The sequence below is a fragment of the Aegilops tauschii genome, chromosome 4, assembly GCF_002575655.3.
Source record: "Aegilops tauschii subsp. strangulata cultivar AL8/78 chromosome 4, Aet v6.0, whole genome shotgun sequence".
Lineage (NCBI taxonomy): Eukaryota > Viridiplantae > Streptophyta > Magnoliopsida > Poales > Poaceae > Aegilops > Aegilops tauschii.
The window spans coordinates 155,517,625-155,661,803 of NC_053038.3; positions in this window are offsets into that span (position 1 = coordinate 155,517,625).

The window sequence follows — 144,179 nt, forward strand, 5'->3', positions numbered from 1 at the left end:
ACCCTTTTGACCTGGGGGGAACTTCTTCTGTCCCCCTGTAGTTGACTGCAAGGTCTCCTCATCATCGTCCTCGCTCTGCGATCCCTTTTCCTTGTTCTCGGTGTTTAACTTGCCGGCTTGCTTAAAAACCCAGCAATCTCTGTTGGTATGATTGGCAGGATTGTGCGGGGTACCATGGATTTGGCACGGACGGTCAAGTATGTGGTCCATGCTAGATGGTCCCTGATTGTTTCTTTGATAGGGATTTTTCCGCTGACCGGACTTGGAGCCGCTGAATCCGGCGTTTACAGCAGTATTATCGGTGTTATCGCCATTGCTTCGGCGTTTGTGTCTGCTACGTCGGAGCTTGCTGTTGCTTTTTTGGCCTCGGAAGGGCCTGCCTTGCTAGCCGTATTTTTACTACGAGCCAGCCAGCTGTCCTCACCCGCACAAAAGCGGGTCATGAGTGCCGTGAGGGCTGCCATAGATTTCGGCTTTTCTTGGCCGAGGTGGCGGGCGAGCCATTCGTCGCGGATGCTATGTTTAAAGGCCGCTAGGGCTTCGGCATCCGGACAGTCGACGATCTGGTTCTTTTTGGTTAGGAACCTAGTCCAAAATTTCCTGGCTGACTCTCCAGGTTGTTGGACTATGTGGCTTAAGTCATCGGCGTCTAGTGGCTGGACATATGTACCTTGGAAGTTGTCGAGGAAGGCTTCTTCCATGTCCTCCCAGCTGCCGATAGAGTTTTCAGGCAGGCTCTTTAACCAGTGCCGAGCTGGCCCTTTGAGTTTTAGTGGGAGGTATTTGATGGCGTGGAGCTCATCTCCGCGGGCCATTTGGATGTGGAGAATAAAATCTTCGATCCATACCGCGGGATCGGTTGTTCCGTCATATGATTCAATATTGACGGGTTTGAACCCTTCGGGGAATTCATGATCCATTACTTCGTCAGTGAAGCAAAGAGGGTGCGCGGCGCCTCTATATCGGGCCGCGTCGCGACGTAGCTCCGATCGAGTCCGTCTGTGGTTATCGGCCCGGGCATGACTAGGTTTGTCACGTCCGAATAGGTAGCCATCCTCATGCGTTGAGGAACGTCCTCGTGATCCATAGATCGATCTTGTATGTCCTGCTCTACTGTCCAGGTCTTGACGAAGTTCATATATATAGCCCCGGGCTGTCTTATCCCTGCCTTGACGGCGAGGTGGGACAGTCTGGTTTCCATCTTGGGTTGACGTTTTATCCTGACCGCGCGGTGGCCGGTCAACGGCATTGCGTGATGCTAGTGCGGGTTCTGGCGCCTCATCATCGAACTGACGTAGCAATTTGCACTTCGGGTAACTTTTGACTGGTCTTTTAAGGCCGTATTCTTCGGCTGCCAGGACATCGGTCCATCTGTCATTGAGCAGGTCTTGATCAGCTTGAAGCTGCTGCTACTTCTTTTTCAGGCTCCTCGCAGTGGCTATTAGCTGAAGCTTAAAGCGCTCCTGCTCGAGAGGTTCCTCAGGCACGATGAAGTCTTCGTTGCCAAGGCTCACCTCCTCCTCGGAGAGCGGATGGTAACTACCGTCCTCTGATTCTTCTTCCATGGCCTGTTTGTCAGGGCTGACTTGCCCATCTTCCCGATGGTCTTGTTCGTCAGTTTGTTCATCGGGCTCCTCTGTGTCTTCGGCACCACCTGGAGTGTTGTCGTTTCCTGTGCCGGTATTGTTATCTCTACTGCGGCGCGATTTAGAGCGGCGCCGTTGACGTCGGCGCTTTGGTTGTGTATTGGGACGGTCCTCCTTCTCTAGGTTTTCCTTGTCATCGCCGCTATTATTTTGGGGCGTATCTACCATGTATACGTCATATGAGGAAGTGGCCGTCCAACGTCCAGTGAATGGCGGGTCTTGGCTTTGCTCCCCGTCGGCATCGTCGTCCATACCGTCAATGTCTTTAGAGTCGTAATCAAGCATGTCGGTTAAGTCCTCGATAGTGGCTATGAAGTGGGTGGCGGGTGGGAAGAAAAATTCTCGATCATCAGCCCCTAGTTCGAACCGTACATAGTCTGGCTGTGAGTCCTCCACCAAGGACAGGCTCTTTAATGAGTTTAGCACATCGCCCAAAGGCGAGTGCTGGAAGATGTCTGTGGCGCTGAATTCAAAGATCGATAAGCGATCAAGTTCGGCATCTGCAGACTCACATGGTTCGGAACTTATACCCGGAGAAGAGTCCGGAGTTCTAGTGACACGAGTATTGTGTGAGGTTAAGTCCATGTGCGGCTCCAACGTCGGGGAATCTGTGGCCTCCATGGTGAGGTTGAGCCTCGAATCCTTGGATGCCACAGTGTGATCTGGATCCGAGGCCAGAGTGGTTACAGGAGCTATCTCCTGGATGCGGCCCGACGACAGATTTAGGTCATGTTCGTCAAGGTGACCAGGAGCGGTCGCCGCGGTCTCGAATCCGGCGAAGATCAAATCTCCACGGATGTCCGCAACGTAATTCAAGCTCCCAAATCTGACCTGATGGCCAGGGGCGTAGCTATCGATCTGCTCTAGGTGGCCAAACGAGTTGGCCCGCAGCACGAAGCCGCCGAACACGAAGATCTGTCCGGGGAGGAAGGTTTCTCCTTGGACAGCATCATTGTCGACGATTGAAGGGGCCATCGAACCTTTTTGGGGACGGCACAGTGGAACTCTCAATGAAAGCACCAATGTCGGTGTCAAAACCGGCGGATCTCGGGTAGGGGGTCTCGAACTGTGCATCTAAGGTCGATGGTAATAGGAGACAGGGGACACGATGTTTACCCAGGTTCGGACCCTCTCTATGGAGGTAATACCCTACTTCCTGCTTGATTGATCTTGATGAATATGAGTATTACAAGAGTTGATCTACCACGAGATCGAGATGGTTAAACCCTAAAAGCTGAGCCTATATTACTATGGTAATGAGATCACCCCCTCCGGACTAAGTCCTCCGGTTTATATCGACACCGGGAGGATCTAGGGTTACACAAGGTCGGTTACGAAGGAAAGGAATCTACATATTCGGTCGCCAACCTTTCCTTCCATGCCAAGGAGTGTCCTATCCGGACACGGGTGCAGTCTTCGGTACTTCGTATCTTCACAGCCCATCAGTCCGACTCATGGCTAATAGGCCGGACGCCCGAGGACCCCTTAGTCCAGGACTCCCTCACCCACCGGACGGGCCACCGTATTTTGTGAAAAAAACGTTTCCCCCCTGACTGCTAGGACCCACCAGCTACATCTTCGCATGCGAGGAAGTGCCTGACAGTCGGGACCCACCTGGTCGAAGGGTACGTAGTGTTGTCATTCTGGTCGCGTACGTGTACGTACATACTGGTCGATGTAGAGCCGCGCACGTGTCGTAGTAGAGGCGCACACATGTCGTAGTAGAGGCACGCACATAGCAAGTACACATACGTACAGCGGCCAGGGTGCAAGAAAGTAAATACGGCCACGTACGTACATATGGGTGGGGTCTCGAACGCCTACTCGCGCATACGTATGGCCAGGGTTCGTGTACATGGCTGGGTCGGAATGGAGAAACTGCGTCGTCGTCGTGTTCATGGGGAGCCAACCGGCTGGGTCGGAACAGAATGCGTCGTCGTGTTCATCGGGAGCCAACCGGCTTGGACGGAACAGCCGATGGAAATGAGGCCTGGCGTACCGCAGAATGGAGGAAACGACATCCAGTCAAAACGAGATCCTGTTCATCGGGAGGGGTCTGGCGTACTGCAAAACAGAGGAAACGGACTTCTCTTGGTCGAAACGGGGTCCTGTTGATCGGGAGGGGTATGGCGTACCGCAAAACAGAGGAAACGAACTAGTGTTGGAGCGCTACTGTCGAAACGGGAGTCCTGTTCATCGGGAGGGGTGTGGCGTACCACAAACGGGACTCCACGGGATACTGTTCATCTCCACCATCGACCTCCTCCAGCCTCCACGGGCTACTGTTCATCCACCGTCGACCTCCTCCAGCCTCCACCTGCGACTGTTCATCCACGGACTCCTGTTCATCCAGCCTCCACCACGCGTTCCTCCACTGGCTACTGTTCAACCAGACCTCTCCACGGGGTCCTGTTCAACCACCCCTCCACGGGCCACTGTTCATCTAGTCCTCCACCGGCTACTGTTCAACCAGCCCTCCACGGGGTCGTCCTGTTCATCCAGCCCTCCACGGGGTCCTGTTCATCCAACCCCCAACCGGCTCGATCGGGGTCCTGTTCATCCAACAACAACGGCCTCTACTACCACGGGGTCCTGTTCATCCAACCCCCCACCGGGAACTGTACATCAACCACCCCCCCCCCCAACAACGCTCCATTGTTCATCCAGCGAAGGAGGCAACAGGGTTTGATCGGCTTCAATTAGCAACAGTAGCGAAGGAATCACTTGGGTTCAGTTAACAGCAAGGGATCGATCGCTCGATTTCAGTAACATAGCTAGTGCAATCGCTCGGGTTATGTTAGAGCCCAACGCCTCGCTTGGGTTCAGTTAGAGCGCAGCGCCTCGCTCGGGTTCAGTTAGAGCGCAACGCCTCGCACACACGCATATACGTACGAGAGAAACGCGTATCGCTCGGCCCCCGACCACCCACCGTAACCGGGAACACCCTGATATTTTCCTCGCCCTCGCTTCTACCACGTTTTTTTCCATAATGGATGGCCCAAAGAATGTCATGCAGCTACGTCTCCGGCTCGCCCAGGACGAAAAGCCCATTTCTGTCATGATTTTTTGTGATAGAAGTAGGAGCCCACCACATATATGATGATACCGGGTTTTGTCACAACTATCGTCATAGAAGTGTCATAAGCATGAGAGAGAAAAATTCATTCGGCCCAAAATGTTACGGATGTGTCTTTTTTTGTAGTGATATTTAGTGCTAAATTAGTGAAAAGCATCGGTATTCATAAAAGATTTAACACGATCAAACTTAATCTTAATACATGACTCTTTACCTTCGTCGAGTTCCCAATCTTCAGAGTTGCGTTTAATAATTTCTAAAAGATCCCACCTGAATTCAATATTCTTTTTCATGAAAGAACTAGTATAAGAAGTATCGAGCATGGATCAATCATCATGAGAAAGCCGAGCATAAAAATTCTGAATAATAATTTCTCTTAAGACATCATGATTGGGGCATGAATATAGCGTTGACTTAAGCCTCCCCCAAGCTAGATCGATACTATCTCCTTCACGAGGACAAAAATTATATATATAATTCTAATCACGAGGAACTAGATGCATAGGATAAATCTTTTGGTGAAATTCCAATTTCAATCGATTCCAGTTCCAAGATCCAATATCATCGCATAGCATATACCATGCCAATGATTTTCCCTTCTGAAAGTGCAATCATGCCCTTAATCTTATTTTGATGTTGATGACAACATGCATATTGGGGATAATCATGTTTATCATGTATATCTCAGGATTATGCCTCAAGGGTCGTGTGTGGATCATGACTACGGACTTCCGTTAATTTCAACTCTGTCTCTGTGCATCAGATGTCCGGTTTTTCTGGTCGTCCGGTACCTGGCTCATCTGACGTTTCCTCCCAGGCTTCGGACGTCCGTCCGGCACCGGTCGTCCGGGTGCGTTGAGGGTTGTTTTGACCTAAATCGATCCCCTTTTTCTCTCTCGTCCGCCGCCACCGCACCCCGTCCTCGCTGCGGTCGCGCGCCGGCCGAGGTTCTCGCCATCTCTGCGCAGCCTGGGTCGCCCCAGTCGCCGTCGCATCGTCGGCGCCGCCCCGTGCATCCTCGTGTGGATCCCTCCGTGGTAGCACCGTTTTCTTATTCTCCTCCTCTCATCCCTCAAATTCTCCTACGATCCATGGAGATGGATTGTTGATTTGGGTCTCCCTCCTCCTGTAGGTCGGGATGCCAAGGACCAAGCGCTCTGCTCGCAAGAAGGTCACCAGTGGGCCAGCTTGTCTGTCTCGCCGTGGTGGTTCCGATGATTCACAAGAGCGGGATCATCCTTGGAAGCGTGCCACCAAGCCTCCCAGGCCTGCTAGCGACTCCTCGACGGAGGAATCCGACTATGAGGATGAGTTGGAAGATATGGAGCAGCCTGAGTATGTTGCGGTTCGCACCACTGCACCCATGCTGGGAACTCGTCGGCCAACCTTCAAGCCTCCTCCTCCTCTGGTGCAACCTCAAGGTGATGCCCGTCGCATCTCTCTTGCACCTCACTACCACTCGGCTGCAACATCAAAAGGTTCAACGAGGTTCCCGTTGCTTCCTATCTTAAGCTTCGTCGTGATGTTGACCAATTTTTTGTTACTAGCGACTCCCAAGTCGATCGCTTTCGCACTAATGTCCAGGTAGACATTTTTACCACTGTCATCATTCCTAAGGGTCTCTCTCTGCATGTGTGCGTTGACTTAGAGCACATTCTTGCTCATCTAGTGAAATATCCGGGGGCTATTGAGCTCATCCAGTCGCTAATCTTGCTGCTCCATTTGCATTTCAGCATGATTTTAAACTAGCTGCCATTCATCAATTCTAGGCCACATGTTTCTATGGTCCAAATAACACTGTCACTTGCATGACCTCCGACACCGTGCTCACGACCTCTTATTCTCAATTTGTTGCTCCCTTGGTTTTCCTGACTCTGGTTTCAAAATCCATAGGGATGACCCCAACCATAGGCCCAAGGGCATTGAGGTTTGTGCGGATCTTCTAAAACCCATAGACGAAATGACTAATGAGGAGAAATAGAAGGTTCTGAACCAAGTCTCCATTTGGCGCTCTCCTTTCTACATTATCTTCCAGTGTGTCGTTCGCAACATTTATCCCAAAATGGGTGACAAGGGGTCATTCAATAGCTACTGCATCGATCTCATGCATCGCCTCTATGCGTCTCCCAAAGGGAAGATCAATGTCCCTCATTTTCTGTGGCATGAGATCCGTCTCGCTTGTCTTCAGCACAAGCGGGCCTTTCCTCATGCCCCCTTTCTTCAGGCATTCATTGAGAGTGTGGCTCCGTTTCCCATTGTCCGCACTCACTTGCATGAGGGTCCCGCACACATGGCGGATGATTGAGTCCCCAAGGACTCTTCTGCTAATGCTCGTCGAACTGCTGCTAGCGTTCCTCCTACTGCTCTTTCTACTCCTTTTGGATCTGCATCCTTTGGGTGCATTGCTCGCTTTCTTGGGAAAGATCACTCTGCCATGATGAAGGTTTTTACCTTTCACTGCTCCCAAAATCACGATATTGTCACTCGCATGGTCACTTCCAAGAATGCTCTAAAGGCTCCTCTGAGAGACTCCAGAGTTTCGATGTGAGTGACGATGAACGTCTTCCTGACGAACCACCTTCTGGCTTTGGCTTTCCCTCGTGTCCTGAGTGGGCTGATTTCCTTGACAAGGTTGGTGGCAGTGGTGCTCATGATGATGATGATGATGTTATGACCCCTTTTGGGAATTTGATGCCAAGGGGGAGTAGGCACTTATCTATTATGTATGCTGTGAGATTAGCTTGTATCGAACCAATGTGATGTTTATTCGCTTTATGTGCTATGCTATGAGTGATAAACCATTATGGGAGCCTATTATGGTATTATGTTATCTTACTTATGAGATTTGGTTGTGTTGGTATCATATTGAGGGGGAGCTCTCTTTATGCTTATTTTACTTATGCACATGTTTAGGGGGAGCTCCACAACAAATCCTTTTGATATTCAATGTTTTTTACACATTGAGAAGTGCATGTATGTTGTCATCAACTACCAAAAAGGGGGAGACTGAAAGTGCAATCATGCCCTTAATCATATTTTGATGTTGATGACAACATGCATATTGGGACTAATCATGTTTATCAAGTATATCTCAGGATTATGTCTCAAGGGCCGTGTGTGGATCATCACTACTAACAAATATATATATATATATTTATATATATATATATATATCACTCAAGAGCAGAGATACAAGACAATAGCTTTGTCTCTTTTTCGGTTTGTTCTTGAGTATAGGGATCCCGCACTATTAAGTGGGGATCGCCGGATTTCGTGAAAGACTTGCTCAAAACCCACAGAATATCCTCTCACATCATCTCTGTTTCATCTCTAATTCTTCCTCTACCTTGTGCATAAAAACTTGTGTGATCCTGAGCTAGTGGGCTCTGCTATCACCGGACATCCAAAATTCTACGGATGTCCGACCTCTCACAGCCGACCGGGCATCTGGCTCTCTCCGAATCTCCAGTGCATCTTCAAAGAAAATAAATAGCGTATATCCGGTCCCCACTGGACGACCGGTCACCGGACGTCCGTTCTCCTCCGGAAATCCGGTACTACCCCAACATAATACTTATTTACGGATTTCCGGTCCTCACCGAATGGCCGGTCACCGGATGACCGGCGCCTTCCGGACGTCCCATGGCTGTGTGCCTCGTGCATTTTTTATGTCTTGGTTGGATTCCCAGCAACCGGACGACCGGCGGCTCGGCTGGACATCTGGTCCAATCTGTCGGGACCCCAATTCCAGGTCACACCGATCTAGCCTGTAACACTTCATATCAATTTGCGGCCTCACGCACGGTACTCCCACGGGTGTCGCCTTACCATGGCCCGGGACCGTTTGCGCCTTTTGGCTCACGTATATGACAGTGTCGCTAGCATCCATATGACAGAGAACCCGGGCCGACATGGCTAGTCGTGAACCCAAAGCGGCCCTAACTTACGGAGACAGGCATACATGAATCAACATCGAGCATGTCGGTCAGCAGCGTGCGAATCCGGGCTGTAGCACTGGGCTAACAGGACTCCGGGATCCCGGGCTGTAGCAGGCTAGGCAGGACTCCGGATGTCACCGCGTGACATTTCCCCGAAGGGACAGACACAGGAACGATATGAAACACATGCCGGCCAGTCAAGTGCCCAGAGCAGTAGTGCTGGGCTAGCAGGACTCCGGTGAACCGGGCTGTAGCGGACTACTATGGCTCAAGGAGGCACTAGACTACATTTCCCCATAAGAGAGGCTGCTAAGGATAGACAACTAGATTGTCGGATCCCACACATACCAAGCATTTCAATCATACACACAATATGCTCGATATGTGCAAATACAACATGGCATCACAACAAGACTCTACGACTCAGAGTATTTATTCATTAGGCTCCGAAGAGCCAGATATTACAAACATGGGTCTCATGACCCAACATTCAGAGCGTACAAGTCAAAGCACATGCGGAAGCTTAACATGTCTGAGTACAGACATCTATAAATGAAAAAGGCTGAGAAGCCTGACTATCTACCAGATCCTGTCGAGGGCACAAGATCGTAGCTGAGGTATCAAGCTAAACGTCAAAGTCCACACGGGACTACTAGCGAGACTGACGTCTCTCCGCAAAACATAAAATAAGCAAACGTGAGTACAAATGTACCCAGCAAGACTTACATCAGAACTATCTACATTTGCATCGGTATCAACAAAAGGGGTGGTGGAGTTTAACTGCAGCAAGCCAGCTTTGACTCAGTGGCTAACCTGAACTACGACTGCAAGCAACTCTTTTGGGGTGGCGCACACGAGTCCACATATTCACCAAATCAATACACCACTATGGATCCCCTCCCGTCTCCCTACGAGAACGCCATCCATAGCACTCACGCTTATCTTGCGCATTTTAGAGTATCCACTTTCACTTGTCTATGAACTGTACAGGCAACCCAGAAGTCCTTTTCCGCGGACACGGCTATTCGAATAGATCATATTAACCCTGCAGGGGTGTACTTCGTCACACACGCTCTCGCCACTTACCACCATGTACACGTCGTGTACCTCGGCAACCTTCAAGCGGAATCCTGGCGAGGGAGTCGGCCACGACCTAACTAACCACACAAGTCTCTTGTCCAGGTTTATCGCCTATTCGGGTTCCATCCGCAAGGAGATCCGGCCGGGGTGTCGCTCATGGCCCCAAACGATGTGTGCAGGGTTCCCGAGCCCACCATCCGGGTGCCACTCGGTACACCAGGCCACCTGTGCCTAGTCTGTCCCAAGCCCACCTGTACCGGGTGCCACTTGGTAGACTACTAACACTACCTACCAACACCAGAAACTAGTTGCAACTCCTGGACAGAGATCAAGTTGATTAATAAGTCGAGAGGGGTCGAGTTACCGGAACCCAATGTGTGGTAGTAACTGTTCATGGATCACAAACATAGAACTCAGTTCCTGAGGACGGTTTCAATGAGACAACCCACCATGTACTCCTACATGGCCTCTCACCGCTACCTTTACCAAATCGTGTTCACACACTTAGCTCACAACAGTAGGACATGCTCACCACATTCCAATTCATTCCTGATGAATCAGACCTGACTCAACTCTAAGCAATAGCAGGCATGACAAACAAGCATGAATGAGTAGGCACATCAGCTCTCAAACAACTCCTACTCATGCTAGTGGGTTTCATCTATTTACTGTGGCAATGACAGGTCATGCAGACGATAAAGGGGTTCAGCTACCGCAGCAAGTAACAGATGAATCGTTGTTGTCCTAATGCAGTAAAAGAGGGCAGGAGCGAGAGAGTGGGATTGTATCGGAATGAGCAAGGGGGTTTTGCTTGCCTGGCACTTCTGAAGATAGCATTGAGTCTTCATTAGTGTCAACGATCACAACGCCGGAACATCGTCTACCGAGAGGGGACAGATACCGGCAACAGAGAAGAAATACAATCAATGCAATGCACAATATGATGCATGATCATGGCATGGCAATATGAATGCGTTTTGAGCTAATGCAACTAGCAACATATTAAATGAAGTTGGTTTGAATCCTAGATTCAAATTCAAACTCCATATGTGGGAATTCAAATGCCATTTACATGTTGTCCTAAACAGTAGCTATAAGTTGCTCTAACATGCATGAAAAAGCTACAGATGGATAGATTGGATTTTTCTGATCATTTTTCATATATAATTTGTTTCATTTGGAGTTATGGTTGAATTTCTATGAATTTTAGAAGTTTAGGGCATTTTCTGGAATTTTCTGAATTATTTTAAATCTAGAAAATGATTAACTGCGTCAGCATTAGGTCATGCTGACCTCAGCAGGTCAACGGACCCGGTCCAGGTCAAACCTGACCTATGGGTCCCGCATGTCTGTGTAACAGGGTCAGCATCAGAGGCTGACCTGTGGGGCCAGGTCAACGCTGAGGTGGCAAGGTCAAACTGACCGGTGGGGCCACGGGCATTAGGTTAATTTAAACAAGGAATAACCTTGTGGTTAATTTAGGAGTGGGGCCCCTCCGTCAATGACCGTTGGGGTCAACTAATCGGTGGTTAGTGCTAATTAAGCGCGCGCCACGTCATCCAATCAGGCGACTAATCGCCGGCGGTAAGCAGACGCGGCGGCGCTCCTCGTCCGGCCAACTCTGGCATCGGCTGGACGCGCGGCTGGGCGCGCCAGATAGCCCGCGATGCGGCGCATCTAGCGGTGGCCGCGGTGTGTGCTGGGGCAGCATGTAGCGGCGGTGGCGACGAGCCGGGCGGCGGCCGGAGCTCGGCAAGGTCGGGTTCGGCGCTATTGTGCACGGCAGGGCGAACGGGTGGCTGTACTCGGCTCCTGGGAGCATGCTGAGAGCGCGACGGTGCTCGGACGCGAGCTATGGCTGCTGTTGGTGCGACGGCAATGAGGCATGGCGGCGGGGAGCTTCTGCGTCCGTGCAACTACGGCCTATAGGACGCGGGCGACCATGGGAGTAGGGGGAAAAGAAGCAGCGGCTCACCGCGGATCTGCTGGTTCTGCTAGCAAGGCAGGGGAGGCACGGGGTCCGGCGAATCGACGGTGCAGATCACCGGCACCCGAGGTCGAGGACGGCGGCGTTGACGGGGAAGAAGGCCGTCCGGGCTTGTGTTCTTCTGCTTGGAGGCACGAGGCGTCGCGGCGGAGTCGATGGGTATGTCGGCAGGGGGTGCGGTGGCCGGTGGCCATGGCTACGGCGAGCGGCGGGCTCCGGCTGCTTTCGGTGGTCGCGTGGGAGAAAGAGCAGGGAGGGGAGGGAGGTCCAGAGAGAGGAGGGAACAACGCGAGGGGCCAGGGCGTTCTCCAGACGCGTTGGGTAGGCTCGGGGGCGCCTCGGTGGCAAGCAGGACGTGGCCAGGGGTGGCTGCGCCCGTCGACACGCAGTAGCTCCTACTGGCGCCGGGAAGAAGACGACTGGCACTGGGCCGCACAGTGTTGGGCTATCTGGTGGGCTGGCAGGTGGGCTGTGCCAGGTAAGTGGCCAGGTACTTCTCTCTCTCTCTCCTAATTTAGTTTCTGTTTTCTATTGTTCTGTAGTCTTTAGGGCTTTATTAAAAAATACTTAAACAGATCCAAAAATCATCAAACTGCTCAATGCCACTTTTTGGAATATAACCAACAGCAAACATTTTAGTTCATGATTATTTGAGCATTTAAAATATTTAATAGCATTTAAATGCCCAAATGCAAATACTATATGATTTAATTCAGAGCCCAAATATGTCATGAAAAAATGTGCAACACCTCTGGTTATTGCTTCTAGCATTTCCCAGAAATGATGAACATTTTTGAAAGCCATTTGGAGTCACTGAGAATATTTTAGTTGAACCTAGTGAATTCCTTTAATGCTAGGGTTTAGATAATCCCCATTTCAAATTCATTTGAAACTTAAACATGATGACACTCATGAAGCTAGCCTAGTGCAAACCAGAACTAGGGATGTGACACAATCTATGCCACCAGACGTCCGGTACTCTCCGAACGTCCGACAACTCTAGTGCACTAAGTTGCTCAACGGTCAGTTTTTACACTACTACTCTATATAGCCTCCTCCGTCCCACGGGATAAGGTTGACCATTCACTTTGAGCTTTCCAAGAACACATCCCATTACCTCTCTTGATCCCCTCCACCAAATCCTAGATCCCCAAGGGATTTGGGAACATTTGAGAGAAGTTCTCCAATCAAGTGATAGATCCACTCATTCCCCTTCATTCGACCAAAGGAATTCGTAATTTGAGTAAGTTCTTGAGCATTTCCCATCGTTCTTGTTACTCTTGGAGGTTGGAGACTCCTAGACGGTAGGAGTCTTTCGGAGAGGAATCGACCATTGTGATTACCCTCGGAAAAGTTTGTGAGGGTTTGGAGACCACCCCAAGGTCTACCACTAGTGGTTGAGAAACGCCTTCGTGGTGCTTTCTCAAAGGGAGAACAGGGTGAGCCTTCGTGGCGTTGGTGTGCCTTCGTGGTAACATCCACCTCTCTAACGGTGACTAGCTTCCCTCCAAGGAAGTGAACATCGGCATACATCCTCGTCTCCCGGAGTTGCGGTTATCCCTAACCCTAACTCTCTACTTGTGGTTACTTGTCTCTTAGCTCTTACTTATCATATTGTTCTTGCATACTCGCTTACTTGTTTATCTTGCTTAGCCCTTAGCATCATACTTGCAATTGTTAGGCTCACTTTCATATTCCGCATTATTTCCTAAAATTGCTAAGTAATAATTAAAATTTGTAATTGTACCTATTCACCCCCCTCTAGGTCCATCTCGATCCTTTCAATTGGTACCAGAGCCTCGTGCTCTATTCTTGTGGCTTAACCGCCCTAGAGCGAGATGAACCCCGATGGGACGCCCCTTGTTGCAGATCCGAAGAATACGGGTGCGGCTTCCACGGAAGTCAAGTCCTTCACTTCTGAGGATCTGGAACAGGCTCTTGCAACGCAAAAGGAGGAGCATGATGCTTCTCTTGAGGCCTTGGTTCAAATGAGAATAGCCACACTAACCACGATGCTTGCACCACTTTCTGGTGGTGCGGCCTTGAGGCCAGCTGTGCCTACTCCTTCACTTGGCCAACAACCTCCTAGTAATGAACACTCCAATGTTCCTTGGCTTTATCCAAGACCTCAAATAGAGAAACCAAAGTATAACCCTCAAGGCAAACCTCCTTTACTTGATGACACTACCGATTTTGCTTTGTGGAGAGTTGCTATGCTGGATCATCTTCGATATGGAAATGATGAGATGTTGGAGATCTTGGAGTATGGCTACCAAGCTGTTGATCCGAAGAATCTTACTCCAAGAGAGGTATATGACAAGAATCTCAATGACACACCAACCATGTGCATAAGGAGAGGTATGACTGACAAGCAAAGGAGACCATAAATACATATCACAAGTGCAGAGGAATTATGGGATAGCATTGTGAGAACCAAGACCGGTACCTCCACTCTCCGGCTTGCCCAATATTAAATAGCCAAGGGTCAATTGCAAAACTTTTGTATGGAGAAAGGTGAATCTCCCAAGCAACTTCTTGAGTGTCTCATGACACTCACCGGTGACATTGAGTCCTTTGAGTGTGACAAGACACAAGATGGATTCAGCTTGACTAAGCGGTTTCTCGTGGACAGGTTGCTTCATGCTCTTGCTCCATATCATCACCAAATGGTGTGGGAAATAAGACAACACCATGGATTCAAGGAAATTACTCAAGATGACATCATATCCACTTTCCAACTATTTGAAGAGTCAAAGGCAAATGCCACAAAAGATCTTGCCATGCATGGTACCTCAACATCAAAGATCAATCTTGCATTGAAGGCCAAGCATGTATGTGACGAAGAGCAAAGTGAAGAAGAGGAAGATGATGATGATGAGTATGGTGATGAGATTGACTCTGATGAGAGCCTGTCATATGAAGACATTGCTCTCTTTGTCAAGAAGTTTAGCGCGGGGAAATTCAAGGGAAGATTCCAGAAGAAGAAAGTGAGAAAATGCTGCAACTATGAATAAACCAACCACTTCTCCAATGAGTGCCCTTATAAGAAGAGAGAAGATAAACCAAGGTTTCCCAAGACCTTTCCAAGAAGAAGTTGCCAAATCCTTTGAACTCCAAGCTCAAGAAGGGAGACGGAAAAGCAATGGTTGCTCATGAAGAATCCGATCTGGATGATGTTAGTGGTGTTGCCGGAGTTGCTCAAGACCCTCAAAACACTTTGAGGCTAGTCAACAAGTGTGGTGATGTTGTCACTTACAACTATGTGAAAGACTACAAGGGAAACGCTCATAAGTGCCTAATGGCAAAGGCCATGGTAAAAGATGGAGTGGACCAAAGCTCTCCTGACAAGGTCAAGGTAACCCCACGATCAAACCCTCCTCTTTTCACTCCTTCTACTCCTAGTGATGAGCACCTTGATGCGGAGGATAGTTATGAGGATGATGATATAGATGATCATATGCTTGCTAAACTTAATAAGTTCATGTTCTCCCTCAAAGGAAAGAACCTCACTATGTTTTCTATGCTTATGGAGATGGTGATTAAGCACACTATCACCATTAAGGAACTCGAAACCCTCGTCACCGAGGAAAAGGAAAAATATGAAATCCTTGAGAGGAAAGTCCAATATGAGGAAGCACGAAATGATGAACTATGCTTTAAAATTTGTCCAAACATTGATGTTCATGCTAAAGATCTTGCCTCCTCGAAAAAAGCTAAGTACTCTTGCAAAGAGTTGATGAATGATAAAAGTAAGCTTGTGAAGTCTCATGCTTCTCTCTCTAAGGATTTTGAGCTCCTATCTGTGTCCCTCAAGACTAAGGAAGAAGAGCTCACCCATCTTACAAAGAGTTTTGAGACTCTCAAGCTTACTTATCTTGAAACTCTAGCCAAGGCTTACTCTTCTCCTATTATCAATGTTGATGCTTGTACTACTAACTCTAGTAGTGATCTAGCATCCATCCTTGAGGATAATCGCTTTATCAAGTCTCAAATCGAGAAAGTTCTCATGACATGTGCTCAAGGACAAAAGAACCTTAATGAGGTATTGAGCCAATACAATGAGGTGTTTGCCAAAGAGGGGCTCGGATTTGATCCAAGCACAAGCAAGAAGAAGACATCTTCTCAAAAGTGCACCACCCCTCTAAAAGAAACATTTGTGTGGCAAGGGCATAAGGAGAAAGGTAAGGTTGTTAGTGGGAAGGCCACAAGGGGCATGCCCACTCTCAACAAACTAAAAGAGTTCATGCCTCCATCGTATGTACTTCGTAAGACTAAGGTTGGAGAGGTTTATGCAAAAAATTTTGGTCCTCGAAATGCATTCCGATTCTATGCTATTTGGGTCCCTAAGAACCTTGTGACTAACTTGAGAGGTCCCATTGCAAAATGGGTGCCTCTAACCAAGTCATAATTGTGTGTAGGTTGCTTTCTCTGGTGGAGTAAAATGGGTGATTGATATTGGTTGTACCAATCATATGACCGCAGATAGCAAATTGCTCTAGGATTTCATGGAAGCTATTCAACCATTTATGAGCATTATGTTTGGTGGAGGTTCAAAAGGGCAGGTACTCGAGTTGGGCACGATTGCTATCACGAATGACATGTCTGTTGAAAATGCCATGCTTGCTCAATCCCTTCAATATCATTTGCTTTCTGTTCGCCAATTGGCTTCTGTTGGGATCACATCTGTCCCACTAGAACTCCAAATTTATCTGTTCTTGAGGCATTCTAGGACATTAAGAAAAAGCTAAGACTACAATTTTTCATGGACATAATAATACTTAGCTCTTGGGCTATTTGGATTTCCAGAAACAACAAGATCTTTGAACATATCCACCCCACTTTTCAAGGATGGAAGAACATTTTCTTGATGGAGTTGAAGTTACTCAAGCACAGGATGAGACCAAAGCATGCCAACCAATTCAACTCTTGGCTGGATCTTCGAGATTAGCTTCATTTCACTTTCTTGGCAGCTTCTTCCTGCCTAGGTCTTTAGCTTTAGCTTTAGCAATAGCCTTTCTCTTAGTCTTGTTTTGGTTATTTCTAGCTTCTTTAGTTTCTTCTCTTTTTTCTTCTTCGTCATTTCTTCTTCTGTGTTTTTAGGGGGCTTCTCTCAAGCCCTTGCTGTCTTTTTTCTTGCTTTGTAGTACTGGACCTTGCCTAGTTATTTATAAAAATTGCGGTGGGGTGTTTTTCCCTACTGTTTATAGTAAAGAAAGTAGCCTTTGTTGGAGAGTTGGATGGCAACCTCTACACAGTTGATTTCTCGAAAGAGAGCACATTCCATGCAACTTGTCTAATGGCCAAGGCCGACAAGGGGTGGCTATGGCATCGCCGGCTAGCCCATGTCGGCATGAGAAATCTTCAAGATCTCTTAAAGGGTAATCACATCCTTGGACTAACCAATGTCTCTTTTGAGAAAGATCGTGTGTGTAGTGCATGCATAGACGGGAAGCAACATCAATCAAGGCACCCACCCAAGAATATTGTGTCTACTTCAAGGCCATTGGAGCTTCTTCATGTGGATCCTTTTGTGCCTCCTTCATGGGATAGTCTTGGTGGGAAAAAGTATGGACTTGTCATCGTTGATGATTACTCAAGATATACATGGGTGTTTTTCCTCAAGTCCAAGGACAAGATGAAGATCACCTTCATCGATTTTGCCAGGCAAGCACAGCGCAAGTTTGACAAAGAAATCTTGGCAATAAGAAGTGATAATGGCTCTGAGTTCAAGAACTACATCTAGGAAGAATTTCTTAGTGTTGAAGGGATTGAGCATTAATATTCAGCTCCATACACTCCTGAGCAAAATGGTGTAGCCGAAAGTAAGAACCGTACACTTGTGGAGATGCAAGGTCCATGTTGGATGAATACAAGTCGCCACATAGTTTTTGGGCCGAGGCTGTCAACACTGCATGCCATGCATCAAACCGGCTGTTTCTCCACACAATATTGGAAAAGACTCCATATGAGCTCCTAACTGGGAACAAGCCAAATGTCAAGTACTTTCGAGTATTTGGGTGCAAATGTTTCAACCTCAACAAAAGGGAATGGTTAAGAAAATTTCAGTCCAAAACAACTGAGGGCATATTTGTTGGCTATGGATCAAACTCTCACGCCTATAGATCTACAACAAATCCAATGGATGTGTTGTAGAAACTTGTGACGTGGTGTTTGATGAATTTAATGGCTCCCATGGGGAGCAAGTTGATCTAAGTGATGTAGGTGAAGAAGATTCTTCTCAAGATATTCTAACCATGGGTGTTGGGGCACTTCTTCCAATGGAACAAGAACCTCATGATGATGAAGAAGAAGATGGAAGCTTCACACATCACCAAACTACTTCAACACCCATACCACCTCAAGCTCCTATTGCTCAACCAATGCCCTTGGTCCAAGTACAAGAAGATGATCAAGTTCCTCTTCATGATAATCTTCAGGAACAAGATCATCATCAAGGGCAAGAACAAGAAAGTGCAATGATTGATGATGAACCTCAACAAATGCAATATGAAGAAGAAGATTTTCCACCACACATCAACGATCCATATGTTAAGGACGTAGATGATGGACATGAAGTTGAAACTCGTGAAACCTTAACCTCCATCATGCCTCGAGTGGCCGGTCGTGTTGATGTTGACAAAATTCTCACCGGCATATCGGAAGGTAGAGTCACTCGTAAACATTTGACAAACTTTTGTGCTCACTTCTTGTTTGTGTCTAGTGTTGAGCCTCTCAAGGTACAAGATGCATTGATGGACAACGACTGGCTCGTTGCTATGCAAGAAAAGTTGAACATTTTTGAACGCAACCAAGTGTGGCCATTAGTCGAGAGACCAACTACGGAGCACAATGTCATTGGAACAAAATGGATTTTCAAGAACAAGCAAGATGAGAATGGTGTAATCATCTGTAACAAGGCAAGGTTGGTGGCACAAGGGTACTCACAAGTTGAAGGTATGGACTTTGGTGAGACCTTTGCCCCCGTTTCCCTTCTTGAATCTATTCACATCTTACTTGATTATGCTGCCTTCAATGGTTTTACATTACATCAAATGGATGTGAAGAGTGCTTTCCTTAACGGTCCTCTACAAGAAGAAGTATATTTATCACAACCACCTGGGTTCGTTGATCCCGATCACAAAGACTATGTTTATAAACTTCATAAGGCTTTGTATGGCCTCAAACAAGCACCTCGTGCTTGGTATGATCATCTTAAGAAGTTTTTACTCGATGATGGTTTTGTGAGAGGGGTGATCGATCCCACTCTTCTTACTAAGAGGGACAAGGGTGATTTGTTCTTATGCCAAATCTATGTAGATGATATCATTTATGGTTCTCCTAACATTAATTTGTGCAAGAAGTTTGCGGCCTCCATGACCAAGAATTTTGAAATGTCACTCAATGCGGATTTGAAGTTCTTTCTCAGATTCCAAATTCAACAATTTCAAGAAGGAATTTTCTTGTCTCAAGCTAAATATCTCAAGGATATCCTAGAGATTTTTGGCATGGCTGATGCTAGCCCATGTAAGACACCCATGCCAACCAAAATTGTACTTACTGAAGACACAAATGGTATACCTTTTGACCCATCTATTTACCGCTATATAATTGGTTCATTGCTTTATCTTTGTGCATCTAGACCAGACATCACGTTTAGTGTATGCATGTGTGCTAGATTTCAAGCTTCCCCTAGGGAAAGTCATCATAAGGCGGTTAAGCATATTATTAGATACCTTGTTCACACCCCAAAGTTGGGTCTATGGTACCCCAAGGATTCTAAGTTCGATCTCATTGGGTACACGGATGAGGATTGGGCTGGAGACAAAGTGGATGGTAATTCCACCTCTGGTGCATGTCAATTTCTTGGAAGCTCCTTGGTAAGTTGGTCCTTGAAGAAACAAAATTGTGTTGCTCTCTCCACCGCCGAAGCTGAATACATTGCAACCGCCTGTTGTGCAACTCAATTATTATGGATGAGGCATACTTTGAAGGATTACCGTATCACCTATAGACATGTCCCTCTTCTATGTGATAAGGAAAGTGCCATCAACATTGCTGAGAATCCCAAAGATCATACCCGCACCAACCACATTGATATTAGGTATCATTTCTTGAGAGACCATGTGGAAAAGGGTGACGTTGATATTGCTCATGTTGGTACCGATATGCAACTTGCAGACATTTTCACCAAGCCATTGGATGAAGCAAGGTTTTGTCAACTTAGGCGTGAACTTGGTATCATGGAGCTTGACAACATTATGTGAAATCTAATACTCATCCATGCATTTTCATCATGTCTAGTCTTGATGTAGGCATATATTTAGGGGGAGACACTCAACTCATGAGTACTCTCACCCTATGAAATGCATAAAAAGAACAAACACTCTCAAAGATACCATGTTATTCTAACTATGGTGCTTTCAATGATGGAGTAGTGATTATGCACCCAAAGTTCAAATTCTTGCGGTGCCATGTCGCATATACTCACACATGGTGGCATCGGCCACCACTCTTGTCATTAGAACATTATCTAAGCGGTGTGTTTTATTTTTGTTGGAATAGAATACTCACTGCTTCACATTGTGTCTTTGCATCTTACTTCATATTGAAATCATCATCACACTACCATTCTCATTGGCATCATAAATATCACTTTGTCCTTCTCAAAATTTCCTGAGAACTTCCGGACACCCGGCAAACTCCGGACTTCTGTAAAATTCGTTCTGTTGTCCTCATACCAGACGTCCGGTATGACCGGACTTCCGTTAATTTCAACTCTGTCTCTGCGCATCAGATGTCCGGTTTTTTCGGTCGCCCGGTACCTCGCTGATCTGACGTTTCCTCCCAGGCTTCAGACGTCCGTCCAGCACCGGTCGTTCGGTCTTTTTCCGACCCATATATATATAGGGCGGGTGTGTTGAGGGTTGTTTTGACCTAAATCGATCCCCTTCTTCTCTCTCGTCCGCCGCCGCCGCACCCCGTCCTCGCTGAGGTCGCGCGCCAGGCGAGGCTCTCGCCACCTCTGTGCAGCCTGGGTCACCCCAGTCGTCGTCGCCTCGTTCGCGCCGCCCCGTGCATCTCAGTCTGGATCCCTCAGAGGTAGCACCGTTTTCTTCTCCTCCTCCTCTCATGCCTCAAATTCTCCTTCAATCCATGGAGATGGATTGTTGATTTGGGTCTCCCTCCTCCTCTCGGTCAGGATGCAAAGGACCAAGCGCTCTGCTCACAAGCAGGTCACCGGTGGGCCATCTCGTCCGTCCCGTCGTGGTGGTTCCGATGATTCACAAGAGCGGGATCGTCCTCGGAAGTGTGCCGCCAAGCCTCGCAGCCCTGCTAGTGACTCCTCAACGGAGGAATCCGACTATGAGGATGAGCTGGAAGATATGGAGCAGGTCGAGTATGTTGCGGTTCGCACCACTACACCCAAGTCGGGAACTCGTCGGTCCACCTTCAAGCCTCCTCCTCCTCCGGTGCAACCTCAAGGTGATGCCCCTTGCATCTCTCTTGAACCTCCACTACCTCTCGGCGGCAACATCAAAAGGTTCAACGAGGTTCCCATTGCTTCCTATCTTAAGCTTCATCGTGATGTTGACCAATTTTCTATTACTAGCGACTCCCATGATGATCGCTTTCGCACTAATGTCCAGGAAGACATTTTTACCATTGTCATCATTCCTAAGGGTCTGTCTCTGCATGTGTGCGTTGACTTAGAGCACATTCGTGCTCTTCCGGTGAAATATCTGGGGGCTATTGAGCTCATCGAGTCATCTAATCTTGCTGCTCCATTTGCATTTCAGCATGATTTTAACCAAGCTGCCGTTCATAAATTCTATGCCACATGTTTCTTTGGTCCAAATAACACTGTCACTTGGATGACCTCCAACACCGTGCTCACGGCCTCTTATTCTCAATTTGTTGCTGCCCTTGGCTTTCCTGACACTGGTTTCAAAATCCATAGGGATGACCCCAACCATAGGCCTAAGGGCATTGAGGTTTGTGCGGATCTTCTCAACCCCATAGACGAAATGACTAATGAGGAGAAACAGATGGGTCTGAACCAAGTCTCCATTTGGCGCTCTCCTTTCTACATTACCTTTCAGTGTGTCATTCGCACCATTTATCCCAAAACGGGTGACAAGGGGTCTTTCAATACTTACTACGTCGATCTCATGCATCGCCTCTATGCGTCTCCCAAAGGGAAGATCAATGTCCCTCATTTTCTGTGGCATGAGATCCGTCTCACTTGTCTTCAGCACAAGCGGGCCTTTCCTCATGACCCCTTTCTTCATTCATTCATTGAGAGTGTGGCTCTGTTCCCCATTGTCCGCACTCACTTGCATGAGCGGTCGGTCATTCCCGCACACATGCCAGATGATTGGATCCCCGAGGACTCTTCTGCTAATGCTCGTCGAACTGCTGCTAGAGTTCCTCCTACTTCTCATTCTACTACTTCCGGATCTGCATCCTTTGGGCGCATTTCTTGCTTTCTTGGGAAAGCTCACTCTACCATGATGAAGGTTTTTACCTTTCACTGCTCCCAAAATCACGATGTTGTCACTCGCATGGTCACTTCCAAGAATTCTCTAAAGGCTCGTTTGAGACACTCCGGAGTTTTCGATGTGAGTGACGATGAACGACTTCCTGACGAACCACCTTCTGACTTTGGCTTTCCCTCGGGTCCTGAGTGGGCTGATTTCCTTGATGAGGCTGGTGGCAGTGGTGCTCATGACGATGATAATGATGATGATGATGATGATGCTATTTGTTGATCTTATGACCCCTTTTGGGTATTTGATGCCAAGGGGGAGTAGGCACTTATCTATTATGTATGTTGTGATATTAGCTTGTATCGGACCAATGTTATGTTTATTCGCTTTATGTACTATGCTATGTGTGATGAACCGTTATGGGATCCTATTATGGTATTATGTTATCTTGTTTTTGAGATTTGGTTTTGTTGGTATCATATTCAGGGGGAGCTCTCTTCATGCTTATTTTACTTATGCACATGTTTAGGGGGAGCTCCGCAACAAATCCTTTCGATATTCAAAGTTTTTTTACATATTGAGAAGTGCTTGTATGTTGTCATGAACTACCGAAAAGGGGGAGATTGAAAGTGCAATCATGCCCTTAATCTTATTTTGATGTTGATGACAACATGCATATTGGGAGTAATCATGTTTATCAAGTATATCTCAGGATTATGTCCCAAGGGTCGTGTGTGGATCATAACTACGGACAAATATATATATCAATCAAGAGCGGAGATACAAGACAATAGCTTTATCTCTTTTTTGGTTTGTTCTTGAGTATAGGGATCCCGCACTATTAACAGTGGATCATCTGATTTCGTGAAAGACTTGCTCAAAACCCACAGAATATCCTCTCACATTATCTCTGTTTCATCTCTAATTCTTCCTCTACCTTGTGCATAAAAACTTGTGTGATCCTGAGCTAGTGGGCTCTGCTATCACCGGACGTCCGAAATTCTACGGACGTCCGGCCTCTCATACCGACCGGGCATCTAGCTCTCTCTGGATATCCAGTGCATCTTCACAGAAAATAAATAGCAGATATACGGTACCCACCGGACGACCGGTCACCGGACGTCCGTTCTCCCCAGGAAATCCGGTACTACCCCAACATAATACTTATTTACAGATTTCCGGTCATCACCGGACGGCTGGTCACGGGATGACCGGCGCCTTCCGGATGTCCGGTGGCTGTGTGCCTCATGCTTCTTTTTTGGCCTGGTTGGATTCCCAGCAACCGGATGATCGGCGGCCCGGTCGGACGTCCAGTCCAATCTGTGCCACCGGACGTCCGGTACTCTCCGGACGTCCGACAACTCCAATGCACTCTGTGGCTCAACGGTCAGTTTTTACACTACTCCTATATATAGCCTCCTCCCTCCCACGGGATAAGGTTGACCATTCACTTTGAGCTTGCCAAGAACACATTTCACTCCCTCTCTTGATCCCCTGCACCAAATCCTAGATCCCTAAGGGATTTGGGAACATTTGAGAGAAGTTCTCCAATCAAGTGATAGATCCACTCCTTCCCCTTCTTCTCACAAAAAAATCGTGGTTTGAACAAGTTCTTGAGCATTTCGATCGTTCATTTTACTCTTGTAGGTTGGACACTCCTAGGCGGTAGGAGTCTTTCGGAGAGGAATCGACCATTATGATTACCCCCGGAAAATTTTGTGAGAGTTTGGAGACCACCCCAAGGTCTACCACTAGTGGTTGAGAAACGCCTTCATGGTGTTGTCTCAAAGGGAGAATAGGGTGAGCCTTCGTGGCGTTGGTGTGCCTTCATGGTAACATCCACCTCTCTAACGGTGACTAGCTTCCCTCCAAGGAAGTGAACATCGGCATACATCCTCGTCTCCCGGAGTTGAGGTTATCCCTAACCCTAACTCTCTACTTGTGGTTACTTGTCTCTTAGCTCTTACTTATCATATTGTCCATGCTTACTCGCTTACTTGTTTATCTTTCTAAGCCCTTAGCATCATACTTGCAATTGTTAGGCTCACATTCATATTCCGCATTATTGCCTAAAATTGCTAAGTAATAATTAAAATTTGTAATTGTACCTATTCACCCCCCCTCTAGGTCCATCTCGATCCTTTCACCTTCAAAGATAAAGGGAAAACTTTCTTCGTAGCTTAACCTCCAGGTGAACCTGCAAGCTTAAATAATCGACAAATTTCATCCACATATATCAAGTGCATATCGGGAAGTTCAATCCCATCTCCTGCATAATTCTAGCAGTTGTTCTATCATACCCGAAGGAATTTCATAACCAGTATTTTCAGTAGGTGCAGTAGGTTGAGGGGAAACTAATTGTGGTTATGGTCAAGGTGAAGATACCCCGAGCAAACCCCTCAAAGGATTATTTTCCATAGTAGCAAGTGACAATAAATGTCACCGAGTTGTAATAATTTTCCCTTACCAATTTCCACTTACTAAGAGCGCTTCACTCCCCGGAAGCGGCGCCAAAAAAGAGTCTTGATGACCCACAAGTATAGGGGATCTATCGTAGTCCTTTCGATAAGTAAGAGTGTCAAACCCAACGAGGAGTAGAAGGAAATGACAAGTGGTTTTAAGCAAGGTAATTTCTGCAAGCACTGAAATTGTCAGTAACAGGTAGTTTGATAGCAAGATAATTTGTAAGCTATCGTACCTCAGGGAAAATCCAAATTTCTATCAACGATTCCCACCCAACTCTGGAATTAGGAATTAATTATAAATAGGTATTCCGTTTCATCTAGGAAAAGAACCTAAAAATACCCGTTGTGGATTGGAGATTTGAAAAGGATATTAAAAGAAAACAATTGCTCTTCGTCGATGGGACAAACGCTCCAGTGTATGCGTTACGAGGCAACTAGCATTTTGTCACATCTCCTTCTTAGTTTTGAAAAAGAAAAGGGCCTCTTTCCTTTTCCCAATACTTGACCAAGATTTGATCCGATTAGACTTCCCGCGGGGTAGCGCGGGGAACTTGCTGAATCAACTCCTTGGAATCGGAGGCCTGACTGAAACAAACAAAAAGGAAAAGAAAGAGAAAACAGAAATCATGAGTAACGGTAAAGGTAAGTAAAGTGCAGCAAGGTATCCCAATCCTTTTGTGGCAAAGGACATGCCAAAATGGTTTCCAATAATAGGAAAGCGTTCTTGAGGGTACATGGGGATTTCATCTATTCACTTTCATCATGTTGGTTTGATTCGTGTTCTACTTTGATAATTTGATATGTGGGTGGACCAGTGCTTGGGTGTTGTTCTTACTTGAACAAACCTCCTACTTATGATTAACCCCCTCGCAAGCATCCGCAACTACGAGAAAAGTATTAAAATAAAATCTAACCATAGCATTAGACTTTTGGATCCAAATCGGTCCCTTACGAAGTAGCGCATAAACTAGGGTTTAAGCTTCTATCACTCTAGCAACCCATCATCTAATAACTACTCCATAATGCATTCCCTTAGGCCCAAATATGGTGAAGTGCCATGTAGTCGACATTCGCATGACACCACTAAGGGAATCACAACATACATATCATCCAAATATCAAACACATATCAAGTTCACATGATTACTTGCAACAAGATTTCTCCCGTGACCTCAAGAACAAAAGTAACCACTACTGTAGGATGCTGCTGACGCGACACTATGATCAGAGACCCTTTGACGAAACTATGTGCGATGCATTAATCACAAACGGGGATGTAAAAAACCGTTAAAAAAGGTGCAAAATGTTTGCGATGAATGATACATCAAACACGGTTCAGATTTTAGCTGCATGTGCGATCTGTTTGTGATGACCCGTTCGAAGTGTTTGTGATGAGGCAGAACAACAGAAACAGGCAGCCAGATCAATGTGTGTGCGATATACGGCATACAGTTTGCTGCGATGAATTGTTTTCTATTAGGGAGTGCAACAGAAATGGTTAGCCGGATCAAGGTGTGTGTGATATAGGGCATACGGTTCACTCGGACGAACTTTTTTCGATTAGCGAGCACAACAGAAATGGTTCAACTTAACAAGATGTGTGTGATGCGTGGCAAACAGCCGACTCAATGGCGAGCAACCACGCTGCCATCAATAAATTTTGACCTTGTTTCTCGTCACATTGCAGATTACAACGCAATAAGTAATTGCAAATCTGTTCACACCTATCAAACTAAAATTTGTTCACACTTAGCATCGGGCTATAAAAACTACCCACTCGAAAATTACTTCACAGTTTCTCTCCTCATCACCCACAAAACTGGTCTTTCCTGTCAGTCGTTACGCCATGACCGGTAGGAGGAGTTTAGGGTGGACATATAACTAGGCAGCAAAGACCAAGGCCGCGGAAGCACTAGAGAGGTCCCGTCGCAAAGCCGCAGCCGCAGCAGAGATGTCCCGGCGTGCCACGGAGCCCTCGAACGAGTAATCACGGGCACGCGAGGGCTCTCACAAGCGCGTTTGCAGCGTGGGCCATCGCGACGAGCCGGCGTTCCTAAAGTCCTTCGCCGGCGATGATGACATTCTCGCTGGCATCACTACACAGCAAGAGCTGGTCCACGGCTTGATGAAGCTACTCAAGATCAGTGATGCCTCAGTTGACAAGGCGACTGGCCTCGTCGAGCAACTCACGGGTGACAATGCAAAGCTCCTCAAGTTGGTCGCCGAGAAGGAGAAGGAGGCCGCCGGCTGGAAGATGCTGCATGAGCAGAGCAGTGCCTTGGAGATGACGCTGAAAGCGGTCGTCGAGGAACTGATGGGTGGCTTGAGGAAGCTCTGGATCGATCGCGAGCAGGAGGTGGAGGAATCTGTGGCTGCTTTCAAGCAAAGTCGCGAGGAATTGAAGACGGAGCTGGAGGATTTTGTCGCTCGGCAATCCATCGACGAGTAGAGACAGTAGTGACCCAGATCGTTGTCTGCAATTTCCTTCTTCTCTTGCCCCCCTGTCTTCCGGGCTTTGCCGCATGTGGCATTTTAAATTATCCGGAATATCTAAGATAATTATTATCTGCGCCGTTGCAAAATTTTGTCGTAGTATTATCAGTTGCCATTTTATTTGTGGTCGTATTATCCGTTGCCCTATGTGGCAATTTAAATTAGGGCGGAATACGAGTTGAAAACACGAACAAAGCAAATGCTGCCATGGGATCACAAGCAAACACCCTCCGTCTAGGTGCTTTAATTAAACCATTAATGTAGAAGTTGTGAGCGAGGTGGGCGACGGCTGGTGCGTGGGCGGCCTTGCTGCTTCCACGTGTCCCGTCGAGCATGCGACTGCGAGGTGGACAGGATACACGCGTCCTATCGATCCTGCTTGGCGGACAGCTCGCACACGTCTCGTCAAGCCGACACGGCGGACTTCTCGCGCTCGTCCCGTCTAATCAAACAGCTGCACGCACTCCATCGAGTATGGTTAAATTTCGACACAGTTAATATAATACAACTGTTTGCGATATTAACGTGCCAGCTTTTTGTTTCAAAAAGGACTTCGTTGGCTACTAAGGTTTGCGCCTCTTCTCAAACTGGACGATTTTTTTACCGCGGCATATATGTGCCATGTCATGAAACCATGCCAAGTTTCATGTTTTTTGGGTGAGTTTTTGATTTACTGGGATTTGAAAACCGAGATTCTCAATGTTTCAGGACGACGACAAGTTTGTAATTCATTCCCATTCCTTAAATGAGACCTAAACATGCACCCAATTAGTAATATATATACAATGGCCAAACGAACCCTGAATAGTTTCAAATTTCGGCCCGATACTCCTGTTATTCTATGTTGCCTGTAGAAAACAAAGTTCAAGGCAAGAAGAGGCACTGATTATCGTTCCGCCCACAAGAGGGGCATGCTTCCTTACCGGAACCACGAGGGTTGCGACAGGCTCCGGTTTGTAAGAGGCTTGTAATATAGCTTCACCCAAATTGGACAATTATATGTACCATGTAGTGACACCATGCCAAGTTTCATGGATTTCCTGGTGAGTTTTGGATTTACAGAGATTTAAAAACGTAGATTCGCAATGTTTGTGGCCAAGCCAGGATCGCGAGATGGTTGAATCCTTTCACCACTACTGCAGGATGCTGCTAACGCGACACTACTATTAGAAACCCTTCGACAAAACTGTGTGTGATGCAAAAATCGCAAACGGTGGTTGTCACAACCCTAGAATGGTTTGCAATTAGTTGCATCAGCATCCATGTCATCATGTTTAAATTCAAATGAACTTGAAATGGGGATGTCCAAACCCTAGCACCAAGTAATTCAAATAGGGTCAAATGGCCTTCAGAAAAGTTCATCATTTGTGGAACGGGTGAAACCCTCTGACTAAAATGATGCACATATTTCTAGGACATTTCTGGATTTTTGAATTAAATCATAAAGTATTTGAATTTGGGTATTTAAATGCTATAAATATTTTAAATGCTCATATAATTCTGAAACTAAATGAGGGCTGTTGGAAATAGTTCAACATGTGCCCACAATTTATTTCGTGAATTTTGAAAATGGTTTAGTTCGAAAACTAAATCAAATCATACGGAAATATATAGAAAACTGGAACAATTTTAGAAACAAATAAAAGAGAGAGAGAGAGAAGGACTACCTGGCCACCTACCTGTAGCCGGCCCAGCTCGCTGGCACAGCCCACCTGGCGCCTCCTGTCGTCTTCCTCCTGCTAGTAGGAGCAGCTGCGTGCTCGCACACGCGCGCCCGAGGAGGCCAGCCCCTCCCTGCCTACCTGCCCCTCCCCGACATGTCTGGACGACGCCACGCAACCCCTCTGGCCCTCTCCCACTCTCCCCATGCTCCTCCTCCCCTCTGTCTCTCTCTCATGCGCATGGTCGAAAGCCACCGTCGCCGCCGCTCACCGTAGACACGGACACCGTCCACCCATCGCCTCTGCGACGTGTCCCCGAGCTCCGCCACGACGTCGTTGTACTCCCCACCGAGCCACGCGGTGCTAGAAGCCCTGCTGCATCTCCAACGCCGCCATTTTCCCCCTCGGTCATCCGAGATCACCGCCGTCCGTACGTCGCCATCCGGCCTTCCCCGAGCCCGCCTTGACGCCTGCTGCACCGCTGTGAGCCCCTGCGTCAAACCCCCCTCTTCTATGCTTCGTTTGCTCACTGTAGACGCCGCCCCCTTGCTCATCGTAGCACGCCGCCGCGCGAGCTCGACGCCGGCATCACTCCGATGACCATTTGGTCACGCGCGGGTGCCTAACACACTCACCGCACCTCGTAGCACCTCGCTAGTGCGTCTGTTTCCCCGCTAGCTCGCAGCAGCAGCAAAACCACCAACGGCCGAGCTCCGGCAACCCCAGCTCACCCCGCTTGCTCCACCAGCCGCGGCGCACTCCCAAGAACCCATAGGAGCAAACCGCGCATCGGACAGTGCTCCGTAGCGAGCACACGATGCACCTCCGCCGTCGACCGAGGTCGTCGCCGGTTAACCTCCGTCGAGGATGACGTGGCACCTTAATTAAACCCTAATGAGGCCACTAACTAACCCCCTAGCTCACTGGCGGATGGGCCCCACGCCCTAATTAATCCCAGTTTTGTTTCTACTTAGGTTAGTTTAAAACCCAGCGGGACCCACATGCCTGAGTTGACCCCGCTAACGTGGCCGTTGACTGGGCCCACACGTCAGCGACCCTAACCAACACCGTGACACTGACCAGTGGGGCCCCCTTGTCAGGTTTGACCTGGACCGGGTCAGATGACTTGCTAATGTCACAGGGACACAGGTAATCATTTTCTGGAATAAAAATAATCCAGGAAATTCCAGGAAGTATCCCAAACTTCTAAAAATCATAGAAATTAATCTATAACTCCAAATGAAAATATTTATATATAAAAAATGATCAGAAAAATCCAATCTTTCCATCTGTACCATTTTCAAGCATGTTAGAACAACTTATGGCTGCTGTTTAGGACAAATCATATAAAGGGCATTTAAACCTTCACATATGGAGTTTGAATTTGAAACTAGGGTTCAAACCAACTTCATTTAAACCGTTGTTAGTTGCATTATCTCAATCAACAGCATATTGCCATGTCACATTCATGCATCATATTCTTGCATTGCATTGATTGTGTTCTTTCTTGTTTGCCGGTATTTGTCCCCTCTCAGTAGACGTGGTTTCGACGATGTGATCGATGACACCGATGAAGAGCTATATTATCTTCATAAGTGCCAGGCAAGCAAAACCCCCTTCTTCATTCCGATATAATCCCACTCTCTCACTCCTGCTCTCTTTTACTGCATTAGGACAACAGCGATTCAACTATTACATGCTGCGGTAGTTGAACCCCTTTCCTCTGCAGGACCTGTCATGGCCACAGTAAATAGATGAAACCCACTAGCATGAGTAGGAGTTGTTTGAGCCCTGATGTGCCTACTCATTCATGCTTGTTTGTCATGCCTGCTATTGCTTAGAGTTTTGTCAGGTCTGATTCATCGGGGATGAATTGGAAAGTTGTGAACATGTCCTACTATTGAGAGCTAAGTGTGTGAACACAATTTGGTAAAGGTAGCGGTGAGAGGCCATGTAGGAGTACATGGTGGGTTGTCTCATTGAAACCGTCCTCAGGAACTGAGTTCTGTGTTTGTGATCCATGAATAGTTACTACCACACATTGGGTTCCGGTAACTTGACCCCTCTCGGCTTATTAACCACCTCGATCTTTGTCCAGGAGTTGCAACTAGCTAGTTTCTGGTGTTTGTAGGATGTGTTAGTAGTCTACCAAGTGGCACCCGGTACAGGTGGCCATGGGACTGACTAGGCACCGTGGCACGGTGTACCAAGCATAGATCCATCCGTCGAGGTGGGCTTGGGAACCCTGCACACATCGTTTGGGGCCGTGAGCGACACCCCGGCCGGATCTCCTTGCGGATGGAACCCGAATAGGCGATAAACCTGGACTAGAGAGTTGCGTGGTTAGTCAGGTCATGGCTGACTCCCTCGCTAGGCTTCCACTTGAAGGTTGCCGAGATACACGACGTGTACATGGTGGAAAGTGGCGAGAGCGTGTGTGAAGAAGTACACCCCTGCAGGGTTAACATAATCTATTCGAATAGCCGTGTCCGCGGTAAAGGACTTCTGGGTTGCCTGTACAGTTCATAGACAAGTGAAAGTGGATACTCTAAAATGCGCAAGATAAGCGTGAGTGCTATGGATGGCGTTCTCATAGGAAGACGGGAGCGGATCCATATTGGTGTATTGGTTGGTGAATATGTGGACTCGTGTGCGCCACCCCGAAATAGTTACTTGTAGTCGTAATTCAAGATAGCCACCGAGTCAAAGCTTGCTTGCTGCAGATAAACTCCACCACCCCATTGTTGATACTGATGCATATGTAGCAAGTTCTGATGTATGTCTTGCTGGGTACATTTGTACTCACATTTGCTTAATCTATGTTTTGAAGAGAGACTTCAGTCTCACTAGTAGTTCCGCGTGGACTTCGACGTTTAGCTTGTTACCTCAGCTACGATCTTGTACCCTTGGGAGGGTCTTCTAGCTAGTCAGGCTTCTCAGCCTTTTTCATTTGTAGTTGTCTGTACTCAGACATGTTTATGTTTCCGCTTGTTGCTTGTATGCTCTGTATGTTGGGTCATGAGACCCATGTTTGTAAAATCTGGCTCTTCGGAGCCTAACGAATAAATACTTTGAGTTGCAGAGTTTTGTTGTGATGCCATGTTGTATTTGCACATATCGAGCATATTGTGTGTATGATTTGAAATGCTTGGTATGTGTGGGATCCGACAACCTAGTTGTTTATCCTTGGTAGCCTCTCTTACTGGGAAATGTCTCCTAGTGCTTCCACTGAGCCATGGTAGCTTGCTACTGCTCCGGAACACTTAGGCTGGCCGGCATGTGTCCTTCTTCGTTCCTATGTCTGTCCCTTCGGGGAAATCTCACGCGGTGTCTACCGGAGTCCTGCTAGCCTGCTACAGCCCGGATTCTCCGGAGTCCTGTTAGCCCAGCTGCTACAGCCCGAATTCACTCTCTCATGACCGACACGTTCGTTGCTGGTTCATGTATGTCTGTCCCTGTAAGTTAGTGCCACTTTGGGTTTATGACTAGTCATGTCGGCCCGGCTTCTCTGTCATATGGATGCTAGCGACACTATCATATACGTGAGCCAAAAGGCGCAAACGGTCCCGGGCCAGGTAAGGTGTAACGCCCATGATGCGGCTATTTCTCCCACGTGTCGAGGCATGACTTAGAGGCATAACCGCATTGTGGTTTTGTCGCAAGAAGGGTCATCTTCACACAATCCCATGTAATGAACAAGAATGGGATAACGAGAGTTGGCTTACAATCGCCACTTCACACAGTACATAAATATAATTCATACATCATCCGAAATCCACACATGGACCGACTACGGTCAAATCCAAATGAAAATAAGATAACCCCAAATGCTAGATCCCCGATCGTCCCAACTGGGCTCCACTACTGATCATCAGGAAAAGAAACATAGTAACGACCACGTTCCTTGTCGAACTCCCACTTGAGCTCGGTTGCGTCATCTGCACTGGCATCGTCGGCACCTGCATCTGTTTTGGTAGAATCTGTGAGTCACGGGGACTCAGCAATCTCACACCCGCGAGATCAAGACTATTTAAGCTTATAGGAAAGGATGGTGTAATGAGGTGGAGCTGCAGCAGGCACTAAGCATATATGGTGGCTAACATACGCAAATGAGAGCGAGAAGAGAAGCAACGCAACGGTCGCGAAGCTAGAAATGATCAAGAAGTGATCCTGAAACTACTTACATTCATGCATAACTCAAACCGTGTTCACTTGCCGGATTCCTCCGAGAAGAGACCATCACGGCTACACACACGGTTGATGTATTTTAATTAAGTCAAGTGACAAGTTCTCTACAACCGGACATTAACAAATGCCCATCTGCCTCATAACCGCGGGCATGGATTTCGAAAGATAATACCCTGCAGGGGTGTCCCAACTTAGCCCATTATAAGCTCTCACGGTCAACGAAGGATAAACCTTCTCCCGGAAAGACCCGATCAGTCTCGGAATCCCGGTTTTGTCGTGGAATTGTCACGGCAGATGTCCTTAGTGTCAGGACTTAGTCGTGAGGCCAGCGCATCTATGTAGTAGCTTGAGAGGGGTTGGGCCGAATCGAGAGACGCAACACAAGACAAGGATTTAGACATCTTCGGGCCCCGGGAAACATCATCCGGTAACAACCCTACATGTTGTTTGAGGCTAGGTCTCATTATGATCATGAGAGAGTCGCCGGTTCGGCCGGCTCTTTTTGTCTAGCCCTAAAAATTGTTTCTTGTCCCTTGTTCCTCTTTGGGGTGCCCTGCCCCTGCTTATATAAGTTCGAGAGGCGGCTTTACATGTAGAGTCCTAGTAGGATTAGAACTAACTTATTCTCTATTACAATTCGGATACAAGTACGCATCTTGCTTCCTCGTAAAGGAAATATTCCTCATGCCTTCCGTCTTAAGCCGGCCCATAATAACACGTCCCGGCCTACTGGGCCTTGGGCCCTTGTCATCCGTTTGACCCGCCGTCGGGGCCATCATTAAGTCGCCAGGCTCATGAGTTGCCAATATTCCGGCGGGTTACGATGAGGCGTCAAGTCCGGCCGGGTCATACCGCGGGGTATATCCCCGACATTAGCCCCCAGTTTAATTTGGATTTATCCATGTTAAACTAATCTGCAATATAAACACAAGAACAAATTTGACAGGTTGTGCTCCGGGTTAAATATTCTTGTAAGCCGGCACCTGATCATCTTTAAATCCTTATCATTTCTTTCTTGATACATGCCCATGAACTCATAGCAAATCTCCTTTAGTAGATATGTTCAAACTTTGTGAATGTAAAAAATCCGGATACTTCTTTTGAGAAATCCGGGTCAATAGGCCAGCTTTAGAGTCAATTTGCTGGCATTGGTCTCTTGTAAAGAAATATTGTAAGAAACAATCCACTTGAATCGGTTTCCAAAGCACCGGCTTTAAAAGATATTGGTCTTGAAATACTCATCTGACTTTCAGCCGGCTTGAAGAGGTAAAAATTGCCGGTTTATCATAACCAAAATTGCCGGTTTGTAAATATTGATAGCACCGGGTCATAACTGTTATTGACGCCTGGTCATAATTATTTGGTGACACCGGATCATGATTGTTGCAAACACCGGGTCAACTTGATCTTCTCCAAACTGAGAATTTTGAAGATTTCCCCCCTTATATATATATCACTTGTAGCCCCCAAGTGCCGGGTTGTCATGCTTGTAGCAACCTGGGACTTGTAATTGCCTTATGCTCATAAAAACTTCAACAAGTGTAGCCCCCAAGGGTCGGGTCATTATGCAATAATGAGCAGGGACTTTGTAGATATAACAATGTAAACTTGAACAGCAACGTGTAACCCCCAAGGGCCGGCTTAGTAAGATAATACTAAGCTGGGACTTTGTATATAATTTATTGATAATAACATCATATAATATAATCTCCACCATTGGGCTTGAACCCACGTCCACAAGGTTAAGAGCTTTGTACTCTACCAACTGAGTAGTGGACCGTTCAATATAATGGATTAATGCTTGTGTACCTTGAATTTTTGACAGGACCAATTGGTAGCCCCCAAGGGCCGGCTCATTTAGAATGTGATGAGTCGGGTCTTCAATAAGTTGAGAAAAAAATGACTTTGCATTAGCCCCCAAGTGCCATGGTACATGCTGGCAGTAACATGGGACTTGCATATTCGATGTAATATCAATTTGAATAATGTAGCCCCCAAGTGCCGGGTCGTAAGCCTGCAGCGACTCGGGACTATTCCTTCCATTGTAGAGTAAATCATATCCATTGATAAAATAATAGCCATTGCGCCAAAGCAACTTTGAATACCTCATATGTTGATAAGTAAATCCAGAGTTTAAATACCCGGTGGCTCTTGGCCGATGGCAATTTAATACGCCTCCATTGTAAGCTGGAATTTGTACAACCCGGCGGCTTATAGCCTTTGAGAAAATCAAGAATTGATAACCCTTTTGAGACACAAATTTCCATCTATGATGACGGGCTTGAATTTAATCATTTATGTAAGTCATAGCTCTGTAAATCCTGCAGAGTTTAAACAACATATGCCCTGGCGACTTAACGTCAAAAACCAGGGCGGGTAACCACCCAAATGTAGTCTTATCCTGCACACAAGTAGATCACAAGAACCCTTGGCGGTTTACCGCAGGGCGGGTCATAATATCTCACATATAACCACTGTGATATTGAATTTGTACTACCGGTTTACATGACCTGTGCAGTAAGGGTGATAACCCAATCTTTAGAAGCCAATACTTCCAAATATATGATGATTGTCACATGTTGGCGACTTATTGTCCAAAGCCAAGCCGGGTTTAAACAAAACCACACTTATACTTAGCTATGATAAAAAAAACTTCAAGTAAAATCCAAAAAATTGTTTGCAAAAAGAGACTTCAAATATTTTGATGCTTCTGATTCGAATATGATCAGAAAACCGTCCCAAAGGGGTTAAGCTAAGATTCGAATACGATCATATAGCCCCTAGTGGCTTTGGCGTTGCCGATCAAGAGGGTACCGACAGCTATGTTCTCTTTGGTTCGAATACGACCTATGTTTGAATAGGAAGCCCCCAAATGACCTTGAGAATTGTTTAACGACGTTGATTCGAATACGATCCACGTCGGTTCCCAAAAGGGGTCGAGCTATGATTCGAATACGATCAAGAAGCCCCTAGTGAGCTCGGCAGTGTGCCGATCAAGAGGGTACCGACGGCTATGTTCTCTTTGGTTCGGATATGACCTATGTTTGAACAGGAAGCCCCCTAGTGATCATGAGAATATTTAACGACTCTGATTCGAATACGATCAGGGTCACACCAAAAGGGTTAAGCTAAATTCGAATACGATCAGCTGCCAATGGCCATTAAAGCAGGGTACCTATGTTTGGGTTGTGCTTTGTAACAGACTCTTTTTGGTCCCTTTAATTTTTCCTGAGAACTCAAACTTGAGCCGGATGTTGAACCGGATTTGAGAGCTTCAAAGCTTTGCGGGAGAAAGATGTCTCTTGAGCCGGATTTTAAACTGGAATCTTTAATTTGAACCGGCAAGTTTCTAACGGCCTTTAAATTTTCATCAATATGGCGGTGGCCTCCGGAACTGTGTTGTCCTTCCCTCCAATGACCCGGAGTTCCCGAGTCATGTGATTGTAGCCCCCGAGTCTCAAGACGACTCGAGGAGTTGGCTTTGAGATTCTGCATATTGACCATAGCATAAGGTGTATATCATTGATGTTGATAGCGCAATGTGAATCCATAGAAGGTTGAGGTTACTGTGGTGGGTTATAAATGATCCCGTATGGGCCGTGTCAGCAACTCGGCCAATGATTCCTTCCAACTGGATATTTTTGAAGTTAACCAAACTGTAGTGGTGGCGACTTGTGCGCCTGCCCATTGAGCCGTCCAGTGCAGACGGCGGTTGATGATAATTTGCCTCCAATTTGAAAGAAAACCGGCCTACCCAAGCTGTGACTTGCTCATACTCAATAAACAGCTCATGGAGATTGGTGCGGCCCAGTGTGTTGATGTAGACCAGGCCGCGAGAGACGGACGACAAAGGTGACCACGGCTTCAGAGGCGCCACAGACACATGAGTCGGCCGCGGCGTTGTAAACCGGCGTGGACGGGCGAGTTAGCCACATCGTTTTGATGTAATGAACAATTGTCCTGCATCAATAATATTGCAGACCAAGACAAAGATAAACTGCTCTTTGACAAAAAATAATATGTACCAATAAAATATATTTTAGATGGATATCACCTGATGTGCCAGGCCGGAAATAATCCGTCATGAAATTGATGATCGCTAGGTGAAGTTGAAGTCGCTCACGGGTGAACCGGCCGCGGCGTGGTAAACCGGTGCGGACGGGTGAGTCGGCCGCGACGTTTGTAAGCCGGCGCGGTCAGCGAGTCGCCCACGGCGTTGTAAGCTGGTATTTTTCGTCGGATAAAGCGGACACTGATGCCGAATAATGTTGCACATAGTCTTGGTATTTTTCCTTTCAACTCCTCATCCTTTGACTGATGCCGACAGCTCCAGGGGAGAGTCGACCGCGGCGTTGTAAGCCGGCACGGACGAGAGAGTCGGCTCGCACGTTGATGTAGACCAGACCGCAGGGGCGACGGCTGTGTATAATAACACTATAGGGCAGAGTGGTTGTTTTCAAAAAATTAATAAGTACTGATAAAAGTAAACTAGATGGATATCACCTGATTTTTATTTGTCGGATGAACCTGGATACTGGGATCAGAAACATACCAAATGTCTGATGTCTCTGCGTGACCTTCTCCTCTTGTCTTAATCTCTCATGGAGGTCCTGATTGAAGTGCCAGCGCGTGCACGCACTACTCTTTGACAACAGCGTACAAACCCCGGTCTCATGAGTGGAGTGCCCAAAACGCCTGCAGCCTCTGCGTGCCGCGCTGCAATTTTCCTTTTCATCCAGTGATGATGATTTGATAGTAGCACTTAACCTCCTCCAACTAATCTCGGAGGTGCCGGTTCCCAATCATAGACGAAATAATAAATTTGTACTACACTAGGACTCTTTTTCCTTTCCTTTTGAGTCAGGAGTCCTAACTTGCTTTCCTGGCTGCTGGTACTCTGCATCAAGAGCGCCTTGGAAACGGCTGAGGTGGAGACGGCAGAAGCCGGCTTACAAGCGGATGCGACAGCTTGGAGTAGTTGGCAGCGGAGACGGGCAGCCGCTGGAGAGACGTCCAGCAGCAGGAGACGGCTCAGAGGCAGCCCTCGACATTATTTTTCCTTCTCTTCTTCTCTTGACCTCACCATGTGGATAATCATGTAGTAATTAAGGACATAACACATCTAATCTAGTAGTACTCATGTAGTACTATCCCTCTTCCCAAAAAGAAATAGTTGATGTTGGCTTTCACGTGGCAGAGTGCTAGTTTAAGCGGTGCTAGTACTTTTGCTTTGGTCTGTCGTAACAAAGCGGTGGCCGGTCAGAACAAAAATAGCCTTGGGACTTGAAAACATATATATGCAGCAGCAACGCAAACATGGCGGATCGGACCGAGGCTTGTGGTATAGTAATCAGACCTGGCCGCTGATTGTGAAAAATCCTTACAGGCTCAGTGGACTGGTAGAACGCTGATTCTTTTGACTTTGCACAAAATTTTGTATCTTGTCGCTATGACTGTTTGCCATTGAGACGTTGATTCTTCCGCCTCAAATCTTCTCCCTCTAGATAATAGCGAGCTTCTCGAACCCTAAAATAGATCCCTCCAAGAACTCATCACCACCGTGCGCAGGCCCCACGGTGGGCGCCAACTGTCGTAGAATTGTCATGCCAGATGTCCTTAGTGTCAGGACTTAGTCATGAGGCCAGCGCATCTATGTAGTAGCTTGAGAGGGGTTGGGCGGAATCGAGAGACGCAACACAAGACAAGGATTTAGACAGCTTCGGGCCCCGGGAAACATCATTCGGTAACAGCCCTACATGCTGTTTGAGGCTAGGTCTCATTATGATCATGAGAGAGTCGCCGGCTCGGCCGGCTCTTTGTGTCTAGCCCTAAAAATTGTTTCTTGTCCCTTGTTCCTCTTTGGGGTGCCCTGCCCCTACTTATATAAGTTGGAGAGGCGGCTTTACATGTAGAGTCCTAATAGGATTAGAACTAACTTATTCTCTATTACAATTCGGATACAAGTACGCATCTTGCTTCCTCGTAAAGGAAATATTCCTCATGCCTTCCGTCTTAAGCCGGCCCATAATAACACGTCCCGGCCTACTGGGCCTTGGGCCCTTGTCATCCGTCTGACCCGCCGTCGGGGCCATCATTAAGTCGCCAAGCTCATGAGTTGCCAATCTTCCGGCGGGTTACGATGAGGCGTCAAGTCCGGCCGGGTCATACTCCCGGCTGGGTCATACCGCGGGGTATATCCCCGACAGGTTTTGTCGTGGAGTTGTCACGGCAGATGTCCTCGTGTTAGGACTTAGTCGTGGAGCCATCGCCGCTAGGAAGCTTAAAGGGGTTAAACGGGACAAGGAACACGAGGGTTATACTGGTTCGGCCCCTTACGGTAAAGGTAAAAGCCTACGTCCAGTTGAGGTGGTATTGCTTAGGGTTTCGATGACCAGGGAGCTTAATCGCTATGCCCGGTTCTCGATTTGTTGTCCCTCTCTCTGAACCGCCGCCGGGTCGTCCCTTTATATAGAGAGGTTGACGCCTCGTGGCTCTCAGAGTCCCGGCCGGCTTATAACAGTATCCGGCTCGGATTCTTAACTACTCCTGCCTTACATTACAAGTCTTGCCATAACGGCGGGTTATCACTACGGGCCTTAAGCCGCCTCCGGGTCTTAAGCCCATTATTGATCCGCCATCCACAAGCTCGGTACTGGGCTTCACGTGATGATCATTATGACGTAACCCGGCCCCTCCTGGGCGGGTGACTCTAATGGTTATATCCTCAACATTAGGCCCAGATTGATTTGAACCGGTTCATGTCAATCTTCAATTCCTTTGAAAGAAAAGCTTCCGGCATCTTCTTGTGCGAAAGTTATAACCCGCCGTGACGTCATCTTCTGGATTCTTGGTAACCCGCCATGACGTCATCTTCCATTAAGTTCATTTTTATTCTGTCATATCCCAACGGATCTTATCTTTAATGGCTATTCCGAAAATTAAGGCGTTTTCGTGGCAAGATAATCATGTCGTGGCCTCCTCGTTTCTCGCGCCCATTCATCAGCCGTGCCTTATAAATAGGCCCGACCCATAAACCTTCATTCACTTCCTCTCCTCCATCGTCTTGCTCCTCTGACGCCCGAGAGCTCGAGCTCCACCGCCGCCGCCGCGCCTCTCGTCTTCATCAACCTCGGCCGCTGCATCACCCTGAGTCGGTCCAGAAAAAATGGCGGCGACCTCCGCATCCCATCAACGCCAGTAAGTCCTTGCCACTCCATACAGTAGATCCGCATTAGGGTTCTTGTCGTTCTCCCCTGTGCTTCGCAGTTCGTCGCCATTTCTTTACAGTTCTTCCTACACGGCCCCCTTGGATCCAAAAACCATATAGAGCTCGTGCGGCTGTGGTTTCGCACCCATTTTCAACAGTAGCATTTCCCCTTTACTTGCAAAGATATCTTCTTAGAGCTCATTAATTTCTCTGTATCAGCTTTCTAGGTCTAGAAATTTTTTCTTTCTAGACGATCGTTTGATCCAAAATAATTACTGTGATCTGTGAAACTTGTTTGTGCCACACTTAGTCAAAAATTGCATCTGTTAGCTATGGCGGCTCATATCTCCGGCTTAAAAGAGGCGATGCGCTGTGAAATTTCTGGCTCATTAGGCCCCTTCATAAGCCACCAACCTGAATACTGAACTGTAATCTTCCTCCGGCTTATATTTGAACCGGACATTTCCCTTTGTCATAGGCTTTCGTCTTTCACAATGCCGCCCAAGGCTCCCAAGGCACCCATTACGTGCAACTGGATGAGATCCAATGTTACTGATGATACCTTAGCTGATTTCATGAAGACGGGTTATCTGCCTAAGAAGGAGGTCATGTCTTATTGTGCCCCTGACCCGTCCGAAGAAAGACCTCAACCAAGAGATGGAGAGGTTGTGATATTTGCTGATCACATGAGCCGGGGCTTTGCTCCTCCCGGCTCAAAATTCTTCAGAGACGTTCTGAATTTTTTCGATCTGCGACCTCAAGACATTGGACCCAATTCCGTGTCGAACATTTGCAACTTTCAAGTGTTTTGTGAGCTATACCTTGGAGAGGAACCCAGTCTGCTACTCTTTAGGGAGTTATTTTATTTGAACCGCCAGAATGAATGCGCCAACGGGCCTAGTTTGGAACTTGGTGGAATCTCCATTCAACGACGGAGAGATTGCCTCTTTCATTATGCTGAGCCGCCAAGCCACCCAAAGGACTGGAACCAGACATGGTTCTACTGCTAAGATAACTCTCCGGCTGACGAGAACCCTCTGCCCGGCTTTCGTGCCCTGCGTCTGGAGCCAAATCACCCCTTGCCAGACAAACTATCTCCAGCTGAGCGCCAACCACTGATCCCCACCATTAACAAGATTAAGGCTCTTCTGGGAAATGGCCTTAACGGCGTCGATCTGGTCCCGGTCTGGATTTCTTGGCGGGTGATTCCCTTGAGCCGCCGACCCGGCTTAATGTGTGATTACACGGACCAGAAGGATGACCCTCTGCGGCACAGCCCCAACGACCTACCTGAGGACGTTGTTGACGACATGACCAAGTCCCTCTTGAACGAGAGCTTAGCAGACTGCGGGAGGACCGGCTTAAGCCTCTTCTGCCAAGCTAACTCGGCTCCGGCGGTAAGCTACCAATCTGAGCACTTTACTTTCCATCTTAACAATTTTCGTTTTAACTTCAAGGAAACCTTTGTTGCATTTTTTCAGGCTAATGAAAAGTTCTGGAAGGTCAAATATGACCATGAGGCTGCTAAAAAAGCCAGGAAGGCTAAAAAAGCCGCCAGGAGAGCCGCTCCCCGCAAGAAGGGGAGTAAGCCTAGCGCCTCAGAGCTGCTTCAGTTGGATGATAGCTCCAAGTCAGAGGTAATCCTTGATTCTTTAGGCTCTTCTTTTGTTTTTCATCTGTTTTTAACCACCTTATTGACACTGATTATCAGCAGGATGATACCGGAGCGAGTAACCCGGTGATTGAAGAGGTAACTATACTTTCCTCCGACTCGGACCCCTTGCCAAGGCTGAAAGTCCGAAGAGTAACCCGGAAAGTAAGATTTTCGCATCCTTTAGCTTATCAAGATCCTCAATTTCTTTTGAAGCAACAGATTCATGAGAGCCGGAGGCAAACCCGGGCCAGCAAGGATGCAGACCTCTCCTCTGGCTTACCCGAAGCATCAAAAAAGCGCCGGACTGAGGTTATCTCCAACTTATACCCTTTTCATCCTTTAGCGGGCGTCACTCGTCAACCACTCAATTCATCTGATTCAAACTATCAGGAAACTTCACCTTCCTCCGGTGACTCCATGCAATCTAACTTGCCGGCTTTCAAGACCGCACCCGGGTAATGATAATCATCTCATTGTGTGCTTATCTTACTTATGTTTTTTGTACTAACCTTTTAACTTTCAGTGCCCAAGCCAAGCTCAGCAAGAGGGCCAAGAAAAATAAACCGGTCGAAGAGCCGGACTTAACTGAACCCAATGCCTCTGCCTCTGAGCCGCCATCTGCACCAGCTCCGGAAACCGCCGCCTCAACTGAAGAACAAACCATGGCGGGTTCTGACAACCCGGAGATTCCCAGCTCAGCTCAACCGGCCGATGACCCGGATGTGGTGATTACCCGGACTGAATATGTTGAGCCGGGAAGACCCACTGTGCTGGCCAGATGCTCTGCCAAAGAAGAATTGCTGGAGCGCCGCAGGGCTAGACTGGAGATCACTAACTGTGCTAACTTGAGCATTGGAGACATTGTTTCTGGTTACATTGGTCAAGTGCACAACAGCCGGGACCTGGAGATTGATATGGTGAAGCAGATACAGCAAAAATCTGAGGTACAACTCTCTTGCTTACTCCATAGTCATCCTTACCATGCTAGCCCCCAACTCTATTACTTATGATAGAATATGTTGTAGACTTAACTTCCGGCTTACCTTCATGAACCGGCAATTGTAAATAAAATCTTTCAGCATACATTAGCCCCAAGTGCCAAGTGTCTTTGCTTGCAAAGTGCTTGGGACTTTAATGTTGCATAATAATCACTCACACTGTAACCCAGAATTTGTACAGGCTGCCTGCAAGAAATTTGAATCTGAAATCTCTGAGCTGAAGAACCGCCTGAAGACTCAAGAAACTGAGACCCGGAAGGCCAATGCCAAATTTGAGTTCAGTGTTGCTACACAAGAAAAACTGAAGAAGAAATTTGAAACAGAAAGAAAGACTTGGGCCGAGGAAAAGACTGCCTTGCTCAGCCGGGCCGAACAAGCAGAGGCTGCTCTGACTGAGAGAACTGCCAAACTCTCCGGCTTAAAACGTCATGTGTCACAGATGGTCTCCGCAATCTTTGGTAAGTCATTCCGCTAGTTTTTTAACAAGGTTACATTCCTTATGTCTCATAAGTCCCACCATTGCCATCAGCTTACCTGGCTTTATTATACAGGTCCCAGAAGCTCCAACCTTAATCAGAATGTTCTGGCCAAGCTGATGGCTATTTACACCTTGGTGGAGGACCTCTACACCGGGTCACAGCGTGCTTTAGCCATTGTGGCTCTATCCAATGAGGTTCCGACTCACCTGGCGGACGTACTCAGGCGGCTTGCCGTTCTTCCTCAGCGCTTCCAAGAGCTAAGACGGGCCTCTGCAAGAGCCGGAGCTATAGCTGCTTTGAGCTGGGCCAAGGCTTTTCTCCCGGAGCTAGACCCGGCCGACATCGCTCTTGGATACCCCAGCCTGAAGGAAGATGGCACCCCTTTGACCAGAAAGATTTCGCTGCCTGTGTGAAGAGCGTGCGCCCGGTGGCCACCCTGATTGGGAATGACACTGACCTTACCAAGTATAAGCCGGGCTATGACGCGGAGAATCAGAGGATCCCTACTCCACGCTATGAAGCAATAAGCTTGATCCCTCCGACTCGTAAGCATACCTTCGCCCCAGAAGTTGACCCGGCCGGGTTAATTGATGACGAGGCTCAATTTGAAGCTTTGAGCGGCATTGACTGGAAATCATCAACCTTCCAGGTCATGGAATCAGCCGGAGGAGCAGAGAGGGATGAGCCGGAAGCTTCGACCCAACAAGCACCTTGATTTTTAGGCGGCTCATGGCTTCACCTTAAAACAATGCCTCACCTTTTGGACTCGGGAAGTCTTGTAATAGAGTAGGACAAACACTTAATTTTGTCGTGCCATCGTGCACGTGTTGAATGCTTAACTCCATTTAAGCTGCTTCTTCATATTCCTCCGGGTTATAATTGATCATTTATTTTCCTTAAGCTTGAAGAACTGTCTTTAATTGTTCTGCATAGAAAAATAAATCACAAGTCTCTAGGCGGCTTACCGCATGGAGAGTCATATATCTTACACTTAACTCGGAACATAACCAAGGTCATAAAAGACCGGCTCTCAACCATATCTTCAGGATAACCACAATAGCCTACCTGCAAACTTTGCAAGTGTATGTCCGGTTTATGTAACCCAAATAATGAGGTTGAGAACTCAACTCCGGTTCACCAGCATTGCTAATGCTTTATTGTGTGCTAGCAAAATTGCTAATCAAAGTTAAGCCGGCGGAGCAAGAACCGCCCTTGCCCACTGTTGATATCATCAAAACAACTTATTGTAAACAAAAAGGTCAAAACTTAAGGGCTTCTGATTCGAATACGACCAGATAACCGTCCCAACGGGGTTAAGCTAAGATTCGAATGCGATCATATAGCCCCGAGTGGCGTTGGCGTTGCCGATCAAGAGGGTACCGACAGCTATGTTCTCTTTGGTTCGAATACGACCTATGTGTGAACAGGAAGCCCCCAAATGACCTTGAGAGTTATTTAACGACGCTGATTCGAATACGATCCACGTCGGTTCCCAAAGGGGGTTGAGCTATGATTCAAATATGATCAAGAAAAACTCCCCAATGAGCTCGGCAATTTGCCAATCAAATGGGTATCGACAGCTATGTTCTCTTTGGTTCAAATACGACCTATGTTTGAACAGGAAGCCCCCAAGTGATCATATTGTTAACGGCTAGATTCGAATACGATCATAAGCCGGATCCACCTCCAAGTGACCATGTAATGTTGTAATGGAAATAACACATTTACCTTTAGAGGAAAAAAGGACAGAGGTCCTGCTTTATTATTTATCATAATATATACATGGCTATAGAAATATGTACATTATGAGAGCCGGTGGCTCAAGTGTAATATGGCCGAAGCTGGGCTATGTTCCACGGCCGACGGGTCTCTTCCTCCGACTTGCATGAATCTTTGTGCTCCCGAACATCGATAAGGTAGTATGACCCGTTGTGCAAGTTCTTGCTGACCACAAAGGGTCCTTCCCATGGCGGGGATAACTTGTGTGCATCTGTTTGATCTTGGATGAGCCAGAGCACCAGATCACCTTCCTGGAAGACCCGGGACTTAACCCGGCGCATGTGATAACGGCGCATGTCTTGTTGGTAAATCGCCGAGCGAGCTGCTGCCACATCACGCTGTTCGTCCAACAAGTCAAGAGCATCTTGGCGCGCCTGCTCATTATCCGCCTCAACATAAGCCGCCACTCGAGGCGAGTCATGACGGATGTCGCTAGGGAGGACTGCTTCCGCTCCATAAACCATGAAGAAAGGAGTGTAACCCGTAGATCTGTTAGGAGTAGTATTGATGCTCCATAATACGGAGGGTAACTCTTCCACCCAACAACCCGGCGTCCGTTGCAAAGGGACCAAAGCCGGGGCTTGATGCCCTTCAAAATCTCCTGACTAGCTCTCTCAGCTTGACCATTGGATTGAGGGTGAGCCACTGATGAAACATCAAGTCGAATATGCTCTCATTGACAAAACTCCTCCCGGGTGCCCTTAGACAGATTGGTACCATTGTCAGTTATAATGCTGTGTGGAAAACCGAAGCGAAATATCAACCTTTTCATGAACTGAACCGCTGTGGCCGCGTCACACTTGATAACTGGCTCTGCCTCAACCCACTTTGTGAACTTGTCAACTGCCACCAAGAGGTGGGTCTTCTTATCCTTGGACCTTCTAAAAGGCCCAACCATATCAAGCCCCCAGGCCGCAAATGGCCAAGTAATTGGAATCATCCCTAGCTCCTGAGCCGGCACATGAGCCCGTCGCGAGAACCTCTGACAACCGTCACATTTACTGACCAAGTCCTCCGCATCAGCATGAGCCGTCAGCCAATAAAAACCATGACGAAAAGCCTTGGCCACAAGGGATTTTGAGCCGGCATGATGGCCACAATCCCCCTCGTGAATCTCACGCAAAATTTCTAGACCTTCCTCAAGGGAAACACCACGCTGGAAAGTTCCAGTGACACTGCGACGATGCAGCTCGCCATTGATAATTATCATTGACTTAGACCGCCGGGTTATTTGTCTGGCCAAAGTTTCATCCTCAGGCAATTCTCCCCGGGTCATGTAAGCCAAGTATGGTATTGTCCAGTCTGGGGTAACGCGGAGAGCCGCCACTAACTGTGCTTCCGGGTCAGGGATAGCCAAGTCTTCCTCTGTAGGCAATTTAACAGAAGGGTTACGCAAAATGTCCAAGAAAGTATTAGGCGGCACCGGCTTTCGCTGAGAGCCCAGCCGGCTTAATGCATCAGCCGCCTCGTTCTTCCTGCGATCAATGTGCTCTACTTGGTAACCCTGAAAGTGTCCAGCAATGGCATCAACTTCACGGCGATAAGCCGCCATGAGAGGGTCCTTGGAATCCCACTTGCCTGACACTTGCTGAGCCACTAAATCTGAGTCGCCGAAGCACCTTACCTGGCTCAAGCTCATCTCCTTAGCCATCCGAAGACCATGGAGCAAGGGCTCGTACTCAGCCGCATTGTTAGTACAGGGAAACATCAGCTGTAGCACATAACGAAACTTGTCACCTCGAGGGGAAGTTAATACAACTCCAGCCCCCGAGCCCTCCAACTGCCTAGACCCGTCGAAGTGAATAGTCCAGTATGTATTATCCAGTTTCTCTTCAGGCACCTGCAGCTCTGTCCAATCGTTGATGAAATCCACCAATGCTTGAGATTTGACAGTAGTGCGTGGCACATATTTCAGACCATGAGGCCCAAACTCTATAGCCCACTTAGCCACTCTTCCTGTGGCTTCTCTGTTTTGGATGATATCTCCTAGGGGAGCAGAACTAACCACAGTGATGGGGTGACCCTGGAAATAATGCTTAAGCTTCCGGCTTGCCATGAACACACCATAAACAAGCTTCTGCCAATGTGGATACCGCTGTTTGGACTCAATGAGTACCTCGCTGACGTAGTAAACCGGCCGCTGAACCGGATACTCCTTACCCTCTTCCTTGCGCTCCACCACCACAGCCACACTGATGGCTCGTGTGTTAGCGGTTACATACAGTAATAAGGGCTCCTTGTCAACCGGAACAGCAAGAACTGGGGGCTCAGCCAGCTGTCTCTTCAAATCCTCAAAGGCAGCATTAGCAGCATCATTCCAGACAAAGTCATCTGTTTTCTTCATCAACTGGTACAGTGGCATGGCCTTTTCACCCAAACGGCTTATAAACCGGCTCAAAGCAGCGATGCGGCCCGCCAGACGCTGGACGTTGTTTATGCACGCCGGTTTAGCCAGAGAGGTGATTGCCTTGATCTTTTCCGGGTTAGCTTCAATGCCTCTTTGTGAAACCAGGAAACCCAAGAGCTTGCCTGCGGGAACACCAAAAAGACACTTGGCCGGGTTAAGCATCATCTTGTAAACCCGGAGATTATCAAAGGTTTCTCTAAGATCATCTACAAGGGTCTCCTTCTCCCTGGACTTAACCACGATATCATCCACATAAGCATGAACATTGCGCCCGATCTGGTTATGAAGACAATTCTGCACACAGCGCTGATAAGTCGCCGGTGCACTCTTGAGTCCAAAAGGCATAGACACATAACAGAAGGCTCCAAAGGGAGTGATGAATGCCGTTTTCTCCTGGTCCTTAACTGCCATTTTAATCTGATGGTATCCAGAATAAGCATCCAAAAAACTTAAGCGCTCACAACCCGCCGTAGCATCAATGATTTGATCAATACGGGTGAGAGCAAAAGGATCAGCCGGACAAGCCTTGTTTAAGTCCATGTAGTCCACACACATCCGCCAGGTGTCGTTCTTCTTGAGCACGACTACCGGGTTAGCTAACCATTCTGGATGAAAGACTTCAACAATAAACCCGGCCGCCAAGAGCCGGGCCACCTCCTCACCAATGGCTTTCCGCCTCTCCTCATTAAACCGCCGAAGGAATTGCCTGACCGACTTAAATTTCGGATCAATATTGAGAGTGTGCTCAGCGAGTTCTCTAGGTACACCTGGCATGTCAGAAGTTCTCCACGCAAAAATGTCCCTGTTCTCACGGATGAACTCGATGAGCGCGCCTTCCTATTTCGGATCCAGATTGGCACTGATGCTAAACTGCTGAGATGAGTCACCTGGAACGAAGTCAACAAGTTTAGTCTCATCTGCTGACTTAAATTTCATTGCCGGCTCATGCTCCGTGGTCGGCTTTTTCAAAGATGTCATATCGGCCGGGTCAACATTGTCCTTATAAAACATCAACTCCTCTGCTGCACAAACAGATTCTGCATAAGCCGTGTCACCTTCCTCACACTCCAAGGCTATCTTTCGGCTGCCATGAACCGTAATGGTCCCATTGTGACCCGGCATATTGAGCTGCAAATACACGTAACACGGCCGCGCCATGAACTTGGCGTAAGCCGGCCGCCAAATAAAGCATGATACGGACTTCTTATCTTAACCACCTCAAAGGTTAATTTTTCCGCCCTGTAGTTGTACTCGTCTCCAAAAGTCACATCCAGCTCGATCTTACCAACTGGATATGCCGACTTGCCAGGCACCACACCATGGAAAACAGTATTGGACTGGCTGAGGTTCTAATCAATCAACCCCATACGACGGAAAGTCTCATAATAGAGGATGTTGATGCTGCTGCCTCCGTCCATGAGCACTTTAGTGAATTTATATCCCCCCACCTGAGGAGCCACCACCAGAGCCAGGTGACCCGGATTATCAACCCGGGGAGGGTGATCTTCCCTACTTCACACAATAGGCTGCTCAGACCATCTTAAATAGCGTGGAACCGCCGGCTCAACAGCATTCATAGCCCTTTTGTGAAGCTTCTGATCTCGCTTGCACAGACTGGTGGTAAACACATGATACTGTCCACCATTGAGCTGCTTTGGATTGGTCTGATATCCCCCCTGCCGCTGCTGCTGATGACCCTGGCCGGACTGCTGGTTAAAGCCCCCTTGAACATTATGAGAATTGGAATTTGAGCCGCTGCCCGAGCCATGAAAGCCGCCGGCGCCTGAGCTGCCGCTCGGGCCATTATTGCCATTGAAGGCATTGGAAGTTTTGAAGGCCTTCATGATTGCGCAGTCTTTCCACAGATGAGTGGCCGGCTTTTCTCTAGAGCCATGCCTTGGACAAGGCTCATTCAACAACTGCTCAAGCGTCGGGCCTGACCCGCCGGTGCGGGGAGGCGGTCTCCCCTTGCGCCGGTGGTTGTTACCCTGTGAACTGGCATTGGCCACAAACTCCATACTGCCATCATCTTATGCTTGTTACCCCCCTAGTTCGCCGGGTTATGCTGGGGGCCCTTGCCATTGCCATTCCATTTTCCCTTCCCTGTCCTTTCATCATCCGACGCGGGATCCTTGGTACTACCAGAGTCAGCGTACTTAACCAGAGCCGCCATCAGCGTACCCATATCATTGCAATCGCGCTTGAGCCGCCCGAGCTTCATCTTCAAGGGCGCAAAGCGACAATTCTGCTCTAACATTAAGACTGCAGAGCCGGCATCCATCTTATCAGATGAATGTATTATCTCTTTGACCCGGCGAACCCAATGGGTTGTAGACTCACCCTCCTGCTGTTTACAGTTAGTCAAATCCACAATTGACATAGACTGCCTACAGGTATCTTTGAAGTTTTGGATGAACCGGGCTTTCAGCTCAGCCCAAGACCCGATAGAATTCGGTGGCAGCCCTTTCAACCAAGTGCGGGCAGTCCCATCTAACATCATGGTGAAGTACTTAGCCATTGCCGCTTCACTGACCTCCAGCAACTCCATGGCCATCTCGTAACTCTCGATCCAGGCTCCGGGTTGTAAATCAGCCGTGTAATTGGGCACCTTCCTAGGCCCTTTGAAATCCTTGGGCAGACGTTCATTACGGAGAGCCGGCACCAGACAAGGGACACCTCCAGTCCTCGTAGGGATACCCGCATCGATAGAAGCCGTGGGATAAGCCGGGGGTGGCTGGTAAGCCATCAACTGAGGCGCCTGCTCAGCCTCTTGCCGTGCTCTGTCTTGGTCTACCGCGTGAAAGGCTCCGTTATGAGCCGTCGGATAAGCCGGGCCGTGGCCAGGAGGCATGTCATTGCGTCGGACGTTACTTGAGCCGGTCGCTGAGACCATGTGTCTTCTATAACTCGGGCTCCGGCCTGGATCAGGGGTTGAATGAATCATGTCCCGGCTATAAGAATATGCCTCCTGCTGCGCCAGAGCCGTCTGAAGGAGTTCTCTGACCCGGCGGGTTTCAACCGCCGTTGGAGAGTCGCCATCGATTGGGAGAGCCGCCAGTCACGCCGCCGCGGCGACCATGTTTTCCAACGGGTTGGCATAATGACCCGGTGGTATTGGCACATACTGAGGCGGGGCAGCGTTCACCCGGGGAGGCCCCATCACATGGGGCTGAATTGGTGTTCCAGCCCCGGGCGTCGTGACCTCTGGCGGGTTACTGAGCCCTGCACCAGGCGTGTTGAAGAGGTTTCGAGGATCGTAAACCGGAGGGAGTCGAGATTAAGCCTTTTGATGCCTCCTTCTCGTGACCTCATTGGACGCGTTCTGATCCATCGTGAGCCGGAAAGACTGTGCCTGAATCAGCCGAGTCTGGTTGTCGAGAGCCGCCCTCTCCGCAGCCATCCTGATCCCTTCCGCCGCTAGATCCTCCTTAGCTTTTGCTAGATCCAGCTTTAACTGTGCCACCTCCGTGTCATGCCGAGCTTGATCCGCTGGGGCGACCGTAGAAGTTCACACGGCCGTCATCTTGACTGTGAGATCCATCAGCAACTGAGCCGGCGAGGGCGCAGGGCTTCCTGCCCCGGCGGTGGGGTTTTGAACAGGTTGTGCGCCAGCCATGAAGATTCCAACCCGGCTCGGAGGCTCAAAGGGGTCCGGAATACTGTCGCCATCGGAACAACCCCTGAGCCTGCCATCTTTGAGTTGGTATAACGAATCGATTTCCTCTGTGGATGACTCGCCGTCAGAGCGAGCGGCCGTCTCCTCACCAGATCCAGATCCTTCAGAGAGCTCTCCATGGACGCATCCCACGAAAGCACGCTTCAAGGCAAGCAAAGTCCGGGCGGGTCGTGCACATTGAGCCATCTCGATGAGATCGGTGTAGAGGTCCGGCTCAGGGCCCGGCTCACCAATCTTGCCAATAAAGACATGAATTCCGCCGAAGGGGACCCGGTACCCGTACTCAATTGAGCCGGCGTCGGGGCCCCAGTTTGCATCGTTGATATAGAGCTTGCCGCGACGACTCTTGGTCATCCGGCCCACAGCGTATCCCTTGAGCCCTTCGAAGCTGCCCTTCAAGAACTCAAATCCACCGTGCGCTGGCCCCACGGTGGGCGCCAACTGTCGTGGAGTTGTCATGGCAGATGTCCTCGTGTTAGGACTTAGTCGTGGAGCCATCGCTGCTAGGAAGCTTAAAGGGGTTAAACGGGACAAGGAACACGAGGGTTATACTGGTTCGGCCCCTTCCGGTGAAGGTAAAAGCCTACGTCCAGTTGAGGTGGTATTGCTTAGGGTTTCGATGACCAGGGAGCTTAATCGCTATGCCCGGTTCTCGATTTGTTGGCCCTCTCTCTGAACCGCCGCCGGGTCGTCCCTTTATATAGAGAGGTTGACGCCCCGCGGCTCTCAGAGTCCCGGCCGGCTTATAACAGTATCCGTCTCGGACTCTTAACTACTCCTGCCTTACATTACAAGTCTTGCCATAACGGCGGGTTATCACTACGGGCCTTAAGCCGCCTCCGGGTCTTAAGCCCATTATTGATCTGCCATCCACAAGCTTGGTACTGGGCTTCATGTGATGATCATTATGACGTAACCCGGCCCCTGCTGGGCGGGTGACTCTAATGGTTACATCCTCAACAGGTTTACAAGACATTTCGACAATGGTAAAACAAGACCAGCAAAGCCGCCTGAATGTGCCGAAAAATCCCGATAGGAGCTGCACATATCTCGTTCTTAGGGCACACCGGATAAGCGAAGCATACAGGTACCAAGATAACCCAAGTTGCCAAGGGACGGTCCCGCACGGTGCTCTAGTTTGGACCAGCACTCAGAGGAACACTGGCCCGGGGGTTTAAATAAAGATGACCCTCGGGCTCGCGAAAACCCAAGGGAAAAGGCTTAGGTGGCAAATGGTAAAACCAAGGTTGGGCCTTGCTGGAGGAGTTTTATTCAAGGCGAACTGTCAAGGGGTTTCATAAATCACGCAACCGCGTAAGGAACGCAAACTCAAGGAACATAATACCGGTATGACGGAAACTAAGGCGGCAAGAGTGGAACGAAACACCAGGCATAAGGCCGAGCCTTCCACCTTTTACCAAATATATAGATGCATTAATTAAATAAGAGATATTGTGATCTTCCAAAATATCCATGTTCCAACATGGAACCAACTTCAACTTCACCTGCAACTAACAACGCTATAAGAAGGGCTGAGCAAAAGCGGTAACTTAGCCAAACAACGGTTTGCTAGGAAATGATGGTTAGAGGCTTGACATGGCAAATATGGGAGGCATGATATAGCAAGTGGTAGGTAGCGCAGCATGGCAATAGAACGAATAACTAGCAAAACAAAGATAGAAGTGATTTCGAGGGTATGGTCATTATGCTTGCAAGGCTCTCAGAGTTGTCGAAAGCTTGATCCTCATAAGCGTACTCAACAGGTTCCTCGTTCACGAACTCGTCTCCCGGCTCTACCCAAAACAAGAACACAAGCAATGGAACCACAATCAATCACGGGAAAATGCACAAGCAACATGATGCAATACATGAATGATATGCAAGATATGATATGCGATGCATATGCGTGCTCCGGAAGAAAATAATGAACAAGGCAGTAACTTGGAAAACCAAGCATGCCACTGGAAAGATGAGATGATTTCGGTCGAAATCGATATAAAGATCACCGGAAACGGATGCACGGTTTGCAAATGGCAAACAAAACAAGAATGACTCTGTTCTGCGGTTAACAGCAAGATAGCACGTAGAATACATCAAGTAACTATTCTACAGCACTCCAACATAGCAACAAATCATAGGGCAGTAATTTACAGGAGATGCTTGACAAAAGATGAACATTGAGCTACGGCTAGTTCACAACACAGCAGCTCGAAACAAGCATGGCAAAAGTGCAAAAGATATCAGGATCACAGACTTGGTGAAATTACTGGACATGACGGAAACAGCATCAGGTAGCAATGTTCAGAGCACAAAATCGACATGCTACAGGAACTTAACATGGCAAAACGATGCATGGCATTAATCTACTAAATGCACATGACAAAAGTCCCTTACTGACGATAAGCCAAAAGGGACCAGAAGATATGATGACAACCATGTAAACATAGCAAGTTTCGTTAACAGGTTTCAGACTTATGAAGGCATCTCGGTGAGCTTGATTCACTCACGACAAAGCAATTCATGACAAAACAAGCATACCTACAGCAAGATGGCATATTTATGAAGCTATCCATGGCAATAGAAAATACATAAAATGTATGAAACAACTACAACAACCTTGGCAAAATTGAATAACACGTAAACAATCTGCCAGAAATATTTTATAGCAAAAGTAGAGCAAGATTGAGTCATGTTAGGGCACTCCATAATTGCAAACAGGGGCATGGATGGATAGTCCACAACTATATCTACAAAACATCCTCACTGAACATCACCAAAATAAGCATGGATCTTTCTGTAGCCACATGGATACATCGCAACAAAATAACAGCAGTCACAGACATGGAGAAATTACAGTCCCTGAAATCAGAAACATCACGGAGCCTAGTTTGCCTGCTTGTGCTAGTCACCACAGAGATCACAAAAATACATGGCATACACCTATGTAAAGATGGAATTACATACATCAAAACACATGTAGAGCTCATGCCCATAAGATGCACACATCAAATGCAACAAAAATAACAAATCCTCAAGTTCTGATATGTAACAGCAGGTAACAGCATATAGCACTCTTGCACCAGAGATTTTGGCATCAAGAAGGACTTATATGAACATGGCACAATGGAGCGAAATGAAGAGCATCTTGAGACGAACATTTCGATATATCACACGCACGAAACGGAGCTATATGCAGAGAGTTATGATGCGATGAACAGGAGCATATGATGTAAAAATATCGGGAGTTGGCAGAAATTAGAGGGGGGGAAGTCAACCCTAGGGTTTCCAAATCGGATCGGGAGCAGTTTGCCGGGGCAGCGGGCTCGGGCGCCGGAGAGAGCTCGGTCGAGGGAGGAGGAGGAGGCGCCGGGGGACGCCGGGGTCAGCGGGGACGCGGCGGGAGGAGGCGACGAGGATGGCGTCGGGGCACGCCGGCGCGTGCGCGCGCGGGTGCCGGCGGGCATGGGTGGCGGCCGGGCGAGCTCGCCGGGCGCAGCGGCGCGGCGACGATGGCGGCGGAGGGCGGCGCCGGGCCTCGGCGGCATGGGGGCGCGGGCCCGCACAGGATCCGGCGCGGGGGAAGATTGGCTCGGGGGGCCCGATCCGGGCTCTCCGGGCCGCGGCGGCAGGGACGGCGGCGATGACACATGGCAGCGGCGGATTGGGCGAGGGCGGCGGCGCGATTTCGTCCGGCGCGGGCGGACGTGTCCGGCGCGCGGAAGGAGAGGGCTAGGGTTTTGCACCGCGAATATTTCGAAGGGGGAGGTGTATATATAGGCATAGGGAGCTAAGAGACTCCAAATGGAGTGCGGTTTTTGCCCACACGATCATGATCGAACGGCCTAGAGCATGGAAGAGACTTAGATGGGTTTTGGGCTGTTTGGAGTGGGGTTTTGCTGCAACACACAAAAGGACTTTCCGGTTACCCGGTTAACCGCTGGAGTACCAAACGACCTCCAAATGGAACGAAACTTGACAGGTGGTCTACCGGTGGTATACCAATGCCACTTGACAAGACTCGGTCCATTCCGAGAACGTCCAACACCCGCTCACAAAAAGAAATAAAAGGGGGGCGCCGGAGGAGGTGGGAGTGCCGGATTGCAAAACGGACAACGGGGAAAATGCTCGGATGCAAGAGACGAACACGTATGTGAATGAGACGCACATGATGACATGATATGAGATGCATGACATGAACAAAAAGCAAAAACGAAAAAACAAAACCCGACCACGAAGGGAATATCATAACACATAGCCGAAAATGGCAAGAGTCGGAGTTACAAATATGGAAAGTTACATCCGGGGCGTTACATAAGGTGGCACCCGTGGGAATACCGTGCGTGAGGCCGCAAAGTGATATGATGTGTTACATGCTAGATCGGTGTGACTTAGGATCGGGGTCCTGACAGTGGTGTAAAAGAACCATCAAAAAAGGTGCAAAATGTTTGCGATGGCGGAGCCATCAAACACGGTTCAGATTTTAGTTGCGTGTGCAATCCAGGGCATACGGTTCAGTCCAATGAACTGTTTGCGATGAGGCGGAACAAAACAAATGGGCAGCCTGATGAAGGCGTGTGCGATATAGAGCATACGGTTCACTTAGATGAACTATTTGTGATTAGGCAACACAAAAGAAACGGTCAGCCAGATCAAGGTGTGTGTGATTGAGGGTATACGCTTCAGAAGGATTAAGTGTTTGCGATTAGGCAACAGAACAGAACGGGTCAGCCAGATCAAACTGTCTGCGATTGATGGCATATACTTCACATGGATGAACTGTTTGCGATTAGCCACAACAAACTGAAACAGTTAGATAGATCGACGTGTGTGCGCTAGACGGGCACACACATTCTAATTAAAAGAAGAGTGTGCGATGGTAATAACGAGCACGCACGGTTGTTGGAACAATACATGTGCTGACATTGCCTATTGCGGTGCACCCTATGGTGCAAACGCCACGTATGCAGCCGAGAAGGCTTACGTGCCCACGTTACGCCTTCCGGGAATAGTGCCGCACTTATAACCGTCAGTAAATTTTGAGCATGCGTCCCGTCACAATCTTTTTTTGAAGAACAGGGAGGCCGCGTCCCGTCACATTCCAAATTGCAAACCTGTTCACACCGATCAAAACGTAAATGGTTTCCCACTTAGGAGCCTATTACTACTCTGTTATAAATACTACTACTCCAAGATGACTGCACATTCCTCCTCAACTCCTCATCCACAAAAACAAACAAGTCATTCATCATCGTTCCCTTGCGTCTGCCATGGCCAGCATGAGTTCTGGGTCGAGAGATTGCCCCCAAGGGAGAGGTGAGCCTGGAAGCGGAAGCACGAGAGATGTCCCGCCTCGCCGCGAAAGCAGCCAATATGTCCTGCCGCGCAGCCGTAGCAGCAGAGAGGTCCCGCTGCGCCGCCATAGCATCACAGAGGTCCCACCGCGCTGTCGATGCAACGGACTGGTCCGGCCGCGGCGCGGAAGCAGAAGAGATGTCCCGCCGCGCCGCGAATGCAGCGGAGATGTCCTCTCGCGCCGCGGGGGCCTGGGAAAATGTCTCGCAGGCAGGCGAGGACTCTTATAGGCGCATGCATGCCCTTGTCCTTAGGCAGATGGATCAGATCTCTTGGTAGGTGAGGTTGCAGGATGACCTGAAAGCCTTGTTTGAACAATCTAGCGGCGTCATCCGACAACTAAATGAGAGCAATGCGAAGCTCCAGGCGGAGCGTGTCCTGCTGAGGGCGAAGATCGTCGGAAGTGCGGAGCAGCAGGAGCAGACCACAGCCTTGTTGAAGAGGACCGGCGTCATCGTCGAGAAACTTATGGACGAGAATGTCATGCTGCGCATCGAGCGCAGAAGGCTGGTGGAGGAATCAGTGGATGCTCTCAAGCAGCATCTTGAGGACAAGAAAGAGCTCATCGCTGCTCGCCGCGGAGACTAGTTCCGGCGGCCTGCAGCAACGAATCAAGAAAGTAGAGATCAGTGAGCCAGATCATTGTCTTCCTTCTTCTTTTGCCCTTATGTATTTCGGGTGTTGCCGCATGTGGCTTTTTTTAATTATGTTCCTAAATATGTAAGACAATTATTATCCACCGTCATCGTCCTTATATTCATCATGCTTGCTAGAAGTCAGAGTCGACGCTATATAGGTCCGTCGGATCTTACATAAAGATCCATACAAAACTTTCTTTTTAGATTTTCATTTTTCTCTCTTAAATCTCAGTCCAGTGAGACATATAGCCACGCCGTAGAACAGGTGCTCGGGGCCATTAATGGAGACGTTGGGAGGGAGGTGCAAGGGGGGTAACGGTCAAAGGGCTCTCCTCCCGATGAGCATGCGCAGGGGTCTGATCGCGTGCCTCCCGTACTCAAATAGCTACCCCACACGACACCTCCTAGCCAATAAAAAAGGGGACACGTGGCGGCACGTAATTGGTAAGTAGAACGCCCACGGTTTCAATAATACTTGTGTTTCCGATTTGTAACGTGACAGCACTTGTTCCAAAATGAATGTTGGATTCTGGGTTCCGGCAAACCCTTGAGGTTCGAACACTGGGTGCGCACGAAGATCTCTCTCTCTCTCTCTCTCTCTCTCTCTATCTAGCTCGCTCTCACAACGATCTCAAGGCTTGACTCGACGAACCCAAAGAGCAAGAGACACAGGGGTTTATACTGGTTCAGGCCAACATTGCGGTGTAATACCCTACTCCAGTGTGGTGTGGCAGATGGCCTTGCAGGCTGAGGATGAACAAGTACAAGGGAAGAACATCCTCCTGAGGAGAGGTGTTCTTGAGCTCGGTGAGCTTGTGTGCTGAGGATGGTCTGAATGATCCGTCCCCTCCTATGGTGGTGGCTAGTCCTATTTATAGAGGCCCGGGTCCTCTTCCCAAATATTAGGCGAGAAGGGATCCCACAATGGCCAGTTTGAAGGGGGACAACTAGTACAAGTTATCCTGACAAAAGGTGGTCTTCGCCTGCCAAAGGCTCTAGTGGTGACGCCGTCGAGGGCTCCGTGGTGACCTCCATCCTGCCTTCTTGCTGGTCTTGGTCTCGTTGCACCAATATGGAAACCCTTGCCTGATGCATCGGGACTCCTCGCCTGCGCTTGCCCCTTTAGCACCAAAGAGGCAACGAGTACACTGCGCCTGCAGGCGCCCACCTGGCCTTGGTCATCATGGCTCACGTCATGCGAACCTCGCGAGGTACCCCTTGCATAGATATCTCCGCTCCTCGGGAGCCAGCCTAGGGAGGCCACCCCTGAGGTGGTCTTGCGTTGTCTGCCTCGCGAGGCTTGGCCCCTCGCGAGGGTCTTGAGTGGTTGTTGATGAAGAAGGGCCGTACCAGGCCGCTGGAGGAGCCACGCCCTAGGCCGTAGGCAGGCAAGTCGGGGTACCCCCATTCCCAGGACACCGACTGTGACGCCCCCGATTGGACCGTACACTAATCATGCACGCAAATGTGTACGATCAAAATCAGGGACTCACGGGAAGATATCCCAACACAACTCTACAACATAAATAAGTCATACAAGCATCATAATACGAGCCAGGGGCCTCGAGGGCTCGAATACAAGTGCTCGATCACAGACGAGTCAGCGAAAGCAACAATATCTGAGTACAGACATAAGTTAAACAAGTTTGCCTTAAGAAGGCTAGCACAAACTGGGATACAGATCGAACGAGGCGCAGGCCTCCTGCCTGGGATCCACCTAACTACTCTTGGTCGTCGTCAGCGGGCTGCACGTAGTAGTAGGCACCTCCAGTGTCGTAGGTGTCGTTGTCGACGGTGGCGTCTGGCTCCTGGACTCCAACATCTAGTTGCGACAACCAGATAGAAAGGAAAGGGGGAAAAGAGGGAGAGAAGCAACCGTGAGTACTCATACAAAGTACTCGCAAGCAAGGAGCTACACTACATATGCATGGGTATATGTGTAAAGGGGCATATCAGTGGACTGAACTGCAGAATGCCAGAATAAAAGGGGGATAGCTAGTCCCGTCGAAGACTATGCTTCTGGCCATCTCCATCTTGCAGCATGTAGTAGAGAGTAGATTGAAGTCCTCCAAGTAACATCGCATAGCATAATCCTACCCGGCGATCCCCTCCTCGTCGCCCTGTTAGAGAGCGATCACCGGGTTGTATCTGGCACTTGGAAGGGTGTATTTTATTCAGTATCCAGTTCTAGTTGTCATAAGGTCAAGGTACAACTCCGGGTCGTCCTTTTACCGAGGGACACGGCTATTCGAATTGATAAACTTCCCTGCAGGGGTGCACCACATAACCCAACACGCTCGATCCCATTTGGCCGGACACACTTTTCTGGGTCATGCCCGGCCTCGTAAGGTCAACGCGTCGCAGCCCCACCTAGGCTCAACCGAGAGGTCAACACGCCGGTCTAAATCCTATGCGCGCAGGGGTCTGGGCCCATCGCCCATTGCACACCTGCATGTTGCGAGGGCGGCCGGAAGCAGACCTAGCCTAGTGGCGTTCCAGTCCAATCCGGCGCGCGCCGATCCGTCGCTGACGTCTAAAAGAGCCACGGCTGATACCACGACGCCAGGATACCCATAACTACTCCCGCGTAGATGGCTAGTGCGTATAGACCAAATGGCCAGACTCAGATCAAATACCAAGATCTCGTTAAGCGTGTTAAGTATCCGCGAACGCCGACCAGGACCAGACCCACCTCTCACCTAGGCGGTCTCAACCTGCCCTGTCGCTCCGCCACAAAGATCCACTTGCGGGTACTCCTACGAGCCGACCCGACTTTAGTCATCACATGTGTCATGTATATAGTATATAAGTATATACCCATGATCACCGCCCAGGTGATCACGGCCCGATAGTATAGCACAGCAGACGGACAAGAATGTAGGGCCAATGATGGAAAACTAGCATCATATACTAAGCATGTAGGATTGCAGGTAAAGGTAACTACAGTAGTAGCAAGGATAGGCTATGCATCAGGATAGGATATCGGAAAGCATTAGCATGCTACACTACTCTAATGCAAGCAGTATAGAGAAGAATAGGCGATATCTGGTGATCAAGGGGGGGGGCTTGCCTGGTTGCTCTGGCAAGTAGGAGGGGTCGTCAACTCCGTAGTCGAACTGGGCAGCAGCAGTGTCGGTCTCGTAGTCTACCGGAGAGAAGAGGGGGAAGAAACAATAAATACAATGCAAACATAAGCATGACGATGCGTGACATGACAATGAGCAGTGTTAGGTGTGCCCTAACGCGACAGTAGGTGTTACCGGCGAAGGGGGGAATATCCGGGAAAGTATTCCCGCTGTTTCGCATTTCGGACAGACGGACCGGAGGGGGAAAGTTGCGAGTTCGATAGGTTAGGGAGGTGTGGTGGACGAACGGACTGCGTATCCGGATTCGTCTCGTCGTTCTGAGCAACTTTCATGTACAAAGTATTTCCATTCGAGTTACGGATTAAAAGATATGATTTTCTAAAGATTTTAATAATGTCTGGAATTTAATTTAATTCGAAATTTGGATTTATGACATCAGCATGATGTCATGCTGACGTCAGCAGTCTGTCAGGGGTTGTTAGCTAATTCACTACTGTTTAGTTAAATTAATTAACTAATTAGGTTAATTTAAACAGGATTAATTAACTTAATTAATTAATTAATTAAATTTATTTATTATTTGTTTTATTATTATTATTATTATTATTTTCTTTATTTACTAATTTATTAATTTTTTTATTAATTAATTTATTATTTTATTATTATTATTATTATTATTATTTTAATCATTTCATTTTTTTCTTTTCGTTCTGTGGGCTGGGCCCCATATGTCATAGGGCCACGGGGTTCGGGCCCAGGGGGCAGTGGCTCAGGGGGGGCGAGGCCCACCTGGCAGTGGCCGAGGGGGCCAAAGCGGGGGCGCGGGTGGCCGGTGCGGGCGAAGGGTGCCCGCACGCCCGAGGCGACCAGGGGAGGAGGTGCGGCCGCGGTGGCTGCCGGAGCAGGGCGGCGCGACGAGGCCAGGCGAGCACTGGGGCGGCACCGGAGGGCGCGGGGAGAGACGGTCGACGTCAGGCGGAGCACAGCCGCGCGTGGAGAGGGGGGCGAGTGGCCGTGGCCGAGCCACTCGGGCACGGCCTCGACGCTCTGTTCGCGGCGGTGGCGGACGGGCGTGGTGCGGGCGCGGGCACGGCGCGGTGAGCGCGGTCGCGGGCGTGACCAGGGGCGAGCCCAAGCGCGGCCAACGGGCGCGAGGGCCACGGTGAGCGCGGGGGCGAGGGAGAGAGAGGAGGGGCGCTGCTCACGGGGGAGAGGGCGCGGCCACGGCGCGTGTGTAGGCACGCCGGGCGGGGCGACGCGCGGGCCGAACGCGGGGAGCGCGGCGATGCAGGGGAGGGGACGAGCACGGCCGAGGGCCTCATCGCGGGCGTAGGGTCTGGGCAGCGGGGCTCGGGGTGGGGGGACGGGGACGACGCACGCAGGGGAGGAGGGGGAAGCAGGCCGGCGGGGGAGTGCTCCGGCGACGTCCAGGCGGCGGCGGGGTCGAGCGCGACGGCGATGGCCTCCTCCTCGATCCAGATCGGGGGAGGCAGAGGAGGGGATATTTCGGGGGGCGGTGGGTGGCCGTCGGTGGAGTGGGTGGGGGTTGGTGAGTGGATAAGGGAGTGGGGCGTCGGTGGGCCGGCCGGCTGGGCCTAGGGGTTGGCCCAGTTGGGCCAGGGTCCAGTGGGGGGGGCTCCTCTTTTTGTTTTTTTTTTGTTTTGTTTTCTTTTTTTGTAACTTCTTTTCTTTTATTTATTTGCTTTTCTGTTTTATTTCAATTTAAACTATTTAGGCATTTTATAAAAATGTGTTTACCACACCATATTTACTTATGCAAAATATGGCATCTCCCGAACATTTTTATTTTAATATTTGAAAACTTTTGTCGTTTGAATTATTTAGGATTTAAATTTGAAACGGTTTTGAATTAACCCGAGATTAATTGCAGTGACAGAGGTGACGTGCCATCATTAACGTGAGATTACTGTAGAATGATTATCCGGGCGTTACAAATCTCCTCCACTACAAGAAATCTCGTCCCGAGATTTAGGAGGTAGAAGGAAACAGTGCGGGGTATTCATCACGCAGGCGATCCTCGCGTTCCAAAGTGGCCTCATCTTCAGAATGGTGCGACCACTGGACTTTGAGAAACTTGATCGCCTTCTGACGTGTGCGGCGTTCAGCTTGGTCGAGAATGCGGACCGGATGCTCCTTATAGGAGAGGTCCTGCTGCAATTCGAGCACTTCATGATCCACTGCTCGGATTGGGTCCTTGAAGCAACGGCGGAGCTGTGACACATGGAACACATCGTGAACCTGAGAAAGGTTCGGCGGAAGCTCCAGTTGGTATGCCAGTTTTCCACGCCTTTCGAGAATAGTGAATGGGCCAATATAGCGAGGAGCTAGTTTGCCCTTGATCCCGAAGCGGTGAGCACCCTTCATTGGTGTGACCCAAAGATAAGCCTTTTTGCCAGGTTGATAGACCATGTCTTTATGATGACGGTCATACTGACTCTTCTGACGTGACTGAGCAGTCTTGAGATTCTCACGAATAATGTGGACTTGTTCTTCGGCATGTTGGATAATATCCGGACCGAAGAGTGGACGTTCCCCAGTTTCCGACCAGTTCAGAGGGGTTCGGCACTTTCGTCCATATAACACTTCGAAGGGGGCCATCTTCAGACTAGCTTGATAGTTATTATTATAAGAGAACTCAGCATACGGGAGAGATTCCTCCCATTTCTTGCCGAAGGAAATAACACAAGCTCGAAGCATGTCTTCGAGAACTTGGTTGACGCGTTCAACTTGCCCCTGCGACTGAGGATGAAATGCAGTACTGAATGACAGATGAGTTCCCATAGCTTCTTGGAAACTTGCCCAGAATCTTGAAGTGAATAAGCTGCCACGGTCTGAGCTGATAACCAATGGAATACCATGGAGTGAAACAATCCTGGACATATAGAGCGTTGCCAGTTGACTAGCGGTGATCGTTTCTTTGACCGCCAGAAAATGTGCAACTTTGGAAAGCCGGTCAATGACGACAAGAATAGCATCATTACCTTTCTGTGATTTGGGAAATCCAGTGACGAAGTCCATCTCGACATGGTCCCATTTCCATTCAGGAATAGAGATAGGTTGCAAAGTTCCAGCAGGCCTTTGATGTTCTGCTTTGATACGACGGCAAACGTCACACTCAGCAACATAACGAGCAATGTCTTGCTTCATATTAGACCACCAGAATCTCTGACGGATGTCTTGGTACATCTTTGTACTACCAGGATGGATACGTAGAGGCATATCATGAGCTTCTTTCATAACTTCCTGTGTCATATCCAGGTTTTTCTCTGCACATGGCACCACTAGGCGGCCCTTGAAGTATAAGGTGCCATCTTCAGCAATTGTGAAGAATGAGGGCTTTCCTTCTGCGAGGTAGTGCTTAATCTTGTGGGCTTCAGAGTCATACTTCTGTAGCCTTTTGATGCTGTCCACGAGATCTGGTTTAGCGACTAGGGTATTGAGGGAACCCTGGGTAACAACGTGGAGGTTCACCTTGCCAAACTCCTTAGGAGGGGGAGCGAGTGCACCCGGAGGAACAATATGGAGGTTCAGCTTCCTGAATTCTTCAACAAGCGAGGGCTGAACTTTGTGAACCTGGAGGTGGTTGCAGTAAGACTTGCGGCTCAAGGCATCAGCCATTACATTAGCCTTGCCTGGCGTATAGGAAATACCCAAGTCAAAGTCTGCAACAAGCTCCATCCATCTCTGCTGACGGAGGTTCAGGTCTGGCTGAGTAAACAGATACTTCAGACTTTGGTGGTCAGTGAAGATCTCGCAACGATTACCGAGAAGGTAATGTCGCCACTGCTTCAGTGCATGATTGACAGCAGCAAGTTCGAGGTCGTGAACTGGGTAGTTCTCTTTGTGAGGGCGCAATTGCCGAGAGGCATAAGCAATCACTTTGCGGTCTTGCATTAGGACACAGCCTAATCCTTGACGGGAAGCGTCGCAGTAAATGACGAAGTCCTTCTTAGTATCAGGTGGAGCTAGAACTGGGGCAGAAGTCAACTTGTCTTTGAGTGCCTGGAAACTTTCCTGACATTTGTCTGTCCATTGGAACTTGACGCCCTTATGTACCAGGTTAGTGAGAGGCCTGGCGATCTTGGAGAAGTTCTCGACGAATCGACGGCAATAGCTGGCGAGACCGAGAAAACTTCTGACTTGCTTAACGTTCTTGGGAGGAGTCCAATCAAGAATAGCCTGAACTCGCTCAGGGTTGACGGCAATACCATCCTTAGAGATGACATGCCCAAGATAGGTTACTTCGGGTAGCCAGAATTCACATTTGGAGAACTTGGCATATAGTTGATGCTCTCGTAGCTTTTCCAGCACAAGTCGAAGATGTTCAGCATGTTCTTCTTCGTTCTTGGAAAATACCAGGATATCATCCAGATAAACCACGACGAACTTGTCGAGGTAATCCATGAATATATAGTTCATCAGACGAGAGAAGGTGGCTGGAGCATTGGTTAAACGGAAAGACATGACGGTGTACTCGTTTGAACCATAGCGAGTCACGAAGGTGGTCTTTGGGATATCCTCTTCGCGAACACGGATCTGGTGGTAATCCAACCTCAAGTCGAGCTTAGAGAACACTGAGGAACCCGCCAGTTGATCATACAGATCATTGATCCGAGGAAGAGGGTATTTATTCTGAATGGTAGCTTGGTTTATAGGACGGTAGTCTTGAACTAACCGGTTTGTCCCATCCTTCTTGACAAAGAGAGAAGGTGCTCCCCAAGGAGAGCAACTTGGGCGAATGAATCCTTTGCGAAGAGAATTGTCGATTTCCTCCTTAAGCTCAAGGAGTTCATGCGGCGGCATCTTGTAGGGTCGCTTGGCTATAGGAGTGGTGCCTGGTTTCAAGTCGATGATGAATTCGACAGCTCTAGCAGGGGGAATCCCTGGAAGTTCTTCAGGAAAGATGTCGAGGAATTCACGCACAACGGGAATGTTTTCAATGCCCTCGAGTGGTGCAGCGTTCAATGAATTCAATGCATAGAGCCTGGCCTCGGCATTTTGCACCAGATGAGCTTGGTAAGCAACAATTTCATCTGAAGGGTGAAGTAGATGGACGGTCTTAGTGGTGCAAACGATTGAAGCAGTATGCGCTTTTAACCAACTCATTCCCAGAATGAGATCAATGCTACAGGACTTCAGTACGATGGGAGAGACAAGAAATTCCAGTCCTTCGATTTCAACGGGGACGTCGTTGCAAATCATGGAAGTTCGACATTGGCCCGCAGGGGTGTGTACTAATAGTGAAGCATTCATGTCTTCGCTTCTAATGCCATGCATGAATGCAAAATCTTCTGACATGAATGAATGTGATGCACCTGTATCAAATAAAACGGATGTTGGTACTGAATTTACGAGGAGTGTACCCGTCATAGTAGCAGGCTGGTCTTGAGCTTCGTTGAGATCAACGTGGTTGGCATGAGCACGACCATAAGACTTAGCATTGTTGTTGCGGGGCTGGTTGTTACCACGGCCAGTTGCTGGAAGGGCGAGTTGATTCTGGTTCTGGTTGCATTCTCTAGCACGGTGTCCTGGTTGACCACACCTGAAGCACAAGCCATTATTGGGAGAGGGAACAGGGGCTTGGGATGGTGGAGCTGGAAGTCTTGACTGCCTAGATGGTGGTGGAGGCAGACGAGGTGCAGCATAGGTCTGCCTTGGGGCAGATGCATTTGGACAGTACATACTGTTCGGGATCCATATATTACGCTTCTGTGAGGGCGAGCCCGAAGATGAGCCCGTGTCACGGTTGCGCCTGTGAGAGCTCTGGTATTCTTGTAGACCGGTTTCGACATTGATGGCCTTGTTCACCAAGGTGGCGAAATCAGCAAAGTCATGCACTAGAAGTGCGAGCTTGATGTCAGCTTGAAGGCCATCACAGAACTTCTCCTGTCTGCGTGGATCAGTTGCAATGTCCTCCTCAGCATAGCGAGACAAGTCCAGAAACTCCAGCTGATAAGCTTCAACAGTTTTGTTGCCTTGGGTGAGGTTGCGGAACTCACGCTTCTTCCGGTCCATGTCTCCTTGAGGAATGAAGCGGGCACGGAAAGCAGCTTGAAAGTCTGGCCAGGTGATGATTGTCCCAGCTGGCAGAGTACGCCTGTGGCTGTCCCACCATTGAGCTGCGGCTCCCTTCAGAAAGAAGGAAGCAAAGTTGACATAGCTGGCAGGGGCTACATCGGCAGACTCCATCTCATAGGTGATGTCACGGAGCCAGTCATCAGCATCCAGAGGCTGAGTTGAGCTGCGGTACACAGTTGGGTTCAGGCGCATGAAATCCTGCAGAGTTACTCGGGTTGGTTGCTGGTCCATATTGGGGCGAGGAAACTGAGCCATCATATTTTCCATGAATTGGCGGTTCAGCTCAAACTGTTGGATCATACCAGCCATGTACTCAGGTGGTGGTGGGGCATTGCCACCACGACCGCGACCACCTGGTCTAACCATCCTGCTAATATATAACAGGGGTAGTTCAGCATTGAGAAATTTGCAAAGACAAAAATCATTCATGATGAAACATGCATAATGAAAGGAGCACGATAGCTACTACATAGTAGTGGGCATAACTTACAAAAGGGGTCATGCATAGAGTTCAGTACATAGACTAAAACATCATAGGCGGCACACAGGCTCGCGGCGAATGCATCTAACACTACAAGCAAGCCTACATCAGTCCCAAGAGGTACTGTGGAGGTAATCGTAGCCCGACAGCTGGTAGTGAGGCAACGGATAGCCCTCCACATCAGCAGACTAGGGGCCGCGGATACTCAGGTGTAGAGCCCGACGCTCAGGTGGCAGAAGAGGACCAAGTGCGGGAGAGTAGCCTCCCACCTCTGACCAACCGACACCGTAGGGCATCACGGTCCTGGCTGGGTAGATCGCAGTATGCGGTAGCTGTCCAGATCGGACAAAGGGGTGCAGCAGCGTCAGAGCACGGTAAAGGTGCTGACGGGTGGTGTACATCTCGTGGCGAAGAGCTCGGTTAGCTCGATCCAGCCCATCAGCATGCAGAACCAGGTTCTGATGGTAGAAGGGCTCTCGGGTGACAGTGGAGTAGGCAGCAGTATAGTATCCCTCCGCACCAACATAAGATGGGATAGCAATGTGCCTGAAAGGGGAGGTGTCCAACTCCCGATACTCTCCACGAAGACGTGTCAGAGCAGCATAGGCAGCATCGTGGACAGCCATATCGATGGTCACACCAACACCATGAGCGGTGTGCAGCACAGTAGTGGAGTCATACTCCCACGAGTAGAGGTGGACGATGGCACGGTACTGCTCCTGGTTAAAGTCCTGGTACTCCTCGTAGACGGTGTACTCAGGGTGCCAGCGATAACCCAGGTAGGTCATCATCTCAGCTAGCACAGCAGGCGATCCCGAGGCACCAATGGCTGTCGTGTGACGCACGACCTGCCTCGTGGGTTCCATCTGAAAGCAAAGACGTTTCAAAGGAGTCAAATGACAGTGTGTGAATTGTTCAAAATACTATTCTAAGAAACAACTATGGCTTATCCAACTTTGGGGTGAATGCGGTCACGGGATCCTAGTGTTAGAGCTAGTAAATTCGTTTAACCCGAGTAGAAGAGAGTTCAGAGTCCTAGAGTAAAGGTCGAAGAGTAAAAGATCCTAGTACCACCCTATGGCGACGTGGGCCCATAAGACACACAGCCATGTTAGTAAAAGTTTTGTAATGTCTAGACTCGACTTCGGCCAAGGAGTGTGGAAAGGGGGATTCCTACAGGCAGTCGGCTCTGATACCAACTTGTGACGCCCCCGATTTGACCATACACTAATCATGCACGCAAATGTGTACGATCAAGATCAGGGACTCACGGGAAGATATCACAACACAACTCTACAACATAAATAAGTCATACAAGCATCATAATACAAGCCAGGGGCCTCGAGGGCTCGAATACAAGTGCTCGATCACAGACGAGTCAGCGGAAGCAACAATATCTGAGTACAGACATAAGTTAAACAAGTTTGCCTTAAGAAGGCTAGCACAAACTGGGATACAGATCGAACGAGGCGCAGGCCTCCTGCCTGGGATCCTCCTAACTACTCCTGGTCGTCGTCAGCGGGCTGCACGTAGTAGTAGGCACCTCCAGTGTCGTAGGTGTCGTCGTCGATGGTGGCGTCTGGCTCCTGGACTCCAACATCTGGTTGCGACAACCAGATAGAAAGGAAAGGGGGAAAAGAGGGAGAGAAGCAACCGTGAGTACTCATCCAAAGTACTCGCAAGCAAGGAGCTACACTACATATGCACGGGTATATGTGTAAAGGGGCATATCAGTGGACTGAACTGCAGAATGCCAGAATAAAAGGGGGATAGCTAGTCCTGTCGAAGACTACGCTTCTGGCCATCTCCATCTTGCAGCATGTAGAAGAGAGTAGATTGAAGTCCTCCAAGTAGCATCGCATAGCATAATCCTACCCGGCGATCCCCTCCTCGTCGCCCTGTTAGAGAGCGATCACCGGGTTGTATCTGGCACTTGGAAGGGTGTATTTTATTCAGTATCCAGTTCTAGTTGTCATAAGGTCAAGGTACAACTCCGGGTCGTCCTTTTACCGAGGGACACGGCTATTCGAATTGATAAACTTCCCTGCAGGGGTGCACCACATAACCCATCACGCTCGATCCCATTTGGCCGGACACACTTTTCTGGGTCATGCCCGGCCTCGTAAGATCAACGCGTCGCAGCCCCACCTAGGCTCAACCGAGAGGTCAACACGCCGGTCTAAATCCTATGCGCGCAGGGGTCTGGGCCCATCGCCCATTGCACACCTGCACGTTGCGAGGGCGGCCGGAAGCAGACCTAGCCTAGTGGCGTTCTAGTCCAATCCGGCGCGCGCCGCTCCGTCGCTGACGTCAAAAAGAGCTTCGGCTGATACCACGACGCCGGGATACCCATAACTACTCCCGCGTAGATGGCTAGTGCGTATAGACCAAATGGCCACACTCAGATCAAATACCAAGATCTCGTTAAGCGTGTTAAGTATCCGCGAATGCCGACCAGGGCCAGGCCCACCTCTCACCTAGGCGGTCTCAACCTGCCCTGTCGCTCCGCCACAAAGATCCACTTGCGGGTACTCCTACGAGCCGACCCGACTTTAGTCATCACATGTGTCATGTATATAGTATATAAGTATATACCCGTGATCACCGCCCAGGTGATCACGGCCCGATAGTATAGCACAGCAGACGGACAAGAATGTAGGGCCAATGATGGAAAACTAGCATCATATACTAAGCATGTAGGATTGCAGGTAAAGGTAACTACAGTAGTAGCAAGGATAGGCTATGCATCAGGATAGGATATCGGAAAGCATTAGCATGCTACACTACTCTAATGCAAGCAGTATAGAGAAGAATAGGCGATATCTGGTGATCAAGGGGGGGGGCTTGCCTGGTTGCTCTGGCAAGTAGGAGGGGTCGTCAACTCCGTAGTCGAACTGGGCAGCAGCAGTGTCGGTCTCGTAGTCTACCGGAGAGAAGAGGGGGAAGAAACAGTAAATACAATGCAAACATAAGCATGACGATGCGTGACATGACAATGAGCAGTGTTAGGTGTGCCCTAACGCGACAGTAGGTGGTACCGGCGAAGGGGGGAACATCCGGGAAAGTATTCCCGCTGTTTCGCGTTTCGAACAGACGGACCGGAGGGGGAAAGTTGCGAGTTCGATAGGTTAGGGAGGTGTGGTGGACGAACGGACTGCGTATCCGGATTCGTCTCGTCTTTCTGAGCAACTTTCATGTACAAAGTATTTCCATCCGAGTTACGGATTAAAAGATATGATTTTCTAAAGATTTTAATAATTTCTGGAATTTAATTAATTATTTAATTTAATTCAAAATTTGGATTTATGACATCAGCATAATGTCATGCTGATGTCAGCAGTCAACGTTGACCGTTGACCTGGTCAACCTGACATGTGGGTCCCACCTGTCAGGGGCTGTTAGCTAATTAACTACTGTTTAGTTAAATTAATAAACTAATTAGGTTAATTTAAACGGGATTAATTAACTTAATTAACTTAATTAAATTTATTTATTATTTGTTTTATTATTATTTTTATTTTATTTTATTTATTTATTTATTAATTTTTTATTAATTAATTTATTATTTTATTATTATTATTATTATTTTAATCATTTCATTTTTTTCTTTTCGTTCTGTGGGCTGGGCCCCATATGTCATAGGGCCACGGGGTTCGGGCCCAGGGGGCAGTGGCTCAGGTGGGGCGAGGCCCACCTGGCAGTGGCCCAGGGGGCCAAAGCGGGGGCGCGGGTGGCCGGTGCGGGCGAAGGGTGCCCGCACGCCCGAGGCGACGAGGGGAGGAGGTGCGGCCGCGGTGGCTGCCGGAGCAGGGCGGCGCGACGAGGCTAGGCGAGCACTGGGGCGGCGCCGGAGGGCATAGGGAGAGACGGTCGACGTCAGGCAGAGCACAGCCGCGCGTGGAGAGGGGGGGCGAGTGGCCGTGGCCGAGCCACTCGGGCACGGCCCCAACGCTCTGTTCGCGGCGGTGGCGGACGGGCGTGGTGCGGGCGCGGGCAGGGCGCGGTGAGCGCGGTCGCGGGCGTGACCAGGGGCGAGCCCAGGCGCGACCAAAGCTTGTTCCAATTTGGCCAAAAAATTTACCGCAGCATGTTGGTGCAATGTCATGACACCATGCCAAGTTTCACGATTTTCAGGCATGTTTTGGATTTACAGGAATTAAAAAACCAAGTTTCTCAATCTTTTCGAACGAGGCACGACGCCCAGATGTTTGAATTTCACTCCCATCTCTTGCATGGGACCTAGAAATTCACCCAAGGACACACATGTGATTTTTCATACTACTTTGGTGCACTGGAGCCTGTGCTTGTAGTTCAAATTTGAAATATGCACATTAAATGTGCAAAAACTCAATTAATATATAAAAAAGGCCAAATGAACCCGGAATAATTCCAAAATTTTGCACGATTCTTCTATTTGGTCTAATCTGCCTGTGTAAAAAAATTAAGGTGGGAGAAGAAAGTGTATGTATGTCGGTTCGCACACTAAGGTGACACGTTCCCTCTCGGAACCACGAGCCTTCTTGAGGGAAGCTCCGGTTTGCAAGAAGCTTACACCAAAGCTTGTCCCAATTCGGCCAAAAAAATTACCGCACCATGTTCGTGCCATGTCATGACACCATGCCAAGTTTCATGATTTTCAGGCGTGTTTTGGATTTACAGGAATTAAAAAACCAAGTTTCTCAATCTTTCCGGCCGAGCCACAACGCCCAGATGTTTGAATTTCATTCCCATTTCTTGCATGGGGCCAAAGACACACATGTGATTTTTCAAACAACTTTGGTGCACTGGAGCATTTGCTTGTAGTTCAAATTTGAATTATGCACATTAAATGCCCAGAAACACAATTAATGTATAAAAAAGGCCAGACGAACCCAGAATAATTCCAAAATTTAGCATGATAATTCTATTTGGTCTAATCTGCCAGTGTAAAAAAATTAAGGCGGGAGAAGGCACTGTACGTATGTCGTTTTGCACACGGAGGTGAGACGTTCGCTCTCGGAACCGAGAGCCTTCTTGAGGGAAGGTCCGGTTTGCAAGAAGCTTACACCAAAGCTTGTCCCAATTCGGCCAAAAAATTTACTCAAACATGTTGGTGCCATGTCATGACACCATGCCAAGTTTCATGATTTTCAGGCATGTTTTGGATTTACACGAATTAAAAAACCAAGTTTCTCAATCTTTCCGGCCGAGCCACGACGCCTAGATGTTTGAATTGCATTCCCATTTCTTGTATGGGACCTATAAATTCACCCAAAGACACACATGTGATTTTTCAACAAACTTTGGTACATTGGAGCATGTGCTTGTAGTTCAAATTTGAATTATGCACATTAAATGCCCATAAACTCAATTAATGCATAAAAATGCCAAATGAACCCGAAATAATTCCAAATTTAAACACGACACTCATGTACTAGTTGCATGTTCATTGTACGTAAATGTTCTAGCAATTCAAACACCATCCTTTCCCTCCGTAACACCATTTTGTCTTTCAAAACATAATGAAAAATCAGGTATACCACAAACAGCTTACTACAAAGAATCGTGTGGGATGTGATATAAAATATCTTGGCGCACCGTCTTGTCTGGCTTACGCAGAAAGCTTTGTCGTCTACAGTCCATCGCCCCCGCTTGAACCAGACTTGCGCGCCAGTTTCTCGCGGCACTGAGTGAAATTTTTTGCCACCACGGAAATATCTATCTCCCCGCCCCCTCCCTCCTACCAAAAGCCACATTTCCACTATTCCTCCTTGCTTTCCAAGTTCAAACCTTCATGATTGCTTACTGGCAGCTCAGCCTCCTCGCCGGCGACCCTTCTTCTTGCAGCACCGCCTCCTCGCCGGCTACCCTTCTTCTTGCAGCGTTGCCTCCTCGCCAGCGACCCTTCTTCTTGCAGCGCCGCCTCCTCGCCGCCGACCCTTCTTGCTGCGCAGCCTCCTCGCCGCCGACCCTTCTTCTTGTTGCGCGGCCTCATCGATATGGTCAGGTAATCCACACCCCACCCACACCATCCTCCTCCTTTCCCGTCCCACATGCCCCGACCGACGGAGCGACACCTTCCATCGAAATCACTGCCCCCTCCTCCAATTAAGCGCCGCTCACAGCCATTTTGCACGTAATATAACGTGGAGCTTAGTAGCATGCGGCCGCACGCGCGAACAAGGTCGCAATGGCTACCATGCGTGTCGACCGCCAGATCTTGGAGGAGCACCTCGTCTTCGAGGCCACCGTCGACACCGCCACGCGGTTGTCTACTTTAAAATACAGTTCGTGATGATTTCTCGAGGCCACCGCCAGTGCCTTCTAGTGATTTTTCCTCTGTAATGTTAATATGCAATCTGATGTTCAGTTAACAGTTTGGTCCTCTGAAATGTAATGTTCAGTTAACACTTTGGTCCAACAATTGCTACATTTCGTAGAACTGTTCTCAAGCATTCTTTGTTTTGTTAATTGTCTTATCTTCTAGTACATGTTTCTATTCTGCAATGTCGTGCTCAGTTAACTAGTTTGGTTCATTTGGTCTGATCTCCATTTAACTGTTTGGTTCAGTTCTGCAATTTGATTGTCATTTGCTGTGGGTACAATTTTGTATTGTTATGCATGTGACACCAATCGAATTTGGCTGTACTCAATACATATTCTACTGATAGTATGGCAACTCTCAGTTAACCTGATCAAGATCTTCCTTATGTGTGTTGCAGGGAAACAATGGGAGACACTGCGGTTTACCATCGAGGTTTGTTCAAGCAGGGTCCTTTGGCTAATAGCACATTATTGTGCAGTTGCAGGAATCATTCTAATATTTAGGTTTCTTACAATTTGGTCTTGCACATGTAGGTCCTGCTGTTAGAGGCTTAGACCCACTGTTTGACCCATTTTGCATATGGGGAAATGAGATGTCCATGAATATCAGTCAAGTCAAGAAACTCAGAAAGATTGTTAGGATGAAGAAACTTGCGACGAATAACAACAAGATCTTTGTTTGCACAATGAAGAAGACATCAGTCAACTATAGGATGGTACCAAGTCTTACCTTGTTTTTACCCCTTGCGCCATGTCAAAATTTAAAACAGCAATTTATGCATAGCTCTGTTTTCAGTACTTTTCAAAGCAGTTCACCGATGATTACCTCTCAAACCACCTGCATGGTCAAGAGGCGAGGAAGGTATTCATTCAACACCGACGGTACAATATTGAAGTCTTGCTGAAGAGGACGAAGGTTGGGCGGGCAATTATCCATAGCCACTGGCCTAAAGTTGCAAGGACATTCAACATCACTGAAGGCTCAATATTTGCCTTCTGCTTCTGCAGTTTCCCAGATGAGATTCATCTGTCTATTTACCATGTATGATGCTACTTTAAATAGATTTTTGATGCTGCATGTGAAACTTGGTGCTGTTGTGTAATGGCATAACTGAGTGCCCAAGCTATCTGATGTAATTCGATTATGAAATCCTGGTTGCTTTTATATGGATATGAAATATCTGGCGTGTTTTATAAGAAATATCAGTTTGATTAGTACATGGATTATCAATAATAGGCTAATTACCCTGCTTATTGGGGTTTTCTATTGCAAAGGGTTACTCAGACAGCACCGTGGGTGATGAATTCAAACAACCTGCACGGTTTCTAGAAAGTAGGCGTGTTTGATCAACTAACAATCACACACGGCTTCCGCCAGCGAACTGTTTGCATTAGGCCACCTTGCACAAACGTTTCGACACAAAGAACTGTGTGTGATATACATACCTACGGAAATGTTTTTCTAGGATTCACCGTGTGGGATGTACATACCTACGGAAATGATTTTCTGGGATTCACCATGTGGGATGTACATACACGGAAATGATTTTCTGGGATTCACCGTGTGGGATGTACATACCTACGGAAATGATTGGGTTTCAATGCCGTGCCCGATCGCACACGGCCCCAGCCTGGGTCCCAGGAGGGCCTATCCCCGACAATTTCTAGGTCGTGTGGGAAGGACCCCCCTTTCGCCCACACTCACTTGGCGACGGTTCCAAATGTCATCGCCGAAAGGGGTTAAAAACCGTTTGTTTAGCACGTCGTTGTACCAGTGCCCATTCGTTACATGGGACCTAAACATGCACCCCGAGGAAACATGTACTTTTTCTAGCCATTTTGGACATTGAATGCCTAGAAAACTCAATTAATGAATAAAAAAGGTCAAACGAACCCTGAATAAGTTCAAAGTTCAGCGTGAATCTCCCATTGTTTTGTGTCGCCTGTAGTGGAAAATACGAGGCTAGAAGAGGGAGTGATTATCGTTTGGCCCACAAGGGGACACGTTTCCCTATCGAAACCATGAGGGTTCTTCCGACAGGCTTCGGTTTGTAAGAGGTTTGTAATAAAGCTTGGCCCAAATTGGCAATGTTTTTACCACGACATATATATGCCATGATGTGACACCATGCCACCTTTGATGACTTTCTTGTGAGTTTTGGATTTATGGGGACTTCAAAACCGAGATTCAAAATGTTTGAGGACGAGCCAGGACACCGGTACGGTTGTAATTCGTTCCCATTCCTGGCATGGGACCTAAACATGCACCCAAGGACACATGTATAATTTTTCTAGCAATTTTAGTGAACTGGAGCATGTATTTGTAGTTCAGATTTGAATTATGGACATTAAATGCCTAGAAAACTCAATTAGTGTATAAAAAGGCCAAACAAACCCTGAATAAGTTTAAATTTCAGCACGGATATCATGTCCTTCCATGTTGCCCGTGGAAGAAAATACAAGGCAAAAAGAGGCAGTTATTACGTTTCGCCCACAAGGGAAACACGTTTCCTTATCGGAACCACGAGGCTTCTTTAAGAGAAGCTCCGGTTTTTGTAGGAGGTTTGTAATAAAGCTTGGCCCAAATTGGACAATGTTTTTACCATGACATATATGTGCAGTGATGTGACACCATGCCACCTTTGATGACTTTCTCATGAGTTTAGGATTTACAGGGATTTAAAAACCGAGATTCCAAATGTTTGAGGATGAGCCAGGACGCGGGTACGGTTGTAATTCGTTCCCATTCCTGGCATGGGACCAAAACTGAAGGAAATATGCCCTAGAGGAAATAATAAAGTTGTTATTTATATGTCCTTATATCATGATAAAATATTTATTATTCATGCTAGAATTGTATTAACCGGAAACTTAGTACATGTGTGAATACATAGACAAAACAGAGTGCCCCTAGTATGCCTCTACTTGACTAGCTCGTTAATCAAAGATGGTTAAGTTTCCTGACCATAGACATGTGTTGTTATTTTATGAATGGGATCACATCACTAGAGAATGATCTGATGGACAAGACCCATTCGTTAGCTTAGCACTATGATCGTTTCGTTTATTGCTATTGCTTTCTTCATGACTTATACATGTTCCCATGACTATGAGATAATGCAACTCCTGAATACTGGAGGAACACTTAGCGTGCTATCAAACGTCACAACATAACTGGGTGATTATAAAGATGCTCTGCAGGTATCTCAGATGGTGTTTGTTGAGTTGGCATAGATCAAGATTAGGATTTGTCACTCCGATTGTCGGAGAGGTATCTCTGGGCCCTCTCGGTAATGCCCATCACTATAAGCCTTGCAAGCAATGTGACTAATGACTTAGTTGTAGGATGATGCATTATGGAACGAGTAAAGAGACTTGCCGGTAACGAGATTGAACTACGTATTGAGATACCGACGATCGAATCTCGGGCAAGTAACATAACGATGACAAAGGGAACAAAGTATGTTGTTATGCGGTTTAACCGATAAAGATCTTCGTAGAATATGTAGGAACCAATATGAGCATCCAGGTTTCGCTATTGGTTATTTACCGGAGATGACTCTCGGTCGTCTACATAGTTCTCGAACCCGTAAGGTCCGCACCGTTAACGTTTGGTGACGATCGGTATTATGAGTTTATGTGATTTGATGTACAGAAGGTTTTTCGGACTCCCAGATGAGATCACGGACATGACAAGGAGTCTCGAAGTGGTCGAGACGTAAAGATCGATATATTGGAAGGCTATATTCGGACATCGGAAAGGTTCCGAGTGATTCGGGTATTTTTCGGAGTACCGGAGAGTTAAAGGGAATTCCCCGGGGGGGTCAATGGGCCTTCATGGGCCTTAGTGGAAATAAAGGGTAGCAAGGAAGTGTGGGGTGCGCCCCCTAGGCCCAAACTAAATTGGTTTAGGGCTTGGGGGGCCGGCCCCCTCTTTCCTTCTCCCCTCCTCCTCTTTCCTTCCCCTCGTAGTTGGACTAGGAAAGGGGGAACCTACTCCTAGTAGGAGTAGGATTCCCCCCTTGGGGCGCACCCTATGAGGCCGCCGGCCCCCTCCCCTTGATCCTTTATATACATGGCCAGAGGGCGGCAAGGAAGTGTGCGGTGGCCCCCTCCACCATAATCCACCTCGGTCATACCGTTGCAGTGCTTAGGCGAAGCCCTCCGCCGGTAATTTCATCATCACCGTCATCACGCTGTCGTGCTGACGAATCTCTCCCTCGACACTTAGCTGGATTGAGAGTTCGTGGGACGTCACCGAGCTGAACGTGTGCAGATCGCGGAGGTGCCGTAGGTTCGGTACTAGGATCGGTCGGATCGCGAAGACGTACAACTACATCAACCGCGTTGTCATAACGCTTCCGCTTTCGGTCTACGAGGGTACGTAGAAAACACTCTCCCCTCTCGTTGCTATGCATCACCTAGATGGATCTTGTGTGTGCGTAGGAATTTTTTTGAAATTACTGCGTTCCCCAACAGTGGCATCCGAGCCAGGTCTATGCGTAGATGTTATATGCACAAGTAGAACACAAAGAGTTGTGGGCGATAATAGTTATACTGTTTACCAGCATGTCATACTTTGATTCCGCGGTATTGTTGTATGAAGCTGCCCGGACCGAGATTACGCGTATGCTTATGTGAGACTGGTTCTACCGACGTGCTTCGCACATAGGTGGCTGGCGGGTGTCAGTTTCTCCAACTTTAGTTGAATGGAGTGTGGCTACGTCTAACTTGTTTTTGCGGATCTTGTTGTGATGTGATATGGTCAAGACATGATGAGATATAAGTTGTTGTATCATATGATCATGTTTTGTTGAAGTTATCGACAACTGGCAGAAGCCTTATGGTTGTCTCTTTATTGCATAAGATGGAAGCGCCAAATAATTGCTTTACTTTATCGCTATGAGATAGCAATAGTTGCAAGAGCAATAGTTGGCGAGACGACCATGTGACGACACGTTGATAGAGATCAAGAAGATGGAGATCATGGTGTCATGCCGGTGACAATATAGATCATGACGGTACTTTGGAGATGGAGATCAAAGGCGCAAGATGATCATGGCCATATCATGTCACATATTTTGATTGCATGTGATGTTTATCCTTTATGCATCTTATTTTGCTTAGTTCGGCGGTAGCATTATAAGATGATCTCTCACTAAATTTCAAGGTATAAGTGTTCTCCCTGAGTATGAACCGTTGCGACAGTTCGTCGTGCCGAGACACCACGTGATGATCGGGTATGATAAGCTCTACGTTCACATACAACGGGTGCAAGCCAATTTTGCACACGCGGAATACTCGGGTAAAACTTGACGAGCCAAGCATATGCAGATATGGCCTCGGAACACTAGAGACCAAAAGGTCGAGCGTGAATCATATAGTAGATATGATCAACATAGTGATGTTCACCATTGAAAACTACTCCATCTCACGTGATGATCGGACATGGTTTAGTTGATTTGGGATCATTTAATGACTACAGGGATGTCTATCTAAGTGGGAGTTCTTAAGTAATATGATTAATTGAACTTTAATTTATCATGAACTTAGTCCTGGTAGTATTAGCATATCTATGTTGTAGATCAATAGCTCGCGATGTAGCTCCCCATTTATTTTTCATATATTCCTAGAGAAATATAAGTTGAAAGATGGTAGTAGCAATGATACGGACTTGTTCCGTGATCTGAGGATTTTCCCCATTGCTGCACAGAAAAATTATGTCCTTGATGCACCGCTAGGTGACAGAACTATTGCAGAAGCAGATGCAGACATTATAAATTTTTTGACAAGCTCGGTGTGATAACTACTTGATAGTTTAGTGCACCATGCTTTACGGATTAGAACCGGGACTTCAAAAATGTTTTGAACGCCACGGAGCATATAAGATGTTCCAAGAGTTGAAATTGGTATTTCATACTCATGCCCATGTCAAGAGTTATGAGACCTCTGATAGTACTTTGCCTACAAGATGGACGAGAATAGCTCAACCAGTGAGCATGTGCTCAGATTGTCTGAGTACTACAATCGCTTGAATCAAGTGGGAGTTAATCTTCCAGATAAAATAGTGATTGACAGAGTTCTCTAGTCACTATCACCAAGTTAATAGAACTTCATGATGAACTATAATATGCAAGGGATAACTAAAACGATTCCCGAGCTTTTCGTGATGCTGAAATCGACGAAGGTAGAAATCAATAAAAGCATCAAATGTTCATGGTTGACAAGAACACTAGTTTCAAGTAAAAGGGCAAGGGAAAGAAATTGAACTTCAAGAAGAATGGCAAGCAAGTTCCCACTCCCATGAAGAAGCCCAAAGCTAGACCCAAGCCTGAAATTGAGTGCTTCTACTTCAAAGGAAATGGTCACTGGAAGTGGAACTGCCCCAAATACTTGGCGGATAAGAAGGATGGCAAAGTGAACAAAAGTCTATATGATATACATGTTATTGATGTGTACTTTACTAGTGTTCATAGTAGCCCCTGCGTATTTGATACTGGTTCAGTTGCTATGATTAGTAACTCGAAACAGGAGTTACAGAATGAACAAAGACTAGTTGAGGGCAAGGTGACGATGTGTGTTGGAAGAGATTCCAAGGTTGATAAGATCACCATCGCACACTCCCTTTACCTTTGGGATTAGTGTTGAACCTAAAATAAATTTTATTTGGTGTTTGCGTTGAGCATAATATGATTGCATCATGTTTATTGCAATAAGGTTATTCATTTAAGTCAAAGAATAATTGTTATTCTGTTTACATGAATAAAACCTTCTGTGGTCATACACCCAAGGTGAATGGTTTATTGAATCTCGATCGTAGTGATACACATATTCATAATATAGATGCCAAAAGATGCAAAGTTGATAATGATAGTGCAACTTATTTGTGGCACTACCATTTAGGTCATATTGGTGTAAAGCGCATGAAGAAACTCCATGTTGATTGATTTTTGGAATCACTTGATGCTTGCGAACCATGCCTCATGGGCAAGATGACTAAGACTCTGTTCTCCGGAACAATTGAGCGAGCAACTGACTTATTGGGAATAATGCATACTACTGTATGCGGTCCGATGAGTGTTGAGGCTCGCAGCGGGTATCGTTATTTTCTGACCTACTCGGAAGATTTGACCAGATATGGGTATATCTACTTAATGAAACACAAGTTTGAAACATTTGAAAAGTTCAAAGAATTTCAGAATGAAGTGGAGAATCATCGTAACAAGAAAATAAAGTTTCTACGATCTGATCACAGAGGCGAGTATTTGAGTTACGAGTTTGGCCTTCATTTAAAACAATGTGAAATAGTTTCACAACTCACGCCACCTGGAACACCACAGTGTAATGGTATGTCCAAAGGCCATAACCGTACTTTATTGGATATAGTGCAATCTATGATGTCTCTTACCGATTTACCTCTATCGTTTTGGGGTTATGCATTAGAGACAGCTACATTCATGTTAAATAGGGCACCGTCTAAATCCGTTGAGACGACGCCGTATGAACTATGTTTTGGCAAGAAACCTAAGCTGTCGTTTCTTAAAGTTTGGGGTTGCGATGCTTATGTGAAAAAGTTTCAACCTGATAAGCTCGAACCCAAATCGGAGAAGTGTGTTTTCACAAGATACCCAAAAGAAAATGTTGGGTACACCTTCTATCACAGATCCGAAGGCAAGATCTTTGTTGCTAAGAATGGATCCTTTCTAGAGAAGAAGTTTCTCTCGAAAGAAGTGAGTGGGAGGAAACTAGAACTTGATGAGGTAATTGTACCTGCTCCCAAATTGGAAAGTAGTTCATCACAGAAATCAGTTCCAGTGATGCCTACACCAATTAGTGAGGAAGTTAATGATGATGATCATAAAACTTCAGGTCAAGTTACTACCGAACCTCGTAGGTCAACCAGAGTACGTTCCGCACAAGAGTGGTATGGTAATCCTGTTCTGTAAATCATGTTACTAGACCATGACGAACCTACGAACTATGAGGAAGCGATGATGATCCCAGATTCCATGAAATGGCTTAAGGCCATAAAATCTGAGATAGGATCCATGTAAGAGAACAAAGTATGGACTTTGGTTGACTTGCCCGATGATCGACAAGCCATAGAGAATAAAGGGATCTTCAAGAGGAAGACGGACGCTGATGGTAGTGTTACTATCTACAAAGCTCGACTTGTCGCGAAAGGTTTTCGACAAGTTCAAGGTGTTGACTACGGTGATATTTTCTCACTCATAGCGATGCTTAAGTCAGTCCAAATCATGTTAGCAATTGCCAGATTTTATGAAATCTGGAAAATGGATAACAAAACTACACTCCTTAATGGTTTTATTAAAGAAGAGTTGTATATGATGCAACCAGAAGGGTTTGTCAATCCTAAAGGTCCTAACAAAATGTGCAAGCTCCAGCGATCCATCTATGGAATGTTGCAAGCATCTCGGAGTAGGAATATACGCTTTGATGAGTTGATCACAGCATATAGTTTTATACAGACTTGCAGTGAAGCCTGTATTTACAAGAAAGTGAGTGGGAGCACTAGAGCCTTTCTGATAAGTATATGTGAATGACATATTGTTGATCGGAAATGATGTAAAATTTTCTGGAAAGCATAAAGGAATGTTTGAAAGGAGTTTTTCAAAGAAAGACCTCGGTGAAGCTGCTTACATATTGAGCGTCAAGATCTATAGAGATAGATCAAGACGCTTGATAAGTTTTTTCAATGAGTACATACTTGACAAGTTTTTGAAGTAGTTCAAAATGGAATTGTCCAAGAAGGAGTTCTTTCGTGTGTTACAAGTTGTGAATTTTAGTAAGACTCAGAGCCCGACCACGACAGAATATGGAGAGAGAATGAAAGTCATTCCCTATGCCTCAGCCATAGGTTCTATAAAGTATGCCATGCTGTGTACCAGACCTATTATATACCCTGCCATGAGTTTGGCAAGGGAGCACAATAGTGATCTAGGAGTAGATCACTGGATATTGGTCAAAATTATCCTTAGACGGCTAAGGAAATATTTCTCGGTTATGGAGGTGATAAAGAGTTCGTCGTAAAGAGTTACGTCGATGCAAGCTTTGCCACCGATCTGGATGACTCTGAGTCTCGATCTGGATACATATTGAAAGTGGGAGCATTTAGCTAGAGTATCTCCGTGCAGAGCATTGTATACATAGAAATTTGCAAAATACATACGGATCTGAATGTGGCAGACCCATTGACTAAACCTCTCTCACAAGCAAAACATGATCACACCTTAGTACTCTTTGGGTGTTAATCACATGGCGATGTGAACTAGATTATTGACTCTGGTAAAACCTTTGGGTATTGGTCACATGGCGATGTGAACCATAGTGTTAAATCACATGGCGATGTGAGCAATTGCTATTAAATCACAAGGCGATGTGAACTAGATTATTGACTCTAGTGCAAGTGGGAGATCGAAGGAAATATGCCCTAGAGGCAATAATAAAGTTGTTATTTATATTTCCTTATATCATGATAAAATGTTTATTATTCATGCTAGAATTGTATTAACCGGAAACTTAGTACATGTGTGAATACATACACAAAACAGAGTGTCCCTAGTATGCCTCTACTTGACTAGCTTGTTAATAAAAGATGGTTAAGTTTCCTGACCATAGACATGTGTTGTCATATGATGAACGGGATCACATCATTAGAGAATGATCTGATGGACAAGACCTATCCGTTAGCTTAGCATTATGATAGTTTAGTTTATTGCTACTGCTTTCTTCATGACTTATACATGTTCCTATGACTATGAGATTATGCAACTCCTGAATACCTGAAGAACACTTAGTGTTCTATCAAACATCACAACGTAACTGGGTGCTTATAAGGATGCTCTACGGGTGTCTCCGATCGTGTTTGTTGAGTTCGCATAGATCAAGATTAGGATTTGTCACTCTGATTGTCAGAGAGGTATCTCTGGGCCCTCTCGGTAATGCATATCACTATAAGCCTTGCAAGCAATGTGACTAGTGAGTTAGTTGCGGGATGATGCATTACGGAACGAGAAAAGAGACTTGCCGGTAATGAGATTGAACTAGGTATTGAGATACCGACGATCGAATCTCGGGCAAGTAATATACCGAAGACAAAGGGAACAAAGTATGTTGTTATGCGGTTTGACCGGTAAAGATCTTCGTAGAATATGCAGGAACCAATATGAGCATCCAGGTTCCGCTATTGGTTATTGACCGGAGATGAGTCTCAGTCATGTCTACATAGTTCTCGAACCCGTAGGTTCCGCACGCTTAACGTTTGGTGACGATCGGTATTATGAGTTTATGTGATTTGATGTACCGAAGGTTGTTCGGAGTCCCAGATGAGATCACGGACATGACGAGGAGCCTCAAAATGGCCAAGACGTAAAGATCGATATATTGGAAGGCTATATTCGGACAGCGGAAAGGTTCCGAGTGATTCGGGTATTTTTCGGAGTACCGGAGAGCTACGGGAATTCGCCGCGGGGGTCAATGGGCCTTCATGGGCCTTAGTGGAAATAGAGGGCAGCAAGGAAGTGTGGGGTGTGCCCCCCTCGGCCCAAACCGAATTGGTTTAGGGGTTTGGGGGCCGGCCCCTCTTTCCTTCTCCCCTCCTCCTCTTTCCTTCCCCTTGTAGTTGGACTAGGAAAGGAGGAACCTACTCCTAGTACGAGTAGGATTCCCCACTTGGGGCGCACCCTATGAGGCCGCCGGCCACCTCCCCTTGCTCATTTATATACGTGGCAAGGGGGCACCCCAAACACACATGAGTTGACATTGTCTTGGTGCCCCCCTCCACCATAATCTACCTCGGTCATACCGTTAAAGTGCTTAGGCGAAGCCCTGCGCCGGTAATTTCATCATCAACGTCATCACGCCGTCGTGCTGACGAAGCTCTCCCTCGACACTCTGCTATATCGAGAGTTCATGGGACGTCACCGAGCTGAACGTGTGCAGATCGCGGAGGTGCCATACTTTCGGTACTGGGATCGGTCGGATCGTGAAGACGTACGACTACATCAACCGTGTTGTCATAACGCTTCCGCTTTTGGTCTACGAGGGTACGTAGACAACACTATCCCCTCTCTTTGTTATGCATCACCTAGATGGATCTTGCGTGTGCGTTGGAAATTTTCTGAAATTACTGCGTTCCCCAACATAAACATGCACCCAACGACACATGTATAAATTTTCTAGCCATTTTGGTGAACTGGAGCATGTATTTGAAGTTCAGATTTGAATTATCGACATTAAATGCCTAGGAAACTCAATTAGTGTATAAAAAGGCCAAACGAACCCTGAATAAGTTTAAATTTCAGCATGGATATCTTGTTGTTCCATGTTGCCCGTGGAAGAAAATACAAGGCGAAAAGAGGCAGTGATTACGGTTCGCCCACAAGGGGGACACGTTTCCCTATCGGAACCACGAGGCTTCTTTGAGAGAAGCTCCGATTTGTAAGAGGCTTGTAATAAACCTTGCGCCACAATGGACGATAAAATTCCTCGACATATAAGTGCCATGTCGTGATACCATGCGAGGTTTCACGATTTTCGGCTTAGTTTTGGATTTACTGGGATTTAAAAACCGAGATACTTCTCACAAAATGTTTTCAAATAACACACGGTTCACTCACGAAAGCCGATATTCAATGAAAACTTCGTGGAAACCATACTTTAAAGTTTCATAAAAATCTGAAAAAACGTGGGATGTTAAGAAGGTGATGTTTTATTGCGACACAAAATTTCAAGTTGAAAAACATTACGAGATGTGAGCTATGAAATAGACAAATTCAGCCTTGAATAGTGACATTACTAATTCAACACTGAGTTTGTCTCTTTCATAGCTCACATCTCGTAATGTGTTTCAACTTGAAATTTTGTGTGGCAATAAAACATCATCCTCTTAACATCCTGTATTTTTTCAAAAAAAATTGAAACTTGAAAACATCTTTTTCTCGCGGTCTTGACCAGTTTCCACCGAATGTTGATTTCCGTATGATATTCTCCCCCCCTGATGCGTGCGCGATCTGAGTCGTGCATTCTAATTGGCCAGAACCCAAACCCCACGGATCGTACGTGTGCACCGTTGGATGCTCCCAGATCGAACGGCAACCCTGAGCCCTTTCGACAGCACATGCAGTAGATGGGTAAGCACTGTGCGCATGCGTCGTGCTAGCTCACGCTTCCTTCTCTACTAGGTTTTCTAAACAGGCTACCATTTCTTGCCACTCCTCTCATTGGTTTCCCGCCTCTTCTCCCATCGTTTTCCTGCTACCAGTGTATGTGCTCATTGAAGGCTAGCGGCGACACACCGGCCATGTAAAATATCCCACATAGTTTCAAAAAGCACAAATGTGTGTGATAGGAGGGAGTAGGACCCATAGGGTGACCAGCATGAAACGCCTTAATGGCAAGGAGGCAATTCTTATCAGCACGGGCCGGCTTCCCATCCGCTAGCCTAGTCGAATAGAACGCAGAAGTTAACCGTGCTCGGGCTAGAGTAGTCCAAGGATGGGTGACCCGGTGGGAAGTTGCATATCTCAATCTTCATTTAAATGCCATGACACGGTCATTATAGAGATATATTATATCTCTATAGTGACCTATCATGGCAATTATATAAACCTTGGGATCCTTGTTTTGCTAATTTGTAGACTATGTTTTATGGGTTATTTTTTGCTCTAAAAAATTAAAGAATGATTGGCTGGACCTGTCATGGCGATTCTATAAACCTACTATGTTTTTATGGGTTATTTTTTCCTCCAAAAATTTAAAGAATGATTGACTTGACCTGTCATGGCGATTATATAAACCTTTTTCAGGTTGCATGCAGGGTATAGGGGGCAGGGTGTTCTTCTCGAGCATGTCTCCCTTGTGCGTCTTATAGATGCAGCACATATCTATGCGCTCCCCGAGGTTCTAGAAATATGGAAGATATGAAATATGATGATGTTTCATTGCCACACAAAATTCAATGATTGATAATAAGGAAAAGTGACAATTCATTTAGAAAAAATGTTCGAGGAATTAAGATATGGAAGATTCTAGAGAACGAAGGAGAAGTGCTTGTGTTTTGAGGTTTGTGCGTTATGCTTAAGTTCAACCATGGACTCTTCTAGATTGTACATGTGGCAGAATCTGGTGGAATGTAGATGATATCCAACGGCCAGTAGTGCTCGGATTTGCCATCTCGGTACCGTCGGATTGGCTTCATCCAATGACCAACTTTCAAAGGTATTCACACACTATATAGGTGTATAGATATATATAGATGTGTCCCATTCTAGATCAAATAAAGTTTCAGCGCATGTGTAGGATGACCCCCCCCCCCCCACACCCCACCCCGCGCGGCCTCAATGTTGGGAAATTGACATCGTACGTATTGAACCAGGCTTGGAGTCGGGTACGGTGTTCTGTTTGTATCGTAGTTGGTGGCCCATCGAAGTTGTGCATTTGGGATTTAAACACATCACACACCACTGTACCCATACATATTTTCGGACCGCAGTGTACGTATATGGGGACTTCTGATCGACCACGTCTCCCTTGTGCAGTTTTTTGTGATGACACGCATATCTGTGGGCTCCCCGAGTGTATATATATCATCCCTTTGACCGATAATGATGGGTATGTGTTGGCCATGAATGGATTCCTCCTAGTTCGTGTTAGGGTCGGTCACCATCACATGTCGCTCAACCAAAGCTCGAGCTCATGCGTTGTCAGGATTCCCTCCCACATACTCGGATTGTTGGGTTCGACCTACATCAAACCTTGCGTATCTCGTCCTTAACTACCTTGCCTTCATGGTTATTGTCCATATCGATAGGTAGGCACCACATCTAATTGTACATTATTCTATATTGAAAACACACATCACCCCTTCCCAACGTACATCATTTTGGGCCGCATGCAAGAGGTGCTGGTTTTGTGGTCCCTCTCGTGCGATTTTTATGATGGTTCAATCTATTGGCCCAAGCGGTTTATCGACAACAAAAACTGTCGTATGACCAAAGTATCAATCATTACGTGCATCCGCCCCACTGACACAAAGTGAGAGGTGGTGGGCCAAGCATCCTAGCTAGGTACGACATTATATTCCTACATATAGTATCGCACACGAGAGCTCGGAGTAAACCGTGCCCAATGTAAAATACAATCCCAGTCGTAACTTTTTCAGGAAACGTGTGGGATCCCAAACAAAAAGCACACGTCACTCTTGCCACAACCATTGGTGATACACAACAAATCACAAACAGTATGCAGCACTTGTGTGTGTGCGAAGGGGCTCCTGAACGTGCGCGACGGAGTCTTGCATGGCAGGCGGGTTCCGTAGAAAACTCGTGTGTGATGGGCCATGTGCCTTACATACTGTTTCCCAAACGGTTCATTACGACACACCGTTTGGTTTCACTACATCATTAGAAACGTTTAATCACCGATCCCGCACGTGCGAAAGAATTTAGTGTGTGCTGCATCGCACACGATTACATTTTGCAAGGCCTCTGGATCATGGCTCCATATCGACGACGGTTTTTGGGTCCTGTGGGAAGGACCCCCTATCACCCAAACTCACTTGGCAACGATTCCAAATGCTGTCGCGGAAAGGGGTTAAAAACCGTGTGTATAACACCGACGCGTACCAGTGATGAGCATTGCCACCTTTGCGTTCTAGATCTTAGTGTCCTCAAGTGTGCGGTGTTTGGTGATAAGCATTATAACTTGGGGGCCTTTATTGCGAGGAGGTTACATATTAATGCTAAAGATGGAGACTTATTTGGTGGGATTTATGCAACTCGTTTAGCTAATTATCTGGGTGTACCCAGAAGAGGGAATGATATTGAGTTACCACCTGCTTTTCTAGATTACAGTGCTATGGTACGCTACCAATTTCTTGAGAGGAACGAACAGTCCCTCCAGTACTGACTAATCTTTGACAGATGGCGTGCCATCCATTACCCTTCCTGCTCCTGCCTTCTTTAACTTTCAGGTAAATCGGAGATATTTTATAACTAGAGAGAAGGCGAACGAGTATGAGAGAGTAGCGGAGGCCGCTCGCCTCCAAGAAGCAGCTCGCCAAGCGGTCGCTGCCGCAGCACAGTACAACCCCAACTATGATTTTAGATATAATCCGGGCCAGTCGTGGCCCTAGACCAACTTAGGTCAAAAGCCCAAGTTTGGGGGGGTACGTATTTCTCACCGACATTACATTCATGTTCACACACTCATTTCAGTTGTCGGTCTTCATACTTTTTCATTGTATGTCCATGTTAGTTTATTTTATTTTTCCCACTTTCTTCTTGTGTGTTTGAAAAACTTTGAGAAAAACAAAAAACAAAAAAATTAGTTCTAGTTTAGTTTACTTTCCATGTTCATTTAGTAGTACTATTAAAATGAAACCCAAAAAGATTTTTCGTTCTTCTTTTGCTTGTTGGGAGCTTTCCCGTGTAAATAGTTTTTCTTGTTCTTGTTTTACTTTCTTCACAAAAACAAAAAATCCAAAAACATTTTAGTGTGTTTGTTTTAAATTCTTTTCTTTTCTTTGGGGTCGAGAGGAGAAGACCACGATGAAAATTTTGAGTGGCTCTCATATGCATTATTGTTAATCTAAGAAATAGCCCATATTACTTTGTCTTCTCCTTTGAATAAATGTTTGCAGATTCCAACTTCGTCCAATGCACGGGCACTATTATTATCCACACCATTCGGTCATGCAAGTGAAAGGCAATAATGACGATATATGATGAAATGATTGAGATGAGGAAAAGATAGTATGAACTCGACCTATCTTGTTTTTGTAAATATGATTAGTTCATCGTTCCTGATTTAGCCCATTATGAATGAAACATGTTTGCAATGAAAAATACAGATTATAGTTACTCATGCCCTGCTTAATTAGCTAGGAGTTTATAATGGTTTACCTTGTGTGCCAACATGCTTTTAAAATGGTTGTGATGCAATATGATTGGATGGTATCCTCCTTTAAATGATTCGAGTGGCTTGACTTGGCACATGTTCACGCATGTATTTGAAACAAAATCAACATAGCCTCCATGATATTTATGTTCATGGTGATTTATATCCTATTCATGCTTGCACTCAATGTTGGTTAATCTCAATGCATGTTTATGACTATTGTCGCTCTCTAGTTGGTCGCTCCCCAGTCTTTTCTAGTCTTCACTTATACTAAGCGGGAATACTGCTTGTGCATCCACTTCCATAAACCCAAAGTTGTTCCATATGAGTCCACCATATCTACCTACATGCAGTATTTACCTGCCGTTCCAAGTAAATTTGCATGTGCCAAACTCTAAACCTTCAAATGATAATCTGCTTTGTATGCCCGAATCGCTCATGTGGCGACTGAGGGATGTCAGTATCTTCCTTGCTAGGTGGGTTATTCTCATGATGAGTGGACTCCGCTCATCATTCATGAGAAAATGGTTGGTAACCGGGATGCCCGGTCCCATGCTCAAATCAATTCAATATATAATTGCAAACAAAACTCGCCTGGAACTGTTGTTAGTTGGACGGTACCCGTTGTTTCAAACCAGCCGTGGAATGTGCTTGTTGGTGGTGAGGGAGTATAAACTTTACTATTCTGTTTGGGAACCGCCTATAATGTATCTAGTATGGAAGATACCGAGATCTCTTGGTTGTTATGTTGACAATGAAAGCATACTGCTCAAAATATTATTCATCTCTGTTTTAAAAACTCGAGCTCTGGCACTTCTACGAACTCTGTGGTACGTGCAAAGAAATGAACCTCCCCAGTCTACCTACTCGCCAATCTCATGGCCTAGCTCGATGGACAGGAAGGAAATGGGACACATAAGTTCACCCAGGTTCGGGCCACCTTGCGGGGTAAAACCCTACTCCTGCTTTGTGGTGGATTGGCCTCGAGGAGCTGAGGATGAACTAATACAGTGGGAGAACAACCTCAGGAGGAGGTGTGTTCTTGTGCTGGACTGAGCTGGTGGGTGTAAGGATGGAATGGGTCCGATCCCTCTCCACGGTGGTGGTGCTGCTCTACTTATATTGCCCTTGGTCCTCTTCCCAAACGGAGGCGGGAAGGGATCCCACAATGGCCAAATTTGAAGGGAGACAACTAGTACATCTTATCCTGACAAAAGCTAGTCTTCGCCTGCAAAGTCTCTGGTTGTGACGCCGTGGTGGGCTCGGCGATGACCTCCATCCTGCCGTCCTGGCGGTCTTGGTCTTGTTGTATGGGAATGGAAAACTTTGGTTGATTCCTCGCAACTCCGTGCCCACACTTGCCTCTTTAGCACCAAAGAGGAAACTGTTGCACTGCGCCCGCTGGCGCCCGCCTCCCCTTGGTCGTCACGGCTCACGTCATTTGAACCTCGCGAGGCGAGGCTTGCATAGAAATCTCAGCTCCTCAGGAGCCAGCCTGAGGAGGCTGCTCCTTCTAGAGGTCTTGGTGTCGTCCGCATCGTGAGGCTTGGCTCCTCGCGAGGGTCTTCAGTTGTCGATGCTGGAGAGGGGCCATACCAGACCGTCGATGGAGCCACGACGTGGGCTGCAGGCAGGCAAGCCTGTGTACCGCCGTTCCCAAAACGCCGACAGTAGCCCCCAGGCCCAAGTTTCGCTCAAACTTGGCTTCGAGGCGAAGCCAAACGGCAAGTGCAAAGCGCCGCGGGCCCTAACCGCTTGCGGCCTCGGTTGACGCGTGGCTCTTGATGGGACATGGGAATCTCTGCTTCCCCACGCTTCCTCGGCAACTGTTCGACTTGACAAGAGCCTAATACATGCAGAGAAAGATCATCATTGTGTGGGATCATGGAGGCCGGCGGTTGGCCTCCCTCCGGCTATAAATGAGGGGAGGGGTGGAGCCCCCCTCGCTCATCTCCATCTTCTCGCTGCTCGCTCCTTCTTCTTCTTCTTTGTCTCGCCATCTTGCTGTAGCATCCATGGTGCCAACGAGAAGGTTCTCCGCGGCCAAAAAGGGGAAAGCCCCCAAGGAGGGGCCAGGTTCTCCGCCGCCCGAAATAGGCCATGGTCGCCCCTGCAAACATGCCGCGACCCCGGGGGTGACTCCTTCGAGGGCGGGCGTTACCTTGGGCAGCCACGGTGGTGCCTCCTCTCGTGGTGAGAGCCGCCGAGGATGGGGCAGCCCTAGCGATGAGGGGAGGCGTGCCATGGTCGCCCGACCTCCTGGGCCGCGCTTCCACTCCACGGACGCGTTCTTGGAGTTTGTCGTGTGTTCATAGAGGCCTGCTGGCACCTGGCTCCAGCTCCCGCGCTTCTTTGCGGGGTGAGCTGCCGCCCACAGGCTGACGGCTGCTGCAGCAGGGCCTCCTAGGCTGGGGTCGAGGTCACCGCCGCATGCAACGTGTCCTTGAGCCGCAGTTGGCAGGCATTTGCCCGCGCGCGGGGTCTGAGCGGGAGGTGCACACTCCACTTCAGGTACAACGGCCTGGCGACTCTTTATGTGAGGGTGTTCAGGGAAGACGGCCGCCGCACGGGGTGCTCCCCGGAAGACGGCGGCGACCACGACGAACTTGCCCTTGGCGACGGCCGCGACGACGACGAGGATGAGCTTGCCCTTGGCGACGGCCACTCCAACCCTAGCAACGGTGGCTCCTCCTCCGGCAAGAGCACTAGCAGCGGCGGCTATGACCAACCACCCGCCCCACCGGGCTCGGATCAGGGAAGGCGACGAGCCGTCTCGCCGCCGTGCTCCCGTGAAGCGGGAGGAAGACTTGGACTGAGCTCGGGCTCGGGCACCGCTTGAGCCTGGCCTTGGGAGCTGCCGCAACCATGCAGCCCGCTTTTGTTTAACCTTTCCTTTCTCCTGCATTTGAAAAAAGTAGAGGGCCCCGCTGGGGTGTGTAATGAACCATGGAACTTATGCCACTATGCTATGTTTATTATTTTGATATTGTGCCGTGATACCCATGTTCCGAGCAGGTGTGGTTAGGGTAACTTAGCTCGATATGCTTGCAGTAGTTTCACACCTCGCGAGGGCGCGTCTTTCCAGCAACATCTGGTGAAGTTTCCTTCCTGATGACTCGGGAGCCGTCGGGCCTCAGGAGACATTATACAACGACATAGTTATTAGAAAGCTTGACGGGGTGTCTCGTCCTTCCTCGCGCGAGCCGCCGAGCATGGGTTGGTTGTGGTTACTACACCGTGTTGCACTGCCCGGAGGCACGGACTTAAGAGGGTGCGCACGCCCATGAGCTCATTTGAGAGCGTCTCACGAGGACTAAGGACGCCGAAGCTCTGGGGGAACGAGGCTTCGCCGAGGTGTGTTTGCGGTGTGGGCGAGCCCAAGCGTGCACACCGGCCTAGCCCCCGCATGTGGGACGTGTGAGGAGGAGCGACGGGCAACTGCCGCTCTTCCTGGGACAAGACTGGAGAGACGAGCGAAGAAAGAGGAGAAAAATTCCAACTCTGGCGAATGAAAAACATGAAAACTCCAAATTTCATTTAAGAAGTTGCAAGCCATCTACCGAAAGCAAGCAAAAGAACAGCCATGTCCGACACCTAGAGTAGTCTTCTCACCAGCACGGAGCTAAGTGATGCCACCAGGACATGAGTGAGAGCCCCCATGAGGCCCGCAGGTGGCACTCAGGAGACTCCTGGGTGTGTACAGCCCCAACTGATTATTTCATGAGAGTGTCACGAGCGGAGACCTTCACAGGCACGGGGCCTTGTTTCATGGGTAGAACTTCCGAAGGTGCTGGATGTTCCAGGCGTTCTAGATGGGGATCCCGTCTTGTGTCCACTGGCGCGCGACGCTAGGCCTGGAGACACGGGCGATCACTACCGTAGGATGCTGCTAACACGACACTACGATCAGAGACCCTTTGACGAAACTGTGTGCGATGCATTAATCACAAACGGGGATGTAAAAAACATCAAAAAAGGTGCAAAATGTTTGCGATGGTGGAGCCATCAAACACTATTTGGATTTTAGTTGCGTGTGCGATTCAGGGCACACGGTTAACCCGTTCGAACTGTTTGCGATGAGGCAGAACAATAGAAACGGGCAGCTATATCAATGTGTGTGCAATATACGGCATACAGTTCGCTACGACGAACTGTTTGCTATTAGGGAGTGCAACAGAAACAGTTAGCCAGATCAAGGTGTGTGTGATATACGGCATACGGTTCACTCCGATGAACTGTTTTCGATTAGCGAACACAACAGAAATGGTTCAACTTAACAAGATGTGTGTGATATGTGGCAAACAGGCGACTCAACGGCGAGCAACCACGTGGTCAACCTTCTGCCATCAACAAATTTTGACCTTGTTTCTTGTCACATTGCAGATTACAACGCAATAAGTAATTGCAAATCTGTTCACACCTATCAAACTAATATGTGTTCACACTTAGCACCGGGCTATAAAAACTACCCACTCAAAAATTACTTCGCAGTTCCTCTCCTCATCACCCACAAAACCGGTCTTTCCTGTCAAGTCATTCTGCCATGACCGGTAGGAGGAGTTTAGGGTGGACATATAACCAGGCAGCAAAGACCACGGCCGCGGAAGCACTAGATAGGTCCCGCCGTGAAGCCGTAATCGCAGCAGAGATGTCCCGGCGCGCTGCGGAGCCCTCGAACGAGCTCTCACGGACATGCGAGGGCTCTCACAAGCGCATTCGCGGCGTCGGCCATCGCGACGAGCCGGCGTTCCTGAAGTCCTTCGCCAGCGACGACAACATTCTCGCTAGCGTCACTACGCAGCAGGAGCTGGTCGACGGCTTGATGAAGCTGCTCTAGATCAGCGATGCCTCGATTGACAAGGAGACCGGCCTCGTTGAGCAACTAATGGGTGACAATGCGAAGCTCCTCAAGTTGCTCGCCGAGAAGGAGGAGGACACCGCCCACTGGAAGATGCTGCATGAGCTGAGCAATGCCTCGGGGATGACGCTCAAAGTGGTCGTCGAGGAACTAATGGGTGGCTTGAGGAAGCTCCGGATCGAGCACGGGCAGGAGGTGGAGGAATCCATGGCTGCTTTCAAGCAAAGTTGTGAGGAATTGAAGAAGGAGCTGGAGGATGTCGTCACCCGGCGATCCATCGACAAGTAGAGATAGTAGCGACCCAGATCGTTGTCTGCAATTTCCTTCTTCTCTTGCCCCCGTATCTTCCGGGCTTTGCCGCATGTGGCATTTTAAATTATCCGAAATTTTTAAGACAATTATTATCTGCGCCATTGTAAATTTGTCGTCGTATTATCTGTTGCCATTTTATTTGTGGTCGTATTATCCGTTCCCCTATGTGGCAATTTAAATTAAGGCAGAATACGAGTTGAAAACACGAACAAAGCAAATGTTGCAATGAGATCACAAGCAAACACCCTCTGTCCAGGTGCTTTAATTAACATATTAATGGAGAAGTTGTGAGTGAGGCGGGCGGTGGCTGGTGCATGGAGGTCAGAGAGCTCGCTTCCCGGTGAGCATGGGCGGCCTTGCTGCTCGCACCTGTCCCATCGAGCCTGCAAGGTGGACAGGATGCACGTGTCCCGTCCAGCCTGCGCGACGGACTGCTCGCATGCGCCCCGTCAAGCCTGCACGGCGGACTTCTCGCGCTCGTCCCGTCTAATCAAACAGTTGCACGCGTGCCACGGAGTATGGTTAAATTTTGACACGGTTAATATAATACAATGGTTTGCAATATTAATGTGTCAGCTTTTTGTTTCAAAAAGGACTTCGTTGGCTACTAATATGTGCGCCTGTTCTCAAACTGGATGATTTTTTTACCACGGCATATATGTGCCATCTCATGAAACCATGCAAAGTTTCATGTTTTTTGGGTGAGTTTTTTATTTACAAGGATTTAAAAACCGAGATTCTCATTGTTTCAGGACGACGACAAGTTTGTAATTCATTCCCATTGCTTAAATGAGACCTAAACATGCACCCAATGACACATGTACGATTTCCCATCTATTTTGCTTCACTGGAGCTTGTGCTTGTAGTTCAAATTTGAATTATGGACTACATTAAATGCATAGAAAACTTAGTAATTAGCAATATATACAATGGCCGAACGAACCCTGAACAGTTTCAAATTTCAGCCCGACACTCCTGTTATTTTATGTTGCCTGTAGAAAACAAAGTTCAAGGGTTGCGAAAAGCTCCGGTATGTAAGAGGCTTGTAATATAGCTTCGCCCAAATTGGACAATTATATGTACCATGTAGTGACACCATGCATGTTTCATGATTTCCTTGTGAGTTTTGGATTTACAAAGATTTAAAAACCGAGATTCACGATGTTTGTGGCCAAGCCAGGATGGCGAGACGGTTGAATTCGTTCCCATTCGTTCCATGGGACCTAAACATGCACCCCAAGGAAACATGTATGTTTTTTCTAGCCATTTTGGTGCACTGGAGCATGTATTTGTAGTTCGGATTTGAATTATGACATTAAATGCCTAGAAAACTCAATTAATGAATAAAAAAGGTCAAACGAACCCTGAATAATTTCAAAGCTCAGCGCGAATCTCCCGTTGTTCTGTGACGCGTGTAGAAGAAAATACGAGGCTAGAAGAGGGAACGATTATCATTTGGCCCACAAGGGGACACGTTTCCCTATCGAAACCACGAGGGTTCTTGCGACATGCTCCGGTTTGTAAGAGGTTTGTAATAAAGCTTCGTCCAAATTGGCAATGTTTTTAGCACGACATATATGTGCCATGACATGACACCATGCCACCTTTGATGACATTTTGGTGAGTTTTGGATTTATGGGGATCTAAAAACCGATATTCGAAATGTTTGAGGACGAGCCAGGACACCGGTATGGTTGTAATTCGTTCCCATTCCTAGCATGGGACCTAAACATGCACCCAAGGACACATGTATCATTTTTTAGCCATTTTGGTGCACTTGAGCATGTATTTGTAGTTCAGATTTGAATTATGGACATTAAATGCCTAGGAAACTGAATTAGTGTATAAAAAGGCCAAACGAACCCTGAATAAGTTCAAATTTCGGCACGGATATCATTTCGTTCCATGTTGCTCGTGGAAGAAAATACAAGGCGAAAAGAGGCAGTGATTACGTTTCGCCCACAAGGGGAACATGTTTCCCTATTGGAACCACGATGGTTCTTTGAGAGAACCTCCGGTTTATAATAAAGCTTGGCCCAAATTGAACATTGTTTCTACCACGACATATATGTGCCATGACGTGACACCATGCCACCTTTGATGAGTTTCTGGTGAGTTTAGGATTTACGGGGATTTAAAAACCGAGATTCCAAATGTTTGTGGACGAGCCATGACGCGGGTACGGGTGTAATTCGTTCCCATTCCAGGCATGGGACCTAAACATGCACCCAAGGACACATGTATAAATTTTCTAGCCATTTTTGTGAACTAGAGCATGTATTTGATGTTCAGATTTGAATTATGGACATTAAATGCCTAGGAAACTCAATTAGTGTAAAAAGGTCAAACGAACCCTGAATAAGTTTAAATTTCAGCACGGATATCCTGTCGTTCCTTGTTGCCCGTAGAAGAAATTACAAGGTGAAAAGAGGCAGTGATTACATTTCGCCCACAAGGGGGACACGTTTCCCTACCAGAACCACGAGGCTTTTTTGAGAGAAGCTCCGGTTTGTAAGAGGCTTATAATAAAACTTGCACCAAAATGGACGAAAAAAATTCCTCGACATAGATGTGCAATGTCGTGACACCATGCCAGGTTTCACGATTTTCGGCTTAGTTTTGGATTTATGGGGATTTAAAAACCGGGATTCTTCTCACGAAATGTTTTCAAATAGCACACGGTTCGCTCACGAAAGCGGTGTGCCTACCAAACCATGGCCGATGCCCCAATCCCCCCCTCTGCTGCGCGCGCGATCTGAGTTGTGTGTTCTGATTGGCTAGAACCCAAACCCCGCGGATCGTACGTGTGCACCGTTGGATGCTCCCAGATCGAACGGCAACCCTGAGCCCTTTCGACAGCACATGCAGTACATGGGTAAGCACTGTGTGCATGTGTCGTGCTAGCTCACGCTTCCTTCTCTACTAGATTTTCTAAACAGGCTACCGTTTCTTGTGACTCCTCTCATCGGTTTCCCGCCTCTTCTCCCATTGTTTTCCCGCTACCAGTGTCAGTGCTCATTGAAGGCTAGCGACGACACACCGGCCATGTAAAATATCCCACACAGTTTCTAAAAGCACAAATGTGTGTGCTAGGAGGGAGTACGTCCCATAGGGTGACCAGCATGAAACGCCTTAATGGCAAGGAGGCAATTCTTATCAGCAAGGGCCGGCTTTCCATCCGCTAGCCTAGTCGAATAGAATGCAGATGTTAAGCGTTCTCGGGCCGGAGTAGTCCAAGGATGGGTGACCCGGTGGGAAGTTGCATATCTCAAGCTTCATTTAAATGCTATGACACAGTCATTATAGTGACCTATCATGGCAATTATATAAACCTTGGGATCCTTGTTTTGCTAATTTGTAGACTATGTTTTTATGGGTTATTTTTTCCTCTAAAAATTTAAAGAATGATTGACTTGACCTGTCATGGCGATTATATAAACCCTTTTCAGGTTGCATGCAGGGTATAGGGGGCAGGGTGTTCTTCTCGAGCATGTCTCCTCAAAGTTGTGAAACTGACATCGTACGTATTGAACCAGGCTTGGAGTCGGGTACGGTGTTCGGTTTGTAATGTAGTTGGTGGCCCATCGATGTTGTGCATTTGGGATTTAAACACAGCACACATCGTCGTACCCATACATATTTTCGGCCCGCATGGAGTGTATACAGGGTCTTCTGATCGACCATGTCTCCCTTGTGCGGTTTTTTTGAAGACACGCATATCTGTGGGCTCCCAGAGTGTATATATATCATCCCTTTGACCGATAATGAGGGGTATGTGTTGGCCATGAATCGATTCCTCCTAGTTCGTGTTAGGGCCGGTCACCGTCATATGTTGCTCAACCAAAGCTCGAGCTCATGCGTTGTCAGGATTCCCTCCCATATGCTCGGATTGTTGGGTTCGACCTACATTATACCCTGCGTATCTCGTCCTTAACTACCTTGCCTTCAAGGTTGTTGTCTGTACCGAGTGGTAGGCACCACATCTAAATTGTACATTATTCCATATTGAAAACACACATCACCCCTTCCCAACATACATCATTTTGGGTCGCATGCAAGAGGTCCTGGTTTTGTGGTCCCTCTCGTGCGATTTTTATGATGGTTCAATCTATTGCCCCAAGCGGTTTATCGACAACAACAGCTGTCGTTTGACCAAACGATAGATTCATTGGTCCGTCTTATGGTAGGTCATGGCGACATGCATGTATGACCAAAGTATCGATCATTGCGTGCATCCGCCCCGCTGACACAAAGTGGGAGGTGGTGGGCCAAGCATCCTAGCTAGGTACGACATTATGTCATTATATATATCCAAGGGTGCTTTCGGGTTTGCGAGGGAGGTGCCACCAAAGTTATGCATTGGGTATTTAAAGTTTTAGACATCCCCAATATTCCTACATATATTTGGCCACTTCCAGGTGGTTCTTCACTTCTGGCCCCTCTCATCGATCTTCGACGACGCGCCCAAACCGTGGGCCCGTGCGGTCAAAGTTGTGCATTGGAATTTTGAACATCAGATACCACCCTTTTCACTCATATATATTTGGGCCACATGCTGGTGTGGCTGTCTTTTAACCCTCTCTAATGTTATTTTTTGCTGCAAAGATTATGTTGACACTCAACAGACATGGCTATAATATCTTAACCGTGTGCGATACAAGTGCGCTGTGAATCACCACGACCGCGCAAGCGCGAGCAAAGGGTGGAGGTACTGGCTTAACCGTGTGCAATGCAAGTGTGTTGTAAAACCACCACCTATGCAAGCTAAAGGTGGGTAAGTTTATTTGGAAATTAGGACGAACCATGTGCGATAGACCAGCTAGCTAGAAATTTAAAAACAAACTACCTGCCTTGAGCGTTGCAAAAATCGGCGGTTCCGCACCACTTTTCCTTATTATCATACACGCATATTTTTATTGGACCGTGAGCAATCTTGGGCACTCCCGCCCCGCATCAATTCCTTTACCCAAATTTTATTAGCCGTCATACTTCAACCGTCGCCCACACTCCTCCAGCACCGACCTTATAGTAAAATAGCTGTAGCCGAGGCATTTGTACCGTCGCCCTCCCTCGTCCACCACCATTACTAAAATTTTCAGCAGACGCGGCGTATCCTCAAACACCAACCCCCCCTCCACAGTTCCCCACCCGCCCCCTCCCCCCACGAACCGTAGCTCGCGGCCGCCGCCAGCGCCACCAGCGCTGCCGCCAACCCCTGCTGGTCTGCTCGTTCCTCCTAGCTTAGATAATAAAGTTCAGGTTACCCGGCGATTCCCATACGGTCTCCCCACTCCCCTGAGTTTTTAGATGAGGCATGTGGTGTCCCTCCCCGCCAGATCCACATCCCCTGCTCCAGAATGTCACAGCCTAAGCTTGACCACGTATCTCGGGGAGCCCAACGAGCGTTCGGCCAAGAAGAGCTTTATCATGGCCTCTCCGGCGGACGTTGGCGAGGTGGCCGCTGATACATCTCCAACGTATCTATAATTTTTGATTGCTTCATGCTATATTATATTCTGTTTTGGATGTTTACTGGGATTTATTGTACACTTTTATATTATTTTTGGGACTAACCTATTAACTGGAGGCCCAGCCCAGAATTGTTGTTTTTGCTTATTTCAGTGTTTCGCAGAAAAAGAATATCAAACGGAGTCCAAACGGAATGAAACCTTCGGGAACGTGATTTTTGGAACGAACATGATCCAGAGGACTTGGACCCTACGTCAAGAAAGCTACCAGGATAGAACGAGGTAGGGGGCGCGCCTACCCCCCCTAGGCGCGCCCTCCACCCTCGTGGGGCCCATGTTGCTCCACCGACGTACTTCTTCCTCCTCTATATACCTACGTACCCCAAACCGACAGAAGAATCCACGAAAACCTAATTCCACCGCCGCAACCTTCTGTACCCGTGAGATCCCATCTTGGGGCCTTTTCCGTCGTCTTGCCGGATGGGGCATTGATCACGGAGGGCTTCTACATCAACACCATAGCCTCTCCGATGATGTGTGAGTAGTTTACCTCAGACCTTCGGTTCCATAGTTTTTAGCTAGATGGCTTCTTCTCTCTCTTTGGATCTTAATAAAAAGTTCTCCACGATTCCCGTGGAGATCTATTCGATGTAATCTTCTTTTGCGGTGTGTTTGTTGAGACCGATGAATTGTGGGTTTATGATCAAGTTTATCTATGAACAATATTTGAATCTTCTCTGAATTCTTTTATGTATGATTGGTTATCCTTGCAAGTCTCTTCGAATTATCAGTTTGGTTTGGCCTACTAGATTGATCTTTCTTGCAATGGGAGAAGTGCTTAGCTTTCGGTTCAATCTTGCGGTGTCCTTTCCCAGTGACAGTAGGGGCAGCAAGGCACGTATTGTATTGTTGTCATCGAGGATAACAAGATGGGGTTTATATCATATTGCATGAGTTTATCCCTCTACATCATGTCATCTTACTTAAAGCGTTACTCTGTTCTTTTGAACTTAATACTCTAGATGCATGCTGGATAGCGGTCGAGTGTGGAGTAATAGTAGTAGATGCAGGCAGGAGTCGGTCTACTTGTCGCGGACGTGGTGCCTATATACATGATCATACCTAGATATTCTCATAACTATGCTCAAATCTATCAATTGCTCGACAGTAATTTGTTCACCCACCGTAATACTTATGCTCTTTAGAGAAGCCACTAGTGAAACCTATGGCCCCCGGGTCTATTTTCCATTATATTAATCTTCCAACACTTAGCTATTTTTATTGCCTTAATTTTACTTTGCATCTTTATCATAAAAATACCAAAAATATTATCTTATCATATCTATTAGATCTCACTCTCGTAAGTGACCGTTGAGGGATTGACAACCCCTTTATCGCGTTGGTTGCGAGGTTCTTGTTTGTTTGTGTAGGTGCGAGGGACTCGTGCGTGTTCTCCTACTGGATTGATACCTTGGTTCTCAAAAACTGAGGGAAATACTTACGCTACTTTACTGCATCACCCTTTCCTCTTCAAGGGAAAACCAATGGAGTGCTCAAGAGGTAGCAAGAAGGATTTCTGGCGCCGTTGCCGGGGAGATCTATGCCAAGTCAAGTCAGTCAAGACATACCAAGTACCCATCACAAACTCATCTCCCTCGCATTACATTATTTACCATTTGCCTCTCGTTTTCCTCTCCCCACTTCACCCTTGCCGTTTTATTTGCCCTCTCTTTTCCGTTCGCCTCTTTTTCGCTTGCTTTTTGTTTGCCCGTGTGTTGGATTGCCTGCTTGTCACGATGGCTCAAGATAATACTAAATTGTGTGACTTTACCAATACCAACAACAATAATTTTCTTAGCACTCCGATTGCTCTTCTTACCGATACTGAATCTTGTGAAATTAATGCTGCTTTGTTGAATCTTGTCATGAAAGATCAATTCGCCGACCTTCCTAGTGAAGATGCCGCTACCCATCTAAATAGCTTCGTTGATTTGTGTGATATGCAAAAGAAGAAAGATGTGGACAATAATATTGTTAAATTGAAGCTATTTCCTTTTTCGCTTAGAGATCGTGCTAAAGCTTGGTTTTCGTCTTTGCCTAAAAATAGTATTGATTCTTGGAATAAGTGCAAAGATGCTTTTATCTCTAAGTATTTTCCTCCCGATAAGATCATCTCTCTTAGAAACGATATTATGAATTTTAAGCAACTTGATCATGAACATGTTGCACAAGCTTGGGAGGGGATGAAATTAAAGATACGTAATTGCCCTACACATGGTTTGAATTTGTGGATGATTCTACAAAATATTTATGCCGGATTGAATTTTGCTTCTAGAAATCTTTTAGATTCAGCCGCGGGAGGCACTTTTATGGAAATCACTTTAGGAGAAGCTACTAAACTCCTAGATAATATTATGGTTAATTATTCTCAATGCCACACTGAAAGATCTACTAATAAGAAAGTGGATGCGATAGAAGAAATTAATGTTTTGAGTGGAAAGATGGATGAACTTATGAAATTATTTGCTAATAAAAGTGTTTCTTCTGATCCTAATGATATGCCTTTGTCTACTTTGATTGAGAATAATAATGAATCTATGGATGTGAATTTTGTTGGTAGGAATAATTTTGGTAACAACGCGTATAGAGGAAACTTTAATCCTAGGCCGTACCCTAGTAATTCCTCTAATAATTATGGTAATTCCTACAACAATTCATATGTAAATTTTTATAAGATGCCCTCTGAATTTGCGACTAGTGTTAAATAATTTATGAATTCGCAAAAGAATTTCAATGCTTTGCTTGAAGAAAAATTGCTTAAAGTTGATGAATTGGCTAGGAACGTTGATAGAATTTCTCTTGATGTTGATTCCTTGAAACTTAGATCTATTACACATAAGCATGATATCAATGAGTCTCTCAAAGGCATGAGAATTTCCATTGATGAGTGCAAAGAAAGAACCGCTAGGATGCGTGCTAAGAAAGATTGCTTTGTGAAAGCGTGTTCTTCTAGTTTCTATGAAAATAAAGATGAAGATCTAAAAGTTATTGATGTATCCCCTATTAAATCTTTGTTATGCAATATGAATCTTGATAATGATGGGACTGAATATGATCCACCTTTACCTAGAAGGCGTTCTAAAAATTTGGAGTTTTTAGATCTTGATGCAAAAATTGGTAAAAGTGGGATTGAAGAGATGAAAACTCTAGATATTAATGAACCCACTATTTTGTATTTCAAGGAATTTAATTATGATAATTGCTCTTTGATAGATTGTATTTCCTTGTTGCAATCCGTGCTAAATTCTCCACATGCTTATAGTCAAAATAAAGCTTTTACTAAACATATAGTTGATGCTTTGATGCAATCTTATGAAGAAAAACTTCAGTTGGAAGTTTCTATCCCTAGAAAACTTTATGATGAGTGGGAACCTACTATTAAAATTAAAATTAAAGATCATGAATGCTATGCTTTGTGTGATTTGGGTGCTAGTGTTTCCATGATCCCAAAAACTTTATGTGATTTGCTAGGTTTTCGTGATTTTGATGATTGTTCTTTAAACTTGCACCTTGCGGATTCCACTATTAAGAAACCTATGGGAAGAATTAATGATGTTCTTATTGTTGCAAATAGGAACTATGTGCCCGTAGATTTTATTGGTCTTGACATAGATTGCAATCCTTCATGTCCTACTATTCTTGGTAGACCTTTCCTTAGAACGATTGGTGCAATTATTGATATGAAGGAAGGGAATGTTAGATTCCAATTTCCATTAAGGAAAGGCATGGAACACTTCCCTAGAAAGAAAGTAAAATTACCTTATGAATCTATTATGAGAGCCACTTATAGATTGCCTACCAAAGATGGCAATACCTAGATCTATCCTTGCTTTTATGCCTAGCTAGGGGCGTTAAACGATAGCGCTTGTTGGGAGGCAACCCAATGTTATTTTTAGTTTTTTGCTTTTTCCTTCTGTTTAGGAACAAATATTTGATCTATCCTATGGTTAGATTTGTTTTTATGTTTTAATTAGTGTTTGTACAAAGTTAAACATATAGGATCTTCTTGGATGATAGTTATTTGATCTTGCTGTAAATTCCAGAAACTTTCTGTTCACGAAAACAATTGTTCAAAATCACCAGAACGTGATAAAATATTGATTACAATTTCTGCTGATAAATAAACAAATTTTCTAGGTCGTCCTATTTTTTCTGAATTTTTTGAGGTCCAGAAGTTTGCGTTAGTTACAGATTACTACAGACTGTTCTGTTTTTGACAGATTCTGTTTTTCGTGTGTTGTTTGCTTATTTTGATGAATCTATGGCTAGTAAAATAGTTTATAAACCATAGAGAAGTTGGAATACAGTAGGTTTAACACCAATATAAATAAAGAATGAGTTCATTACAGTACCTTGAAGTGGTCTTTTGTTTTCTTTCGCTAACGGAGCTCACGAAATTTTCTGTTAAGTTTTGTGTTGTGAAGTTTTCAAGTTTTGGGTAAAAGATTTGATGGATTATGGAACAAGGAGTGGCAAGAGCCTAAGCTTGGGGATGCCCATGGCACCCCAAGATAATCTAAGGACACCAAAAAGCCAAAGCTTGGGGATGCCCCGGAAGGCATCCCCTCTTTCGTCTACTTCCATCGGTAACTTTACTTGGAGCTATATTTTTATTCACCACATGATAAGTGTTTTGCTTGGAGCGTCTTCTGTGATTTGAGTCTTTGTTTTTTAGTTTACCACAATCATCTTTGCTGTACACACCTTTTGAGAGAGACACACATGATTCGGAATTTGTTAGAATACTCTATGTGCTTCACTTATATCTTTTGAGCTATATAGTTTTTGCTCTAGTGCTTCACTTATATCTTTTAGAGCACGGTGGTGGATTTGTTTTATAGAAACTACTGTTCTCTCATGCTTCACTTATATTATTTTGAGAGTACTACAAAACAGCGTGGTAATTTGCTTTAATTATGATAGGCATTCAAGATTAGTAAAAAAAAATCTTATGAGTGTCTTGAATACTATGAGAAGTTTGATGCTTGATAATTGTTTTGAGATAGAAAGATGGTGATATTAGAGTCATGCTAGTTCAGTAGTTGTGGATTTGGAAATACCTGTGTTAAAGTTTGTGATTCCCGTAGCATGCACGTATGGTGAACCGTTATGTGATGAAGTCGGAGCATAATTTATTTATTGATTGTCTTCCTTATGAGTGGCGGTCGGGGACGAGCGATGGTCTTTTCCTACCAATCTATCCCCCTAGGAGCATGCCCGTAATACTTTGCTTTGATAACTTGTAGATTTTTGCAAAAAGTATATGAGTTCTTTATGACTAATGTTGAGTCCATGGACTATACGCACTCTTTTCCTTCCACCATTGCTAGCCTCTCTAATACCGCGCACTTTCCGCCGGTATCATTCGCCCACCATATACCTTCCTCAAAACAGCCACCATACCCACCTATCATGGCATTTCCATAGCCATTCCGAGATATATGGCCATGCAACTTACCACCATTCTGTTTACAATGACACGCTCCATCATTGTCATATTGCCTCGCATAATCATGTAGTTGACATCGTATTTGTGGCAAAGCCACCGTTCATAATTCTTTCATACATGTCACTCTTGATTCATTGCATATCCTGGTACACCGCCTGAGGCATTCACATAGAGTCATATTTTGTTTTAAGTATTGAGTTGTAATTGTTGAGTTGTAAGTAAATAAAAGTGTGATGATCATCATTTTTAGAGCATTGTCCCAAGTAAGGAAAGGATGATGGAGACTATGATTCCCCCACAAGTCGGGATGAGACTCCGGACTAAAAAAAAGAGGCCATAAAAAAGAGAAAAGGCCCAAATAAAAAATGAGAGAAAAAGAGAGAAGGGACAATGTTACTATCCTTTTACCACACTTGTGCTTCAAAGTAGCACCATGATCTTCATGATAGAGAGTCTCCAATGATATCACTTTCATATACTAGTGGGAATTTTTCATTACAGAACTTGGATTGTATATTCCAATGATGGGCTTCCACAAAATGCCCTAGGTCTTCGTGAGCAAGCGAGTTGGATGCACGCCCACTTAGTTTCTTTTGTTGAGCTTTCATATACTTATAGCTCTAGTGCATCCGTTGCATGGCAATCCCTACGCACTCACATTGATATCTATTGATGGGCATCTCCATAGCCCGGTGATACGCCTAGTTGATGTGAGACTATCTTCTCCCTTTTTTCTTCTCCACAACCACCATTCTATTCCACATATAGTGCTATGTCCATGGCTCACGCTCATGTATTGCGTGAAGATTGAAAAAGTTTGAGAACACCAGAAGTATGAAACAATTGCTTGGCTTGTCATCAGGGTTGTGCATGATTTAAATACTTTGTGTGGTGAAGATAGAGCATAGCCATACTATATGATTTTGTAGGGATAACTTTCTTTGGCCATGTTATTTTGAGAAGACATGATTGCTTAGTTAGTATGCTTGAAGCATTATTATTTTTATGTCAATATTAAACTTTTGTCTTGAATCTTTCGGATCTGAATATTCATACCACAATTAAGAGAATTACATTGAAAATTATGCCAAGTAGCATTCCGCATCAAAAATTCTGTTTCTATCATTTACCTACTCGAGGACGAGCAGGAATTAAGCTCGGGGATGCTTGATACGTCTCCAACGTATCTATAATTTTTGATTGCTTCATGCTATATTATATTCTGTTTTGGATGTTTAATGGGCTTTATTATACACTTTTATATTATTTTTGGGACTAACCTATTAACCGGAGGCCCAGCCCAGAATTGTTGTTTTTTGCCTATTCCAGTGTTTCGCAGAAAAAGAATATCAAACGGAGTCCAAACGGAATGAAACCTTCGGGAACGTGATTTTCGGAACGAACATGATCCAGAGGACTTGGACCCTACGTCAAGAAAGCTACCAGGAGGGCACGAGGTAGGGGGCACGCCTACCCCCGCCTCCCCAGGCGCGCCCTCCACCCTCGTGGGGCCCATGTTGCTCCACCGACGTACTTCTTCCTCCTATATATACCTACGTACCCTCAAACCAACAGAAGCATCCACGAAAACCTAATTCCACCGCCGCAACCTTCTGTACCCGTGAGATCCCATCTTGGAGCCTTTTCCGGCGTCCTGCTGGAGGGGGCATTGATCACGGAGGGCTTCTACATCAACACCATAGCCTCTCTGATGATGTGTGAGTAGTTTACCTCAGACCTTCGGGTCCATAGTTATTAGCTAGATGGCTTCTTCTCTCTCTTTGGATCTCAATACAAAGTTCTCCACGATTCCCGTGGAGATCTATTCGATGTAATCTTCTTTTGCGGTGTGTTTGTTGAGACGGATGAATTGTGGATTTATGATCAAGTTTATCTATGAACAATATTTGAATCTTCTCTGAATTCTTTTATGTATGATTGGTTATCTTTGCAAGTCTCTTCAAATTATCAGTTTGGTTTGGCCTACTAGATTGATATTTCTTGCAATGGGAGAAGTGCTTAGCTTTGGTTTCAATCTTGAGGTCTCCTTTCCCAGTGACAGTAGGGGCAGCAAGGCACGTATTGTATTGTTGCCATCGAGGATAACAAGATGGGGTTTATATCATATTACATGAGTTTATCCCTCTACATCATGTCATCTTACTTAAAGCGTTACTCTGTTCTTTTGAACTTAATACTCTAGATGCATGCTGGATAGCGGTCGATGTGTGGAGTAATAGTAGTAGATGCAGGCAGGAGTCGGTCTACTTGTCGCGGACGTGATGCCTATATACATGAACATACCTAGATATTCTCATAACTATGCTCAAATCTATCAATTGCTCAATAGTAATTTGTTCACCCACCATAATACTTATTCTCTCGAGAGAAGCCACTAGTGAAACCTATGGCCCCCAGGTCTATTTTCCATTATATTAATCTTCCAACACTTAGCTATTTTCATTGCCGTTTATTTTACTTTGCATCTTTATCATAAAAAATACCAAAAATATTATCTTATCATATCTATCAGATCTCCCTCTCGTAAGTGACCGTTGAGGGATTGACAACCCCTTTATCGCGTTGGTTGCGAGGTTCTTGTTTGTTTGTGTAGGTGCGAGGGACTCGTGCGTGTTCTCCTACTGTATTGATACCTTGGTTCTAAAAAACTGAGGGAAATACTTACGCTACTTTACTGCATCACCCTTTCCTCTTTAAGGGAAAACCAACACAGTGCTCAAGAGGTAGCAGCCGCCATTTGCCCTGACCTGTCAATCCCGAAGCAACACGTCACCGTGGAAGCTGGCGAAGACGTTGACTACGTTGCCATGACGAAGGCTTCATGTCAGCGGGCTAGCGTATTACTGGATCTCGGGAAAGATGGCTACGACATCAAGCTCGTCCACATTGACGGCTTCACGCGGGCCATGTCACAGGTTAAGTGGTCCATCCCCAACCCCTCTGGTTCAACCGCCGTCGATCTCTTCGACGGCCCTGCGGCTGATCTCCTCCGCCAAGCGGTCAAGGATTTGCGATCTTTATACGCCATCGAGCCAATTTTGTCATTTCCGAAGGACACATTCTATGGCGGCGGCTTGGGATCCTCAATTGCCAAGTCAGATCTCATCGACCACGACCACGAGGAGGGCACCCAAGAAGGTTCTTCCAAGGTGAAACAGCCCATCAGTGACATCTGAGAGCGCACCATGGGTCTGTGCTCTTCCAACTGGAAGGATCCCGTCCATGAAATGTGAGGCAACATTCTATCAGAAAATCTTACCTTTTCTAGGTTGCCAACCCGTACCCTTTGTTGTAGTAGCAATTGCCATGTGGTGCTTTAACTGTGCCGTGTTTAATTATTTCAGTTATGCAAAAATGTATTGTTCAATAGGGCTATGTGTTGTTTAAGTATGAATTGTCCACTTCAGTTTCACAAATGGATATATTTGGTTGTTTATAGTGAGTAGATGCCTTGTTTATCTGTATTTGGTTGTTAGGTTGGTTGGAGTGAGCATTTTTTCAGTTATCGAGTAGATGCCTTGTTTATATGTATTTGGTTCTTAGTTTGGTTGCAGTGAGCATTTGTCCAGATATCAAGCAGATGCCTTGTTTATCTGTATTTGGTTGTTAGGTTGCTTTTTTTAGCATTTGCCAGTTATCAACCAGATGCCTTGTTTATCTGTATTTGGTTGTTAGGTTGCTTTTTTAGCATTTGTCCAGTTATCAAGCAGATGCCTTGTTTATCTTCATCTGCTTGTTAGGTTGGTTGCAGTGAGCATTTGTCTAGTTTTCAAGCATATGCCCTATTTATGTGTATTTGCTTGTTATGTTGGTTGCAGTGAGACTCTGTCCAGTTTTCAATGGCTATATTTGGTTGTTATACTAGTCATTTATGCCTTGTTTATTTCAGTCATTCACAATCTGTTGTTCATTATGTGCAAGTCGAAACTGTGCCGCTCGACTACATCAATACCAATTTGAACGGCTATATTTGGTTCCAGTTATTCCTGGTGTAGTTAACACATGCCCTTTATTTCAGTTTTACACATTTATCCAGTGTGATGTTTAAGCATTACCTACGTTCTATTCATTTTCAACAATACCAGTTTGAATTGCAATATTTGATGGCTGTTAAGCCTGCTGTCGGTAACATTGCCTTCCATTTTATATCTGCTTTAACAGCATGCTGAAACCAACAGAGTCAAGCTATCATTTGGAGATGATGTTGTTTACCTTTGCTATATTTGTTTGATGTTAAGGTTGTTGTACTTATCATGCCTTTCCACTACTTATGCCGGACAACAACGGGAGTGGCCACCATTTTCCGCCGAGGTTAGCTTCATCCCTCGGCTTGTACTCCCCCCGTCGTTCCATTATGTAGTGCATATAGATCCAGGCCCGGACACTTGTTAGCTTCTAATATTCACTTGTTGCTTGTAGGTACATATGCCCTTGGTAAGGATCCACACATCGACCCTTTTGTGTATGGGGCAATGAGATAATCATGAACAAGCATCAAGTGAGGAAACTGATAAGGATTATTAGCAAAAAGATACGAATGGTGGCAAGCAAATTATTTGTTTATGCTCTATCCAACACAACAGTGAGCTGTAGGATGGTAACTACAAACTCTGTAGCCTTCTCTTTTTACTGCCCATAATGAGTTGTTAGACAACAATGTCTGAATCTTTTTCGTTCCCGGTGGTTCCCGAAGCAGCTCACTCAAGATTACCTCGCAAAGTACATGATTGGTGGACACGCAATGAAGGTTAAAGTATTTCATCCAGACTACAATGAGCATCGAGAAGTCGTAATGAAGATAGTGAAGGATGGACAGGCAGCCATCACAAGGGGTTGGCCTAGAGTCGTGCGCGCATTACGCATGGAGGAGGGCACAATATGGGCATTCCGCTTCACCTTCTCCAGCAACCAGAATGTCTTTCCTCTCTCTCTTTACAGTCTTTAGTACAACTGTAGTTCATCATTCTTTACTTGGTGCTTCTGTAGTTCTTCAGTATATGTACTTGTGCATCCAATTATGCATTCGTGGTTGAACCTATATTTGTAATAAACATGGTTGGATATGAAATAAGTGATTGCCTACTTTCAAATTCAAAACATGTGATTTTTAAATTAGGGATTACACTGCACACAGTTTGCGAAAGCGAAACGTCTGCGATAGACGTGGAGATCAGAAACGTTTCTAGGATCCACTACGTGTACGATCAATCTCCACTGCACACACGGCATCCTCTTGAAAACTGTTTGCGTTAGGCCACCTTGCGCAAACGTTTACCACATAAAAAGTGTGTGTGATGGACAGTCTTTGCCACACAGTTTCTTCTACGCACCGTGTGTGATGCATTCAATAACGCAAACGATAAAATTGTTAATATTGTGTGCAATGGCAACGCTATCACAAACGATTTAACGGGAAAAATTATGTGTGATGTACCTGTAAATGGAAACGTTTTCCTTGGAGCGACTGTGTTATGAACGGAAACATTTAACAGGGACTGACTGTGTGGGACGTACTTGCGACCGGAAACAATTTCGCATGTATAATTGTATTTTTTAGGTCTACTGTATGTATTTCCATATTTGAGCGCTCGCCGGTCGCATACGACCTCATTTTGCCGAGCGTGTGTGCCAGGAGGGCATATCCCCGACGGTTTCTGGGTCGTGTGGGAAGGACCCCCCCTATTGCCGTCACTCACTAGGCGGCAGTTCCAAATGCCGTCGCGGAAAGGGGTTTAAAACCGTTTGTATAGCACACGACGGTTCCAAAGGCCATGTAGTCGCCATCACTTGACACCACTAAGGGAATCACAACATACACATCATCAAAATATGGAGCACACATCAAGTTCACATGATTACTTGCAACAAGATTTCTCCCGTGACCTCAAGAACAAAAGTAACTACTCACAAATGATAATCACGCTCAAGATCAGAGTGGTAATAAATAGCATAATGGATCTGAACATATAATCTTCCACCAAATAAACCATATAGTAATAAACTACAAGATGTAATCAACACCACTAGTCACCCACACGTACCAATCTGAGGTTCCAGTACAAAGATTGAACACAAGAGATGAACTAGGGTTTGAGAGAAGATGGTGATGTTGAAGATGTTGATGGAGATTGCCCTCCCAAAGATGAGAGGGTTGTTGGTGATGATGATGACGATGATTTCCCCTTCGGTGGGGGAGGGGAGTTCCCCCGACGAAATCACTCCTCCTGAGGGCAAAAGTGCTCCCACCCAAGTTCCGCCTTGAGACAGCGTTGATACGTCTCCAACGTATCGATAATTTATGAAGTATGCATGCCATGTTTACTATTGTTTTATATGATTTTGGTATGATTTGATTAGAACTAAGCCGGACTGATGTTGTTTTCAGCAGAACTACCGTGGTGTTGTTTTTGTGCAGAAATAAAAGTTCTCGAAATGCGCTGAAAATCGACGGAGAATTTTTCTGGAAAATATAAAAAATACTGGAACAAACATCTACCGGAGGGGAGTCCCGTGGGCCCCATGAGGGTGGGGGCGCGCCCACCCCCCTAGGCAAGCCCCTATGCCTCGTGGACTACCAGTGGGGCCCCCTGACTTGTCCTAGACGCCAACCTCCCCTATAAATACCCAAACCTCCAGAAATTAACCTAGATCGGAAGTTCCTCTGCCGCAAGCCTCTGTAGCCATGAGAAATCAGTCTAGGCCCTCTCTGGCACCCTGTCGGATGGGGCCATCATCACCGGAGGCCATGGAGGAGGATCCCGGAGGGAAAATCATCGCCATGAAGGACAAGATCCATAGGGAGAACCTCTCCCCATCCTGGGGGGGAGGCCATGGACGAGGAAGCGCAAGGGGGAGAACCTCTCCTCCTCTCTCTCGGTGGCGCCAGAGTGCCATCGGGAGGGGAATCATCGCCGCGGTGATCGTCTTCATCAACATCACCATCCTCATCTCTTTTAGGCGGTCCACTCTCCCGCACCCCACTGTAATCCCTACTTGAACATGGTGCTTTATGCCACATATTATGATCCAATGATGTGTTTCCATCCTATGATATTTTAGTAGATATCTTTTGTCGTTGGGTTGATTGATGATCTAGATTGGTACGAGTTGTATTTTTATTTTGGTGTTGTCCTATTGTGCCCTCCGTGTCGCGCAAGCGTGAGGGACTCCCGCTGTAGGGTGTTGCAATACGTTCATGATTCGCTTATAGTGGGTTGCTTGAGTGACAGAAGCATAAACCCGAGTAAGGGGGTTGTGGCGTATGGGATAAAGGGGACTTGATGCTTTAATGCTATGGTTGGGTTTTACCTTAATGATCTTTAGTAGTTGCGGATGCTTGCTAGATTTCCAATCATAAGTGCATATGATCCAAGAAGAGAAAGTATGTTAGCTTATGCCTCGCCCTCATATGAAATTGCAATGACGACTATCGGTCTTGTTAACAATTGCCTAGGACAATTCCGCACACCGATCCATCATTATTCCACACTCACTATTTATAATATTCAGTAATTTATTCTAACTTTATGATAACAACACCTACTTTTATGTTTTATCTCTCCGATATCATGCAAAGTTATCCTCTTCATACCCACAATGTAGTTTTATTTCTCGTTTCTAGTTGGAAGCAAACATTTGGTGTACGTAGAGTCGTATCAGTGGCAGATAGGGCTTGAGAGAATATTGATCTTACCTTTAGCTCCTTGTGGGTTCGAATCTCCATACTAATCACTTCCACCTTTGGGAAATCCTACGATGACTCCCTGCACTTGGGGATTATCAAGCTCTTTTCTGGCGCCGTTGCCGGGGAGCAATAGCGTGGGGTTGATATTCTCGTGTGTGCTTGTTTGCTTTCTCCACTAAGTAGATTTTTTTTTTCCTTTTTGTCTCTGTTTAGTTGTGGGTGAAACATACAAAAGAATTTAAAAGAATGAAAATACAAAAAAAATACTTGCCTTTCATCCCTAAAAAGTTTTTCAAAAAAGAGAAGTGATTGGAAAGTTATGCATTGAAGAAGTGAGGGTCGACCTTGAGCACTTGTGTTCATGCTTACGGAAACAATGTATAATTTTTCATGGAAGTTTCTCTGTAAATAATTATCCCCTTGTGTATATCCATTGTATTATAAAAATAATGTGCCAAGCTTTGGTTTGAGGATGATTAGATTGCTTGTTTACTATGTGCAGTACAAAAACAGAAACTTTGGTCGTAGTGCGTGAATTTACATTTTGTACTGGAAAATCAAATGGGTCTGTAACTTTCTTCACATTACTTCTGTACAAATTTCTTAAATTTTAATATTAGTTTAGAATTTTTGGAGTAACAGAAGTTTCCTAAACTTCCAGATTACTACAGACTGTCCTGTTTTTGACAGATTCTGTTTTTCGCGTGTTGTTTGCTTATTTTGATGAATCTATGGCTAGTATCGGGGGGTATGAACCATAGAGAAGTTGGAATACAGTAGGTTTAACACCAATATAAATAAATAATGAGTTCATTACAGTACCTTAAAGTGGTAGTTTTCTTTATTACACTAACGAATCTCACAAAGTTTTTGTTAAAGTTTTGTGTGGATGAAGTGTTCGAAGATCGAGGAGTTATCAATATGAGAAGAATAAAGATAGGCAAGAGTTCAAGATTGGGGATGCCCAAGGCACCCCAAGTAAATATTTCAAAGGATACTCAAGAGTCTAAGCTTGGGGATGCCCCGGTTGGCACCCCATCTTTCTTCTTCAACAAATATCGGTATACCTCGGTTTTTGTTTTGTTCACATGATTTGTGTCCTTTGTGTTTTTGTTTTTCCCTTAAGAACCATGCTAGTATGAGTTAGCCCTTCATTGATTTATAGAATACTTCCTGTGCTTCACTTATATCTTTTAAGTATGATTTTATAGAATTGCTCTTTGTGCTTCACTTAAATCTTTTGGGTATGGTTTTATAGAATGCTTCGTGTGCTTCACTTACATATTCTGAGCTTGGATATTGGTTATTCTATATTAATTGTATAATGCTCCATGAACTTCACTTATATCTTTTGGAGTATGAATAATACTATCATCTAAAGCGGGGTTGGATAAGTGTCAACTTTAGGAATTAGTGATCCCACTATTCCGAATGAGAAGAATTTTGCTTATGTGGCGAGTAGAAAATTCTCTATGCTTCTAGATCATGAAAAGAATGCTTTATGTGATGGTTATATTGTTTAATTCATTCATGATTCTACTGAAAATTATTATGAGGGAGGAATATATGCTTGTAGGAGTTGCAAAAATATCAAGTTTCCTCTCTATGTGCTTAAAGTTTTGAAGTTATACTTGTTTTGCCTTCCTATGCTAGTTGATTCTTGTTCCGATAAATTATGTGCTCACAAAATCCATAGGCATAGGAAGTGGGTTTGATTTAAATGTTCTAGTCATATTCTTCATGATGCTCTCTTTATGTTTCAATTATTTTCTTTTAAGTGAGCATCATTGAAACCATCATGCCTAGCTAAAAGGCATTAAAGAAAAGCGCTGGTTGGGAGACAAAACAATATTTACCCTTAATGTTTTTGCGTGTTTACATGATTAAGCTACTGTAGTAATAATGTTTTATAACTTTTTTTTCAATAAAGTGCCAAGTAAGACCTTTGGGAAGACTTGGGTGAAAGTTAATGCGATCTTGCCGTAAAAAACAGAAACTTTGTGCTCACGGGATTAGCTGACATTTTTTTTACAGAAGAGTGATTTTGAGTTGATTCTTTTTTAAGAAGATTAATAGACAAATTACGCACGTTCACCAATTTATTTCATGATTTTTGGAGTAGCAGAAGTATGGTTGTTGTCCAGATCATTACAGACTGTTCTGTTTCTGACAGATTCTGTTTTCATTGCATAGTTTGCTTGTTTTCTAGTTTCTATGGCTTATATTTCTCAATATAAATTGTAGAAATGATATGGTACAGTAGGCATTGTGTGAGAACAATTATGAACCTCGTCTTTGATAGTACCAAAGTGAATGGTTTACTCTTTATCATACTAACCTATCTCACGAAGTTCCGTTAAGTTTTGTGTGGTTGAAGTTTTCAAGCTTTGGGTGAGATATGGATATGAGGAGAATAAGGAGTGGAAAGACCCTAAGACTGGGGATGCCCAAGGCACCCCAAGGTAATATTCAAGGAAGACTCAAGTGCCTAAGCTTGCGGATGCCCCGGAAGGCATCCCCTCTTTCGTCTTCAAAACTATCGGTATACCTTACTCGGAGCAATATTTTTATTCGTCACATGATATGTGTTTTGCTTGGAGCGTATTTTCAATTTTACTTGTTGTTTGAATAAAATCATTGGATCTGAAATCTTGAATGAAAAAGAACCCTCCCATGGCTAGTTAATTATTTGACTACTTAGTGTTCTTCACTTATATCTTTTGGAGTAGTTTGTCATTTACTCATGTGCTTCACGTATATCCTATGAGTAAATGATTGAATGAATTGAATATCATAAATCTGAATTTATATATGTTTCATATGCTTATACCATGGGGAGTAATGACTTCAGACAGAATAAGTATAGGTAGTAGACTTATTTGAAAGTTAGCAAACGCAGAATTGGTCACTTAAACAATTCACGAAAGAAAGAGAGATTTCACATATAAATATACTATCTTGGACATCTTTTGTAATTGTAAGCACTCATTAAAATATGACATGCTAAAAGGTTGATGTTGGACAAGGAAGACAACATAATGGGTTATTTTTTCCTATATCCGAAATAAAGTATATTGTCATGGATCATCCAACATGCTGAGCTTGCCTTTCCCCCTCATGCTAGCCAAATTCTTTGCACCAAGTAGAGATACTACTTGTGCTTCCGAATATCCTTAAACCCGTTTTTTCCATGAGAGTCCCACCATATCTACCTATGGATTGAGTAAGATCCTTCAAGTAAGTTGTCATTGTTGCATGCAATAAAAAATTGCTCTCTAAATATGTATGATCGATTAGTGTGGCGAAAATAAGCTTTATACAATCTTGTGATATGGAAGCAATAAAAGCGACAGACTGCATAATAAAGGTCCCTATCACAAGTGCCAATATAAAGGGACGTTCTTTCGCATTAAGATTTTGTGCATCCAACTATAAAAGCACATGACAACCTCTACTTCGCTCTGTGAAGGGCCTATCTTTTATTCTTGTCTTATACCTTATACAAGAGTCATGGTGATCTTCACCTTTCCTTTTTACATTTTATCCTTTGGCAAGCACATTGTGTTGGAAAGATCCTGATATCTATATATCCAGTTGGATGTAAGTTATCATGAACTATTATTGTTGACATTACCCTTGAGGTAAAAGGTTGGGAGGCGAAACTATCAGCCCCTATCTTTCTCTGTGTCCGATTAAAACTTTGAACCCATAAATATCACATGAGTGTTAGCAATCGTGAAAGATTAAATGATAGTTGAGTGTGTGGAGTTTGCTAAATCAAAGCTCTGACATAGACCCTTCCTGAAAATAAGATGAATTGCAATTGTTTGATGACTGAGAATATAGTTTGTTAGTTTCAAGAAAGTTTATGATCTATACTTTAACATGTGAATAGCTTGTTACTTGATCATGAAAAGTTTTATGAGATGAGCTACTGTTATGACATATAATGATGCTAGAAAAGGTGATTGAAATTATCATTGATCAAACTTGTGCACTTGCTAGCATTCACACTTCATAAATTACTTCTTTTATCATTTACCTACTCAAGGACGAGCAGGAATTATGCTTAGGGATGCTGATACGTCTCCAACGTATCAATAATTTATGAAGTATTCACGCCATGTTTACTATTGTTTTATATGATTTTGGTATGATTTGATTAGAACTAACCCGGACTGACGCTGCTTTCAGCAGAACTACCGTGGTGTTGTTTTTGTGCAGAAATAGAAGTCCTCGAAATGCGCTGAAAATCAACGGAGAATTTTTCTAGAAAATATAAAAAATACTAGAACCAAAATCTACCGGAGGGGAGTCCTGTGGGCCCCACGAGGGTGGGGGCGCGCCCCTGTGCCTCGTGGACAACCCGTGGGTCCCCCTGACTTGTTCTCGATGCCAACCTCTCCTATAAATACCCAAACCTCCAAAAATTAACCTAGATCAGAAGTTCCACTGCCGCAAGCCTCTGTAGCCACGAGAAATCAATCTAGGCCCTCTCTGGCATCCTGTCAGAGGGGGCCATCATCACCGGAGGCCACGGAGGAGGATCCCGGAGGGGCCATCATTGCCATGAAGGCCAAGATCCAGAGGGAGACCTCTCCCCATCCAGGGGGAGGCCATGGAGGAGGAAGCACAAGGGGGAGAACCTCTCCTCCTCTCTCTCGGTGGCGCCGGAGTGCCATCGAGAGGGGAATCATCGCCGCGGTGATCGGCTTCATCAACATCACCATCATCATCTCTTTTACGCTGTCCACTCTCCCGCACCCTACTGTAATCCCTACTTGAACATGGTGCTTTATGCCACATATTATGATCCAATGATGTGTTGCCATCCTATGATGTTTTGAGTAGATATCTTTTGTCTTTGGGTTGACTGATGATCTAGATTGGTACGAGTTGTATGTTTTATTTTGGTGTTGTCCTATTGTGCCCTCCGTGTCGCATAAGCATGAGGGATTCCCGCTGTAGGGTGTTGCAATCCGTTCATGATTCGCTTATGGTGGGTTGCTTGAGTGACAGAAGCATAAACCCGAGTAAGGGGGTTGTGGCGTATGGGATAAAGGGGACTTGATGCTTTAATGCTATGGTTGGGTTTTACCTTAATGATCTTTACTAGTTGCGGATGCTTGCTAGAGTTCCAATCATAAGTGCACATGATCCATGATGAGAAAGTATGTTAGCTTATGCATCTCCCTCACATGAAATTGCAATGACGACTACCGGTCTTGTTAACAATTGCCTAGGACAATTCCGCACACTGATCCATCATTATTCCACACTCGCTATTTATAATATTTAGTAATTTATTCTAACTTTATGATAACAGCACCTACTTTTATGTTTTAGCTCTCTGATATCATGCAAAGTTATCCTCTTCATACCCACAACGTAGTTTTATTTCTTGTTTCTAGTTGGAAGCAAACATTCGGTGTACGTAGAGTCGTATTAGTGGCAGATAGGGCTTGAGAGAATATTGATCTTACCTTTATCGTATTAGTGGCAGAGTGTGCAGAAGGGCGCGAGAACAGAGCGTGCGGAGAGACACGAGTAGAGCGCACGGAGGCACGCGAGAGCAGAGCGCGCGGAGGGAAGCGAGCAGAGCGTGCCGCGGGACGCAAGCAGAGGTCGGCACGGTGAGGTGAACAAGGGCAACAAACACGGATGCACCGGCTAATTGTGCGGGAAGACCGACAATAATACCGACATTTCCTTCTAATAACATGTGTGTGTTCTGGGAACGCTTGCTGGTAAATACTAATTGTGATTGTTGAAATCATCATCGATGTGTTCCTTAGTTTAATTGTTTGCCATATGATTTGCTTAGTCTGCACAACATCTATGCGCTCTGTGTATAAAACAATATTCTTTAGTGTGAATAACTATGTTGGGCACACGAGTATACGGATCACACCCATCAGCGAGCAATGTGCGTGCATGCGTCGTGCTATCTCGCGGTTCCTTCTATGCTAAGTTTCCATTAATTGATGTCGTTTTATGAACACGCCACTGTTTCCAGCCACTTCCTCATCGGTTCGCGCCGCCACCCATTGATTGCGCATAAGCCTAAGCGCGCGCGAGACACCGAGGCACAAGTGCAGCCTATAGCCCCTCTACCTTTTTGAAGCATGCCAACCCACTGAAGCGCCGCCTCTGCCATCAACCTCCTCAACAAGGAAAATGAGCATGCGCCACGACCCATCGAGGCCGATGGCGTCCCCGATAAAGCGATGGATGACGTTGTTCTACGTGTGATTGCCAAAGTTGAACAGACCCTTGGCGCACGGCCGATACGTCTCCAACGTATCTATAATTTTTTTATTGTTTCATGCTATTATAGTATCAATCTTGGAAGTTTTATATGCAATTATATATCATTTTTTGGGACTAACCTATTAACCCAGTGCCAAGTGCCAGTTGCAATTTCTGCCTGTTTTTGGTTTTCTAGTAAATTAGTACCCAAAAAAGTCCAAACGCTATGAAACTTTTTGACGATTTTTTCTGGACAAGAGAGACCCTAGAAGCTTTGGGAGGAGACCAAAAGACAAACGAGGAGATGGCAAGGCAACAGGGCGCGCCCTGTTGCCTTGTGGGTCCCTCGTGGCTCCGTCTGACCTAATTCCACCACTATATATTCTCTAAAATCACGAAACCAATAGAGAGCGACCCAAAATACTTTTTCTGCCACCGCAAGTTTCTGTTGTTCCACGATCCCATCTGGAGGCCTTTTCCGGCATCCGGCTGGAGGGGGAATATATTATGGATGGCTTCTAAATCATATGTGTTGCCCTTCCGATAATGCGTGAGTAGTTTACCAGAAACCCACGGATCTATAGCTAGTATCTAGATTGCTTCTTCTCCCTCTTTCAACTTCCTTACAATGTTCTCCTTGATGTTCTTGGAGTTCTATTTGATGTAATCTTTTTTTGCGGTGTGCTTGTTGGGATCCGATGAATTATGGATTTATGATCAGATTATTCAAGAATATTAATTGAGCCTTCTTAGAAATATTTTATGCATGATTATTATAGCTTTGTATTTCTCTCCGGTATATCCATTTGGTTTGGCCAACTAGATTGATTTATCTTGCAATGGGAGAGGTGCTTTGTAATGGGTTCAATCTTGCGGTGCTCTATATCCCAATGACAAAGTAGGGGACAAGACATGTATTTATATTGTTGCCATTAAGGGGACAATGAGGGGGTTTATTCATATTGTTTGGATTTATTTTGTCTACATCATGTGATCTTGCTTAAGGCACTACTCTATTTTATTAACTTAATACCCTAGATGCATGTTGAACAGCGGTCGATGGGTGGATTAATAGTAGTAGATGCAAGCAGGAGTCGATCTACTTGTCTCAGGTGTGATGCCTATATACATGATCATTGCCTTGAATATCATCATAACTATGCGCTTTTCTATGAATTGCCCAATAGTAATTTGTTTACCCACCGTATGCTTTTTGTTCGAGAGAGAAGCCTCCAGTGAAAACTATGGCCCCTGGGTCTACTTCTATCATATATAAAATCCGAAAGTACCTTGCTGCAATTTTATTACCGTTCTTTTATTTTATCTTTATTCCACTATGAGATTTGATCCTTGCAAATAACCACCGCGGGTATTGACAACCCCCTTGATCGCGTTGGGTGCAAGTATTTGCTTTTGTGTGTCTAGATGTTGTATGATGAGACTACTGTATAAAACCTATACAAATACAGCGCCAATATGCTGCAGAAAAAACTACAGGAAAATTTAGCAGTACCGTGGGTGGCCACCTAGTAGCAGCGTGCTTTTAGAATCAGTGCACTCCTGAAAGAGGCACTACTGCTATTAGCAGTAGCAAACTGTCCAGCAAGCTCGCTACTGCTTTGTATGTTAGCAGTAGCACGGGTTAACCCATGCTAATGGTAAAGTTTAGCTGTAGTGCATTAGCAGTAGCACTGGGGCCCGTCCTACTGATAAGAAAACACCCCACGCTACTGCTAGCCTTTTCCCTAGTAGTGTCAGTAGGTGGTTCATTACCAGATTGAGTTTAAGCATCAGAGATAGTGAAATGATTGTTATCTTCAGAAAGTTTTTCTATCTCAGGTTCACTAGAAGTATGCAAAGTCCTATCATTTTTATTTTTCTTTTTAGATGGACTAGGTGCATCAACATTAATTTTTAGAGAGTCTTGTTGAATTCTTTTAGGGTGACCTTTAGGATAAAGAGGTTCCTGAGTCATTTTACCTCCTCTAGTTGCTACTCTAACAGCATAATCATTCATAGTATTATTCATTTCACTAAGCAATTCTATTTGAGACTTAGCAACTTGTTCTAACTGGGTTTGAACCATAGAGGCATGTTTTCCTACACCTCTAACTTCATTAGTGATTCTAAATAGCAAGTCACTTAAGCGAGCAATCATATCAGAATTTTGCTTTAGTTGTTTCATAACATTTGCATTGAAGTTATCTTGTTTTCTAATGTAGTTGTCAAATTCATACAAGCATTGACTAGGATGTTTACTGTAAGGGATGTCACATTCATCAAACTTTAAAAGAGAATTTAACTCTACCACCTGTGGTGGTGTGTCAAGACCATGTATTTCTTCAATAGGTGGTAAATTCTTAACATCCTCAGCTTTAATACCTTTTTCCTTCATACATTTGTTTGCCTCTTGCATATCTTCAGGGCTGAGAAATAAAATACGCCTCTTCTTTGGAGTGGGTTTAGGCGGTGGTTCAGGAAGGGTCCAATCATCATAATTCTTCAATATATTATTAAATAATTCCTTAGCTTGCTCAACAGTTCGTTCCCTGGAAACACAACCAGCACAACTATCTAGAAAGTTCCTAGAAGCATTAGTTGGTCCATTATAGAAAATATCAAGTATTTCATTTTTCCTAAGAGGATGATCAGGCAAAGCATTAAGTAACTAGAGAAGCCTCCCCAAATCTTGTGGGAGACTCTCTTCTTCAATTGGCACAAAGTTAAATATTTCCTGTAAAGCAGCTTGTTTCTTATGAGCAGAAAAATATTTTTTAGAGAAGTAATAAATCATATCATGGGGACTACGCACACAACCAGGAGAAAGAGTATTGTACCAAGTCTTAGCATCACCCTTTAATGACAATAGAAATAACCCGAGGATATAGTAATAGCGAATTTTCTCATCATGAGCAAATAGGGTGGCTATTTCATTTAATTTAGTAAGATGTGCCACAACAGCTTCAGTTCATAGCCATGAAAAGGATCAGATTCAACCAAAGTAATTAACTCTGGGTCGACAGAGAATTCATAGTCCTTATCAGTAACAAAGATAGGTGAAGTAGCAAACTTAGGATCACATTTCATTCTAGCATTCAAAGATTTTTATTTCAACTTGACTAGTAGTTTCTTTAGATCATCTCTGTCCTTAGAAGTAAGAAAGTCTCTAGCTACCTCTTCATCCATAACATAACCCTCAGGTATATTAGGCATTTCAAATCTAGGAGAGCTAGGTCTAATAGGTGTTTCATAGTTATTAGTTTCAAAGACTTCACTAGTTTTAGTAATTTCATCAGTTTCGGCATTCTCAATATCTTTAACTCTAACAAGTTGTTCATCAAGAAATTCACCTAGTGGCACGCTCTTATCAAGCAAGTACTAGCATCATCATCAGTATCATCCATAGAGGAAGTAGCATCATCGATAACTTGCGACATATCGGGATTAATAGCATGTGGTGATGTTGCAAGTCTATTCAAAACAGAAGGTGAATCAAGTGCAGTGCAAGATGGCAATTCCTTACCTCCCCTCGTCTTAGAGGGAACGATTTTGGTTCTGGTATATTTCAGATTCTTCATAAGGGTAAATAGATAATAATCCCATGTGACTCAACAAATATAGCTGTGCTCCCAGTAACAGCGCCAAAAAAGGTCTTGATAACCCACATGTATAGGGGATCGCGACAGTTTTCGAGGGTAGAGTATCCAACCCAAATTTATAGATTCGACACAAGGGGAGCCGAAGAATATTGTATGTATTAGCAGTTGAGTTGTCAATTCAACCACACCTGGAGATTAAATATCTGCAACAAAGTGATCAGTAGCACAGTAATATGATAGTTTGATAGTAGTAATAGTAACAATAGGAGTGGTAACGGTAACAACAGTAATAGTTTTGTAGCAGTTGTAACAGTATCAATAGCAATAGTAACTTAGCAAGAACAATATGTGAAAAGCTCATAGGCATTGGATCGGTGACTACGTTGGATAATATTCATCATATAACAGTCATAACCTCGGGTGACACACAACTAGCTCCAGTTCATAAATATAATGTAGGCATGTATTCCGTAAATGGTCATACGTGCTTATGGAAGAGAACTTGCATGACATCTTTTGTCCGACCCTCCCGTGGCAGCGGGGTCCATAAGGAAACTAGGGGATATTAAGGCCTCCTTTTAATAGATAACCACAACAAAGCATTAACACATAGTGAATACATGAACTCCTCAAACTACGGTCATCACCGGAAAGTATCCCAATTGTTGTCACCTTGGGGTTTACGGATCATAACACATAATAGGTGCAAATAACTTGCAAGATCGGATCACGAACATAGATATAATGATGAAAACATAAACGGTTCAGATCTGAAATCATGGCACTCGGGCCCTAGTGACAAGCATGAAGCATAGAAAAGTCACAACAACATCATCAGAAAATAGTGGATACTAGGGATCAAGCCCTAACAAAACTGACTCGATTACATGATGAAGCTCATCCAACTCCTCACCGACCAGCGAGCCTACAAAGCAATTACTCACTCCCGGTAGTGAGCATCATGAAATTGGTGATGGAGGATGGTTGGTGATGACGAAGACCGAAGATCCCCCTCTCTGGAGCCCCGAACGGGCTCTAGATCTGGCTTCCTGATGAAGAACACGAGGTGGCGGCGGCTCTGTATCGTAAAACGTGATGAAACTTCTTCTCCTATTTTTTCTCCAAAAATAGGATTTTATAGCATCGGAGTTAGGGTCAGCGGAGCCTCGTGGGCCCCACTACCCATCAGGGCACGCCAGAGGGGTGTGGCGCACCCTGGTGACTTGTGGGCAGCTGGGACCCCCCCTCCAGTGGGTCTTGGTTCCAGTATTTTTTATTTATTCCAAAATAATTCTCCAAAAAGTTTCGTCCGATTCCAAGAACTCCTATTTTTGTACAAAAACAACACCATGGTAGTTCTACTGAAAACAACATCAGTATGGGTTAGTTTCATTCAAATCATGCAAATTAGATTCCAAACAATAGCAAAGGCGTTAAGACAAGTAGATACGATAGAGACGTATCAGCCGGCAGCCCGATGACCCCTTAGTCCAGGACTACCTCACCCACGTAAAAATTGCGAAGAAGAACGGTAGTAGATTGCTTACGAGTTGATCTGTTTTGAGCATCGCAAATCCTATACCAAGCATCTTTTAAATTCTCCCCTTCCCTTTGCTTAAAATTGAGAATCTCATTTTCAGGGGTAGACTTAACTAGAGAAGAACTAGCAATAATGGTAAAGCGAGCAAATAAGCAAACAAGCAAAAAGGCAAAAGAAAAATATATTTTTTATTTTTGTGAAAATGTTTTAGAAGTCGGAAAGATGAAAACGAGAGGAAAATGGAAAATGAAAGTAAATGCAAGGAGATGAAAGTTTATGCCATGGTACTTGATAGGTTTTGGTGATGTCTCCTCGGTAATAACGCCAGAAATTCTTCCTGCTACTTCTGAGCTGCGTTGGGATTTCCTCGAAGAGGAGAGGATGATGCACTACAATAGAGATAAGTTTTCTAACGCACTTAAACTTTTTCAATGCTCACTCCGTACATGAGTGCAAGCCATGGATAGAGCACTATGGGTGGAATAGAATACAGTGGTAGAGAATAATATGGGGAAGACAAAAAAGGAGAAAGTCTCACATTGATGAGGCTAATAAGACGGGCTATGGAGATTGTCGGGGGAAACGACACCTATGGGATCACGAGGAATCCCTTTTGCTACGTTTGGCGAGCGTGGGGCTGTGGAAAGAGCGGGATTGAGAGATCAACGCAGGGGATTATCCAGGTTCGGGCCACAAGTGATGCGTAATACCCTACTCCTGCTGGTTTACATTTATCTGGTGTTCTTGGACTAGCTACAAGGCGAGCAGGGTCCAACATGTCCAAATCCTTCCTCAGTATGCCGCGGGCCTCCTTTTATAGTAAAAGGCCTGCCACAGTGGCACACAAAAGGTGGAAAGCTATACGGTGGTCGAGTCTATCTCCTGGCACCGTAGGACAAATGCATTTAATGCGCTGCCGACGTGCCCTTCTTGGTTTATCGGGGACGGCAAGGAAGCTCGTCCCAGCTGTCGCCGCCTTGCCTAGCTTCGACGCGTGTCCGAACTGACAGGCGTGTAGTGGCACGCTGGCTGGCTGGCTGCTGAGTTGGTGCAGTGGCAGAGTCTTCACGAAGATCTGCATGCCACTACACAGGTGCTTGCTGAGTTGGCTTAGAGGCCGCACGTCGGCACGCAGGTGCTCGCCTAGTTGGTGGGCTGGCAGCTGCATGGGAACGGCGGTGGAGTCTTGGCAGATGTGGGCCTGGCTGCGGCCCCACGCATGTCTTCGGCAAGGATCTTGCCGGGGCCCCGGCAAGGGTCTTGCCGCGGCGTCATGGGCGCCCCCGGCAAGGGTATTGTCGGGGGGACCCATGGGTATCCTCGGCAAGGATCTTGCCGGGGACCTTCGTCTTCTGATTATCATCTTGTCTTGGGTGCTTCTGGTCTTCACAAAGATCTGCATGCCACCATGGAGGTGCCTCCCGAGCCTCGGTTCCAAAGTGGTTGATGGTGTTGGAACTCTTGGGCTCAAAGGTGGCAGCTTTGCTGGTGTTGGGCAAGTTGCCCCAGCAAGGTACTTGCCGGGGCTGTGGAGGCCACCCCGGCAAGGGCCTTGCCAGGGGAGTCCACCTCGCCCTTCTGCTCTTTGTGTTTCTGGCTTGGCGTTGCTCTGGTCGTCTTGTGCCTTTATTTCCTTCCTCTGCCCCGCTAAGTGTGGCCGCAGGCGCGGCTCCAACTGCCCGCGCACAAGTAAAGGGGCACGAAATAGGACCCCTCCTTTAGTGCACGGACAGGAGCCCCCGGGCCTGGGCCACACATAAGCGCGACGCTTTGTTGGGCTCGGCCCAAAACGGTGCGCGGGCATCCGGGGCCGAGTTTTTACCGCGGTAACTCCCTCGCCAGTTGCACTTCCCCGCGACCCGCGTTGAATGCGCGACGTGGGGGTCATGCATGGGATGACCGCAGCATGCTCGCATCATCCCATGGTGAACAGTAAAAAGGCGGCTTGCGTGTCCCTTTAAAACTGCAGGGCCGCTGTTCATTCACTCTCTCTGCCTTGGAACTGTCACTCCATGTTTCCCACTACGCCTGCCGCTTGCGCCACGTACGCCGCATGCACGGCGTGGGGGAGGTGACAAACGCATGGAATACGGGAAGGTGCACGGGGGCCGATACTCACGTGCCTTTGATTGGGCGGGCAGGGCGGTCGATGGCCTTGCTCATTGCCACTTAATGAGCCGGACTTGAGCGGGCTCTTTAGAGGCGTAGAGCTAGTCTTTCGGCCTCCCCCGCCCAACTATAAAAAGGGAACTCGGGGGTAGGAGGAAGAGCGTCTCCCTGCGTCACCCCTCCGTCTCCATTCTTCACCCACGGTCATGGCGAGAGGGCGTGACCGCGGCCGTTCTTCCGCGGAGGCGACCAGGTCGTCCTCCCGCCAGAGAGCTGCGGCGGTCAAGGAAGAGCCAGACGCCCAGGGTGAAGGCCATGCTCGAGGTGCGGGCACCGGACGGGGCTGCAGTCGGCGAGGCGGCCGAGGCAAAGACAGCCGAGGCAGAAGCGGCCGAGGCAAAGGTGGCCGCGGAAGGGGGACGCCTGCGTCGTCTCCGTCGCCATCTCCCCAACCGTCTCCTCCTGCTTCGCCCAATGGTCACGTCGGGGACACGGTGCTTGAGTTTATCCTGCAGCTACGTGGGCCGCTGCGCAGCCGCCTTCGTCTTCCCGGGGCGTTTGCGAGGGTGCTGGAGATTGACCGGCCACCGCGGCTGAGGCTTCACATGAAGGGGTGTTGCCACGGCGACATGTGGGTGAACACAAAGTTTCCGCCCCTCAAGTGACGCTCCTTCATCGGGGCTGGAAAACCTTCGCACGTGCCCATTGCTTGATGGATGGGCACGTCCTCTGCTTCAAGTTAGCAGAGAGCGACCTACTCTCCATCAAGGTCTTCGGGCGCTCGAGACACAGGCTAGGGTGTTGTGCAGAGAGCTCGACCGATGACGAAAGCTCCTCCTCGGGCGACAGCGACGAGGAGGACAGTGACGGCGATGACGAGGGTAGCGGGCGGGAGGATGACGGGTCCGACTAGGCGTCGGACACACCGTCCCTAGGCGACGCCGGTAGCACCACCATTTGCACCATCAGCTCCTTGAACTTCTCGGGGCCGCTGCTTCTGGTGGCTGGCGCTAGAGGGTCGGAGAAGGTGAAGAAGGCGGGTGGCAGGCCGCCAACTCCGAGTACGATGGCACCGACGCCTTCGTCGTGTATTGCCAGCCCACTGCCTCATCTTTCTGCCCCTTCCCCGGCACCGTCATCACCAGCCTTCTCTTGGTGTCTACTTCTGCTCATACCTCGCCTAGGTGCCCCTTTTGCCCTCCTGCTTGTCCTGATCCGTTCCCTGAGGAGAGGGACAAGAAAGGGATTACGAGCATCTTATCCTTTTTTTAGTTTTTAAGCCTGCGGGCACTTGTTAGATTTAAACCTTGTAATCCCCTTGCTCATGTTTACATTTCGTACGAACTGTACCTGTTTGGAACGTATTAATTAAAATAAAGGGTGCTTGTTGGGTTCTTTGTGCGTGAGCGAGGCCCATGCCAAGGAATGAATCCTTGTTATTTTTAAGATAAACATTGTCGCTCGGCAACAGGCCTTGCCGTCCCCTTACTTCATTAACGACCATACTCACGCTCTCGGTGGAGGCAGGGGCGAAGTAGGGTTAGGCCCTTCGTTTGCTTCCTTGTCACCACAACTACAACCAAGTTCCGGCCCAGGGAATAGTCCTTGGGCACAGGAAAGGGGGAGCACGGTGGCCCAGGAATAAACGAGGCTTCATACGTCCCAATACCATACGGAAATGCATAACAGGGGATAAAGGACTTATCTGAATCAGCAGCCCCCGGAAACCTTGGCTTGCCGTGGTCGGGTGCCTGAATCTGCAGCCCCCGGCAATGGCTTGTCGGGGTCGGGGATGTCGATCCGTCTCCCTGCCCTTAAATGGCTTAGCAGAAATGCTTGTGCAGCCTACGAACCAAAGAAAAGACTGGAAAGGACGAAAAGACACACACCTGACCTCTATGCTAGGGGTTAGTTGCCGTCGGCACTATCAACCCTACCAAGCAGAGAATTAACCTAGCATGCATGCTAAAACTTAGGGCGCCAGCGCTTCATTTATTTATGCTCAGGGTCTGCACCTGGCTTTGTACAAAGGGTTACATGCCTTGATGGAAAGGCTTGTACAAAAGGTGGCTTGCCGGGAGGCCCGGCAACCGCGCCTCATGGGTGAAACTTACAAAGATGTTCGATGTTCTAGGAGGTGCTCACTGGGATACCATCTTCGGTCTCCAGGCGGACTGCGCCAGGCCTGGTGACTCGTATTACCCGATAAGGGCCTTCCCACTTCGGCGTCAACTTGCTGGAATTCTTGGCCGAATGAACGCGCCGAAGAACAAGGTCGCCTTCCTCATGACTCCGGGCATGAACCTTGCGGCTATGGTAGCGGCGCAAGGCTTGTTGGTAGCATGCAGCTCGCATAGCCGCCCGAAGACGATCTTCCTCAAGGAGCATCGCGTCATCTTGCCGCAATTGCTCTTGCTCAAGCTCGTCATAAGCGAGCACTCGAGGTGACCCGTACGTGAGTTCCGTGGGGAGAACTGCTTCTGCCCCGTATTCCAGGGCAAAGGGTGTCTGGCCGGTGGCTCGATTTGGCGTCGTTCTGATCGACCAAAGAACCGTTAACAACTCATCAATCCAGCGCCTTCCACACTTGTGCAGCCTGTCAAAAGTCTTTGTCCTCGGTCCTCACAGTACCTCAGCATTTGCCCTCTCCGCCTGGCCGTTGCTCCGAGGGTGTGCCACCGAAACGAAACAGACCTTGCTGCCGAGGTCCTGGACGTATTGCATGAAGGTGTGGCTTCTGAACTGCGTGCCATTGTCGGTGATGACCCTATTCGGCACACCAAAACAGCAAACTAGCCCCTTGAAGAACTTGACGGCGGACTGTGTTGTCACCTTCCTCACTACCACCACTTCGGGCCACTTTGTGAACTTGTCGATTGCGACGTACAAGTACTCAAAGCCCCCGACAGCACGGGGGAAGGGGCCCAGTATGTCAAGCCCCCAGACTAAAAATGGCCAAGCGAGAGGGATTGTTTGAAGGGCTTGAGCTGGTTGATGAAGCTTCTTCGAATGGAACTGACATGCTTCACACTTGGTTACTAGCGCAGCTGCATCCTGGAGGGCTGTGGGCCAGAAGAAACCTTGCCGGAATGCCTTGCCGGCAAGGACCCTTGACCCTATGTGGGAGCCACACATACCTCCATATATCTCTGCCAACAGCTCTAGTCCATCCTCTTGAGGAATGCACTTCAGCCTGACTCCGTTTGGCCTCCTTCTGTACAGGGTATCATCCACAAACTGGTACATGTTGGACCGACGGGCTACTTTCTCTACTTCTTCCTGCTCCTCGGGGAGCTCTCCTGTTTGGAGGAAACGGACAGTGGGCTACGCCCATGCCGGGGCCTGGGGCTCGACAGCAAGGACCAAAGGCACATCCTCGGCCACAGGGGTAGCTACCTCTATGGTCAGGGCCTGGGGCCCCGTCGGAGGTAGTTGCCCCTCGGCATGCTTGGGGTACCCGGCAACCTCCTTGCCGGCGGCTCCTGTGAGCTCGGCGGGAAGGTACTTGCCGGGGCTTGTCTTCCTTCGCTTGTTCTGCCCTGATGATGGCTCTACGGATGGTTGTATTAACTGAAGTACAAAGGTACCTGGTTCCACAGGCAACTTGATGGCAGCGTGTTTCGACAGGTCGTCGGCAATGCCGTTCTCCGCTCGGGGAACATGTTCTACCTGTAGGCCGTCGAAACGTTCTTCCAACTTCCTCAGTTCACTCACGTAGGCCTCCATCAACGGGCTCCGGTAATTTTTGTTAACTTGCTTGACGACGAGATGCGAATCACTCTGATGATGAGCTTCTTGATTCCAAGGTCTGCCGCGATCCTGAGACCGGCAAGCAACCCCTCGTACTCCACCGTATTGTTCATTGATTTTTCCTCGGGGAAGTGCATCTGGATTACGTACTTGAGGTGCTCTCCGGTGGGTGCGACGAGTAGCACGCCAACACCAGCACCTTGGAGTGAGAAAGCTCCGTCAAAGTACATATCCACTCACTACTCGTCTCCTTGCCAGGAAGGGTGGTCTCTTGAATCTCCTCGTCGGGCGTTGCAGACCACTCTTCTATGAACTCTGCCAAAGCTCGGCTCTTGATCGTTGAAGTACTTTCAAACCTGAGGCCAAAGCTCGACAGCTCCAATGCCCACTCCACAATCCTCCCCGTCGCATCTGGGTTGTGCAAAATCCATTGCAAATGGAGGCGGGTGACGACGGTAATCTCGTTGCGCTTGGAAATAGTGGCGCAGCTTTCTCGAGGCCATGAGAAGGCCGAAAAGCAGATTCTGCATTCCAGAATATCTTAACCTAGCCCCTGCAAGAGGGAGCTGACAAAATATACTGGGTACTGCACCATCTTCTTCTTCTGTCCCACTTCGCCCATCCTCTCAGGCTCTGCCTCGTCGGGTCCGGGCCTTGCCGGGGGTTCTGGTTTGCCGGCGTCAGGCTCTGCCGGGGAAGACCCCAACCCGCCATCTGACGGCTCTGCTGCAACTTCTGCTTCTCCCTCAGGTTCCCTCTGCGCCACCAGCACAACACTGACCACTTGATTCGTTGCTGCTAAGTACAGTAGCAACGGCTCCCGTGGTTTAGGCGCGACTAGTATTGGCGTGGAGGAGAGGTACCTCTTCAAATCTTGCAGTGCTGCCTCTTCCTCCGGAGTCCATTTTACTGGACCCACCATTTTCAAAACTTTGAAAAAGGGGAGGGCGCGCTCAGCAGATTTGGAGATGAACCTACTCAGGGCAGCAACGCAGCCGGCGAGCCTACGGACGTCTTTGACCCGTTTCGGCGCCTCAATCTGCTCGATCGCTTTGATCTTGTCGGGATTTGCTTCGATTCCGTGTTGATACACAAAGAACCCGAGAAGTTTGCCGGAGGGGATACCGAACACGCACTTCTCTGGGTTGAGCTTGAGGTTGATCTTGCGCAGGTTTGCGAATGTTTCTTCTAAATCTTGCACGAGCGTGGCCCTGTCCTTGGTTTTGACCACTATGTCATCCATATAAGCTTCCATATTTCTATATAGTTGGGGCTCAAAACCAACCTGGACTGCCCGGGCAAATGTTGAACCAGCGCTCTTCAACCCGAAAGGCATTCGTACAAAACAGTACGTACCACATGGGGTGATGAACGTGGTCTTCTCTTCGTCTTCCTTCATCATGAAGATCTAGTAGTACCCTGAATAGGCATCTTGGAATGACAGCAGGTCACACCCGGCAGTGGAGTCTACAATCTGGTCGATGCATGGCAGGGGGAAAGGATCCTTTGGACAGGCTTTATTGATGTCTATGTAGTCAATACATAGCCTCCACTTCCCATTTTCCTTACGCACCACCACCGGATTGGCCAACCACGTGGGGTGGTGTACTCCTCTTACCAGGCCTGCCGCCTCCAACTTCCTGATCTTTTCAACGATGAACTCTTGTCGCTCCAAAGCTTGCTTTCTGACCTTCTGCTTGATGGGCAGCGCGTGAGGACAGACAGCAAGATGGTGCTCAATCACCTCCCTGGGATCGCCGGGGATGTTAGATGCTTTCCATGCAAATACATCAACATTCGCCCGCAGGAAGGCGAAGAGCGCGCTTTCGTATTTGCTGTCGAGGGTGGAGCTTATAGTGAAAGCCCCGCCCGTGCCGTCCTCCTTGACGGACACCTTCTTGGTTTCTGGTGGTGCAGCCTTGGACTTCTTGCTCTTGCCGGTGGAGGTCCCTGGCACGTCCTCAACGGGAGCACAGCACTCCGAAGAGGTGCGCTTGCCGGAGTGGTGCAAGACGTCTTGTCGTCTTTCTTCCTTCCTGGGGCTTCAGTGGCAGGAGCAAGGGCCCTGGCGGCAGCTGCTGCAACTGCCTCTCGGTAGAGTTGGTCGGCACAAATGAGCGCGTCCTTCTTGTCAGAGGGGACGGTGATGATGGTCAGCGGCCCTGGCATCTTCAATGTGTTGTAGGCGTAGTGTGACGCCACCATGAACTTGGCCAGCGCTGGGTGGCCAAGGATCCCATTGTATGGCAGGGGGATCTCGGCAACATCAAAAACGATCTTCTCCGTCCTGTAGTTCAGCTTGCCCCCGAACGTAACGGGCAACGTGATTTTACCTTTCGGCTGACTCCTTCCCGGGTTGACCTCTTGGAACGTGCCCGTCTCCTCGAGATCTCCATCAGGAATCTGCAGCTTCTTGAACACAGCGGGCGAGATCGAATTCAGACCGGCCCCACCGTCAACCAGCACTTTAGTCACCTTGAGGTTGTGTATTGTTGGTGAAACCAACAACGGCAAACATCCGCCCGCAGTTGTGCGATCAGGGTGATCCTCGGCGTCAAAAACAATGGGCGTGCGGGACCACTACAGGGGCTTCTGGGCATCGAACAACGGCTCTGCCGCAGTGACCTCACGCGCCCACCGCTTCAGCTGGCGGTGTGAGGTGTGCAACGAGGTGCCGCCTTCGACGCACATGGCCTCTGTAGCCTTCTGGAACTCGTGCTCGCCGGACTCGTCGTCCTCGTCGTGATCATCATCTTCCTCTTTCTTGTCGCGGCCCCGAGCAGGCCTCTCTTGTTGGTTAGCTTTGCCGCGGCGACCCCCTTGGCCGCCATGCTTCTTGTCGGATCCCTCAGCACCATCCTGACCCTTCTCCTTGTCTCGCCTTTCATACTCAGCCTTCTGCTCTTCTGCAAGCAGCTCAACTTGTCGGCAGTTCTGGAGGTCATGGCCCTTGGTGCGGTGGATCTTGCAGTACTGCTTGTCGGAGCCTCCTGGCTTGCCGGCGACCGCCAGGGCCAAGCAGGGGGCACATCCGGCAACCTCCTTGCCGGGGTCGTCAGCCCTGGCCTTTCTGGAGGCGCCGAGCTTGCCCGATCCCTCAACGGCAAGCACAGTCTTGCCCTTGCGCTTCCTGTTGTGGCGCCGACCCTTCTTTGTCGAGGCGGCGGTGTCTTCGTCTGTGGAGTCGGTTTCCGCACCGGCGTCCTCTATCGGCCAGAACATAAAGTTCGGCCACATCTTTGACCTTGTTCATCGCCAACTCTTCCCGCATCTTACGGTTGCGCACATTCTGATGGAATGCGCTGATAACGGCGGCGGGATGAACATGTGGGATGTTGTACTGCACCCGGCTGAACCTCTGTATGTACTTGCGCAGGTTTTCACCTTCTTTCTGGGGGATGATATGCAAATCGCTTTCCTGGCCATGAGCTTGGTGGCCTCTAGTGAAGGCGCCAACAAACTCAAGACACAAATCCGACCAAGAAGAAATGGAATCCCCTGGCAAGTGCATCAACCATGACATGACGTTGGGTTTGAGTGCCAACGGGAAGTAATTGGCAAGCACCTTGTCGTCGCGAGCTCCAGCAGCTTGCATTGCGATGGTGTAGATGCTGAGGAACTCCGACGGGTGGGTCTTGCCGTTGTACTTATCGCCAACATCGGGCTTGAATGTGCGGTGGGAGGGCCACTGGAACTGCCGCAGCTCTCGGGTAAAGGCTGGACAACCCACCTCGTAAGGCAGGTCACCGGGGCCCCCCGGCACCGGGTGGTCCATAGTAGGCCCCGCACGCCGATATGACTGATGGCACGTCTCCCTTCGTCATTCGATGGTAGTTTGAGCGTCTTCCTGGGCCCGTTCCCGAAGGACTTGACGTTGGTCGTGGCAGGTTCGCGGGTCGGACGACGCTGTGGAAATGTTGTCACCGATGTCGGGTCGATGGGCCGGTGGCTGTTGTCACGGCCGCGGGGGGGGGGGGGGAGAGTGCACCGTGGTCGCAGCGTCTCTCGTCCCCCCACCGCCGGCATGCACCGGCTCGTCAAGACGCCGGTGCGAGGGTCCCGTTGGGAGCGGCTCATCTTTGTTGGCGAAGCTGACAAGGCTTCGAATGGTGGCTCTCCACTCGTCGAGCTTCTCCGCAGCAGGGTCAAGTCGAGGAGCAGCTGCACGCGCGCCAGCGCTTCTGCTCGCATAGGTGGCGGCGAGATCTGCGTAGAGCGTGGTGCGCTCTGACTTCTAACCGGGTTAGAAGGGGCCCTGTCATGGTCTCGTGGTCGCACGCTGCCTGCACCGGCGTCTGAGCGCGCATGCCGGCCTGGTTCGTCCTGTGAGTGGCGCACAGGGCTCTTTCCGCGGGGGTGCCCGGGGGCTCCGGCATCGCGGTGTTGCTCATCGTGGGCGGCCTGGGAAGGGCGCGGCGCGGGCGCCAGCTGGGGTGCTGTAGAGGCTGTTGCGCCACCTGTGGGTAGCACGGCCCCACCCCCTGACCCAGCGGCACGTGGCTCATCGTCTCGGATTCGGCCGACGCCGCTCGCCTGGCTCCGATCACCAGAATGTCATGGATGCTCGCGGGCCACGTCTCAGGCCCCATCCGTGGGCACCTGGCCGCCTGCTCGCGCTGGCGCAGACGGGCCGGCCCCAGGCGAGCCGATCGCTGTGATCCCCTTTCTCTTGGGGGCCATGGTGATGATGAAGTTGGTGTGCTAACCTTCAAACCGGAATCTCACAGCTTGCGCCCCCTACCTGGCGCGCCAAAGATGTCGGGGGAAATGACACCTACGGGATCAAGAGGAATCCCTTTTGCTGCGGTTGGTGGATGCGGGGCTGTGGAAAGAAAGGAATTGAGAGATCAACGCAGGGGGATTATCGAGGTTCGGGCCACAAGTGATGCGTAATACCCTACTCCTGCTGGTTTATGTTTATCTGGTGTTCTTGGACTAGCTACAAGGCATGCAGGGTCCAAAAAGTCCGAATCCTCCCTCAGTACGCCGCGGGCCTCCTTTTATAGTCAAAGGGGCTGCCACAGTGGCACACAGGAGGTAGAAAGCTATACAATGGTCGAGTCTATCTCCTGGCACCGTAGGACAAACACATTTAATGCGCTGCCGACGTGCCCTTCTTGCTTTATCAGGGACGGCAAGGAAGCTCGTCCCAGCTGTCGCCGCCTCGCCTGGCTTCGACGCGCGTCCGAACTGATGAGGCGTGTGGTGCCACGCTGGCTGGCTGGCTGCTGAGTTGGTGCAGTGGTAGAGTTTTCACGAAGATCTGCATGCCACCACGCAGGTGCTTGCTGAGTTGGCCTAGAGGCCGCACGTCGCCACGCAGGTGCTCGCCTAGTTGGTGGGCTGGCAGCTGCATGGGAACGGTAGTGGAGTCTTGGCAGATGTGGGCCTGGCTGCGGCCCCCCGGATGTCTTTGGCAAGGGTCTTGCCGGGGCCCTGGCAAGGGTCTTGATGCGGCGTCGTGGGCGCCCCCGGCAAGGGTCTTGCCGGGGGGGACTCGTGGGTATCCTCGGCAAGGATCTTGCCAGGGACCTTCGTCTTCTGATTATCATCTTGTCTTGGGTGCTTCTGGTCTTCACAAAGATCTACATGCCACCATAGAGGTGCCTCCTGAGCCTTGGTTCCAAAGTGATTGATGGTGTTCGGCAAGTTGCCCCGGCAAGGTTCTTGCCGGGGCTGTGGAGGCCACCCCGGCAAGGGCCTTGCCGGGGGAGTCCACCTCACCCTTCTACTCTTTGTGTTTCTGGCTTGGCGTTGCTCTGGTCGTCTTGTGCCTTTGCTTCCTTCCTCTACCCCGCTAAGTGTGGTCGCAGGCGCGGCTCCAACTGCCGGCGCACAAGTAAAGGGGCACAAAATAGGACCCCTCCTTTTGTGCACCGACAGAGATGCCCATCAATTGATGTCAATGCAAGGAGTAGGGATTGCAATGCAACAGATGCACTAAGAGCTAATAAATGTATGAAGCTCAAAAACAAAACTAAGTGGGTGTGCATCCAACTTGCTTGCTCATGAGGACCTCGGGTATTGGAGGAAGCCCATCATTGGAATATACAAGCCAAGTTCTATAATGAAAAATTCCCACTAGTTATATGAAAGTGAAAGCATAGGAGACTCTCTATATGAAAAACATGGAAGTACAAGTGTGGAAAATGCAGTAACATTGCCCCTTCTCTCTTTTTCTCTCATTTATTATTTTTTTTCTTTTTTGTTGGGCTCTTTTTGGCCTTTTTTCATGGGCTCTTTTTGGCCTCTTTCTTGCTTTGTTTCCTCCCTTGGGACAATGCTCTAATAATGAATACTGATGATCATCACACTTCTATTTACTTACAACTCAAAATTACAACTCGATACTAGAACAAACTATGACTCTATATGAATGCCTCAGGAGGTGTACCAGCATGTGCAATGATCTAGCGTAACAAGTATAAAAAATGATGAATGGTGGTTGAGCCACAAATACTATGTCAGCTATATGATCATGCAAAGCAATATGACAACGATGATGTGTGTCATAAAAACGGAACGGTGGAATTTGCATTGCAATATATCTCGGAATGGCTATGGAAATGCCATAATAGGTACGTATGGTGGCCATTTTGAGGAAGATATAAGGAGGCTTATGTGTAATAGAGCATATCATATCACGGGGTTTGGATGCACCGACGAAATTTACACCACATCTCGAGGTGAGAAAGGGCAATGCATAGTACCGAAGAGGCTAGCAAATGACGGAAAGGTGAGAGTGGGTATAATCCATGGACTCACATTAGTCATAAAGAAGTCACATAGTTATTGCGAAAGTTTATTAGCCCTCGAAGCAAACTACTACTATGCATTCTCCTAGGGGGAGGTTGGTAGGATTTAACCATCCCGCGCCCCTGACCTTCACACAAAGGAAGACACTCAATAATAAATTGTGCTTCAACTTCTTAGCATAACGAGAGACCACACGTGCATGCTTCAGGAATCACAAACCTTAACCCCAATACTCTTACTAGACCACAATCACTCACTAGTACCTCCCACATATTACCATCTTTATATCGCAAAACTATTGCAAGGAATCAAATATATCATATTTAGTGATCTACATGAAAGATTTTATTATATCCCTCTTGCATACCTATCATATTAGGACAAATTTCAGAACTTGTGCATATTGCCATTACAATTATCAAGTCTCAAGATGATATAAGAAAATCATGAGACTACAACTATTTCTTTAAAATATAACCACTGTCGTGCTCTAAAAGATATAAGTGAAGTACTAGAGCAACTGCCTAGCTCAAAAGATATAAGTGAAACACAAAGAGCATTCTAAGAAATCACGAATAATGTGTACCCCCCTAAGAAAGGTGTGTCCAGAAAAGATGATTGTGGCAAACTAAACGGCAAACAAAGCAAAGACTCATATAATACACGACGCTCCAAGCAAAGCTCATATCATATGATGAATAAAAATATAGCTCCAAGTAATTTACGGATGGTTGGTAGAAGAAAGAGGGGATGCCATCCGGGGCATCCCCAAGATTAGACGCTTGGTAATCCTTTAATATTACCTTGGGGTGCCTCGGGTATCCGCAATATTAGGTTTTTGCCACTCCTTATTCCTTCATCCATCACGATCTCACTCAAAACTTGAAAACTTCAGCGCACAAAACTGAACAGAAAACTTGTGAGATCCGTTAGTATAACAAGCAAATCATCGCTTAGACACTGTTGTAAACCCATTCATATTTTATTATTGCATAATACCTAATGTATTCTAACTTCACCATGACTTATACCCCCCGATACAATCCATAGATTCATTAAAACAAGAAAACAATACAACGAAAACAGAATCTATCAAAAGCAAAACAGTCTGTAATGATCTGACTAACCACATTACTTCTATAACTCCAAAAATTCTGAAAATTAAGACAACATGGGAATTTTTTATTCAATCATGTGTAAAAACTACAGAATTTTATCACGTTCCAGTGAACCTAAACAATTCTACTACTGGATGCAAAAGTTTCTGTTTTCTCACATAATCAAAGCAACTATTATTCAAATCATCCCAAAGGCTTTACTTGGCACAAACACTAATTTAAACAGAAAAACACAACCATAACAATAGCATAGTTGTGTGCACACCAAAAAATAGAAAATAAACAAGAAAAATAAAGATAATTGTTGGGTTGCCTCCCAACAAGCGCTATTGTTTTACACCCCTAGCTAAGCATAACGCATAGTTTCAAGTGTTGTCATCCTTCATATCCATGCTTCCTAGGAGTTTTAGCATACATATTTTCAACAATCACACTCCTAGGTATAAACTTGAGAAATTTATTCTCATAGATAGGTTCCTTTATTAAATCAATGAAGTTGGGGTGTACACTAATCATTTTAAGATGCGCGCTTACATTGCTAGATGTGGCACCCTTGTTCTTAGGAACATACATAAGCTGGCAATTCTTACGAGGAGGAGTCTTTTCAATAGTTTTAGCGGAAGAAAAAGTGGGACCTAAATTATTAATAATTTCATCCAACTTTCCGATCCTAGTGGGGCTTTGCTCCATCCTCTCATTAATTATTGGTTCCTTTTCTTTTAGCATCATAAGAGTGGTCCTACCTTTGAACCAAATTGAGTAATGTGATTATGAATCTTTTTATCCAAATTTTCAATATGCTCTATAGTAGGCATTTTATTTTCAATAGCCTCTAGCCTTTGCATAACATGTTCTAAAGTCAATGTTGTTTCATTAATAATGATAGGTGGTGATCCCACTAAATTTCCCATGGCACTGAAAGCATCAATGGTGTGACTACTCAAGACATTCCCTCCGGTAATAGTATCTAGCACAAATCTATACCAAGTAGTAACACCCACATAAAATTTGCAAAGACGAATGGTAGTAGATTGCTTACGAGTTGATCTGTTTTGAGCATCACAAATCCTCTAGCAAGCATCTTTTAAATTATCCCGTCCCCTTTGCTTAAAATTGAGAAACTCATTTTCAGAGGTACACATAACAAGAGAAGAACAAGACATAATGGTAAAGTGGGCAAATAAGCAAACAAGCAAAAAGGCAAAAGAAAAATATTTTTGTGAAAACGTTTTAGAAGTGGGGGAGATGAAAATGAGAGGCAAATGACGAATGAAAGTAAATGCAAGGAGATGAAATTTTATGCGATGGTACTTGATAGGTTTTGGTGATGTCTCCTTGGTAACGGTGCCAGAAATTCTTCCTACTACTTGTGAGCTACGTTGGGATTTCCTTGAAGCAGAGAGGATGATGCAGTACAATAGAGATAACTATTTCCCTCAATTAAGAAGCAAGGTTATCAATCTAGTAGGAGAACCACGCAAGACCTCGTACAACACCTACACACAAAATAACAAATACTTGCACCCAACACGATCAAGGGGTTGTCAATCCCTTGGCGGTTAATTGCAATGATCAAATATTGTTGTGCTATATAGATAAACAAAAACACAAAATAAACTAATGGTTAATAAATTGCAGCAAAATATTTTTCAATTTTAATATATGATAAAGATAGACCTGCGGGCCATAGTTTTCACAAGAGGCTTCTCTCTCGAACAAAAAGCATACAGTGAGTGAACAAATTACTGTTGGGCAATTGATAGAAAAGCGCATAGTTATGACGATATCCTAGGCAATGATCATGTATATAGGCATCACATCTGAGGCAAGTAGACCGACTACTGCATTCATCTACTAGTATTACTCCACACAACGACCGCTTTCCAGCATGCATCTAGAGTATGAAGTTCATAAAGAACGGAGTAACGCCTTAAGCAAGATGACATGATGTAGACAAAGTAAATCCAATCAATATGAACCCCATCGTTTTCCCCTTAATGGCAACAATACAAATACGTGTCTTGATCCTTTCCTTCACAGGGATATAGAGCACCGCAAGATTGAGCCCATTACAAAGCACCTCTCCCATTGCAAGATAAATCAACCTAGTTGGCCAAACCAAACAGATAGATCAGAGAGAAATAACAAGATATAACAATCACGCATAAAAGAGTTCAGAGAAGACTCAAATAATATTTATAGATAATCCGATCATAAACCCACAATTCGTCGGATCCCAACAAACACACCGCAAAAAAAGATTACATCGAATAGATCTCTGAGAACATCGAGGAGAACATTATATTGAAGATCAAAGAGAGAGTTGAAGCCATCTAGCTACTAGCTATGGACAGATCATCGGAAGGGCAGCAAGGTTGATGTAGAGGCCCTCCATGGTCGATTCCCCCTCCGACAGAGTACCGGAAAAGGCCTCGAGATGGGATCTCGCAAGAATAGAGGCTTGTGGCAGCCAAAAAAGTATTTTCGGTGGCTCTCTGTTGGTTTCCCGATTTTAGATAATTTATAGAATTTGAATTAGGTCAAATGGAGGAACGAGGGGCCCACATGGTACTAGGGCGCTCCTGCCCGCTCTATGCGCGCCCTAGTGCCTTGTGGCCTATTCCTTTGCCTTCTGGCCTTCTCCCAAAGCTAGAGTCTCTTATATCCAGAAAAAAACGTCAAAAAGTTTCGTGGCATTTGGACCATGTTTGGTACTGATTTCCTGGAAAACCAAAAACATGCAAAAAAAACAGCAACTAGCACTTGGCACTAAGTTAATATGTTAGTCACAAAATATGATATAATATTGCATATAATTTCATATAAAACATCCCAAGATTGATACTATAATAGCATGGAACAATAAAAAATTATAGATAGTTGGAGACATATCAACTGTCCTTTGTTGAGATGTCCACATATGATATTCTTCGCTTGAGAGTCGAGTTGCTTGAATATCTTCACGTCTCCAGCATTGATGCTAGGAGCAATAGTGGGGACGCCTTTCTCAAACACGAACCATAGATCTTTGTCAATTGCCTCAAGATGCATGCGCATCTTGTTCTTCTAGTAAGGATAGTCTGTGCCATCGAAGATTGGGCACGTAGCGGATACCTTGATCATATTTGCAGTCTGCATAACTAAAACTCTAGGTGGTTAAATCAAAATCACACAGAACAAGGGTGTACCTTACACTGATACCAATTGAAAGTGCAAGTTTACTCCCAGATGGGGTGAATGGGAGATTTTTATAAATTCATCAAACTCTAAAGAATTTGACAAAGATCAGAGTGCAGAAATAGAAACGAGAGTGAACTAAATCAGCACAAAAACGGAAAGCATGCATACAAGATACATACGGGTGAAGAACATGCAACCATACAAGCATACAAGCATGAGAAAGCTGAACTGAAGAAATGTAAAACAGCATGATGAAAGTATTTAGTTCAAGTTCTTCAGAAAGTAGATCACAAATTCTTCAGCAGCGGAAATACTAAATGTAAGGGCTAGGAATTTGAAACTAGGTTGGCTCGATGAAGACACGTCAATTTGATAGACCAGTTCCAATTGATGTATCATTTGTACGTCTGATTGAGGCTGCTGAGGCAAACTCAGAGGACACTTAGTCCTCATCATATTCCTCTTGAGCTAAAGTCACATAGACCTCGTGCAATCACTCATGGTAAGTCTTCAAGGTAGACTTCAAAAACCTTCACAGACATGTTCACCGGCATACCACAATAACTCTTGGGTCCTCAGAAAATGACGTCTAACCATCTGGAAGAATGACAGTCTTCAAAGGTAACAGGCGTCGAATCACACAGATCAATTTCTTCAGTGATGCTCAATCACTTTGGCTCTGATTGGGTTTTTCCTCCTTAGGATTCTCTCAAAGTCGTCAGAGGATGGGTTGCTCTTAAATGACAAGTGTCAAGTTCTCTTTGAGCAGCCAACCAACAAGTGGTTGTGGGGGTCGGCTACTTATAGCCAGGGGCAACCCGGCATGAATTATCACAAAAACCGTTCTCAAACTTGACTGTTGTTAAAACCCTTCTCAAACTTGGCTGTTGTTAGGATAAGGATCCACTCGACAGCTGGCATGCAGCGCAGCAACAATCGGAAATTTGAACTCTTAATTTCGTCGGGGCACTCAATTTCCTCACGATATGCAGATCGCACTAGAGAAATCCTAACTCCTCAGCCTGACTAAATTCGTCTGTGACCAGATGAACTTTGTCACTGTCGCTCGCAAATTCGTCAGCTGTTTCCGGAGATTTCCAAAGGCTTCACTCGAAGCGGCTTGTATATGTATAGATTTGAGCATCACTTTGGAAATGTGAACAATGATTCACCTAGACCCCCTTTAACAATACAGTTTTTCCTATGACTCAAAATAAGAAGAAACTACGAAAACAAAAGTCTTCAAGCTTCAAAGTATTCACATCAATTTCTTCAAAGGTCGTACCAATTTCATCACAAAGTTCTTCACTTGAAGAAATGCATTTTTAGGGGTCGTCTTCCATGGGTTAAACCAAATCTTCAGGGACTTTAACTCCGATGTATACTCACAAACACATTAGTCCCTCAACCCATTTGTCTTCAATACTCCAAAACCACTAAGGGAGCACTTGATGCACTTACAAACACGCTTCCCCTAACAAGCCTGCTGCATGTATTTAGAAATTTCTTAAACTCTTACAGCAGTGGAAGCCACTCATTAAGGAAGTTGATAGAGAAGCGAGGATCTCCTGGTTGCCTATGTGAAGGCTACAACATCTAAACATATAAACCAGGAGCAGGCACCCCAATCCACCTGATGTTCATGAAGTAGTTTTGGAGTCACTCGTAGTGCATAGGTTGCTAGCATGCATGCTATGTATGCCACCACGACTATATCTGTGTTGTTGGTGCAACATTTAAACTTGTCGTTGGTTGCTACCTCCTTTGCCTCATTTGTTGTTTTGAATTCTGCCATGTGGCTTTATTTATAAAGTTGGGATATCGCCTTTTCTCTAAAAAAAAGCCACAAAAATGAATTCCCTTGAATGATTGCCTTCAATGTGATTCACCTAGATTCCAAATGTTGAGTATTATGTTTAGTTAGGAAATACGAGATAGACTAGGATATGTTCCGGCTTGTCTTGTACTCCAAGTTAGTCAATGTACTCCTATATATATGCCCACGAGGCTCAAGCAATACAACACATATTTCACCAAACCTCTCTCTCCCTTATAACATGGTATCAGCCTAATCGATCCAAACCCTAGCCGTCGCCCACGCTTCCGGCCCGCACGCCGCCCCTGGGGCGGTCGCCCTCCATGACGGCCGCCGGGGGCCGCGCCGCCCGTACCTAGGGTCCGTCCGCCGGTCGTGTCAACTAGCTGCCCTAACGAGTCTTTTTTCCCGATCCTTTGATCTGGAGTTTTCTCTCTCTGGCCGGTCGCTTTGATCGACGTCTACTTTTTGGTTTTTCGATCTAAGATCAGTTTGCGTCGCCCGCCGCCGCCGTCTATACAACACGCCTCTACTCCACCATTGGCATCGACTTCATCAACATCTTTGTTGTCAGATGGCTCCCACCTTCCACTCCTCTCCCCTCCCACCTGCTCCACCAAAGTTCATGGTGATCTATAATTTGATTCAAGATGGAAGGCCTTTTGCATTGGGATTTTGCCCCTGGCTTAGCCCTTGTCGATCAGGTGAGAAGAAATTTTGGTTCCACGGTGCATCTTTCTCCCTTCCGAGACGCCAAGGAATTCTTCCTTGCAGTCTCCTTCTCTTTGGCCTCCTTTCCTCTCCATGAAGAATCTGTGGGTATTGCTCTTCAATGATGTATTGGGGGCATTAGTTCTGGTTTTAAAGTGCACAAGATCAATCCTCGTGTGTTCCGTTTCTCCGTTGCCAATAACAAAGTGGGACATTTTATCTATGGTCTTAAGGATCGTATTTGGCCGGACTTTATTTGTCATTTTCATCGGTTCAATGGCCGTTTTGCCCGAGTCCCCACGTCTACTCGTAATTTGCATGCTGATGAAGAACTATCAGAAATTTCAGCTAGACACCCAATGGCTATCAAATCGGACTTGGGGTTTCTAAGAAATAGTTCTA